The sequence below is a fragment of the Lepidochelys kempii genome, chromosome 3 (genome assembly GCF_965140285.1).
Source record: "Lepidochelys kempii isolate rLepKem1 chromosome 3, rLepKem1.hap1, whole genome shotgun sequence".
Taxonomy (NCBI): domain Eukaryota; kingdom Metazoa; phylum Chordata; order Testudines; family Cheloniidae; genus Lepidochelys; species Lepidochelys kempii.
The window spans coordinates 81082890-81204785 of NC_136382.1; the positions used below are offsets into that span (position 1 = coordinate 81082890).

The 121896-nt window shown below is 41.8% G+C and overlaps 2 protein-coding genes across 6 annotated transcripts; both read right to left on the reverse strand.

Moving 5' to 3' along the window:
* Positions 1 to 22278: 22278 nt before the first annotated feature.
* Positions 22279 to 114081, reverse strand: HACE1 (HECT domain and ankyrin repeat containing E3 ubiquitin protein ligase 1). 5 transcript variants are annotated; one of them, XM_073336880.2, is made up of 24 exons: positions 113831 to 114080; positions 109627 to 109681; positions 107843 to 107932; positions 100061 to 100165; positions 97068 to 97143; positions 96036 to 96167; positions 94906 to 94988; positions 92047 to 92143; positions 88451 to 88552; positions 85461 to 85567; positions 78918 to 79068; positions 66139 to 66476; positions 63676 to 63744; positions 62864 to 62951; positions 59834 to 59945; positions 59639 to 59736; positions 59352 to 59439; positions 57417 to 57566; positions 50139 to 50335; positions 37663 to 37794; positions 34688 to 34786; positions 34349 to 34419; positions 23712 to 23825; positions 22279 to 23212 (listed from the first exon to the last, which is right to left on the reverse strand). In XM_073336880.2, the coding sequence occupies exons 1-24, from the start codon at positions 114048 to 114050 to the stop codon at positions 23110 to 23112; spliced, it is 2877 nt and encodes a 958-aa protein (XP_073192981.1). In that variant the 5' UTR covers positions 114051 to 114080; the 3' UTR covers positions 22279 to 23109. The 5 variants fall into 5 exon arrangements, with proteins under 5 accessions (XP_073192981.1, XP_073192980.1, XP_073192982.1 ...); XM_073336879.1 differs by having other exon boundaries at positions 78822 to 79068; XM_073336881.1 differs by lacking the exon at positions 23712 to 23825 and having other exon boundaries at positions 78822 to 79068; positions 113831 to 114081.
* On the reverse strand, positions 71952 to 78778 carry LOC140908890 (uncharacterized). The gene is made up of 3 exons (XM_073336885.2): positions 77112 to 78778; positions 73049 to 73649; positions 71952 to 72470 (listed from the first exon to the last, which is right to left on the reverse strand). Exons 2-3 carry the CDS (start codon positions 73626 to 73628, stop codon positions 72316 to 72318), a joined length of 735 nt encoding a protein of 244 aa, XP_073192986.2. The 5' UTR covers positions 73629 to 73649; positions 77112 to 78778; the 3' UTR covers positions 71952 to 72315.
* Positions 114082 to 121896: the final 7815 nt, after the last annotated feature.

Below are 121896 nucleotides of genomic sequence, written 5' to 3' on the forward strand. Positions count from 1 at the left end.
CTCCTGAGGTCCCTTCCAACCCTGATAGTCTCTGATTCTATGATTAATTGAGGAGACTTCATTCTCAACTCACCAATGCTTTTCTTGGAAGACACCAGATCAGTGTCTTTTTCCTATACTAACTCGTGTCCAATGATAAGGAAAAAAATATAACCAGGATCACATGCTCTTCTAAACAACACAGCTTGAGAGTCACCCTGAAGGGCTTTTCAAAATATATTATGAGGGGCAGATATTAACTTTTCAGGGTCATTTTTCGGTATGGAGTGGAGTCCCAACAAGAGACCTCAATGGCTTGCGATTCCTCTATTTTGTGTTGCCCAAATTCAGCAAAAGTACATATAAATCATAATCAGAGCAGAAGCATATCAGACTTGGAGTCCTCCAGCAGGAAAGCATGGCCTGCATTCTTTGTTTTACATTTAGTAGTCTGAAAACACACATTTTACCAAGTTATCTAGAATGCTCTTGATTAGTGACCTATCCTCTTCATTGTTTACCACTCCCCCAATTTATGTGTCATCTGCAAACTTTATCAGTGATGACTGTGTTGTTTTTTTCCCCCAGATCATTGATAAAAATGTTTAATAGTGTAGGGATGATAATCAATCCCTGCAGCTACTGGGAACTAATTAAAACTCCGTAAAGAAAGAACCATTGTTTATTACATTGTCAGGGCCGGCTCTAGGGTTTTTGCCAGCCCAAGCAAAAAATTTGCTCCCCCAAGCTCCGAAAGCACAACTGCCCAAGCAAAAAAAAAAGGGGGGGGCGGAATGGCTGGAACGCCGCCCCTGGAATTGTGCCGCCCCAAGCATGTGCTTGCTTTGCTGGTGCCTAGAGCCGGTCCTGTACATTGTTCATAATTGTCTCACTGTGACCTTGTCTTTCCTCCGTCTGTTTGTTGTAGCCTGTTATCGCTTGTCTAATATGTAGATTGTAAATTCATCAGGGCAGGGATTATTTTTCATGCAGGTACAGTGTCTAGCACTATAGAGCTCTAATCCCTGATTGGGGCCCATTAGTGCTACTGCAACACAAATAATAAATAGATTCCAGAGTTCTCCATATGGTATGCACTACAATAGAAGAAAATGACCTACACCTCCCGTCCCAAGGTCCTCTCATTCTGGTTTGCAAATAGATGGGCCCTTTTCTACACCCATAATTTGGTGGAAATGCCCCCCCCCCCCCCCCCGCATTTAAAATATCTTAGGAAGCCATCCCACCAGAAAACATTCCCAAATGTGGAACCCCATTTCGCTCCCCCACCAAGTTACACTGGCCTGAGGTGCAGGATGTACAAAAGTTAGTCCGGCCCTGTGCCAGTGACAGGTTTAAGGTCAGACATCCTGCAAAGACAGAAGTCAGAGCTGTCTGATGCTGCAAAAGGAGAGGTAACAGCAAATAATTCATGATAATTACACTTAAAAGCATTCCCATAGCTTAACAATGTCTTCACATAAAACCACTCCGAAAAACAAAACCAGATGTCTACCCCGGCACTAATTTTACCTCACTAGCAACTGCTTTCAGCCCCTGAAAGATGTAGTTTTAAAATATTTTATTGGAACTATTTGTTGTATCCTTCCACCTGTAATGCCAGGTCTCTTCAATATCAGAATCCAAATTCTTGATGGCTCTAAAGTAGAAAGTTATAACAAAAATATTTATAATAATCAAATAGTTACACAATAGGTTTTCTATACAGAAAACTGTCCACTTTGAAGTCTGATATTTTGGGAACTTCCACTTGCTCTATATTCCACTGGAAATGTCCCAGGGTGGCAATAATCCGAACATTTATATAAAACTGGAGTTTCAGATAACCAGGGACCTCCAGGGCTGATGAGATGGGAGAGAAAGAGGGGATGACAGTTGTACCAGGGTCCAGAATTATGGGGTGAGGCCCAAAACATCTGTAATATCTGTGTAAATAAAGTACCAGTATTTAGGTTAAAAAAATCAATTCAACTGATTAGTAGAAGCAACAAGATGAATACAAGACTGAAATATGAGTTAAAGATAAGCAAAGAGAATGCTGTAAGTCTGTGATAATAAACAATGCAGTGAAGAATAAAAGGTTTCTGTATGATTTATTTTAAGATTCTCAACTTATAATGGTGTTTTCTTGCCTTTTTTTTTCAGCAAATGAATCAATAATGTCATTATACTGACCTATCTTGCCAGATCACTTTCAGTTGCAAGAGTTGCTAAGTTATTAACTCTTCACTGACACATGACTGCATGGCGGTAATTCTTCACATGTTTGACCACACTAATGATCTTTCTGCACTGGCTATAGACTCTGGCATGCAGCAAAATATTGAAAGTGCAACAATCAGGTTGGGGAAAAGGTTCTGCAGAGAGATTTCATGCAGTCAGTGAAATGGTGATTATGATAAATGAAGGCGGGGTAGGGATTGGGGTAGCTCCCTTTTAGGGACACCCAGCCAGCCAGCTATAAAATCCCACTTAGTAGTTGTTCTCTACTTGCTTTACCTGTAAAGGGTTAAAAAGTCTCCCTGCATAGGTAAAAGAAAGGGAGTGGGCACTTCACCAAAAGAGCCAATGGAAAGGCTAGAACTTTTTAAAATTTGGAAAAAACATCCCCTTTGTCCATCTGTGTTGTTCTCCTGGATAGAAGGGACAGAGCAGCAATGCTGTAAGAAGCTTTGGGCCAGGTATGAAAAATCATCAGATCATACCTAGAAACTACTCATTTAAAACCCCAGATGTGTAAGTAGATCAGGAAATGTCTAGGAAGACATGATTAGGTTTATTTCTTTATGGTTAGTGGATTCCTCTGTGCTAACCCCAAATGCTTTTGTTTTGCTTGTAACCTTTAAACTGGACCTCAAGAAAGTTATTCTTGATGTTGAATTTTTGTAAGTGGGTTTTTTAAATTTAGCAATAACCTGAGTTTTCAAATGTATTTTCTTTCTTTTTTGTTTTTAATAAAATTTACCTTTTTTAAGAACGGGGGGGGGGGGGGTAAAAGAACTTGAGGGTACCCCACAGGAAAGAATTCCCAACTGAGCCTTCCTGGGTTCTCAAAGGGGTTTTTGCACTTGGGTGGTGGCAGTATATACCCATCCAAGGTCAGAGAAAAGCTGTAACCTTGGGAGTTTAATACAAGTCTGGAGCGGCCAGTATTAATTAGTAAAATCCTTGTGAGCCCCCACCTTCTGCACTTTAAGTGCCAGAGTGGGGAAATCAGCCTTGACAGCGACAGTACTTTGGGGCCACTCTTTTCTTTGTCAGTGCATCTGAGAAACACTAATTCCTCTTTTACGTCACCAGAGATGTCAGTGGAATAAAATATTCAGAAAGTCATTGAGAGCAACTTCATCCTTTTCCTGAAAGGTCCATAGAAATTCAATTTTTTGACAGAAACATGCAAATGCAGCAAAACACCTTTTGAGGCCACCTATCACAAAGTCCACAAGGAGAAAGAAAATACAGTCCTAAAGACGGTCCTTTACAGGCTTGTCTTGATCACCTCCATCATCTCCTCTGTTTTTGGATGGGTGTATTGCTCCTAGAGGATTGATGTCAGTGTTTGCTGCAACACATGCTTTGTAAATTTAATTCCATTTCTCATACAATTGTTCAGTGAGAAGACCCTCAATGTTGTCTCTTACAACATCAAGTGTAGCATCTCAGTGCTGAAGGACCAGATTCTTTTCACTGATGGGGATTAGAATTTTCAGCCAAACTGAAGCAAATAGAACACTTAAATTTTGACATGTATTTTACTAGTCTAGGAATATCACTTCTGCTTTTAGCAGTCAGGCTCAATTCAGTCAACTCATTCTATGTCACTTGTAAGCCTTTCAGGTTCTTGGCAAAAGAATGCATACAATCAATATGTGCAGTCCACCATGTACTACACATTGAATGGAGTTAATCAGGAACATTTTTTTCAAAATTTCCCATCACTGTCAACTTGTGTTAAAAATCTTGTACAATGACTGGGAGATATCCAAATAATATACTGTAATACAGCCAATGGACAACTCAGCTGAGTCAGCATGACCAAGTTCAGTGTATGTGATGCACATGTTGCGGGGAGAGAGGGGTTTGGAAAGTGCCTTAGGATTCAGTCAAAGAAGCCTGAGCTCTGGTGTACTTTCCTATGGTGCATATTGGCACCATTCTCATAAATTTGTCCATGACAAAGTTAGAAATCTAATTGATGTTCTGCTGTGATGTTGTGAATCAGTACAGCTATTTCCTCATCAGTCTTCTTGGTCAAGTCTCTCAAGCACAAAAATTGTTCCTGAATCACAAAGTGACCAGCAAGTATTTGAGGAATGTTTGTTCCTCGTGGGAGCTGGGTAGTGTCGCACTGGAAATTATTGAAAAGCATGTGGCTTATTTAACCTCATCTAGGATTGTTTTCATGACTTCCCTGTGCATTCTTGAATAAAATTTATTTTGCCTCTCAGGTAGTAAGTAATGTACCTGAACTCTCTGATGTTACACCTGTGCCTTTTACCCACAGTCAGTATGGTCACTGAAAATCTGGCCCTGCTTGGCTAATGAATCAATAATACCCAAGAAATTGCCATTGGATTTATCACGCAGCTTGCAACTTGTGCCACAGAAAGCTAATCCTCATTCTCCAAGAAACAAAATAACATCTAAAATACATTTCAGAATTTTCTTCCACTTTTCTTTTACATTTGCAAAATCTGTCTCCCATAACAAGTGGATGGTTTTATCACCTTTCAATCTTCTTGGGTCCATCCATTTAATACGGCAAGCTGTGTGTGCGCTGTTTTTTCCATAGTCAGGGATTCACCTATACAGCTGGTGCCAGCTGCAACCTGAAGCCACCCAATTAGCTTGGCTAATGTTGGAAGAACACCTTGTGTTGTTGCACCTTGTGGGAAAAGTTGACCTGGAATGCAATAAATAGCATGTCACATCACACTATCCAGACATGGTTAACTATTTCTCTGTTAGGAAGAGTACAGGGGAGAAGTGCATAAGGAAACAGCTTTTCTTTGGTATCCCTTTCTGGATGGATTTTTATCTTCCAGTTATGAAGCACAAGTCTACCTATCTATGTCATCCTGTTTTACAGGTCCTGCACTTGAAAGGATGTTCTCAATGGAAAAATGAGGTAGTTCACGTCCATCCTTATCCTATAGATGTTGTTCCTTCTTCTCCTAGTCCTGGTCTAGATGAAGTGCATCAGGAGGAGGATTACTGTCATCTTTCTCTTCTTCACCACTCCCTAATTTCCATCCAAAGCATTCTAAAGTTTGATGTTGTGAAGGCAAAGGCTCTAACAGGGTTCAAAAAAGAACTAGATAAGTTCATGGAGGATAGTTCCATCAATGGCTATTAGCCAGGATGGGCAGAGATGGTGTCCGTAGCCTGTGTTTGCCAGAAGCTGGGAATGAGCGACAGGGGATGGATCACTTGATGATTTCCTGTTCTGTTCATTCCCTCTGAAGCCCCTGGCATTGGCCACTGTTGGAAGATAAGATACTGGGCTAGATGGACCTTTGGTCTGACCCAGTATGGCCATTTTTATGTTTTTAAAGTTATTTTCCCTGCTTCTTGTTCTGCAATTTTTCTCTGCTTTTCCTTTCTTTTTTTCCCCTGAACCTGACTTGTATATACTTGTATTTGACTGAATTCAACTCTATGAGGGTAAACAAAGTTCAGTGCTGTGTTGCCAGCATAAATGCAATGTTTCAACATGGTTTTACAAAAGGCAGATCGTGCCAGACCAACCTGCTCTCCCTCTTTGAGAAGATCACTGATTTTTTAGACAAAGGAAATACAATAAATCTAATCTACCTGGATTTCAGTAAGGCATTTGATACAATTCCACATGGGAAATTAAGTAAATTGGAGAAGATAAGGATTAATATGAGAATTGAAAGGTGGATAAGGAGCTGGTTTAAGGGGAGACAACAACAGGTCATACTGAAAGGTGGACTGTCAGGCTGGAGGGAGGTTACTGGTGGAGTTCCTCAGGGATCAGTTTTGGGACCAATTTTATTACTGACTTTGGCACAAAAAGTGAGACCACGCTAATAAAATTTGTGGATGACACAATGTTGGGAACTACTGCCAATAGGGAGGAGGACTGGAATATCTTGTATGATATTCCAGTCCTCCTCCCTATCGGCAATAGTTCTGGGCACCTTGTAAACTGGAATAATAGAAATGAGAAATGAGATTTAATAGTGAAAAGTGCATTTAGGAACTAATAAGAATTTTTGCTATACGCTGGGGACATATCAGTTGAAAGTGACAAAGAAGGAGAAAGACCTGGGTGTATTAGTTGATCACAGGATGACTATGAGCTGCCAATGTGCTGCAGCTGTGATAAAGGCTAATGCAGTCCTAGGATGCATCAGGTGAGGTATTTCCAATAGAGACAGGGTAGTCACTCTCTCACCATTATACAAAGCACTGGTGAGACCTCATTGGGAATACTGTGTTTAATTCTGGTCTCCCGTGGCCAAGAAAGAAGTCAAATTGGAACACATGCAGAGAAGGGCTACTAGGATGATCCAAGGAATGAAAAACCTATCTTATGAGAGGAGTCTCAAGGAGCTTGGCTTATTTAGCCTAACTGAAAGAAGGCTGAGGGGAGATACGATTGTTCTCTATAAATACAACAGAGGGATAAATACCAGGGAGGAAGAGGAGTTATTTAAGTACCAATGTGGACGCAAGAACAAATGGATATAAACTGGCCATCAACCAGTTTAACCTTGAAATTAGGTGAAGGTTTCTAACCATCAGAGGATCGAAGTTCTGAAACAGCCTTCCAAGGGGAGCAGTGGGGGGAAAAAATGAACTGGCTTCAAGACTGAGCTTAATAAGTTTATGAAGGGACTAGTATGATGAAATTGCCTAAAATGGCATGTCGCTGATCTGCAAGAGCTAGTGACAAATATTTCCAATGGCTGGTGATAGGATATTAGATAGGGAGCACTCTAAGTCACTACAGACAGTTCTTTCCCAGGAATCTGCCTGGGGGGTCTTGCCCCCATGCTCAGGGTCTAACTGACCACCATATTTGGGGTCGGGAAGGAATTTTCCCTGGGAGATTTTCACCTTCCTCTTCAGCACAGGACACAGGTTACTTGCAGGTTTAAACTAGTGTAAATTGTGGATTCTCTGTAACTTGAAGTCTTTAAATCATGATTTGAGGACTCAGTAACTCAGCCAGAGGTTAGGAGTCTATTAGAGGAGTGGGTGGCTGAGTTTCTGGGGCCTGCAATGTGCAGGGTCAGACTAGATTATCACAATGGTCCTTTCTGACCTTAAAGTCTAGGAGTCTCTGACAACATGGACAATGTCCCTACATCTAGGGCAGTGGCTACCAAACGGTGGTTTCCAATCAGAGCTGCTGCCAAGCTCTCTCTCTTTCACCTGCTCTTTCCCCTACCTCCTGTGGGAGGGGATGGCTCCTCGTCTCCCTGCAGCATGCCAACGAGAAAGGGGAAGGAGGAAGCCCTTGGAGCAGTCCTTCCCCCGGCCTAGAAGTGGGAGAGGGGACTAGGAACCCTGAAGCAGTCACCCCTGGCCTGGGAAATGGTGATGAAGAACCCTAGGAGCAAAGTTAAGCAGGGTGAACAAAATTGATGGGGCACTGGGAGCTGAAGTGGGCACATGGGGCCAGAATTATGGAAATGGGGGTGGGGGGCAGCCTGGAATGCCTAGTTTTTAGATTCCACAGTCACAGAAGAATGGTACATTTTACAAAGCCAGCTTCCCCTGCAATGTTGTGGGATGGCCTCCACATACCAAGACAAAGAAGTTCCACAAGACTGCAGCAAATGTAGCTATATTTTTTCCTTTTCAAATGAGCTTTTTTTTATTATTAAATGCTGCTCATTTTGACTGTGGAGTTAAATATTTGTTCCAATACAATGGTCAAGCTAGCGGAAATACTACAAACGGAACACAATTTAAAACTGAGAAAATAGCACTAGTCACTGGGCTTAAAGATTTGTCCTTACACGATAAAACCAGTGTTTCATTTTGTAGCTGATGTAAGGAGCCAAAGGACTTTCTCCCCCCAGAGAATCTTTTTGAAGGCTGAAGGTGTATGACTGCATCTGTTGTTCCAGCAGAAGGCTTTAAAATACACTGTACTGCTGGCGGAGGGAGAACAAAGCTATTTCAATCTATGAATAAAAATTCTGGCATACAGATACAAAGTGTTTTTTATTAAAATAATTCAGCATCCCCTGACTACCTAAAGTAATCCCACCCGGAATAACTACAAGATGAGTGACCATATTTTGGAAAAAAACAGTTGTCATGTATTGGATTGAGAATCACAGCCTGTAAGAAGCAAGGAAAGATCCCAGATTTTCTTAGGCAGAGACTGTGTAAGTAACAGATTGGATCTAAAAAGATCAGCTCTAGTTCAGCTACAAGGTGTTGGGCTCGACAGAGTTAAGGACTGGGTAAAATTCTATGGTCTGAGTTATTTATCCAGGTGGCCAGTCAAGATGATCACAATGGTCTTTTTTGGCCTTAAATTCTATGGCCGAGGACTTGGTTTATATAAGACATTGGACATAAAAATAGATTTAAAGGAAGGGTTGGATCAAAAAGTCACCAGAAAGGGAAAGGGATTACAGAGTTAGCACTGATGCACTAGCCAAGTAAGCAGCGTCCTTTTCTTTTGGATGGAAACTTCATGATTGCTATCGATCTTTCACCTCGACGTTGGATTAGTGCAGTATACTCCACATGGTGCTAAGCCTTTCAGCCCTCTGAAGACTGCAGACAGTAGAAATGCAGTTGCCCACCTATCAAGCAGTATTTCTGAAAGGAAACACACTACTCCAGTAATCTGAAAGTTAGGAACTCTGTTTTAACCTACTAAATCCTAGATAGTTTGGGATCTACCTGCCTTATAAACTGCCTCTCACCTCCCAATTCCGTGGCAGGTGTGTTTTTCTGATGTGCTGAAGGTAAAAAACCCCAACTGTAAATGATGGGGTCTGCTGAGAGGATGGTCTTCGTAGGGCAATTTCTGAACTTGAATGTATTTTTTTCTTATCTTTCCCCATTGGCTCACCAGATCCAAAGGTGATTGTCTCCAAAGCAAACTGCAAGAACATCTGCTCTTCAGTGAAATGGGATGATTCATTAGCTACTGTGTTTTGCCACTAAAGGCATTGAGTTGTGGGAGGGAGAGGGTCAGCAACTGATGTCTGGGAAAATATTTTGTTGGCAGGGTGCCATTTTCTAGTGTTGATCAATGTATTAAACTATAGCTAGATTAATAAAATTCCTGGTTAATTTTTTTTTTTTGTATTACAGTAGCACATAGAGGTCCCGTGGGCCCATTGAGATCCTTATTGTACAAACATAATAAGATAACCCCCTGCCCCAAAGAACTTGCAATATCGAAAGACCAAAACACACACACACCAAAAAACACTGTGGAAGAAAAACATGCACAAAGAGACAAAAGTGACTTGACCAGATCAGTAGCAAAGCCAGGGATAGAACGGCAGTGTCCCGAGGCCCAGTGCACTACCTGCAATCACTGGACCATGCTGCTTCTCAAGCATAAAGACAGCTGAAAGAGGCTAAAAGCCCTTACTGCTTCTGTGGAGCAAGGCAGTCAAAACTTGTATAACTAGGGTATAGGGTCTGGAGGCAAGTTAGTCACTTTTCTGACTGGGTTGATTTGAAGCAGAAGCAAGATCTGCAGCCTAACACTTCAAGGAAAGGCCAGGGATGTTTTCTGTGGAATGGGGTCTGCAATGAGAACAGGGTTTCTTATTTTTATGCTCCTGAAAAAAGTACACATAGCTAAGAGCTGTAATTCAATTAACGTAATGATCTCTTCAATAGTCTAAATCAAATCAAAATATTAATACAAATTATTGCAATGTATTGGAAAAGGATGACTTTTTACATTAAAGGGTTATCAGTTTTTAATGCACTTTTTCATTACCTCAGCTCACTTTGCATTTGATAACACTATTATTAGAGTCACAACAGATCATCATCAAATAGAAAAGAAACCTTAATGAATTTTATAAAGGCTGTAAGTAGGCTTGTCCAGTGTTTTGAATGTCATTCTTAAACCACCAGGACCTGTTCAAAGCGACACAGATTCCAGCTCTGTTCAAAAAAGTCATTTCCATCAAGAATGATAAACTTAATGCAAGAAAGCACCGTCTGTTTGAATTTCAACTAGCTTGAGTTTCAATCTTTGTATGGAAATTGCTTTAGAGTAAGGTCAGGAGAGATTCTCTCTTCTTAAAGGGAAGACAGACTACCACTGTTCTAAGTAGTTTTTAAACCACACACACAATTAATATTTCAAAGGCCTTTTCTAGACTAGGAAGGTGGGGTTGAAAATGTTTGAGCTAGATAAGGCTCAAAGGTGTAGATGTGGTAATGAACCATTAAGTTCTCTGCCCGCAGAATTTATGTTCACAGGAGTTACCGTAAATAACCTAGTCATTTTTAATTATAAATGCTCCTAATAGTCAAAGAATGATGCACTCTAAGAATGGGAGTTCTTTCATATTGGCAACCTGTGCCCCATCACTAGAAGCCCAATAGGCTACAGCAAACAGTGTAGAAAAAAATGCATCTCACAGCAGGGTAGGAAAAACTCACGCTAAGCAAAAAACTCTCTGCTGAATTAGCAAAAGGCCCACTATAGACTGGAGTCAATTGTAAAGAAACAAACCCTGCCAAACCCTATTTATTGGTCTTTCCTTTCTCTCCAGGTGGCTCTCCCAATTTCTGTGGTTGTGAACAACTTTTACACTCCAAACAGGGGGTGGGGGGAAGGGGAAAATCTACAGACTCAAGAATTTCTTTACCTCAGGGAGACCTGGCCAGTCCTCCCACTCACCAGCTAGACCAGGGGTGGCCAACCTGAGCCTGAGAAGGAGCCAGAATTTACCAATGTACATTGCCAAAGAGCCACAGTAATACGTCATCAGCTCCCCATCAGCCCCCCCGGCCCGTGGCTTCCATCATTGGCAGCTCCACCGATCAGCGCCTCCCCCTCCCTCCCTGCACCTCCTGATCAGCTGTTTCGTGGCGTGCGGGAAGCTTGGAAGGGAATGAGAGAGGGCAGAAAGGGGTGGAGTGGGAGCAGGGCCTGTGGCAGAGCAGTGAGCACCCCTTGGCACATTGGAAAGTTGGCGCCTGTAGCTCCAGCCCCGGGGTCGGTGCCTATACAAGGAGCCGCATATTAACTTCTGAAGAGCCGCATGTGGCTCCGGAGCCAGAGGTTGGCCACCCCCAAGCTAGAAGTATCTGTGGCCGAAGCATCCCCATCATTTCAGACATTAATTCTCAGAGCCATGAGATCTAATTTCTCACAGGCATCATTCTACCAGGGCAAACAACCCTTTGTAGTCTGCTTCCTGCCTTTAATTTCCTGTTTCTCCCCTGCTCATGCCATCCAGCTGGAGTGTTTCTGGCAGATTTTGCAAGGCAAAGCTCATTGCAGTGCCTATCTGTAGGTCAGATCATTAACCCAGTCCTGCGTGGGGTTTGTATACCCTATCATATATTGCCATTCTGCGCCGCAATAGCACACAAATATTCAGAACAAGTCCAAATCCTAACAAAACCTGCATCTATTTACATTCCTAGCAGTATGGGGTATGCTTGGAAGCGTTAGTCTTTAAATATTTGTATAGTAGACTCACAATATATAGTATATTTCTAGCATTAAATGCACAAAGCACATTAGCCACTTGTGTATTTGTTGAAATCTTTGCACATCCACCCCACCCCCCCATATCACTCTTCAAATATGCAGAGTTTTCTTTACTCTTCACATAATTTGTAGACCAAGATGTTTTTTTTATATTGGACAATGCTAGGGTTCAGTTTCCTGTCACCAAAGTGTTTAAATTTGACTTGACAGTAGCAACTGCTTTTTAATCTAAGCAAACTGATCTGTCAAAGGCAATCAGTACAGTGAAGTTATCCCTTGAGAATCCTAATAATCCAACAGTTGAACTCTTGGCATAGAATGTCACAAGCACTTAATGCAGTACGTATATACAGCTACACAACATTCCTCCACAAAAACTACAGGCTCATTGTGCACCACTTAATAGTTCCGGCACTTCTTATGAAACAATAGACCTGGTTTTGGCCTTTGTCTATTTCTAATTATATTAGTATGAAATTCTCAGGCAAAAATAAGGACACATTCAATGCCATGAAGATATTTATTACTAAGCTTCTAAATCAGTTAATATTCAAAAAGTATTTGAGAGAGCTCTCCCTCGGGCAGAGTAAGAGTTAGGAGTAAGGAGTAAGAAGGTACAGTGTTTGGCAACTAATCTGATGGGAAGGAAGTCAAAGTGGCTAGAAAACTGGCCTTAGAGGAAACATCTCTTGATGGCTCATTACAGCCCCCCGACATTTAGGTCCCAATCCTGTAGACACTAAGGTATGCGTTGCACTCTAAATGCGCGAGAAGGTCATTGAAAAGGAATGTGTTCTACCCACATGACATGGCACAAAGGGAAAGATTAGAAATAATGGGCATCTAATAACTTTCTTTGCAATCAAAATAGAATGGAAAATTTTTGACCTTCAAATCAAAGCTGTCATGGTCTCAAAATTACAAATTAAACATTTTACTCACTCGAGCCGTCATCTTAACTCAGTGGTTTATGTCGAAGTTTTTATCTTACTTAAAATAGCTCAGCTATCTTTAAGTAAACTAAAAGAATTGCAAAATAAACGGCCGCATCATTTCCTAGCTTCCCCCCTCCCCCTCCGCCGCCCCTCATTCTGTGGTCCCCCTTGTCTGTACACGATGCTTAGTCGGTAGAGAAGTTAGTTCCTTGATTTAAATTTTGCTGATCTTAGACAAACTGGAGTGGGTTTCTTGAATTGGTTTGTGTACTGTATGCCTATAAAACAGATCACGGTCTCTACCCTATTGCTGTGTATTACCTCTGGTCATAAACCGATGTGTTGAACTGAAGAGAATACTTGTATTCTTACAGTCCAAGGACCCCTAAGGAACTTGAATTATTTTAATTTGAAGCTTTGACTCCTAATATCAATTTACAGCTGCAAGTGGCTAATTTTATGTTTTAACTGGACAAATAACTCTGTTGTGTGGCATGCTCAGAAGTTCATTGTACCATCTCATGTGTAAAAAAGTTAATCTGGGGTTTACTAAAGTGCTGGTGATTTCAAAAGGTTCACTGAAAAGTTATCCAGTTTCAAAACACTGTACAAGCTAATAAAGGCATAAATTCAGTACAAAAATCTCTCTGTCCATGCTGAAAACAAAGCTTCCTTTTCTCTGCACAAAAGTAGCTCAGTTACAATTAAAAAAAAAACAAACAAACAAACAAGAAAGTTAGATTCCTCACAGCCTGGAAGAAATAATCAAATTTACAGTACTTTGCATTCTCTTTAATGTGTTTATTTCATTTTAAAAACATAATTAAGAAAATAGTACAAGCTTGCTTGAAAAACACAAAGATTTTTCTCTTGTGAAACTGTCTCCCCAATTCCCCATTCTCTGTCCCAAGGGCCTCAGATTAATTCAAAAAACACTTAGAAACGGGCCACAGGCCACCACACCTGTATAGCTTGGCACTGAGACAAAGCACATAGCTCCTTCTCCCTCAGTTCTTGTTTAGCAGCCTGTTGACTGACCTTGCAATCAGCCACACAGCTGGATTTTTCAAACATTTTTCTGAAGCGGGAGGAAAGTTTTCTCTAAGACTGTGTCATCTCAGGAATAAGAAAAGGAAAACACAGAGGGAACTGAGCACTTAACAGTGGGAAACAAGAGATTCCAAAAACAACAGCCAGTTGCTAAATGACCACTTTAGGGCTGCAGATGCTTGGCTCTGTTAAATGTAAAGGGTCTGCCCCAGAAAGGTTCCCTGGGGAAAAGGTTCCTATTGGAGGACAACCCTGAAAACCTTGTGTAACTTGTCTACTGACAGCAGCCAGTGCCAGATTCTTCAGAGGGAATTAACAGAACAGGGAAGTTATCAAGTGATCCATCCCTGGCTGTCCAGTGCCAGCTTCTGGCAGTCAGTTGTTTAGGGACACCCAGATCATGGGGTTGTATCCCTGCCCATCCTGGCTAATAGCCATTGGTGGACCTAGCCTCCATGAGCTTATCTAATTCTTTTTTGAACCCAGTTATAGTTTTGGCCTTCACAACATCCCCAGGCAATGAGTTCCACAGATTGGTTCTGTGAAGAAATACTTCCTCATGTTTATTTTAAACCTGCTGCCTATTAATTTCATCATGTGACCCCTAATTCTTGTGTTATGTGAAAGGGTAAATAGCACTTCCCTATTCACTTTCTCCACATCATTCATAATTTTATAGACCTCTATCATAACCCCCTTTAATCATCTCTTTTCTAAGATGAATGGGCCTAGTCTTTTTAATATCACCTTGTATGGAAGCTGTTCTATATCACTAATTATTGTTGTTGCTCATCTCTGTACTTTTTCCAATTTCTAATATATCTTTCCTGAGATGGGACGATGCAGTATTCATTAATACATGGATTTCTATAGTGGCATTATGATATTTTTTGTCATATTATCTATCCCTTTCCTTATGGTTCCTGACATTGTTAGCTTTTTTTTAAATGCTGCTGCACATTGAACAGATATTTTCAGAGAACTATCCCCAAGACTTCAAGATCTCTTTCTCAAGTGCTAATTTAGAACCCATCATTTTGTATGTATAATTGGAATTATGTTTTGCAATTTGCATTACTTTGCATTTATCATCATTGAATTCATCTGTCATTCTGTTGTCCAATCATAGCGTTTTGAGAGATCCCTTTGTAACTCATCGCAGTCAGCTTTGGACTTATCTTGAGAAATTTTGTATCCTCTGCAAATTTTTCCACCTCACACCCTTTCCCAGATCATTTATGAATATGTTGAACAATCCAGGTCCTACTACAGGTCCTTGAAGTACCCACAATTTAGCTTCTTTCCATTCGAAAGCTAACCATTTATTCCTACCCTTTGTTTCCCATCTTTTAACCAGTTACTGATCCATGAGAAGACCTTCTCTTTTATTCCTTCTCTTTTATGCGTAGTTTGCTGAAGAGCCTTTGGGGAAGGATCTTGTCAAAGGCTTTCTGAAAGTCCAAGTACAATATATCCACTAGATTGCCCTTGTTTGCATGTTGACACCCTCAGAAATTCTAACAGATTGGTGAGGCATGACTTCCCTTTCTAAAAGCCATGTTGACTCTTCCCTAACATACTGTATAGGAAGCTGTAGCAAAGTGCGGCAGGGCCCCTCTGGCCCCTGCCTCTGCTAGGTCCACAAAGTCTCTCTGAGACCCTGGGGTAGTCACCACTGATGCAGTTTGTTCACAGACTTCTTCCCACCACCATTTCACCATGTACAGTTGGCCCTTCCCTCCCTCTAGCCTGCAGATGGTGAAGAGCTACTTCCCCACTTCCACTCCCTGCCTTTTCCCTTTCTTTCTGCTTCTCTTCCCTTTCTTTCCCCCTTGGCTTCCTTCCCCTGAGGCTTTTATATAGCCCCAGGCTAATTAGCCAACAGCTGTCTCTGCTTCCCCAATTCGGGCCAGGTCATCTCCAGCCCGCTCTAATTTAGTTCCCTAAAAAGAAGCTGGTGCAACAGAGGGCTGAATCAGCAACATTTTGCCCAGCACCCTGTCACACACCTCCCCACCTTCTCCAACTGCCTGGTTCGCCCCTCCATGTCCTTCCCTTCCTCTACCGAAGGGGAGAGGGCTTTACGGGGGAGTCTCTTTCCCTCTTTCAGGTCAATTCCAGGGTTTGCAAACTACACTACATGGGGTGGACAGCCCCACAGCTCTGCTGAAACCCACAGGTCCTTGTGCCATTCACAGCCCCTGAGTGTTCCCCCGTTTTCCCCCCCTTCCCTTCTGTCATGGGTTTGTGGTTGGTCCCAGCCCTCTCTCAGACACTCAGGGCCTCCTGTCTCCAAAGCTTGTCCACTGGGGCCTGGTCTCTTCCTTTGGGAGTCCGCTAATAAGGGCCTCTGCTGGGCCTTGCTCTCCAGTCAAAGACTCTGGGGTGGACATTTCGTCCATACCTTCCCTCTCCCTTTTCAGGCTCTATTGGCTTTTTTGCTCGGGGGTCTCTACCCCCATCCTCAGGGAATCTCCTCTTTTTCTTATCTTGGGCTCGAGGGGCACCTGGGCCGTAGGGTATTGCCTCCTATCCCCAGGGACGCATTCTATGTCCATCTTCTCACGAGGAATCCACCAGTGGGCCTCACCAGCTTCCTTTGTGCCAGAGAGCAGGCCAAGGCAGAGTCCACCAAGCATTGCTGGGGTTTCCTCCCCACCATTACTGTAATGGTGGACAGCTTCCGCCCCTTCCCCTGCCCTCCAACATTTGCCCAGCCATAATCCATGTCCGGGCAATCCCCCTTCTTGTGTCCCGGTCATCTGCACTGCCAGAGACCACCAGTCTGAACCCCATGGGGGTCCCTCGGGAATCCTCCTGTTTGTTCTTTGGGCCCTTCCCGGGCGGGGGTTTTCTGGACAGTCTCCCAGTCTCCACTTCCCTGCTCTGCCATCTCTCCCTCCTGGTGAAGTCAGTCTCCACATGCTCCTCCGTAAGCTTTAGAGCAACCTCGACCATATTCGGCTGGTGCCTCCTCACCCACACCTGTATGTTCTCGGGAAGGCCCCATAAAAACTGCTCTAGGATGAGCTCATCCATGATCTCCCCCACTGTCTGGGCATCCGGCCTCAGCAGCAGATGGCCCAGTCCATTAACTTTTGGGCAAATGCCCAGGGCCGCAAACCCCCGCATCTACCTCGCCAACCAGAACTTCTGGTGGTACTTCTCTGCGGACACAATCCAGGATGGCTGCCTTTACCGCTTCACAATTCCATGTAGGCTGCTTGGCCTTCGCCGGCTAGGTAGAGAACCAGTCACAGGGCTCAGGTTGCCCTGTCCCCTCCAGCCCCCATAGCTACTAGTTCAGATATGCCTAGGAAAGCATCGGGGTCATTGGCCAGGCCCATTTTACACAGTCCTAAGCCCAGTACCCGAACACCATTCTCTCCCATGAGACTAACCACTTTCTGCAAGAGCTGCTGTTGGATGCCGGCCTGCTCCCAAATGAAGTCCTGCAGGCTCTTCTGCTGTTCTGCCTTTCAGGTGAGCAAGGCCTGTCTCTCCAGCTGCTGGGCTTGCTGAAAACTCTGCATTGCCTTCTTCACCTCCTCTTGCTGCTTAAACCAGCCATTGCAGGGTCTCCTCCATCTCTGGGCTACCAGACACTTGCTCTAGCATGGAATCCTGGACAAGCCCCCATTTGTAGCAGAGCACGGCAAGGCCCCTCAGGCTCCTGCTTCTGCTAAGTCCACAAAGTCACTCCGAGACTCTCAAGTTAGTCACCACTAGTGCAGTTTATTCATAAGCTTGTTCCCACCATGTAAAGTTGGCCCTTCACCATCTACAGATGGGAGGGAAGTGCTACCTCCCCTCTTCTACTCCCTGCCTTTTCTTTCTGCTCCCCCCCCCCCTTGGCTTCCTTCCCCTAAGGCTTTTATACAACCCCAAGCGAATCAGGCAACAGCTGTCTCTGCTTCGCCAATTAGGGCTACATCATCTCCAGCCAGCTCTAATTTATTCCCCTAAATGAGAGCTGGCATGACAGAGGGCTGAATCAGCAACCCTTTGCCCAGCCCCCTCTAACAGAAGCCTATATGCCTAACTCAGGCTTTGTAAATTCCATTGTTGTTCTAGTGGTTTTATAAATCAGGCACTGCTACGCTCAGCATCACAATGCCTAAGTCCCTTTGTGGATTCAGGCCTTAGTTAAAGTTGTAGTGACCTCTGCTTTTAGCTTTGGAGATGCCCGCTTCAACCCCCAGTCATGGCCAAGATGGCAGTCACCACCAAAGCAGGGACTTGTCTGGGAGGAGTTTCAAAATCTGTAACGTTTTGGCAACGGGCAAGATTTCCTAGCTGACTCCAAAAAACTGAGAACAAGTCAACTATTAACAGAGGACTACTGCTAGCCAGAAAGAGGCTAAATTTTCTGTTTGCTCATTAGGTAAATTAAACTGGTGGTCTCTAAGGCTCAAAAGGGGAGAGGGTGGAGAGAGAGAGCGTAGCTAGATGTGAGAAAACAGAAGTGTAAATGTTATTCTGAAATCCTACCTCATGATACAAATGCTACAAACGAAATTTTTATTCCATGAACATGCATTGCTATAGCAGCAGAAAGAGTTTGGAGAAGTCTATATTGGAAGAACATAGTGGTGGGCTTAACAATGTCTGTTTAAAAAATGTAATGTTTTTCAAATTGCTTACAATGATTTTATTAAATGTAAATATTTGTACAGTAAGCAGTTGTTTGGTACTCTCTCTTTAATAAGACCTGCAGTCAGGATTTTGACTACAATTGCCCTGGGATTTGACTAATCTTTCTGAGACAGAACTTTGGCCTGTGCTACGTCAAAGAGTTAACCAGAGGTGCAGAAAGGGGAGTGTAAAAGTTTGCTCCTGCGGGAATCTGTGCCATTGCACACAGGCAGAATTCATGTCCCTTGCAGAATTTTTTTTCTCTGCAGAAAATGCATTCTGCCAGAGAGGCACTGCAGTTATGCCTTTCGCCCACCAGGGGCTGCTATGGTGCCAGAACAGAGAGCAGCTCCCACATGGGAGCAGCCCAGCTTTGGATAGGGAGAAGAGGCTACTTTCCTCCAGTGCCCTACCCCTGGGGCCAGATGAGGAGACATGGGTTATGGAGGGAAGGGACTACTTAGGGTACATGGGACTGCTACATGTCCCACACTTGAGAAAGGCTTTGAAAACTGCCCAACGTAAATACAACCACAAAGGATTTTTTTAAACATGAATTGCCAGATTTCTTAAGTGGAATTGGCATTAAATATTTTTAATAGTACAATCTTAGAATCCTCAGAAATTAGCCTACAAAAGATTTAGCTCAAAGAAGTTATTTCCCTCCTTCTTCCACTTTTAGCCCGTTACTGTATATTCCATGTGAATTACAACAGTTGTAGTCATTAGGTTACTTCTCACAGTTTATGGTTTTAATGATTTTTGCAACATTAGACGCACAACATTTTCAAGCATCAAAAACCAGCCTTTCCTATCTAACATTTTTATAAAGATAATAAAAGCTAATGAGCACTCATGATCTATGATCTGACAAGACATCTGTTCTTTTCTTTCTGAGATGATAAAACACCTACTGTGTCTTGTTCTGGCACAGTGGGAGAGAACAAATATGATCCAATTAATCATTTTAAACTATAAGCTATATTAAGTTATAGCTTCTTAACAGACTTGTCATACTCCGTTAATAGCTAGCAGGTGTTCTAAAATAGCCTTTGCAATATGATTATTAAATCTTGCTTTCATCATGTGGTCAGCTCCACCTAGTAATCCTGTTTATGTATATTAAATAAAAAAAATGGTTAATGCACATTTAAGGCTGAGCTTCAAAACCTGCAGAAGCAAGAATAGGGAATTCTACATATCATGGCAACAAAAGCTCTACTTCGTAACACGTATTTTGATAGAGTTTTTCAATACATACTCATAAAAAACTTGGCACTGATACATACATATTTATAGAATATTTGCCTGCTAGTGTAACAGAATAGAGCCCTTTATCCACGCCCTATTGTAATAATTTTGTACAAGCATGTCTTGTAAGGTGTCATTTGAAAACTCAGTTTGCTGGAATCATCCTGATAAAATATGTATGGCAACATATAATTTTACATACAAAGATTTCCCTGTATGATAACACATGTTCCCAATCCCACAGCTCTGACTAAACAGAAGTTGGTAAACAGGTTCGTCAAAAACAAAGGAACGTGTGTTCCGCTTAATTTGCATTTAAGCAGTAAACAGCAAGTAGGGAGAGAAGACAACAGAAGTTCAAACAGGTGAGAAAAAAGCAACAGGGACCATCCTTCCACATAGACTTTTTGTCTCCAGGTGCCCAGCTAGAAATGTTTCTCAAGACAGGGACTGAAACTACAAAAAAGGAGGGACAAACACCCCCAGGCCCTCCACTCTTCCCACCCATTGCACTCACTGCACCTGAAGGGACAAAGGAAGCAGTCAGACTCTAGGGGAGGGGTCCAGACCTACAAGGTTTGGTCAGTAAGACTGCTGTGAAAGCATGTGGTGAGAAACTTTGCTTCAATCTGATATAGTTTGTTAAGTTAGGTAGTAGTAGGTGTCTTATCTTTATTTTTCTTGTAACCATTTCTGTCTTTTATACCTCATTACTTGTACTCACTTTAAAATCTATTTTAATAGTTAATAAACCTGTTTTACCTAATCCAGTGTGTTTAAACTGAAGTGTCTGAATAACTATTTGAGATAATCAACTGGCATATTATTCCCTTTAAGGAATAACAGACTTAAAATATTTTGTTCTGTCCAGGAGAGGGCTGGACATATATTTTGGGAGGGAAATCGGAGACTGCGGTGTGTTGGGATCATCCTGCAGTATAACCAAGGCTGATGAGAGCCAGAGTGCAACCCAAGTGTGGCCGGAAGGCTGCATTACACACAGACATTCAGGGTGTAGCTTGCATGCTGGAAGGCTGTTTGTGAGCAGCCCCAGTGGGAGCTACTTCAACAAGGCATTGCAAGGCACTCAGGGTTGCAGGGCAGCTGCTCATTAGTCTGGATTGTACCCTGGTATGTCACAACAGATTAATTAAGCGGAAGTACAGACATGTGGACAGTGAAATATTTTGTTTCTCACCATTTATCTGTGTCAGAAATGGTGTGATTGGTGACACTGTAGAACATAACAGAAAACAGTTGCCCTTTGCAATTTATCATACATGTATACCACCGTCCAAATACTTTAGGAATATTTTTCTGAGAAGAGCATTTATTTAGCTCAACTAGTATTTACACTGTTTATGTTTAGTGTATTGTATGTAGACATCTGTGACCTTTTAAAAGGGGAGGGGCAGGGATGCCACCTTTGAAATTAGAATATAATAATTAGCTCCGATCTTTTTAAAGAAAGATATTTAAAAGGTAGTATCTCTCAACATAGGAGAAGTATGGTAAAATATGCAAGTCTCTATCTTTCTGTAGAATAAAACTGTAACACGTTTGCTCAGCCACCTATAATTATACAAGAATCCATGTATAAATCAAGTTATTTTAAAACAATGTTTACTATTTGTTTGACAACACTATTATGCCAACAGGTAAAATCCCTTTAATACATTACCCCTGTATGTTTTGGTACAAAGTGGTTAGATTGTCCTATGGATCAAAGTATTTACTTCTTTGATAAGAAATTACTTTTAAAAATAGTGGATTACTTGTGTGAGCTTTGTCCTCCTTTTCCTATGTCAATTACTGTCCTTTTAACATCACTGCTTGCTGTCCAGGATCCTTAAGAATATGTAGGGATTTAAAGACTCATTTGAAGATTTTTCAGACCTCCCTCCATATACATGATAATATTTCTGCATCAATGGACTGTTGCAAATCCATTAACAGAAAAGTATAAGACAAATATAAATACAACTTTGAAAATTGTGCATTCAGTCTTATGCCATTTGATGTTTAGTGTTTTAGATATTTCTTTTTAGCAGGCAGAGTTTTATGCTCTTTGCAAACAGCTGTACTCCACAATGAAAGAGAAAATGTGAGAAGTAAATGTTTGACAGAAATTGCTTAGTCATTACAAACCAAAAGCACTTGCAAGTTAAACGCCTGACATAAGCAAAAATATCCCAGGTTAGCTAGAAAAGGCAAAAAGTACAATTTTGTAGGGAGTAATGCTTATTTTACAGAAGGAAAACAAGATGGCAGTAACACTATTCAAAAGTCTTATGGTGTAGGACTTCATGTACAACCAGGGAAAAAACTCTTATCAAGATGGATGAACTGAGCTTGTGTGTAGGTGGGTTGCCCTCTATCCAAGCATCTTAGGGGAAAAAATGTCAAGACAGGAGAGTCCTCCAATAGTTTAAAGAAGCTTTTTTCAATGTAATGTGAAGTATTACTCAGGAGTGGTATGTTTTCTTTGCTAATTCTCTATGAGATGTGGCATAGGATTCTTAGTTATTACAGTCTCCTTGGTATCTCCACACATTCAAGCTTTTTCCTTTGTGCAATGTGAAAGCCTACTCAAAGCAACAGTCTTTGTCAACACAATGAAAGGTATATACTCATGCAAATGATGGTGCAATATGATTGTTCAGACCATTAATATATGAATTCGGTCCAGACAAAAACCAAACACTGGACAGTCACAGATTCTGCTAAAATATTAAAATTTAATTATACCTTTTCCACAGAGGACTATCGCAAGGCATGAGAAAAGGTATTCTTCGAATAAAGAACAGATATACATCTAAAACAATATATATAAGTTCTAAACGGCAAATTGACAACGAAGTCACAAATACTTTAATATTTAGTATAATATAGTGTACATGTTCATATAGAATATAAATTAGATCTTAATTCCATCCGCCGTTTACTTTTTCAGTGACAATGGTCTAAATTTTTACATTATATACATTAAAATACTAAAATGTTAAAAACCTTTTAATATAGGTACAATTCAATAACTGGGAAAATACACTAGATCTGTCATTTTGTACACTATCTAAATCAAACTTTCTATACAGTGTTCTCTGCAAAAATAAATGGCACTTTTACATGCAACAAGACACACAATACAAGTGTGTGTGTTAACAGCATATTATGTGAGTAGGAGGGAAACTATAAAACTCATTCACTCACACAGTTGAGAATCAGAAATAAAATTGGTGGGAAACATTGCGACAAACCTTCTCTTCTTCGTGTTATTTTAATGCTAATGAAAGTATACTGCTTTCAATACTAATCTAACATTAAAAAACAAAGATACAGTGTACTATGAAATTTAAGTCATGTAACAGTATCACAGACTTACTTAGACAACATAATGGACAGTAAACAGATCCTTTATGAATTTAAAAAAAAAAGTCAGCCCTGTCTCTGGGTCACAGCATCTAGGCTGCTTTTGTGTTGACAGTTTCCAAAATTACTTCTGCCACTCTGAATTGTGCATCAGTAGTCAGATGAGTTTTCCGGACTTCATTATGCCATTGTGTAACCATAGCTTCCACAGTGTAATGCCACAAGAAGCCTGTTCTTAAGGGTTTCTTTGCTTGGGTATTCAGGTAACTTGAGCATGTTGATACTAAAATAAAAGCATCACCATTAAATAGGAGAAGTAGAAGTAAAAATTTGATTGTTTTGTACTAGGTAATTAACATGAAACTGTCCTCTCAAATATGTATTCAAATCAGAAAACCCTGAAGTTGTCATATTTATGAAAAAACGCACTGCTGCATTGCAGTACCCGTCAGCATTCAAATGTACTGCAAGAAAATAAGTTCCTTGTGGTTTAAAGTAAAAAGCAACACAGTAATTTAGCTTGAAGCGTCCCTTAGTGATATTGTACTGCCTTCCATTAACTACATGGGAGTAGTTAAGGTTTCTCCTTCAAAAATATACCTACTTATGGCTTAACAACCAGTTTTATATTGGATCGTGGGTATGCTCCAAACTGACCAAAGGTTTTCCTTTTAATTAGGTTGTACAAGAGGGTTGTACCTGAAGTGTAAAACAAATAATGAAAACAATGAAAGGATTCTGCTCGGTTTCTTAATGCATTTAAATGAAACTATTTAACATACCATGTACTTGATGTTGGTAGCAAATTTGGAGTGTATGGCACAGCTGCAATTGTGAAATTCTGCAATCCACTGCCACCCATTATATGGGCAAAGCCACCATGAGGAACCCTGGAACTGAAAGCATCCACCAATTATTAAAACATTAAAAGGGTACTTGGGAGCTGAAAAACCAGCACACTGTAGAAATCTTGTATTGCCACGGCTAATGACCACCTGCTAAAAAATGGTTACCGACCTTTCTGCAACTATTGTTCTTCGAGATGTGTGCACATGTCCACTCCATTAGAGGTGCATGTACAACTCATATACAGTTCGCAGATAACGTTTTCCCCCTCAGCAGTACTCACTGGGGCAGCTCAAGCACCCTCTACGGCCAAGCGCCACTGCATGCCAGTAGAAGAGGACAGAGTCGCCCCCAATCCTCCTCAGCTCCTTCTTACTGGATAGATTCTGATAGAGAGAGGAAGGAGGGCGGGTTGTAGAATGGACTGGGCAACACATCTGAAAGAACGACAGTTACAGAAAGGTAGGTAACAGCTTTTTCTTCAAGTGATTGCACATGTTCATTCTATTATAGGTGATTCACAAGCAGATTAACATGGAGGTGGATTTGGAGTCTACCCGATCATTGTAAAACTGGCATTGTTCCTGGACTGATGGGAAACTACATAATGCGCAGTAAAAGCAAGTACTGATGACCAGACTGCTGCTTTGCAAATATCTAAATAGGTACTTGGACTAGAAAAGCTCCTGAAGTTGTATGTTCTCTACTCAAACGAGCCAACAATCGTGGCATGACATTAGCTAACTGGCAGCACAAACAAATACGAGAGAAAATCCTCTGAGTGGAAACTAGCATGCCTTTCACCCTGTCCACAAATCACAACAAATGACTGCATTGAAGTTCTAAAGGGTCTGGTGCTATCCAAGAATACGGCTTTCCTCGCACCCAACAAATAAAGCTCCTCCTCATCTGTATGCATGGTGAGGCTTCAGGAAAAACATCAGGCAATGTATTTGCTAATGTGGAAACTGGAAGCCACCTTGGTCAAGAATTTTGGGTGAGGGTACAGGTAAATTTTATCCCCATGGAAAATTGTACAAGGATGTTCTGAAACCACGGCTCAAAATTCACCCAATCTCCTTGTTGATGTTATAGGAACCAGAGAAAACACTTTCACAGAGAGGTAGAGTAGGGAGAGCATGTCGCAAGAGGTGCAAAGAGAGGTCCCACTGATTTTGTTAGTAAAGTTGAGATCCCACAGGGGAACAAGTCTTATACTCAAGGGTATAATCTGTTCAACTCTTAGAAATCTGGGCACTGCCTTGAGAGGTGGGCGGCTGTGGAGCAGTGGCTGTTGGCTGGGCATCAAGCTCTGAAGGCAGCGTCCTGCCAGCAGCAGTGCAGAAGTAAGGGTAGCAGTACTTCAACCCCCACTTCAATAAACTTGCAACTCCCCCCTCCCCACAACTCCTTTTTCGGTTAGGACCCCTACAATTACAACAATGTGAAATTTCGATTTAAATAGCTGAAATAATAAAATTTACAATTTTTAAAATCCTATGACTGTGAAATTGACCAAAATAGACTGTGAATTTGTCCAGATGTCGTGACCATTCATGATGAGGGGAGAGAGACCTGTGTCGGTGATCTGCCAACTTGTTCTACTCTCCTGGAAGGCAAACAACTTTGAGGTGAATGGAGTTAGTTATGCAGACTTCCCAAAATAGAACTGCTTCTGGCACAGTTGGGCGGAACATGATCCTTCTTGTCTATTTATATAAAACAGTGTTTAACAGACAAGATATCAACAGATTTTTTTTCCCAGAATACGTGGATTAAAGACAGAGAAGGCTAGACGACATGTAGTTTCCTGATGTTTATTCGAGTCCTCAGATTCCCATTCTTCTCAGATAAGCAGCTACCAGTGCCATTCACTTTGTGAAAAAAGCAAGGGGCTGCTGATATGGCAAATGGATGTTGTCAAGGTTCCTTCCCCACTCTGAATTCTAGGGTACAGATGTGGGGACCTGCATGAAAAGCCCCCCAAGCTTACTTTTACCAGCTTAGGTAAAAACTTTCCCAATGTACAAACTATTTTACCTTTTGCCCTTGGACTTATCGCTGCCACCACCAAACGTCTAACAGGGATATAATTTGGAAAGAGTCCGTTTGGAAACGTCTTTCCCCCCAAAATCCTCCCAAACGTTACATCCCCTTTCCTGGGGAAGGTTTGATAAAAATCCTCACCAATTTGCATAGGTGACCACAGACCCAAATCCTTGGATCTTAAGAACAATGAAAAAAATTCAGTTTCTTAAAGAAGAATTTTAATAGAAGAAAAAGTAAAAAGAATCACCTCTGTAAAATCAAGATGGTAAATACCTTACAGGGTAATCAGATTCAAAACAGAGAATCCCCCTAGGCAAAACCTTAAGTTACAAAAAGACACAAACAGGAATATCCATTCCATTCAGCACAGCTTATTTTCTCAGCCATTTAAAGAAACCAGAATCTAACGCATACCTAACTAGATTACTTACTAAGTTCTAAGACTCCATTCCTGTTCTGTCCCTGGCAAAAACATCACACAGAGAGAGAGAGAGCGCTTTGTTTCTCCCTCCCCCCAGCTTTTGAAAGTATCTGGTCTCCTCATTGGTCATTTTGTTCAGGTGCCAGCGAGGTTGTCCTAGCTTCTTAACCCTTTACAGGTGAAAGGGTTTTTCCTCTGGCCAGAAGGGATTTTAAAGGTGTTTACCCTTCCCTTTATATTTATGACAGATGTACTGTGAATTGGTAATATGTTCCATTTGCTATGAACCCGAGGAACTTGTGGTTGTCTGGACAGATTGCTATATGGAAGTAAGCATCCTTTAAGATGAGAGCAGTGTAGCAATCACCCTTTTCCAGAGAAGGAATAACGTAAATTGGGTGACCGTGCACAACTTTATTTTCTTCAAGTACTTGTTTAACTCTCAAATCTAAAATAGACTGAGACAACCTTTTGCTTCAGGAATAAGGAAAGAGCAGGAATTAAAAATCCTGCCCTCTGAGGAATAGAGGAACTTCCGCTATTGCTCCCACTAGAAAGAGATTGGTCCTCCTGCTGAAGAACGATCTCATGAGAGTGGTCCGTGAAAAGAGGTGGGGATGTGGAGACAGGAATAAATTGAAGGAAATATCCCACATCCACCATCCGTAGGACCCACTGATCCGATGTGAGTCCTAGCACACAGGAAGTGGGACAGAAGACTGGCAAAGGTATGGGTAGGAACCGATTCATCTGCAAGTACTGGTATGCTGCCCTCAACGAGCCCATCACAATGCATGTTTAGACTGGGCCACTGGTTGAGAGGAACCTGCTGTTGCAGATAACTAGAGGGGTGATGGTAGCTTCCTACAATTCCTGCCTCCTTTTCTTGGCAGGTCTGGGGGACAAAGTACAAAGAGCTGATATCTGCAAGCTTGCTGGAGCCAGAATTGCATCCTCTGTTACCTCTGTATGTAAATTCCAAGGGATTTTAGTGCTACCCTGGAATCTTTTAGGTAATGCAGCCTAACATCCTGTCTTTTCAGAAAAGAGGGATAAACCCTCAAATGGCAAATCCTGGATGGCCTGCTGTACTTCAGGAGCAAGACTAGAACAGAGGTGGGCAAACTACAGCCCGCAGGACTCTCCTGCCCAGCCCCTGAGCTCCTGGCCCAGGAGACTACCCCTGGCTCCTCCCCCGCTGTTCCCCTCCCCCACAGCCTCAGCTCACTGCGCCACCAGTGCAATGCTCTGGGCAACGGGACTGTGAGCTCCTGTGGCAGCGCAGCTGCAGAGCCCGGCCAGACCCGGTGCTCTGTGCTGCATGGCTGCCTGTCCTGGTGCAGCCGCGCCGCTAGCCACTGGTGCTCCAGGCAGCGCAGTAAGGGAGCAGGGAGGAGATTGGATAGAGGGCAAGGGAGTTAGGGGGGTGATCAGGGGCTGGATAGGGGTCGAGGCAGTCAGAAGGCAGGGAACAGGGGGGTTGAATGCGGTCAGGGGACAGGGAGAAGGGGTAGTTGGATGGGGTAGGGGTGTTAGGGGGGCAGTCCCAGGTGGGCCCTCCATACAATTTCAAAAACCCGATGGGGCCCTCAGGCCAAAAAGTTTGCCCGCCCCTGGACTAGAAAATTACAGCGACGAACACCTCCTCATAGCAATAGCAAATGCCATGGAACGAGTCTGGTGCATCCGAACTGTCACAAGCTTACCTTTCGCTACCATGAGAGTGAACTCCTGCCTGGAGTCCTCTGGTAGCCTGTTCTTAAACTTCACGATATTTTCCCATAGGGTGAAGTCATAGCACAGTGATAGACCTCAATGGTACAAGAGCCAAATTAGCATTCAACATTATCCAAAAGAGCCACAGGTAGCGTGAATTCATTTTTTCATTTACTACAGAACTACATATTCACATTTAAACAGTATAGGAGGGGAAATATTTAGTTTCTATTGGGGTGTCAAATAATCACAGTTAACTCATGTGATTAACTCAAAAAAAGTAATCACGATTAAAAAAAGTAATAGCAATTAATCAGTTTTAATAACACTGTTATTTAATACATTTAAATTGATATTGTATTGTTTATTTTGGATGTTTTCTCTACATTTTCAAATATATTAATTTCAAATTACAACACAGTATACAAAGTAGAGAGAGTGCTCACTATATAGTATTTTTATTACAAATATTTGCACTGTAAAAACAACAAAAGAAATAGTATTTTTCAATTCACATCATACAAGTACCATAGTGCAATCTCTTTATAGTGAAAGTGCAACTTACAAATGTAGATTTTTTTTGTTACATTCCTGCAGTCAAAAACAAAACAATGTAAAACTTTAGAGCCTACAAATCCGCTCAGTCCTACTTCTTGTTCAGCCAATCGCTAAGACAAACAAGTTTGTTCACATTTACGGGAGATAATGCTGCCCGCTTCTTATTTACAATGTCACCTGAAAGTGAGAACAGGAGTTCTCATGGCACTTTTGTAGCTGGCACTGCAAGGTATTTACGTGCCAGATATGCTAAACATTTGTATGTCCCTTCATGCTTCAGCCACCATTCCAGAATACATGCTTCCATGCAGATGATGTTCATTAAAAAAATAATGCATTAATTAAATTTGTGGCTGAACTCCTTGGGGGAGAACTGCATGTCTCCTACTCTGTTTTACCCGCATTCTGCCATTTATTTCATATTACAGCAGTCTTGCACGATAAGCCAGCACATGATGTTTGCTTTAAAAACACTTTCACTGCAGATCTGACAAAACGCAAAGAAGATACCAATGTGAGATTTCTAAAGATAGCTACAGTACTCAACCCAAGGTTTAAGAATCTGAAGGGCCTTCCAAAATCCAAGCGGGACAAGATGTAGAGCATGCTTTCAGAAGTCTTAAAAGAGTAACATTCTGATACAGAAACTACAAAACCTGAACCACCAAAAAAGAATATCGACCTTCTGCTGGTGGCATCTGATTCAGATGAAAATGAATATTGTCGGACCACACTGCTTTGGATTGTTATCGAGCAGATCATCATCATCAGCACGGACACATGTCCTCTGGAATGGTTGTTGAAGAATGAAGGGACATATGAAACTTTAGGGCATCTGGCACACAAATATCTTGTGATGCCAGCTACAAAAATGCCATATGAATGCCTGTTCTCACTTTCAGGTGATATTGTAAACAAGAAGCAGGCAGCATTATCTCCCGCAAAGGTAAACAAACTTGTTTGTCTAAGTCATTGGCTGAACAAGAAATAGAACTGAGTGGACTTATAGGCTCTAAAGTTTTATTTTTGAATGCAGTTATTTTTTGTACATAATTCTACATTTGTAAGTTCAACTTGCATGATAGAGATTGCACTACAGTACTTCTATTAGTTGAATTGAAAAATATTACTACTTTTGTTTTTTACAGTGCAAATATTTGTAATAAAAAATATAAACTGAGCACTATACACTTTGTATTGGTGTTGTAATTGAAGTCAATATTTTTGAAAATGTAGAAAATATTCCAAACTATTTAAATAAATAGTATTCTATTATTAACACTATGATTAATCGCAATTATTTTTAATCGCTTGACAGACTAAGTTTTTATATATATTATTCTCACAACAAAATGATGAATCAAGTATTATTTTATCAAATACAACTGGCTAACAAAACAGTAAAAGCTTCCTGATTGGTTAATAAGTTAGAACGGTTAATAATTAAATCACAGTGTTTTAATATGTGCTGCAAAGAGCCAAAGGAGAGACATTAAAGAGCCACAGTCGGAGTGTCACTGTCATAGCATCTTAGGAGAGCCTGCTGGTAAGCAATTCTTAGTTGTAGACCTCCTGTTGAATAAAGTTATTACTCACTCCTTGGCATTGATGCTTAGTGACCCTGCCTCTTGTGCTCATTAGCTGCTGTCACCACCAACACCTAATGGCAAGTGAGGGTTGAAGCCCTTAGAAGGGGTGGAATATCTCCTTTCTGCCCATTTTATCATAGGTGAGAGGAAAGAAGGGAATCTGTCAAAGCATTTTATCCAGTTCCAGAAGGGCTTCATTAAATCAGAAGTGCAACTCTGGAGGGTCCAGCAAACAGTAAAATGTCCAGATGGTGGAATTTCTCATGGACCTCTTCCATGTGAAGGTCTAAAACAGAGGGCACCTTTTTAAGCAGTTCCTGGTGAGCCTTGTGATACTCTGGTGGCAGCAAATCACTCACCCATCTCTACAGCCTCATTTGGTGATGAGGAAGATGATGCACCAGGATGCAGAGACAATGGCTGGTCTGCCTCTTGCAGGGGAGGAGCTCTCAGACTTCCAGTTGCTCAGTACCTGTACAGGTACTAGGCCTCCAAGACTGTTGCCTATGCTGCCAATTATCTCAGTGCATCCTTGAGGAAGTCAACTCAGATGGGTGAGGAAAAGGTCCTAGCAGAGGGAGGGACACCCCACGGTGTCCAGAGCGATCACTGGTATAGGGTGAGGGGGTGGATCCCATGGTTGACTTGTCACTTGCAACGTGCCTATTATTGAGACTGTCTTGACTTCCATGGATCCCAGGGCTCTAATGGAGGACAACCCTCCCTTCCGGTATGGGACACAAAAGATCCCACTTCCAAATCTGACAAAGGTGACTCAGTCCTGCGATAACGGTGGAGCAGAATCATTGTGCACTGGAGACAGTTAAGCTGAACCCGGAGATGCTGATACCAGGGATATTAATGGTGGCATGCCCCTGGAGTGTACCGGCCTCCTAGGTATCAGGAGCGGCACTGGCATCACAGACTCTTGCAGAGCTGGCATAGAGACCTGATATCAGGAGCAGCTGGAACACTTCCTACACTGCCAGGGACACCGGTGCCAGAGGGTTAAGTAATTCTTTTGCAGTAGCGTACACTTCCAGCATCCTCAGTACCGGGACCGGGTCTGAAACAAACTTCAGGGGTTGGCCTCGACAGACCTGACACTGGCTCTGGAGTCGATTAGCCTCACTTTGCAGCAGTGAAGCACTCAGGGGAATCTTTGCCTTCAAAGTCCGTCCCACAAATCTTTCTTTTACCTGACCTCAGTACCGAGATCTTACTGGATAAGGTACCATGTCATTGGCAGATGTGTCTCTCTCTTCTTCGGTACTGTCGATACAGAACATGGTGCCAAAGATGTCTTGGGAGGCACACACTGCGCTGATGGTCTAAGAATGTTCTGAACCCAATGGCTCTGATGAAGGGTGAAGTGCCATCCTCATAAAGAGACAGTTAAGTCTCACTGCTCTGTCTTTTTGAGTAAGGCTTAAATTCTGAGCAAATGTGTTACCTGTCACTGACATGGGACTCCCCCAGATACTTTTGGCAGCTGGGGTGTGGGTCACTGACTGGCATCAGTCTGACACATGACCGGCAAGACTTGAACCCTGGAGAGCAAGGCATGACTTCAGTACCAAATAACAAATTTGGTCCAAAAGGGACCTAACAACTGAAACCTAACTATGTATTACAACTCACTAACTAAGTACTAAATGGAAAAGACTATATACAGAGAGTGAGGGAACTAAACTTGCGATAGCAAGACTGGAAGTGCTCCAACCACTGTCACTGGCTGTAAGAAGGAACTGAGGGTGGATGAGGGGCAGTTCCAGCCTCTTATATTGGCACGCAGCGGTAGAGGGTGCTCAAGCCACCCTAACAGGTACCTCTGAGGAGGAAAGTTCTCTGACAACTGTGCACAAGGCACACACATACCTACAGTGGAACGGACATGTGCAATCACTCAAGGAAGAATGGTTGTTAGCAATAGGTCCCACTCTTCACCAATAGTGAAAATCTCTGCCTCACTCATGTTTTCTGTAATGCTGTTGAAAATGGGAGTGTCCCATTTATGATAGCTGTTAAATTGTTTAAACACTAGATAAGAGGGGCAAGCATGTGTTTGAGGAACTCACTCATTGTTAGCACTTGATGATTTTCCTTTATATATATATATATATATATATATATATATATATATATATAAACCTGTTGTCTTTATAGTTGAAGAAACATCAGTTAAAAAACTACCCTTCCATTATAAAAAGTAAGTTAATCTACCAAATATTCTTGACATGTCTTTTCCAGATCTTTGGCTTTTTTAAGAGTCAAGACTTAACAGTGTGGTATTTCTCACAGTAAAGCCAGTATACTAAAGAAAAGTGACTTAATAGAGTAATTATCAATTGTAATATTGTGGAACACTAAGGAAAATATTAACCGAAGAAATACTGTGAGCTTGACTATAAATCCATTCTCACCCTGAATAATGTGACTCACACTAACCTACAGTATGAGACTCAGCATAGTACCTATACCATTAGAGGCCATCTTTAAAATAGTGGTATAAAAACCTCTTCAATGGTGGGAGTGGGAGGGGTGTTTTGTTTTTTTGTTTTGTATAGTAGTGGTGTTTTCTCTCAGGAGACATGATCCCCCCTCCCATAGTATTCAAAAACAATTAAAAAAAAAAGACAACCAGATAGAGACATAACTCCAAAGGATCCCTCAACCCAAATTCTCAGTAATGAAAAGTCACAATAGTTTCGTAAAAGTGCAACCATTATTTGATATCAACTTAAATTCTTATGTATACAGTGCACATGAATGTTAAAATATAAATGACATTACTATGAGACCCTCACTTGGAATATTAAGATACTGTTCAATAAGAGTTGTAGCTAGAATAAAATAATCTGATAAACACAAGGACATTCTTCTAAAGAATCTGAATATGACTTAAAATTCTGGATTTCAGGTACAGTTTTAAAAATATGCTTGCAAAATAATGAAAAAAACACTGAGTCTTTGCAAGGATTGAATGCGGAAGGAGAATGAAATACCTTCTCAATTCTAGGGGTCAATCTCTCTTTCAAACAGGGTTAAAGCCTACTGGGTGAAGTAGTGGAAATGGGGAGGGCTTGCATTGCCATGTATGTTTTGTGACTAAATAAAGGATTTTATAGTCAAACAGTAATCCAATTAATGGTACTTAAATATTTAGATGCTAAATATCAGTACTAGCTATCCATATCCAACAGATAACCAATATAAACTATTACCACGATGAGATTTAACAGACAACTTTCTTCTTCCAGTATTTATGGTCACCCATGGATGTACAGACTTGGGCTTACACCTTCTGAAGTAACAAAGTTTCTCAAACGGAACTGTGCTTAGAGCTACAATTCAGAATGGTTACAAGTAAAGATTATAAAAGTATCCACTTGTAATGTGCTTATGGTTGTATCTCTCTAACATGATTTTTCCTCCTGAGAATGATGATCTTTTGCTCTACAAACAGTTAAGAGTTCCACATTCAAATACAAAATAAAACTCAGGCCTTCTCATTCATCCAGCTATTAGCTACTGATTCTATGGCTTGGCATCTCATGTCAGTAAGTCAAAATGATACAAAATAGCTAGCTAGGGATATTCTGAAAGACTAATTTGCTGCAGAATTGTGCTTCACAGTATAAACTTTCATTCTGAAAAAAGTTTTAGTCATTTTTATGACGAAAACCTTTCAGATGTGAACCAAATATAAAGTGGTATTATGATATTAACCTCCTGAGTCTGCAGACAGTCTTCAGCAATAGCTCTCGGGGCATAAACTGTTCCCATTCATTTCAATGGAATCCAAACTTGAAGTTTAATGATAACTAAAATATAAACATTAAATATGTCCAGTCTCATGATTAAGAACAAACATATCCATCACTACTGGATGACCCTGAAGCATATTGGGGAAACTGTTGAGCTTAAGTTCTTCAAAAATTTCTACTCACCAGAAATCACAAGCCTGCTCCCACAAATAGAAGGAAAATGGAAAATGCATATCCTCCTCAGTGATAAAACATTAACCGACTCCTGGTGCAAAATCACTTTTCCTCCCATGACTTCCTCCATGCCAAAAGCCCCAAGTTACCTCCCACCCACAGCAAACGGTAGACTCCTAAGTGAGTATTCAGTTAAGAAAAAACACAGTTCTTGGTCAGGAAATGTGTCTTTCCATTTGCAATCCAGTTGATTCAAGAGTACGAGTAACATATGAAATATAAACAGAAATATTTCTCACCTGCCAGTAACAAATTGTAATAGTAACACTCGTTCTTCCTGAGTTAGTTCTTCTACAACATCCCAGAACCACTAAATGAAAAATAAGTTTAAAAAAAGTTTTCATTTTCCATTAATTTGAAAAAAAAGATATAAACAAATAAGGGCACATTTATAAATTTATGGTTTAAATTATGGAAATTAGCTCCGAGTCGGATTCATACCTCATTTTATTATGCGACATTCCCATCTTAAGTGATTTATAGGAATACTTTGGTTAATGTAAGTTTTCATCCAAAAATAGCAAAAACTTTGAAGGATTAAAATACAATATTCTCCATCCATTCAGCTGGGACTTTACCTGAACAACAGGGTCTTCTCTTTCATAGCCACTTGTGTAGTCTGTATTTTTTATCCAATCACTCACATCAATTTCTGGCATACCAGACAGCAACAGCTCCTTCAGGGGAAAAAAAACACAAATCCTGATTAGTCTTCTCGACAAACAATTAATTTTGAAGAGTGCAGTTGCCTTAATTAAAGAATAATCCTGAATGAAACCAAGACGCCTTTTCTGTTCCAATTTGCTTTTAATACTTTATTCCTAATAATAAATAAGATATCAAATCTTATAATACAGGATCCTTGAGTCTCCTACATTTTAAATAAGACAGGCAAACCTTTGTGTATTATTTAATTCCACCTGCAAGTCATCAGAAGTAGAAATTTAATTACAAGCAAGTGCAGTGTAAGCAAGGGAGCTAGTACAGTCCTGGTACCGGAGTTCCTCTAGAGCCAACCTATCTACCCGTCCTGCAGGCAAGGTGGATCTTTGCAGACTACTAGCTCTCCAATGAACAGAAATGGATTGGCTGAAAAACCTCTCTCCTTGACTGGGAAAGTCTTGTGCCACAGCTGGAGGTAGTTTTTTCTTTGGCCTTCTCTCCTGGCAAGGGGGAAGCAACTTTCATCCTTTTTGGCAGAGATAATCCAAATCCATATCTGATCTACTGTGAGACAGAAGGAAGACTAGCATCTTTCTAAACAGGCTGTTCTCAGTAGAGGGATGCCAAAAATCCATTAGAGTTGGAGGATCAACCTACGCTGAGACAATGAGGAGGGGCACCATACTAATTCATTACTTCCAGACTAAGACAATTTAATATTTTAGATATGAAAGTAGAAGTCAAAGATACAATGTCAAAGTAGGTAAAAGCATTCTCAGACACCAGGACCCCTTTTAATAAAACAGATTCTAAGGGGAACAGTTAAGTGTATGAGGGTTGCAAAGTTTGTCTGCACTGAACTACATATTCAACCTTACTATAAAATGCATCAGATCCCTTATATAAGAATGAGAAATCCTTTGTGTTTTATGGTTGCACAGACCTCTGATAATGGAAGAAATCCTCTTAAAAAGCATACTTGAATATTAAAAACCAAAACACTTGCATAACTGGAAGACTGTGGTGTTAATTTCATTTTGAAAGGTCTGAATCAGTTGCTATCTCTACAATAAAACCTGCTAAAGATTTTACAGGTTAAGAAATTTTAAGTCTGTAAGTGATCACCTGATATGACAGGTTTTCCTTTTTAATAATAATAAAACATTCTTTAAATTTTAATATAATATTTTTGAATGCTATATTAAAATATCAATGTTGGTTTTAAATTTAGAGAAGTACAGGTTAGTGGCTGTACCACAAACTACTATTCAGAAGGCCAAATTTGGAGCTTAAAGCTGTGTTTTGTTCCTTGCCCAGCAGGAGCTGAATGCATTGTGGAGAAGAAGAAAAGGGAGCAAAAGAGGCACACTGTTCTTAACACTTGTCTGACACACCTTGCTGATCTGAGGATTGAAGATCAGGTTCTAGACTGACCCCACCACCTTAATCGAGGTGACAGTGACAGAACAGACATGAGGGGAGGAGATACCCAATGATCAAAAAAGCATCCCTGAGAGGGGACAGAAGAAAATAAAATGCTTAATGAACAGCAGCAAAACTTTTGTGAAGGCCTCCAGTTAGAACTCAGTGGACTGGCAGAACAGCATAATCTACAATATGGGGGGTGGGGGGGGTGTAATTTCAACATTCTACAAAAAATAGCACATATGACGAATCACAGGGCAATATTTCAACTCCTTCAGATAGTGTGTCTAATGAACTGGTGTCCCTAACATGACAACTTGGAATTGTATTTAAGCTTGCATGTGTGCGCACATGTGTACTATGTACAACGGGATCTTAGACGTACATAGATAGGGGGCAGCAAGACAAAGGACAAAATGCTGAAGAAATGAAAGTCCGCATTTCTTTAAGAACAAGGGAAGCAAATTAATTTTCAGTGGCTTCTCTGTTCCCCCTCCAATGACACCCTAAATGTGTGTACAAATACACATACACTTTGCAGGAGAAAACATGAGAGCATTTTAGAAATTTGTAACATCAGCACATGCAAGTGTTGGTTTCACAAGTACAAATATTAGAAGACATGCTGAACTTTTAAATATGTACACGTAGTGGAGGCTAGAACTCTTCGGAATAAAATAAATGGGACAAGACTGCATAAGAAGGATTTTTTATGGAATTTCTGCTCTGAATTTTCTGGTTTTAGTAAAAGATTTGGGTGTTAGTTTAACTACAAAACTCCAGTAGAAGTAAAATTTCCAATCTTAACTATTTTACATTAAATAATATTTAATGCTTGTAGTTTGATCTATGTTTTTACATTCAGTGAGACTTGGGCTCCTAAATCATTATGAAAATTTTACACCAAGTGATTTTGTGGCTTAGGAAGAAGGAAAGAAGAGAAACATCCAGATAGGGAAACAAATCATGGAATATCATGGAAAACAGGCAGAAAAGACCCAGACTGGTCATTTTCTCCAAGGTATTAAGTAGGTATATATGTAGTCAGAGATGAAAAATGCAGCAACTCCACGAAGATTTTTTAGGAAAGTAAATTTGAATTTGATTCAGAGAGTAGGAAATGGGTGAAGATGATAAACAAACTAGGCAATAGGAGCGTTTCCTGAAGTTTCCTGAAGGGAATTATGGACACCACAAGACACATGCACTTTCTATCTTGGGTATTACAAAGCAAGACTTTACTCTTATAATGAGTGATCAATAGTACCATCTTTCAGGAAAATGCTCACCTAAGGTAATCAGCGTGAACAAGGACAGATATTTCAGAGCAGGTGTACAGAAGTGAAAACCAAAGCATGGATATCAAATTATCATCTTTCAAAACACTGAGCTTTACTTTTACCTCATTACATTAGTGATCAAGTGCTGAATGCTGTCAGTTACAAATATAGGCACTGCTGCTTACCAGTTCATATTCATCAAAAAGCTGTATAAGAGAAGGTGGTATGAACATATGAAATCCTTGCAAAAAAGCATTTATCTGAGGTTGAATGGCTCTTGTCATTCGAAGTTCAGTAACAAGTTGGACATACTCAGCCTGCAAAGAAAGATACTGAACATTAAAACGAGATATTTTATGGTAAAAATACATGAACATACATATGCACAAACAAAGTTCTGCCTACATTAAGATTATCATTAAAAGTAAATTCTAGCTGCGACTTTGAATGCATCCTTCACTCACCTAACCGAGACTGGCAACTGCAGCACACATGGCCACATTTTCAAAAGGCCTCTTAAAAAGAGAAAGAGAGACCTACGAAGTTTGAGCAAGCACCCTTCTGTTTCCTTTTTGCCCATACAAATGTATGTAGCACAGCCATATTTTGTGGGGCATGTTTTTGGAGACCACTTCTGGAATGACAGTGCAGCACAGTCCCAGCAGGGGTTTGGATCTATACCAGGGGTGACCTATCTGAGCTTGAGAAGGAGCCAGAATTTACCAATGTACATTGCCAAAGAGCCATAGTAATATGTCAGCAGCCCCCCACTGGCTCCCCCCTCACTCCCAGCGGCAGCCCCACCGATCAGCACCTCCCCCTCCCTCCCCACACCTCCCAATCATCTGTTTCATGGCATGCAGGAGGTGGGGGGGACGGGGAGGAAGAGGAGGAGCGAGGGCACGGCCTGTGAAAGAGCCAGGGGTTGAGCAGTGAGTATCCCCAGCACATTGGAAAGTTGGCACCTGTAGCTTCAGCCCCAGAGTCGGTGCCTATACAAGGAGCCGTACATTAACTTCTGAAGAGCAACATGTGGCTCCAGAGCCACATGTTGGCCACTCCAATCTAGACCAAGAATGTTAATGGAATTTTACCTTGTCATTTTCTGACTGAATGAACAATACAACCTCAACGTTCTTAAAATCAGTTTGGATGGAATTTCCTTTTCTTGTTTTTTAACAAACAGGAGAAAAACAGAAGACTCACAATATGAAAATATTCAGTTGGACACCACTGAAATACTGTATCCCATACATTTTAAGCAATTGCCAGTGGGAACCTCTTACTCGCCACCTTCCAAGATACACACTAAATGAAACAAGGCCTTGGCTCACTCCCATTTTATCATTCAAAACTGCTACTACTATGGAGCAGACAAAAAGGAAAAGGGACTTTCAGATGGGGGCAGAAAGACAGCCCCTTCCAGCTTTACACTGCCTGGACCATGTACATAGCACCATGCGCTCGTGCACAGCTTGCCAGTCTATTCCAGCTCATCTTGATGCACAATATATAAGTCTTTAACACATTCTCTTTACTCAATGCAGACATCTTTCTACTTGGGAACCGAAAACTTATGCCAAGACTTCTCAAAACTAAGTTAAATCAACTTTGACTCCAAGTGATGCATGATTTCTAATTATTGGAAAAAAAAAAAAAGGTATTTCCAGGCTTACCCACCAAACAGATTAACTGAGTTACTGTCTGTGATGATTTGGGGAATCTGTCTATGTACAGTTTATAAATTCTGCTTGGATGTTATGAAGTTGCTATAAAAATTTAATCAGGGAATTCTATGTGGACGTGGAATCCATCATGTGCTAACATGGACTGTAGCACATTCCTACCAGACCAGGGTCAATAGAAAGTCATTAACTTTAACGTGTCCTGGACTGAAAAACTGCTTTGCTAAAGAGGCTGACTGGAACTGGAAGACGCTTCTTCCTCCAACTTGTCTGAAAGGATGGAAAAGTAGAGAGAAACTGGAAAATTCCCCAAACAGAACAAAGGGATAGAGGTGACAGAGCAGGATTTAAAAAGGACTCCCAGGGAGAAGCCTTTTAGAGGGACAGAAAGCTTGGGACAGGCATAGAAGAGACAAGTATGCTTTTGTAGCAGCGGTCTGTTTGAACTGTGGGACGAACCAAGGTCAGAGAAAGCAAGCTGAGCTGGAAAGATTCCACGTTTCTGAAGAAAAGAAAAAGTTGCAGGGAAAGGATCCTGGGCACCCCAGGGGACTCTGCCCAAGGGCAAAGAACTCTCAAAATGGTGAAGAACCCAAGACAGGGAAATTAATATAGGTTTATTTTATACACATCTGTATATTTCTTGTGCTATGTGGAGATCAACGGTGTTTTTGGATCCTGTACAAAGTCTGTCTGTTGGCTTTCACTGTCACACACCTCTTAAGAGGTGAATTGTAAACCAGAAGGTTCACAGCTTTGGTAGGATTCTGGGGACTGTTCAAGAGCTGCTGGGGATGTCTGGGGCAGACTGCACTAATTTAAGGGCTTAGACAATGGAGTACCCACTCCCATGAGGGGCATCACACACGAAGTCTGCATCTTGAGTGTGTGCTTAGAGGCCCAAAGCCACAAACAGTGCCTAAACTCTGCCCAGTCCCATCAAGTGAAGGGCACAGAGGATTCAGCATTGAATCCCCTCACAGCTGTCTAGTGAAAGTCCAACAGCAGGAGCTCAGCCAGATCTGAGACACCATCTTGTTCCAAAACAACAAGTTTGGACACAGTTTCTACTTAAGTTTTTATACCATACCCATCACCACAGCATCTAAGCATCTGGTTTCTTGAAGAATCAATTAACCTCTCTGCCTCCAGTTCCCCATTTACACACTGAAGATACAATAGAAACTCAGAGTTACGAACACCAGAGTTACAAACTGACCAGTCAACCACACATCTCATTTGGAACTGGAAGTACGCAATCAGGCAGCAGCAGAGAAAAAAAGCAATACAGTACAGTACTGTATTAAACATAAAGTACTAAAAAATAATGGGAACGTGTAAAAAAAGATTTGTCAAGGTAAGGAAACTGTTTTCGTGCTGATTTCATTTAAATTAACATGGTTAAAAGCAGCATTTTTTTTTTCTGCACAGTAAAGTTTCAAAGCTGAATTAAGTCAATGGTCAGCTGTAAACTTTTGAAACAACCACCATAATGTTTTGTTCAGCGTTACAAACATTTCAGAGTTACAAACAACCTCCATTCCCGAGGTGTTTGTAACTCCGAGGTTCTACTGTAAGTTGATATCTAAAGTGACATTTTAAAAATATCCCTATTTTGAAAGCCTGCCCAATTTCAGAGAAATCCCTTATACACCTCTGCCCCAATATAACATGGGTTTGCATACAACACAGTAAAGCAGGCTTCCTCCCCTGCACCCCAGGATCTGGGAGCTGGGGGGTGCACTTTTGGGGGCCCCGCAGGCCCAGGTGATTAGCAGGGGGCCAGGAGCAGCCCGCTCCACTTCCCTCGCCTCAGCCCCAGCTGTGTCGCTCGGGGGAGGGAGCTTGGGGGAAGAGATCTCTCCCCCCCCCCACCCTCACCGGCAGCAGCGGAAGCGGAGCAGCCCGACCCCAGCCCTCTCCACTCTGCCAGCTCCCAGCCACGGCGCTTCGCTCCCAGCCGCCAATGAGTGCGGTGGGCATCCTTTCCCCAACCTCCCTGCACTCCCCGGCGGCAGGAAGTGGAGAGCTGCGGCTGAGAGCTGGAGGAGTGCAGCGGGCTGGGGCTGCATCGCTCCACTTCCCGCCGCAGGTGAGTGCGGGGGGCGTCTTTTCCCCAACCTCCGTGCACTCCCCGGCAGCAGCGGAAGCGAAGCAGACCGGTCCCAGTCCGCTCCACTCCGCCAGCTCCCAGCTGCAGTGGGAAGCTGAGCGCCGCTAGTGAGTGTGGGGGGTGTCCTTTCCCCAACCCCCCCGCACTGACCAACGGAGGGAAGCAGAGCGCCACAGCTGGGAGCTGACGGAGTGCAGCGGGCTGGGGCCACATTTCTCCGCTTTCCACCGCTGCCGGTGAGTGACTGTCAGGGGACAGGGATGTGGATAGGGGTCGGGGCAGTCAGGGGACAGGGAGGTTGGGTATGGGGTGGGGTCCTGGGGTGATTAGGGACGGGGGTCTCTGGAGAGGACGGTCAGGGAACAAGGAGCAGGGGGGCCAAAGCAAGTTCGATATAACGCGGTTTCACATAGAACATGGTTTCACATATAACACGGTAAGATTTTTTTGGCTCCTGCGGACCGCGTTACATCGGGATAGAGGTGTACTTTATCCTAACAAGAACTGGTAGCCTCTTCAAAATTGGAAGAAATTCTTTTTTCAGTGTAAATGTGAGATGAATGATTAGTTAAATGTTTGTGAAGTGCTTGCAAGAGGAGAAGGGTTACTTAAGTACATCTTCAACTAAGATTCCGGTCTCTTCCAAGGTCACCACTGAATGGTAGGCTAAACCAGGTTGAGGGAACCCATGGGGGGAGAGACACCTCTGGTGAGAAAAAATGCTAATCTCCAACATGCATAGGACTGGGAATGGTTTAAGAACACTTTTCTAGATGCCCAAAAAGCCACAATCCCACAGTCGAGGAAGGCGGCCATAATGGTTTTAAAAAACAAAAAACCAAAACGGATTTAACAGGGAAGTGAAGACGGCTATAAAAAAAATTCATTTGTATATCAGGAGGATGTTAAATAGCAGCTACTAAAGTTAAGCATTTTAAAATCAGCAGTTCCAGACAATCTGCATCCAAGGGTCTTAAAAGCTGACTGAAGAGTTCACTGGATTGGTAATGATTATTTTCAGTTAAGTTAACATACCGCGGAAGTTCCAGTAGACTGGAAGAAAGCTCATTATGTGCCAATATATGAAAAGAAACAGGATGACCCAGGTAATTATAGGCCTGTCTGTCTGACATTGACCCTGGGCAAGATAGTGGAACAGTTGGTACAGGAAAGAATTCAAGAAGGGTAATATGGGTTTATGGAAACATGGGTTTATGGAAAATAAACATGGGTTCATGGAAAATAGTCTATCAAACTAACTTGATATCTTTTTCTTATGAGATTACAGGTTTGCTTGACTAAGGCAATAGTGTTGATGTAGTATACTTTGACTTAGTCCCAACATGACATTTTGATAAAAAAATAGAAAGATATAAAATGTACCTGTCACTCGTTAAATGAATTAAAATCAGGCTAACTGATAGGTCTCAAAATGTATCTGTACATAGGACATAATCAAGTGGGTGTGTTTTTAGTGGGGTACCGCAGGGATCAGTTCTTGACCCTTACTATAACGTTCTTATTGAACGACATGGAATAAAACAAAGGTCAATCACTAATAAAGTTTTCAGACGACACAAAAATTGGGGAGTGGTAAATAATGAAGAGGACAGGTTACTGATACAGAACAATCTACATCGCTTAGTAAACTGGGCACAAGCAAACAATACGCACTTTAACAGGGCTAAATGTAAACATTTCCTTACATAGTGGAAGACTCTCTCCTGGGAAAGGATTTGGGGATTGTGGTGGATAATCAGCTGAACATGAGCTCCCAGTGTGCCGCTGTGGCCAAAAGGGCTAATGTAGTCCTTGGATGCATAATAAACAGGGGAATCTCAAGTAGGACCAGAGAGGTTATTTTACCTCATCTGCTGGAATACCATGTCCAGTTCTGGTATCCACCATTCAAGGTGGTTGATAAATTGGAGAGGCTTCAGAGAGAAGCCACAAGAATCACTGAAGGATCAAAAACCCTTCCTCATAGTGACTGAGCTCCTTGAGTCTATTAGCTTAACAAAGAGAAGTTTAAACGGTGACTTGATTACAGACTAAGTACCTACATGGGGAACATATTTAAGAATGGACTCTTCAATCTAACAGAGAAAGGTATACCATGATCCAATGGCTGGAAGTGAAGCTAAACAAATTCAGACTGAAAATAAGGTGTAAAGTACAATGAGAGTAATTAACCACTGAAGAAACTTAACAAGGTCATGGTGTCTTGTCCATCACTGAAAATTTTTAAATCAAAACCATATGATCCAGTTCTACAGCCTGTGTTATACAGGAGGTCAGACTACATGATCACAATGATCCCTTCTGGACTTGGACTCTATGAATCTGTACTAAGTCTGCTTTGGTGATCAGGGAGGAGGAATCCTTTTGGTCCAACAGAGGGAAAGGTACTGCAGCCACATTCCATGATATATGCACCGCTTGACAAGACACAAAAGACATCAGTGGCTATTCACTGTAGCTAATGAAGTTCCTAGTCTTTATGACCCTTCAAGCCACTGGTCTTTGATTTCAGCAGCCCAGAGACCAAAATTGCCTTTTACACATCATAGAAAGGAAGTCCTCCAGCAATGCCAAGAGGTGAAATGTCAGGTGTAGGTGCATACTGGAAGTCAGTCACAAACCTTCATCCTTGGCACCAAGGATGTTAGGCAACATCCCAGGTGACTGAATAACCCCTTTTAAGACAGCACCGCTCACCCCCATAAAGGAAGAGGCCAGCAAAAGTGCCATAATATTGCCTGCCCAACTCTAATCTGGACAGTTTACCATATCTGGTGAATCATCCACACACTTGGTCATTCTATAAGCAAAAGAAGAGCTCTCACCATGAGGATATGGAACATATGGACTTTAATGGATAATAACAAATCAAGACCTGAAAGGTGTATATTATTAATTGCAAGGGAACTTGCAAGATGCAGCATCAATATAGCTGCCCTCAGCAAAAGAATACTTGCAGAAGGAGGCTCCAGAAAGGAACTAGGACAGAGGTCCCCAAAGTGTGGGGTGTGCCCCCCCCCAGGGGGGGCATGGAGGAAAATCCAGGGCCCAGGCCAGCCCACACAGAGGCAGGGAGGGAGCGCCATCCAGCCCCGTCCTGTCCCTGGCTCCCGGCCCTGTGCCTTGGCCCCATCACCAGCCTCAGTGTGGCTCTGCTCCTGTCCCCCCTCTCCCCGCCAACCCCCAGCCTCAGCCACAGCTCCATTCCTGGCCCGGGGCAAAGCCAGGAGCAGAGCAGCACCAGGCCAGGGGCTGGCTTCTGGCCCCCAGTACAACCCAGTTCCTGCTCCACTTCCGTCCCCAGCCTCGCCACTGCTCCTGGCCCCAGACCCACCCACCAGCTGCGGCCCCAGCCTTGGCCCCCTTACCCAATCTGCGTCTTCCCCCTCCCTGTCCCATGAGCCACGTCCCCGTTCCCAGCTCCGGGGAGATGCGCACGGCAGGGGGATGAGGGGGGAGGAGGACTGTCAAAAGTTTGGGGATCTCTGAACTAGTAGGTGGCTAATCTTTTGGAAAAAGGGAAAAACAGCAGAGGAAGAAACGATTTATGGCATTTATTTTGCCATTAGAAACAGCTTTCTGAAGTCACTGAAAGATTTACCTGTGGGAGACTAATACCAGAGTAGGAAAAGATAGGAAGACTTGGAACGGTGTAATAAAGACCAATGGAGTTGGAAAAATGAACAGCAATGGTCTCCTACTTCAGCAAGTGTGCTGAGCATGAGCTCTATTACCAACACAGTATTTAAGCAAGCAGACAAATATAAAACATCTTGGATATATATCTGAGATCAAAGCACTGGCACCTGAATGATTCATTATACGGCAAAGGGACGCTAATATCACCAGAGCAATGCAAGGGGCGAACAGCTGGAATCACCACACAATGATCAGAGCCATTTTTAAATTACATGCGGCTGAAGATATTAAATTAAAATTGAACATAGCAAAGCTGAGACATCCATTTCTTCAAGAAAAACTAAGGGAAGACTTAATGGAAAAGTCTGATAACCTTACACCATCGACCAATAATGTACTGTAAAAGTGGAATATATTCAAGATCGGCCATTCTTCAAGGCTCAGAAGATATTCTAGCTATACATCAAAGATGGCACCAGGATTGTTTCAATGAAAAAATCCTCAAGCAAAAGAATAGTGTGTGTGTCTTGGCAAAATGACAAAAACAACATTAAAGAAAGATAAATTCAAGTACCTGCAAGCCAAGGGTTAAAGACTGCATTCATTCCTACAGGAGAACTGGTGGGAAAAGAAAGCAGAAGAAACACTGCATTATGTCAATACTAACATAACATTGTTTTAGGATTTCCTGAAAGCTATTTATGACCATCAAAATCTGGACCAGCTCCACTAAAGAATTCAAGTGGATCTATCTTAATCAAGGACAAATGAGGCATCTCTGAAAGATGAGTACAACACTTCACTGAGCCACTGAATCACCCTTTACTATCAACCCACAGGTGCTCGAGGAATTGACCCCATATATGAAGAAATCACCCAAACCTACCATTGAGGAGTGCAAAGAGCTATCAAACAAATGAAGTCAGGTAAATCATCTGGCAAAGATGACATTTCAGATGAAATCTTTAAAACCTGCAGGCCTAAATGCTGTCAACTATCCACATGAAATCATCAAAGATGGGAAGCCAAGCAAATTCCTCAGGGCTTCAAAGATGCAATCAGTTACACTATACAAAAATAAAGGCATCAAATCTGACTGTGGTAACTACTGGGGTATTACTCTGCTATCTGTTAGTAGAAAAATTCTCACCACCCATATTTTGCTCAATCAGCTTGTCACAACAGTATCAGAGAAGTTTCTACCAGAGACCCACTGTGGATTTAGTTCAGCTCAGGGCACCAAAGACATGGTTTTTGTTGAGACAGAGATTCAGGAAAAAAAAATCTGAACACAGAACTGTATACTGTCTTCATTTATCTAAAAAAAGCACTCGATACCATGAGCAGAAATGGCCTCTGCAAAATTCTAGAAAAGTTTGGCTGCTCCACCAAATCTGCCAACATCATATATCAATTTCACAAAGGCGCAAGTGGTCAAGTCCTCTCAGATAGTGACCTTTTAAACAATTTCCCACACATAATGGAGTGAAGCAAACCTGTGTACTGGTACTGGCCCTTTCTGGTCTCTTTGCAGCTGTTCTGAATTACGCAATGACCAGCCTTCCAAAGGGCATCTACGTAAGGTGCGGAACTGATGGAAAACTATTCAATTTCCAAAGGCTTACTGCAAAGACAAAAATTCTTGAAGAACTCATATGTGAAGCCCTTTTTGTGGATGACTGTACGCCACTTCGCCATAGTGAAACTGATCTACAGTTTATCCTTGGCAGGTTCTCTGAGGCAACTAAACAGTTTCAACTCAACATCAGCCTGGAAAAAAAAAAAAAGTCTTCTTCCAACCAACCACCAGGCAAATATCATCACTTATTGTTTAAGCCAAAGACTGAATAACTTTACATACCTGGGCAGTACTATCTTAAGAGATGGTTCGCAGGATCAAGAAATAGCAAGTTGAATATAAAAGGCAAGCCAGGCCTTCAGAAGACACTGCCATAGGATACTCAACCAGCACACCATCCAACACTTAAAACTGATAATTCCCAATGCAGCACTATTAGTATCCCTTTTAGACAGGTGTGAAACATCAGTTTACTGCAGACATATTAAGCAACTTGAAAAATTTCACACATGCCGCCTCTACTCTATATTGAAAGTCAACTGGCAAGACAGTCTCAAACATTAATGTCCTTGAAAGAACAAAAACAGTAATTGAGGCCAGTTGAGGCCAAGTAAATGATCAAAGCTCAGCTTAGACTGACAGATCATGTTATCAGAGTGTGCTACAACAGACTCCAGCAAAAAAAGTTTTCTATGAGCTGGTACTCTTGAAAGCACAGGCATTTTTCAAATCTGCCAGAACCATTAAGTTATACAGTACAAATCCAGGTCATTAAGAAAATATTGAATGAATAGGTATGTCCAAGAACTGGCATAGGATACAGAGTCTTTGACTTTTAAATCATTAGACTGTATCTAGCCCAGATCAGTAGAAAGCTCATGAAATAGTTTGATAATCTCCACATTCCTAAGGGACTAACATCCATATTTCAAAAGTCACCACAACAATTAGCAACATCAAAAGGTGCTACGGACAATAAGGGAATAGAGATATCACCTCTAGAGGTGATCTCTGCAGGTCAGCGTTGAGCATGTAGTTGAAGTAGTATGAGAATATTTATAAAGCAAATATACATAAAACTATCAAACTAAAATATGTAAAATTCTTGTAGGGTAAGTCAAACAGAAGAATTTAAATATTAGATTAGGGATAACATCATGTTAGCAAATTTCTAACTTCATTCATATTGAAAAGAGCATTGTAAATAGACGATAGACTTTATAATGGCAACACTGAAACCACCAATTATTGTAGGATATATTATATTATATTAAAATATTATAATATATACAAGGAGAATTTAAAAGACTGGAAACAAGCAACAGTGTATTTGTTCCCTGACTCCATCCATGTAGAATATTGCGAAAGGGGCTAAATCTCCACTGACTTGCATTGTGTAGTCATTTATACCTGTGCAAAGTGGGTGGAAAACCAATTCTGAATGGTACAAGACAGTGGAGAATCAGTCTCATAACATGCATGTTAGTTATCTGAATGACATTTCTGCCCTGATAGAAAGGAAGAGTATGCATGTAAGCATTCACTGTCAAAGTCCCAGAAACAAGAAAACGTTAAAATAAATGATGACACCAAGTGGTCATTTGCCAATATAACAGCGTAGTATCATACCAACAAAAACCTAGACAAATACTATATACCAGGGATACCTTGGGCATGCAACCAGTCAGGGAAATCTGCTGGCGGGCCGGAATGGTTTGTTTACCTGCAGCGTCCGCAGGTTTGGCCGATCGCGGCTCCCAGTGGCCACAGTTCGCTATTCCAGGCCAATGGGGGCTGTGGGAAGTGGTGTGGGCTGAGGGATGTGCCGGCCACTTCTTCCCGTAGCCCCCATTGGCCTGGAACAGCGAACTGCGGCCAGTGGGAGCTGCAAATCGGAAGAACCTGCAGACGCTGCAGGTAAACAAACTGTCCCGCCAGCAGATTTCTCTGATGGGACCAGTTGCCAAAGGTTGCCGATCCCTGCTATACATACATCGTATGCTGAAGTCAGAACCAGTGCAAAGAAAGTACAGAATTTGATTGGAACAATGTCTGCTTTACTCTTCTGCAAAGTGTTAAAGTTATAACACCAACTATATTGATGCTCGTTTGCTTAACAATGAAAAGGATTATATGACTCTACGATGCTGGACTCCCAGACTCTCAATGTCACAAATAAAACTGTGATTAAAACTATTTTCATATATACTAAACAACTTATATATGGTTGGAAATGCTTCTCCTGGGAACTTTCAGATCACTACATTGAATAAACTGAGCACAGTTTTCCTTTTAAATCTATTCATACACAGTGTGCTTGTACTGGTAACAGAACCACCACCAAACAACCATTTAATACATATGGAAAGATTAATGAAGAAAACACATATGGTAAATTTCTGAAGTGTCAGTAACATGAAGGCATATTACCAAATACTGAACATGAAGTGTATTCTCCATGCAGCCTTTAGCTATTGAATAAAGGACAAAATTCAATAAAAAGGAAAGTTATATCATAATTTAGAACTATTTTTTTTTTAAGAAGAGCTGGGCAAAGGATACTATTTTAACCCGTGTTATGGTAATTACACACCAGACTAATGACTTTCTTCATGTAGGCAGTGCAGGAAACAAATCTCAGTACTAAATTTTAGAAGTCTACATTACTTTATATCTTTTCCAAAAAAAATTCTCTTTAGATTTCACTATTCCATTCCATTTTCAAGGGTTTATAGCCACAGGGTATACTGTACATATTTAATTTAGGTTTAGTTTTTATGTAGCACAACCAGCAGCAAGTTGCTTACAAAATATTTAGCACATAGAACAGAAACAGACTTTGCTTTAGTACTGTATTTAAATATTAGGCCCACCTGCGCTACCACACAGATTTTAACCCAGTTATAATTCTGTTTGTCAGCTTCCACTTTACACAGATCAAAATGTTCTACGGTTAAACTCTGTTTTTGGCTCATAAAATATGCCTGGAATTGTTGAAAGATGAAAGGCCTAATAAGTTTAGTTCAAAATCCTATTCCTTTCCATTAAGTGAATGAATTCACACCATGTTTTGTTCAATGATAACATAAGGCCAAACTGTCTGGGTAGCTGAGCAGCACAATTCCTACCGACTTCAAATGGAGTTTTGGGTGCTCTGCACTTCTCTGTCCCAACATACCTTAAATACGCCACTGCTCAGTGAACAGGCCATGTTTAACAGTGAATTTTGCAACACTTAAGCAACATTACCTACAGCTGTATTTTTGAAAGGCACCACAGGTGTTCCTTGTTAATATTCCCCTTCCTCCCCCCCGCCAAGAGCCTGACCATGTGCAATACAGGTATGATGTCACTTCTAAAAAGTCCTTCATTTGAGTTTTACCTTGTTTTTCTTCATAAAAACTCCAACAAAAGAGGAGACAGACAATTTCGGAGAGCTGTTTAAAGAACTTTCTTCAGAAGAGTGGCCCAATTTACTGACACATACGAATGCGGACCATTTTGCCAGCTACTTTTTAATATTGTGGGTATGATTACTTTAAGTACATAATTTATGCTTCTACTCACTCATAAGTCAGTTCAATTGTTCTTATCAGTAACTTCTGGATAAACATGAACACTCACTTTGTTTTCTTGTGTAACAAGAATACTTGCACCCCCTGGTTTCAAAGGCACTTCTTCCATTGCTCCAAACACATCAGTCTCGACAGAGAAGGTCAGTTCCAGCCCAAGATCACCAATATCATTATCTAAAATCCACTGCAAGTTCTTTGCATACTCTGGATCAATAGATGCCACATCCTGATAATTTACAGGAATACCTGAGAAAATAAAATCAAAATCCACATATTCAGTTTGCCTTAGCCTGCTTGTTCTATGGTAGAAGATTGCCCTCTAGAGAGAGACTGGAATAATGCAAGGATAAAAAAACATTTATAGTCATGATACACCGCAGAATTTAAACTTGCCATATCTTCTGTATTTTGGACACAGCCATAGAAAGTAAAACATGTCCTTTGATATAGACTCTCCTGGTGAACCAAAAAGTTACACACCATTTACTCAAACTACAACAAGTGTACATTCCTGGGACACTGACTCAAGCCTCACTGTGAAGCCCAAGGCTTTCAACCCCATACACCTTCAGCCTCATGAAAATACACCAGTCCAACAGGTGTTTACAACCAGTAAGTTTTACAAAACCAGTTGCTTTAGTATATTTAAAAAATGTCTCTTTTCACTAAAAAGCCGTTTGTAGTTGGAAGAAAAATACTAAGAAAGTAGTTATGGAGATCTTTTATATACTCAGAATAAATTAATTTCCTTGGCTCTTTAGATTTCTTTTTTCTACAATTTCCTATGAGACTTGCTGCTCTTTCAGCAACAATTGTGGTCTAGCTACAAATCATTTTTAGTACAAAAACTAAGTTGTGAAACTCTAAACCAACTTCCAGATTTGCTTTTATAATGTAAAGAGACTGAAAAGCAAAAGTTGTTAGAGGCTCAGCTGAGTACAGAAAGAAGTTTTAGAATTTCCTATTTTTATCCCCCTTCCCAAATACACATCTAAATTACAGCTTACATTTTGCAAGCACCACTGCTAACCTGATCCTTCCCCATCTTCCCCCCGCCGTGAATCCTTGGAGAAAGAGGGAAGATCAACAACTCCTCCAATCTCAGCCCTGGTCACTCCTTGCCTATCACACAGTCATAGCCAGAGCCAAAGAAATTACTTTAATTTTTAGTTCCAGCTTTCTTCTCTGCCGGCACAGTAATGTGAACGAGATTACTTACTAGTAACTATTAAAGAGCTACCTCTGTGCAGTTCACTGCAATGTGTCACCCCTGGTGTCAAGCTACTTTGCAAAACTACATCCACTGGCAGGTGCACAAGAGTTCTTGTGTATGAGTGACATCACCACCTTACTCTACATAAGGAATTACCCCAGTTCCTTCTTCCAAACTACAGTGTCCTGATGTTACTCCACAGCAAAGAGGAAGGGGGGGGGGGGGGGTAGCATGGATACAGAGAGTTAACTCTAACCACAGTAGTTACCAGCCTATATGCTTCTCACATATGGGAGTTTAGCAAGCATGGCTCAACCAGGTAGATAGTGGGTGAGAAGTTCTTAGCTAAATATGGACAATTTAACTGCTACACGAAACCAGGCATTGGAGCATGATGCTAAGTCTAAGGAGAAGCACCTGGTGAAAGTGTACACTGAATTCTCAAATGGCTTCTTTGCAAGTCTCCACCAGGGGAAGCCAGCCTAAGATGGGCCACTGACACTGAGGTGATGGTTGTGGAGTGAGTCTTCGAACAAGGCACTGTTTTCCTAGCGAAGGTAATATATGGAACATAGCAACATGTAATCTTGTGGAGAGTGTCTGGTAATAGGTTCTCCCACATGCTGCAAATAACCAATTTGATTATTGAAAGGGCTTAATTTTTTTCCAGGTAAAGCACCCTCATATCTAGTGTATCTGCTTCCCCTGGGTGGGAATGAGGTGTTAGAAAGGAAATAGACTAAGATGATGGAAATCTGAGACTAACTTAGGCATGAAGTTGGGATGCGGCCTCAGGATGATTTTGTCCTTTATGAGCACAGCATAGAGTGGAGTGGTGATCCAAGCACTAAGCTCACTTGCTCATCTTCCTACCAATTACCTCTGCTATCAAGAAGGCCATTTTGATTGATATATGCTTGAGAGAAGCCTGAGCGAGAGGCTCATAAGGAGCGTACCAATAGCTTTACTAGGACAAGATTTAGATTCCATGTTGACAGGGACTCTCTAATTGGCGAGAGGGTGGAACATTTAATATGCCCTTGAGGAACCTGTAAAGTGAAAGAAGGGTTTGTCCTTAACAAAACATTCTGATAAGCAGATATTGGTGCCACATGGACCTTCAGGGAGAGGTGAAGACTACTAAATCCTGAGACTAAGTTTAGAAGGAACTCAAAGATTGAAGTAACTTCAGCTTCAGATATAGCAAAGCCACCCAGACAACAGTGGCCATTTTTATTTATAACATTTCAAAGTAAAAGCTGTAAGAGAATGGCTTGAGGTCATTGAGATCAGGAACTGTTCACATTAGTCCCAAAGTAGCTTAGAAGTTAGATAACAAGTGGAGTGTCTCTATGCTAGGATGAAGAGTCCTTCCTTGCTGTTGAGACAAGAAGTCTGGGGACAGAAGCCAATGAAAAAGCAGCACCATGGCCAGCAGCAGGAGATCTGGATACAAGTGCTGACAAGACCATGTTGCAGCTATTACTATGATGTTTGCTCTGTCCAATCTGATCTTCCTTATGTGACCCTGGGAATCAGGGAAATGGAAGAGATGTTCTTATGTATCTGTTGAGGTTTGTGAGATCCAGAATGGACCTCAGACATTCACTCTTCTTGGGAATCAGGAAACCAAGGTGTTAAAATCCTTTACCACAGTATTCCTCTGGAAACTCCTTTATGGTTCCCTTCTTGAGGAGGGAATCCACCTCTTCCATAGGACTCTCTCATGAGATGGGAGAGAATGGTGAAGTGGCCTGATGCAGAATTGGATGGAGCATCCATCATCAGTGCTGTTCACTATCCACTGATCCAAAGTAATCGTGCACCAGAAGCTGTAGGAGGAGAAACTAAGCCATTGTCCTTGCACTCAAGTCTGAGGCACCATATGCTGGTCTTAAGAGTGTCTTGTGAGCATACAACTATCTGTGACCAAGGACTTAGCCACTTCCTTCTGTTCCTCCGGTCAAGATTCCAAGATGGGGCTCATGGCATCCCAGAGTGTAACTGCAGAAGGACAAGATGGTTTAGTCATCAGCCATTTGGGAGGTCTAGACATGTAGGCTCTCCTGCCAAAAGCATCCAGCTTACATCCCTCGGTCAGGAGCAGAAAGAGAGGTTTTGTTGCCTCTAACTTTCTCTAATGCTGCAGACACCACCAGGGAATTGGCTGGAAAAAGTTGTTTGATGTCCATTGTTTGCTGGACTGTACATCCTGTCTGCTCACCTGGTCGCAGACAAGGAAGAAAAAGGAGATAGTCAAATAGTTCTGTCATCCTCAACCCATCAAAGAATAAGAGGCAGAGACTACTCCTCACTAGTCTGTACCTGTAATATGTCAAACGGGATTGGATATCTCTGGTGCCATGACCCATTTGCAGCGGACGTGTATCTGACATTCTTCCCAGGAGCCCCTGAAACAGTCTGATTGTTTGGAGTGTAAACAGATGAGGAACCAATTTGGTCTTCAGGAAAGGTACTATCTGTATGTTCCTCCGAAGGGGACTCAGATGGTTACTCTGAAGGAGTCTCATCCCATTCCTTAGATATGGGCAGGTCCTCCTGCACATCTACTGGATTCAGTGGCAGCATCAGTGCTGATGAGGAAGGTTATTTTGGCACTGGATGAATGATAGGTACTATGAGGGCATCAATGCCAAGTGGGGCCCTGGTGCCAGATAGGGCATTGGAACCAGTGCCACAATCAGTGCTGGGTCTTCAGAGTCCTGTATGTATGGCCACATGAGCAGCTGAAGAAAGCCTATGGCAGATTTCCATGACTTCTGGACCTAAGACAAGAGAAGAGGTCCAGTGCCCTGAGATCAATTCTGGGGACCCTGTAAAGTTCATCTCCAAAGGGGTCATAGATATTCAGAGGCACCTGTTGATTGGGACTGGAGGATTAAGTTTCAGTTTAGAGTCAAGCAGTGGAAAAGCATGCTGTAGGGTGGTTATTAGATTCAGACACAGAAAGATCCAAAGTATTATTGGGATCTGAACTGGTTAGAAGTCCAAGTTAACTGGTGCCGAGATGTCCAACTCGAAAGGAGCTTTGAAAAGAGATGAGAGTGGTACCATTTGAGAATTTCTGAGGCAGTTGTGTGTCAGCGAATATAGGAGAGACAAGAAATCCTCTTTTCTTTTTTGTGTCTCATGAGGAGGTGCTGCTTCTCCTTTCTTTTACCTGAATGGACCTCTGAATGAACCCTTGTAGAGCTGAGACAGTAGATGAACAGAAGGAGTGCCAAATCATCATGTGAGGAGCGGGTGGCAAGATGGGCACTTCTTGTGTTAGCACTGGCGCTAAAGAAACTTTTAAGGTGGTGCCAACTTGGTCTTTGGTGCTAGGTGAAGGATTCATTCCCAGCATGCAACCAAGGAGATTCTGGTCTCAAGTCCATGGCAAAAAGCTGGCACTGATGCCAGAGCAGTAAAACCCATTTTGGGTCCTGCATAAGACAACCTCTGCACTGAGGCTGGGGTCTCTGCACCATCCATTAGCCCAGGCTATCCAGGCTGTAGGCACACTGAGACACTAGATGAGCCTAGTAGGAAATGAAGTCACCCTCATCCAAGACTTCTCGTGCACTCCCCAAAGGACACTGCTTTTCATGGCTCTTCTGCAGCTCAATGCCAGAGACAACATATCCCATAAGGGTACTGCACAGAGGTCCTCAAAGAAGAACAGATGCGTGCTTTTTCCTCAGGGAGGAGTCAAAGACACCAGAGTTCTTAGTTTCCCCATTTCTAAAGAAGAACAGAACAGAACTCCAGCACATTTCTGGGGACTGGAACAGTGCTGTTGCATCTGGGGCAACCTTTGAGACACTAGGGTTCTCCCACGGGAGAAAAACTTGAGGTTATGGTGGACATGGTTATGCTGAGGCAGCTATGGCAGCCATGAGACTCTTATGGAAAAATCCCATAGAATTTAAGGTGGGTGAAACCAAAAGGGTACTATAGAAATTGGTATGAAATTCTTTGGAAACTTGAGCAAGAATAATCTCCTTTCTATTAAGAGTTGTTAGATTCCGAGAGGATAGTTTATAGAAAGGACACAAAACTTACATTCTAAATGATGACTCAAAAATAGTTCCATTGAAAAGAAAAAGAGGGTGAGAAGGTGTCATAAATATAAAGGGAAGGGTAAACCCCTTTGAAATCCCTCCTGGCCAGGGGAAAGCTCCTCTCACCTGTAAAGGGTTAAGAAGCTAAAGGTAACCTCGCTGGCACCTGACCAAAATGACCAATGAGGAGACAAGATACTTTCAAAAGCTGGGAGGAGGGAGAGAAACAAAGGGTCTGTGTGTCTGTCTATATGCTGGTCTTTGTCGGGGATAGACCAGGAATGGAGTCTTAGAACTTTTAGTAAGTAATCTAGCTAGGTATGTGTTAGATTATGATTTCTTTAGATGGCTGAGAAAAGAATTGTGCTGAATAGAATAACTATTTCTGTCTGTGTATCTTTTTAGTAACTTAAGGTTTTGCCTAGAGGGGTTCTCTATGTTTTTGAATCTAATTACCCTGTAAGATATCTACCATCCTGATTTTACAGGGGGGATTTCTTTATTTCTATTTACTTCTATTTTTATTAAAAGTCTTCTTGTAAAAAACTGAATGCTTTTTCATTGTTCTCAGATCCAAGGATTTGGGTCTGTGGTCACCTATGCAAATTGGTGAGGCTTTTTATCCAACATTTCCCAGGAAAGGGGGGGTGCAAGTGTTGGGAGGATTGTTCATTGTTCTTAAGATCCAAGGGTCTGGGTCTGTAGTCACCTAGGCAAATTGGTGAGGCTTTTTACCAAACCTTGTCCAGGAAGTGGGGTGCAAGGTTTGGGGAAGTATTTTGGGGGGAAGGACGCGTCCAAACAGCTCTTCCCCAGTAACCAGTATTAGTTTGGTGGTGGTAGCGGCCAGTCCAAGGACAACGGGTGGAATATTTTGTACCTTGGGGAAGTTTTGACCTAAGCTGGTAAAGAGAAGCTTAGGAGGTTTTTCATGCAGGTCCCACATCTGTACCCTAGAGTTCAGAGTGGGGGAGGAACCTTGACAGAAGGCTACTGCAGCAGCATCAACGAGCCACTACTGAGAAGTAATAAATTTGTCAGGGGAAGGAATGGTTAGTATTGGTGGTGGTAAAAATACAGATTTACTTTGGTGCAATGGGATGAGAACCTGAGTGTGTATGAGGGTGTTTATGGTAAGAGTGGAGTAGTAGATTTTTTTCCGTAGATCTGGCAAGTTTCTTAGTTAAGACAACGTTGCAAATTTATCAAAGTGCGGGGGGAGGGGGGGCAAGAGGGGAACTATTTTCATTCACTGGAAAAACTTCTTAGTCAATCTTTTTCATAAGTTATCAAATCAAGCACCCTTCACTGAGGGATAGAGTTTTAAGTTAAAACCCCGAATGTTTGAATTAGAGTTCACGGATCCACTATGAAGAGATTTTTGTCAGAATTCCTGAAAGGTCTCATACTTCTAGGCTAAGGAACGTAAGTAATTTCAGACCAGAACATATCTAAGAAATTACAAACCTTGGAAAACAAGGTTTAGAATGAACGTGCCATTTCAATATCAACAGGGTGTTATTACATGATAAAACTAATAAACCTGCTGGCTATAATGCCTGTACTTCTGGTCTCTGAACTAAGAATGCTTTTAAAAAGACAATCGAATGCAAAGTGGCAGTGGCCACTAATTATATATTTACACTTGAAAGGGGTTATAGCAGTGGCACTGTAATTTTTTCTTAAGAAAAATCCACAAGTGAGCTTCATATATTGGTTAATAGTGAAGGACGAGCTATTTGCTCCAGTTGATATAGCGCAAAAGTTGCTCTACTAAGATTCCCCGTACAGAAGTACCCAGTATACTTCCATTTTCAACAACTTTAGTATTCCAATCTAAGTCTTTCTTCAGAGAATGCCAGTCATGACATATTGTGCTACAACTCTGATGCAGGCAAAAAAAGACTTACTTTCACATCCACCATTTTTTACCATAGGTCACCAAAGATGAAAGCCTAGTACCTAAGTAACTGTACCACCAAGCCACATCATTTATATCATTTACTGAAATGAATTTGTTGTCTAAAACAGGATTTTAATAGAACCATACCAAGAATATGCTTGTAGAATGACCTTGTGAAGTAAATGTTGACCAGCTGCCTGTGATTCAGAGCTAAACCCAAGATCTGTCCAGCAAATCGAAAGTAGTTCAAGTGATCAGGATTTACAGAAGAGTTGCTGTTTGGCTGGAAGGTTGTTCCTATGAAACAAAAGGGTGCTATTATATTTAGTCATAGTTTTAGCCTGTATCTTACAACTGCAGCCTATATAATTTTTACTGTAATTTGAATCTCTCAAATATATTCAACAGTTGCAATTTGTTCGTAGGACAACAAAAACAAAAACACACCCACACTACCCCCTTTTCAGAGCAATCTATTGTGACCAAAAGCAAAAAAAGCAAAAAGCAAAAAAACAGGATAAAACTTGTAATTACTGATTAAAACTGAAACTTTGATATTTCTTACTGCACATATATATTCTTAACATTTCAAACAAAAACAACATTTCCCAGGGCCAAAGTGTGTGTACCTTCTTCACCTCAATCTACTGAATTTACAAAAATTTGAATATTTTTCAGAAATATTTACATTCTTGCTGGTTTGGAGTTAAAGTATAAAGGCCATCTAGAGCGAATATAAAACACGCATAGCCAAAACTTGGGCACAACTTACAATAGGCAAGGTCTGACACTATGAAAAAGGAGGAGGAAATGTTCCTCTGTATAATTAAAATTTAATTATGTAATTTCAAGTTCTCAGTAACTTTCTACATAATAAAAAGTTGAAGCAAGTTCTCCAGACTTTTAGAATTAGCGTGCATTGTTCAATAGACTATAATTAGAGCCAAACAACTTGCTTAAGTGTAGCTGTACTTACCTGTGGTCTATTTCAAAGTTATTTTTCTTCTACCTAAGTAATCAGCTTGTTTGATTATCTGAAACACTGAAGTAAAAATTTGTTCTGGTTTTTGTGTGTGTTTGTTTTTAGCATATTCTAATTCATATTGTAATTTCTGTACTACATTCAGCAGGACTAAAGTGATTTAGGAAAGAAATGGGTTAAAATGGAATTTTAATAGACAATCAGGGATGACTCTGAATTATGCCCTCATCATAAGGGTAATAATGAGCTACTACATATAAGCCCCAATACCGACAATCCTTATGCACAGGCATCATTTTACTCACATAAGCAGTTCCATGGCTATTCACATGGCTAAAGTTCTGAACATACTTTAAGTGTTTGCAGGATTAAAGCCTAACAGCTCCTCTTCATCTATTAAAGCATGGTGACAGAAAGTTCAGTCTCTCTCACACACCCTCCTAAATCCTTTTTCCCAGCTTTCAGGATGCAACATTTGCTGGCTGGGTTCTCTTTGCAGTTTCCTAAGAAACTGGTAGAAGGAGTGAGACAGACAATCCCTACTGCTGAAGAAAGCTTTACAGCTAGAAGATCTGTTGGGTACCCAAGAGACAAGACGCTAGGCACTGAAGAGCAATTCCAGGGAGATGAATAGCTGTTTTTACTGCAGAAACCAGTTGTGGGGCTGATGTCAAGACGTGATGAAAAACTCCCCATATCCTGCCTGCATCAGCCCAGACATACAAGTAACTGCAAGGGGAAAGACTGCACCCTTTTGCTGCTGATGCATGAGGTATGTCTTCTTACTACCAAGAAAAAGACAGGAAGATTAAACTGGAAAGTCAAAAAGACCTAAAATAGAATTTCTCCACCCATGCCAAAGAAAGAGCAATACTGGCAAGTCAGTCAGCAACACTTCAACTAATAAAAGTTGCTTAGTTCTCAGTTGTAGTTAATGGACAGTGCACACTATTTCTTTAATAGCAAAGGATTTTTTCTGTTCTTTATATCTTAATTGATAACGGTTTACATTATGAATAATTTATCTGACCTTTTCCTTAGATTATGATCATTTGCTGAAGCAAAATGTAAAGTTAGAAGAACAAGAGATACCAACATACCATCAGCTGACTGGGTGAACAGTGCATAATCTGGATTAACTATCTCATTGGATAAGATATCAAACCATTCACGTACCACACCTTGACCCTACATGTCAAAAGGATAACAATACAGCACAAAGAAATTTAATTTTACAAATAGTTTAACAAAATGAGTAACCAAATATATTTCTTAAGCAAAAGTATAAGAGTATTGTTAAAATTTCATTTAGATTAAAATTTTAGTTAGAATTAGTATAAATGATTTATATGTATATCAAAAAATTGTTTATGAAGGTTTTACCCACCATGCCTTCTTCGCCATGGAATCGCACCGCAATCCCCTGCTTTAGCTTTGCACAATTTGCTTTAAACACAACTTCACAGCTACTCCTAAAAATAGAATCTAAATATGAAACACTAGTTAATTTTATATCTTAAAAGAAAATCACAAAAATATTACGCACTTTATACATGCACTCCTTCTCCTTGTAGTCTAATACCTCTGTGAACCAACAGGATGTCATTTTCATTGACTGGTCTGTGCACCATGTCTGAATCTGGCTGTCCAGAGTGCAAATGTTCATAGAACCACTCACAACGATCTTTAAAGGGCTACAAAACAAAACAGGTGAAAAATGCCCAATGTATTAGTCAATCATACTCAAGGCTAGTAATCAAAGCATTCTGTTAAATTCACTTTAAATATTAAGCTCCAGTAAGGGACTTCATTAAAGAGTAATTAGACATTTCAACAAGATTTCACAAAGGAACTAAAAGCAAAATCAAGCACTAATCCTGAGAAAAGAATATACAAACATTCTGTATAGCTCATTTTTGTATTTGGAAAAGACGACACTTAACAATTCAAGTGCTTATGTCCAGGCACTTTGAACATTAGATCTGTAATTGAATACATTTGCAACCAATTAGCTCACTTTTAAGTTCAATAATGAATTCTCACGAATAATGTTTTCTTTGAAACTATCCTCCACATGGTCTATTTAACATATTAACACAAGCATATGCTTCCATTCTTATTCCTCATTGATCCCCTATGCTAAAGAGGCCATAATCAATAGTACCAGACAATAATAGGACTTTACCGAATACGATGATGGAAGAGGTCTTCGGTAAAAGTGAGCAAATTCAGAATGGTTTTTGGTTGGTTGGTTTTTTTAAGTCAGTTATTTTCTTCAGCTTTGAGAGAAATTCAGTATGTCTGATTTGGTTTTGACCGAAGTTAGGCCCTGATCATACAACAAGTACAGCCATGTTTTTGTAACCAGTTCATGACACCCATGTGACCCAGTTATGTGTTTGTCTTTCAGTACATCACTTCTATCTCACAACCATAGTTAAAATACAATTATGCATGTGCACTTACTATGCTATCTGCATCAGTGCATTCTGGGAAATGTGGGCAGCTCTCTCACACATCTCAGCAGACAGAACGCTTAGAGAAAATGCCAGAAGCAGCATTGCGGGTTAAGTGTTCAGGCAAGGAGGACTGGCCTCACCAGTTACACCGTCAAGCTTTGAAGTCCTTTCCACACAGGACTTGGGGAGATGCACTGAAGATGCATTATTTGAGATGCACTGAAGAAGTGGGTTTTTTACCCACAAAAGCTTATGCTCAAATAAATCTGTTAGTCTTTAAGGTGCCTTGTTGTTTTTGTGGGTATAGACTAACACAGCTACCCCCTGATACTTGACAGGTTATCAACTGTGGCAGCTGACAGTGAACAGAGAGTTGTGGAGACAAATCATGTTTATGGCCAACCATGCTGCTAAGTGGTTACAAACTTATTTAAATTATGTAGCATAGACAGGGCCTTAATGTGAAACTGCTCTGGTTTTTAAGAAGCTGTTTGATGAAAGAGGTTTTCCTCATTTAGGGTACTGATTCTCTGTTTCCTCAATTTAATAAAGGAAAAAGTCTCATAGACCCACCTCCCCTCACAACACCCAAAACCCCCACTGTTGGATTCTCAGAATGTTTTATTGTAGAGTCCCCTGATACTCCAGAGACTATAATGAGAATTACTGACTCAGAAATTCAATATTTTAAATCCTTATTCATATGGTGTTTTGTCCACCATTGCAGGTTTATCTTAAAACTAAAAGTAGAAGCTGTTCTAAGATACAAACAAAAAACCAAATATAACTCTCAATAGAAAAGTCAACACTGTCATTAAAATGACAGCAACAATGAAAGGTATGATTTACAGTAATTCAAAGTACTTTTGTGACCTCTAATCCAATAGCAAATAAGAGCTATGGAAATGGAAACAGCCAGGATTCCCTAGAAATCTATACAAAATGACATTTTTCAGCAGATCTCACCAGAAAGGTAGTTCCATCTTGTTTGACTCATAAGATTCAAACAATTGTGGCGACTGTTAGGGATTTTGCTTAGAACAAAGCCTGACACGAGGTGTGTTCTCTCCCCACTGATCATCACTTGGGGGAAGCAGAACGTGCCTTTACTTGCTTCAGTGGATAGGATACCAGAATACGGGGCTTGGCTGGGTACAATATGGAATAGAATTGAAAATCATCTAGGGCACTGACAGCTAGCACACACCTCACACCCTACCCTGAAAAGTTAGTCACATGGCAATGGACGTGGGTTCATAAACTCTAAGTTCTTAAAATAATTTTTTTCCTTTGTGGACTATGGAGAAGAGGGGAATCCTCTCCAGACCTTTATAACTCTCAAAATACAGAATTTCTTTAAAGAGATTTTTGCTACTCAGGCAGCATGGCCCAGAGCTGGCCTCCATGCCTTCTTAGGATTTGAGCAAATCTTTAGAGAAACTTGTCTAAAGGACCAACAAAAATGGTTTCTTATCATAGGTCTTTCTAATGAGCAGGACTACAGAGAATATTAGGAAATCACCAGACTATCCCCAGGAGTAAAGGTGCTCTCTTGTGCAATTTGTTGAAGATTGAAAGAAACACAAAGTGCTGGCCACAAGCCACCCACCAGCAGTCCTAATGCAGACTTGGATAATGATCACATTGCAGCCGATGCTAACATGTATGGCCTTGTTTGCAGCAGTAATACACTGACTGTACTGGGTTTTGTTTCCTGCCCTTTTACTTAACTCACAGGAACACAAAAAAGAAAGAAAGCAATTGCAATAATACCCAAGTTTTTTAACCTCAGATGGCACGTGACAGGTGGTAGGAGGTATACTACAGAGAGTAAGAGTGTCCTGGCAACATATCTGACTGAAGTGAGCAGCCATAGCAGAATTATAAATTGAAGACTCAGACTAATCATTGCGCAGCTACAGGCCAGAAACAGTTGGTCACAATTGTCCTCAAAGTACTTCAGTTATATTTTAAGTGGAAAAGATAGCAGTTAAAAAGTTCACCCTGACAACTATCACAATCTATTTGTTTAAGCTCAAATACTAGAGGTAGTTAACCTCCACTGTTTAGAGTTAATCAGTACTTTATGGCTGTGCAAATGAAAAAAAAGAGTGTTGTATTGAAGATGTAAATAAGCAGTGCTTAACATTTACCTGTGCTTTTATGATGTGCATGAATCTTGACATCAGTTCAGGGCACTCAAGGAGAAAATGAAAGTGGTCAAAAATTATTTTGGGGTTTCTGAAAAAAAAAACGTTTTAGGTTGGAAGTTTACTAGTTGCTGGTGCACAGATCTAACCAAAGTCTCATGACAGAAATGAGCATACCTAAAAAGGTATTTTAAAAAGTCTAACAAACCAAAAATGATTACAGGATATTTTCAAGAAACAAGGTCATTGCATAAAGTGTGTTTTCCTGACTCATTTCGCGGGAGGCTTGCATTACCTCACCTCACCTAAAGAGGCTCTTCAGAGAGAGGACAAGGGAGTAGACGGAGCAATCCTCAGAGGAACTATGGGAGCAGCCAAGCATAAGGAGAAGACAAACTAGGCTACATGTTTCATTCAACATTCCTTTTGTGAGTAAACCAAACTCTTGGGAGATGGAGGGTAATTCTGACCGCTCGTGTGGGCTGTGTTTGGAGCAGCGTAGGAAATGGCACCTACTCACAGACCAATAGTTCTAGTTCTTTCTTGACAAGTTTTGGGATACGAAACATACAGAACAGTTGCTTACATACATATTCATTCAAGCCTCGTTCCTATAAACGCTTGTGGACATGCATCATTTATGCACAGGAGTACTTCCACAGAGTGCAATGGGCCTACTAATGTGCATAGTTAGATGTGTATGAATACATGCTAGATCAGGATTGTACCCAGCAACGAACACCTCTGAATCACAATTAAATATGAATTTGTAACTAACATTTTAGTCAAGTAAAAACAAACTTTTGAAGGCCTACCGGTTAACGAAGCACTTAAGAACATTGTCATGTTTGCAGACAAATTCTATAAAACGAGGTGATGTCATCCTGTAATACAAACAAAATATACTTAGTTGTAAATAATTTTTGTTCAATGAAAATAAAACAAATGGAGAATTTAAGATTATACAACAAACCTTGTAATTTTAAGTAAAAAAATCCTATGCAATCCCTGTATCATGTTGAGGTAAAGGATTTTTCAAGTATATAACTAACTAGATATACTATAAGATTAAACACCACCACTGTGGATGCAATGTAAAGCAATCAAGAAGGCAAGAAGAGTCAAAGAGTCATGCAGCCTGACTGGTAACTGCTCTCCTGGGCGTATGATTTATGTTACAGCCTAACTGATCACATGCTTTTTCTGCAGAATTTTTGCTTCTTTCACTATGCAGGTGGGAATACACGCTAAATTGTATCATCCAGTGCATACATCCTTTCTACTATAACGTTAAGAGCACCTAACATCTTGAGTTTATATCTAAATATACAGAGAATGTTAACATTACTATGTTTTTAGTGGAGCTTTTAACTGTTTAAGATAGATCTCAAAAGGTATTAACATCTGAAGATGAACTAAAACATTTAATACAAACACAGATACCAAAGGCTTGTCTACACATACAGAGCTGCAGCTGCACCACTGTAGCACTTAGTGGAGATGCTACCTACATCCCTGGTAGGTACTCTGCCTCCCTGAGAGGCGGTAGCTATGCTGACAGGAGAAGCCCTCCTGTTGACATAGCACTGTCTGCACTGGGAGTTAAGTTAGCATAACTGCGTCGCTCAGGGATGTGGATTTTCCAAACCCGTGAGCAATGTAGTTATAGAGACATAAGTCTGTAGTATCGACCAAGCCAAAAGACATTAATATGATCATGACCTTTCACCTGCCCACACCTGAACTCAGAAACCTGTATTTCTCCAGCAAGAGGTGATGACATAAAAGACCTCAAACATTTTAGGGAACTGCATCTTTTACACTGCTTTAGGCTTCTGATTTATCAGTTCTTGCAGGAGAACAGTTCTGGAACTTCCTCTTAACTGCCAAGACCTGAAGTTATTTTAAAATATATTAAATGCTTTTAAAAGTTTTTATGGTTTTAAGCCTACCCTATATCTACATCCAGTATTGTGCTAACCACTGAGTGGCTAAGAGTTTTGTGCAATCATTATAATCCTCACTTAGAGGGGGAACCCCATTTTTAACCTATTTTTCTAGTTTTCTTTAATCTATTTTCCAAAGTATACTCAATATTTAGAAAGAGTTGGAGACTGTAAAAGTTTGACTCCCTTCTCAACTTAAAAAAGAGGACATGTTGCCCGTGTCAAAAAACTTCCATCTACAACTGATCAGCCTTCAATTAATTTTGCTCTGTTGGGAATATCCTCTGGATTCTAATCTAATCTTGTAGAGTTAGACAAGAAGTTTTTTTTTTATTACTCCTACTGCTAAGTATATTTATGAAAGCAGAAACATTTTCTTTTAGATTTGAATTTGTGAAAGAAGTGTTGCATGGACAATACTATTCAATGAAATTCTAGCCTTAGTAAAACTGAGGGAGCAGCAATACAAGCTCTCTTACACTATCCCACTAATACCAACAGTGTTATGCTTCCAGGGCAAGTAGCATATTATCAAGGCAAGTTCAATCCTTTATGTCCAATAGATTAACAAGAAGAGTTCAGTTATAATGGAGACACTTGTCTACTAACTAGGTATTGGACTGCATCCAACGAAGTGGGTATTCACCCACAAAAGCTTATGCTCCAATACGCCTGTTAGTCTATAAGGTGCCACAGGACTCTTTGCCACTTTTATAGGTATTGGACTGAGACCACCAATCTATTTCACATGGGCCATTAGAACAGATGTCATAGGGTAACAGCTTTTTAGTGTCTGCTAACCTGGGACTGAATTCATAATGGGTGTGACCTAGAGATAAAGGTTTTGTACACCATTACAATTCTCTGCAACATCAAGTCAGATGAGTTCTGCCACCGGTGCTTATTTTTGCATGAATGACCGTTCTGATTTTTCTGACATCACAATTATAGTAGCAGTTATGAACATAATTATGTGAAACTAGGGAGGACTTCACATGTGGAATATAAAGTGGAAGTAGTTGAACCCTAGGAGATCACGTTTTCCCACAACTATCACATGTAATAAGACAAAAAAGGCATAAACTACTCAAGATACTCCATGTGAGCAGAATCGCACTGAGAATTTTCATGAGACAGCAGCAACACTAAGAAAAGGAAGGTAAGCTACATTGTTTAGAAGCGTTAGGAAAATAAAATACTTGAACAAATGAAAGAAGCACAGAGCAATCCCTTCATTGTCGTTAGTTTAATGTGTCAGTATTCATATTTTCACAAGAAATCAGACTAATTTTAAAAAATAAAATTTTAGATAATGAGCAGAATCCTCCTTACCCTTGAGGCATCTGACAGGAGCAGCACATATAAAACGCTTGAATGACAGCACTCAGCCTGTTTGCTGTCACTGAGATAACATCCTGGCAATCCGCACAAGCTTCCTGCTTCCTTGCAACATCATATGCTTTAGAATCCCCTGTGTCAGTAGATAGCTTTTCTCTGCTCTCAGTTCCTGCAGCATCAAAGGCAGGCTTAAGAGTATCATCCTGCTGATTTGGCCCTTTCTGCTTTAGTAAAATGGATGTAATGTTGGCAGAGTCTCTCTTGTTTTTCATCAATTCTGTAGCTATTAGAACTAGCCATTCATCTAATGAGTGCCAGAGTAATTCCAGCGGCTGCAACGCACAAGGAAATGACAAAAATGTAATTGGACATATTCGTGAATATTAGAAATAAGATCACACCATAAATAAAGACAAGTACAGCAGGACTTCCATGCAAATGGTGAAGCTGCTGAATTAAATTCTAATAAAGCTTATCTCATAGATGAGTCAAGTACTTGTTCAAGTAAAATCTTTTCACATATCCATACAATAATCTAAAAAACCTACATACAACCGTGGAGAAAGGAACAGGGGAGGGGAATCAAGTAGTAGATAAAGAAGAGATATATGATCACCTGGTGTTTTATACAACTTTAATTTATAACTCTCTCACACATGCATGCTGGTCCAGCAGTTGCTATGTACACACCACTGACCAGAAGTAGCACTATCCTAACTGCTAGGGTCAGGCAGTGAGACAGATGAAATTCAAGTCTTAACAATCCTGAGTATACTATTTGAAATGTTGGAAGTCTGAACAAGTCTGTTCTTTTTTATATCTAGATCAAGCAAGCTGCTCCAATCAGGTGGACCCTTGCACCTATACAGAGCCCCAGTTAAGTCAACAGGGCTCTATGCAAGCGCACACTAACCATCAACATACAGTTTGCCAGAGCAGGACCAAAATTAGTATTTTTATGAGTAGTTCTGCTAGTATCACCAACATCTCAGTTCATATGGCTAATATGATCATTTCACCAGCTAGAAATAAGTTTATTGGTATAATTATGGAAGTTTCCCCACTGCCCTTTAAAAACCAATCTCATTCACTATTTTGCAACCTGATTCATAGAGCAGTTTAATTTTTGTTGTTTTTTTTGGTTTTGGTTTTGTTTTTTTTACAGGACAAGATATTTAGTATCTATTTTGTTTAAGACCATAGCTCACTAGAGGTGTAACTGAAGAGTATGGATTAAGTAAGGCAGCTTTTGTATGCACCCACGTATTATCAGTTCATCCCCCATCTTAAAAGCATTATTGCAGAGGTACAGTAGAACCCCATTAATCTGGTCAAATTGGAACCGGAACCAGATCAGATAATCCAAATTCTGGAAAAAACAGAAAATGGGAAAATGTGATGCTGCAGCACCATCTAGTGGCCACAGGAGAGATTGCCCACTTCTGATCCTGGAGTCCTGGTTCATCTGGTAAAATGTGTAGAGCCTGTTAAGGGAGGGTCAGTAAACAGGGTTCTGCTGTGCTTGAGAAGTGGGATCTGGACCTCTCCCCTTATAACTTCAGTACTCTGTTCCTGCCACTGACTGATACCTGTTTTCTTTGCACCCATGCTGACAAAACAGCATACGGATGACACTTCTTAGGGGTCACATCAACTGAGTGCTTCAACATAGGAGTCATTTTTACCTCAATTATTTCTCACAAGAGATCAGAAGGTTAGCTTCCCTTCAAGGATGCATGACAGACTTTACCACAAAACAATGTAAGACTTAAATGTTTTAATTAAAAACAAGATTTACTGAATTACAGAAAAATCAGATTAAAAAGTAGCTGTATACATAACATATATACTCAGAAAGACAAATCTAGCCTTGCATTTCTAAAGCGTGCTTTCTCCTAAGTATTTCAGATGCTTATCAGACACCCTTCTTGATTTCTTAGGACTCCTGTTTTTAATTCTCTGTTCCATTATGCCCTTAAGGCATCAAATTGGTATTCCTGGAGGTCTGACCCAAAATTCATTCAGATTGTATTCAGAGCTGTGGTCGAGACAGTTTCAGTTCCTGTTTTCCTATTTCAACATTATAACTTACCAAATGTGAATCCGCCCCACCCACACACACTTCCAAAGCGGTCTACGTTTTATGCCAGCATTAATGACCATGCCTAAGCAGGATGACTTAGTTGAAGTGGTCACCAAGAAACCAACTTCATTGGCTTTTAAAAATGTAGACCTTACACTTCATTCTATAATGGTAAGAATTAATTTAATTCTATTCTATATCCAATATGAATAAGGAAAAAGTAACTGATCTCCATTTTCTCCTTGCGCAAGGGCCTGTACTTGACCTCTCAAGGCCCCTTCCAGTTTTATATTTCTATGATTCTAGCACCTATATCAAACATCCTTTGAGTCACATCATTTTTATTTTGTGTGTCCAGAAAGGCTACCGTTCAGTAACACATGGCACTACCCCTTCCCTTAAACCTATTCATGTTGCTCGTGCAGCACTTTCATTCTCTACTACAGTGGTTCTCAACCAGGGGTACGTGTACCATATTTCAATAATAGTGTACTGTGACACTTTTGTATTTCTATGTCGAATTTGTAAGCAAGTAGTTTAAGTGAGGTGAAACTTGCAGGTACGAAAGACAAATCAGACTCTTGAAAGGGGTACAGTAATCCAGAAAGGTTGAGAGCCACTTCTCTACTGACCTGGAATGCCAGAAATCAAACCCAGCTCTCATGCTGCAGTATACAGCAATACCTTCCAGTCAACTGACAAATGTTTTAGTTTTAACAAGTTTTAGAGCAGGGAACCACTAGTCCATAAAAGCGATAGCCATATGACAACAAAAAATCATAATTTGATTCTAGAAATGAGAGAATCAAATGTTACAGGCTTCTCTGATTAGGACAAGGAGATTATGCAAAGAGGTTCATTAGTACACTGTCATATTTAACAAAACTATCAGAAAAAAATCAAAGACTTCTTAAAAAAATCAGCAGAACAAGAGGATTAAAAACTTAATACAGGCACTGAAGCCTACAGAATACTAAGCCACAATTCAGACATAGCATGTCTAACATTTATTTGTCCCAGTGATCTCTTAGTGTATGTCTACACTACGGAATAAGGTCGAATTTATAGAAGTCGTTTTTTTAGAAATCGGTTTTATATATTCGAGTGTGTGTGTCCCCACAGAAAATGCTCTAAGTGCATTAACTCGGCGGAGTGCTTCCACAGTACCGAGGCAAGCGTCGACTTCCGGAGTGTTGCACTGTGGGTAGCTATCCCACAGTTCCCGCAGTCTCCGCTGCCCATTAGAATTCTGGGTTTAGATCCCAATGCCTGATGGGGCTAAAACATTGTCGCGGGTGGTTCTGGGTACATATCGTCAGGCCCCCCTTCCCTCCCTCCCTCCGTGAAAGCAAGGGCAGACAATCGTTTCGCGCCTTTTTTCCTAAGTTACCTGTGCAGATGCCATACCACGGCAAGCATGGAGCCCGCTCAGGTAACCGTCACCCTATGTCTCCTGGGTGCTGGCAGATGCGGTACTGCATTGCTACACAGTAGCAGCAACCCATTGCCTTGTGGCAGCAGACAGTGCAATATGACTGGTAGTAGTCATCATCATGTCCGAGGTGCTCCTGGCCACATCGGCCAGGAGCGCCTGGGCAGACACGGGCGCAGGGACTAAATTTGGAGTGACTTGACCAGGTCATGCTCTTTAGTCCTGCAGTCAGTCCTATTGAACTGTCTTATGGTGAGCAGGCAGGCGATATGGATTGCTAGCAGTCCCACTGTACCATCTTCTGCGGGCAGGCAAGAGATGTGGATGGCATGCAGTCCTTCTGCACCGTCTGCTGCCAGCCAAAGATGTAAAAGATAGATGGAGTGGATCAAAACAAAAAATAGACCAGATTTGTTTTGTACTCATTTGCTTCCCCCCATCCCCTGTCTAGGGGACTCATTCCTCTAGGTCACACTGCAGTCACTCACAGAGAAGGTACAGCGAGGTAAATCTAGCCATGTATCAATCAGAGGCCAGACTAACCTGCTTGTTCCAATAAGAACGATAACTTAGGTGCACCATTTCTTATTGGAACCCTCCATGAAGTCCTGCCTGAAATACTCCTTGATGTAAAGCCACCCCCTTTGTTGATTTTAGCTCCCTGAACCCAACCCTGTAAGTCATGTCGTCAGTCGCCCCTCCCTCCGTCAGAGCAAAGGCAGACAATTGTTCCACGCCTTTTTTCTGTGCGGACGCCATACCAAGGCAAGCATGGAGGCCGCTCAGCTCACTTTGGAAATTAGGAGCACATTAAACACCACACGCATTATCCAGCAGTATATGCAGCACCAGAATCTGGCAGAGCGATACCGGGAGAGGAGGCGACGTCAGCGCGGTCACATGAATGATCAGGACATGGACACAGATTTCTCTGAAAGCATGGGCCCTGCCAATGCATGCATCATGGTGCTAAAGGGGCAGGTTCATGCTGTGGAACGCCGATTCTGGGCTCAGGAAACAAGCACAGACTGGTGGGACCGAATAGTGTTGCGGGTCTGGGATGATTCCCAGTGGCTGCGAAACTTTCGCATGCATAAGGGCACTTTCATGGAACTTTGTGACTTGCTTTCCCCTGCCCTGAAGAGCATGAATACCAAGATGAGAGCAGCCCTCACAGTTGAGAAGCGAGTGGCGACAGCCCTGTGGAAGCTTGCAATGCCAGACAGCTACTGGTCAGTTGGGAATCAATTTGGAGTGGGCAAGTCTACTGTTGGGGCTGCTGTGATGCAAGTAGTCCACGCAATCAAAGATCTGCTGATATCAAGGGTAGTGACCCTGGGAAATGTGCAGGTCATAGTGGATGGCTTTGCTGCAATGGGATTCCCTAACTGTGGTGGGGCTATAGACGGAACCCATATCCCTATCTTGGCACCGGAGCACCAAGCTGGTGAGTACATAAACCGCAAGGGGTACTTTTCAATAGTGCTGCAAGCTCTGGTGGATCACAGAGGACGTTTCACCAACATCAACATGGGATGGCCGGGAAAGGTACATGACGCTCGCATCTTCAGGAACTCTGGTCTGTTTCAAAAGCTGCAGGAAGGGACTTTATTCCCAGACCAGAAAATAACCTTTGGGGACGTTGAAATGCCTATATGTATCCTTGGGGACCCAGCCTACCCCTTAATGCCATGGCTCATGAAGCCGTACACAGGCAGCCTGGACAGTAGTCAGGAGCTGTTCAACTACAGGCTGAGCAAGTACAAATTGGTGGTAGAATGTGCATTTGGATGTTTAAAGGCGCGCTGGCGCAATTTACTGACTCGCTTAGACCTCAGCGAAACCAATATTCCCACTGTTATTACTGCTTGCTGTGTGCTCCACAATATCTGTGAGAGTAAGGGGGAGACGTTTATGGCGGGGTGGGAGATTGAGGCAAATCGCCTGGCTGCTGGTTACGTGCAGCCAGACACCAAGACGGTTAGAAGAGCACAGGAGGGCGCGGTACGCATCAGAGAAGCTCTGAAAACAAGTTTCATGACTGGCCAGGCTACGGTGTGAAAGTTCTGTTTGTTTCTCCTTGATGAAACCCCCCGCCCCTTGGTTCACTCTACTTCCCTGTAAGCTAACCACCCTCCCCTCCTCCCTTTAATCATTGCTTGCAGAGGCAATGAGGTCATTGTTGCTTCACATTCATGCATTCTTTATTCATTCATCACACAAATAGGGGGATGACTACCAAGGTAGCCCAGGAGGGGTGGTGGAGGAGGGAAGGAAAATGCCACACAGCACTTTAAAAGTTTACAACTTTAAAATTTATTGAATGCCAGCCTTCTGTTTTTTGGGCAATCCTCTGTGGTGGAGTGGCTGGTTGGCCGGTGGCCCCCCCACCGCGTTCTTGGGCGTCTGGGTGTGGAAGCTATGGAACTTGGGGAGGAGGGTGGTTGGTTGCACAGGAGCTGTAGTGGCAGTCTGTGCTCCAGCTGCCTTTGCTGCAGCTCAACCATACACTGGAGCATTCTGGTTTGGTCCTCCAGCAGCCTCAGCATTGAATCCTGCCTCCTCTCATCACGCTGCCACCACATTTGAGCTTCAGCCCTGTCTTCAGCCCGCCACCTCTCCTCCCGGTCATTTTGTGCTTTCCTGCACTCTGACATTATTTGCCTCCACGCATTCGTCTGTGCTCTGTCAGTGTGGGAGGACAGCATGAGCTCAGAGAACATTTCATCACGAGTGTCTTTTTTTTTTTCTTTCTAATCTTCACTAGCCTCTGGGAAGGAGAAGATCCTGTGTTCATTGAAACACATGCAGCTGGTGGAGAAAAAAAAAGGGACAGCGGTATTTAAAGACACATTTTATAAAACAGTGGCTACACTCTTTCAGGGTAAACCTTGCTGTTAACATTACATACATAGCACATGTGCTTTCGTTACAAGGTCGTATTTTGCCTCCCTCCACCGCGTGGCTACCCCTCCCTCCTCCCCGTGGCTAACAGTGGGGAACATTTCTGTTCAGCCACAGGCAAACAGCTCAGCAGGAACAGGCTCCTCTGAATGTCCCCTGAAGAAAAGCACCCTATTTCAACCAGGAGACCATGAATGATATCTCACTCTCCTGAGGATAACACAGAGAGATAAAGAATGGATGTTGCTTGAACACCAGCAAACATACACTGCAATGCTTTGTTGTACAATGATTCCCGAGTACGTGTTACTGGCCTGGAGTGGTAAAGTGTCCTACCATGAAGGACGCAATAAGGCTGCCCTCCCCAGAAACCTTTTGCAAAGGCTTTGGGAGTACATCCAGGAGAGCCGCGAATACCAGGGCAAATTAATCCTTTCACATGCTTGCTTTTAAACCATGTATAGTATTTTAAAAGGTACACTCACCGGAAGTCCCTTCTCCGCCTGCCGGGTCCAGGAGGCAGCCTTGGGTGGGTTCGGGGGGTACTGGCTCCAGGTCCAGGGTGAGAAACAGTTCCTGGCTGTCGGGAAAAGCAGTTTCTCTGCTTGCTTGTTGTGAGCTATCTACAACCTCCTCCTCATCATCATCATCGTCCCCAAAACCTGCTTCCGTGTTGCCTCCACCTCCACTGAAGGAGTCAAACAACACGGCTGGGGTAGTGGTGGCTGAACCCCCTAAAATGGCATGCAGCTCATCATAGAAGCGGCATGTTTGGGGCTCTGACCCAGAGCGGCTGTTCGCCTCTCTGGTTTTCTGGTAGGCTTGCCTCAGCTCCTTAAGTTTCATGCGGCACTGCTTCGGATCCCTGTTATGTCCTCTGTCCTTCATGCCCTGGGAGATTTTGACAAAGGTTTTGGCATTTCGAAAACTGGAACGGAGTTCTGATAGCACGGATTCCTCTCCCCATACAGCGATCAGATCCTGTACCTCCCGTTCAGTCCACGCTGGAGCTCTTTTGCGATTCTGGGACTCCATCATGGTCACCTCTGCTGATGAGCTCTGCATGGTCACCTGCAGCTTGCCACGCTGGCCAAACAGGAAATGAGATTCAAAAGTTCGCAGTTCTTTTTCTGTTTACCTGGCCAGTGCATCTGAGTTGAGAGTGCTGTCCAGAGCGGTCAGAATGGAGCACTCTGGGATAGCTCCCGGAGGCCAATACCATCGAATTGTGTCCACAGTACCCCAAATTCGACCCGGCAAGGCCGATTTAAGCGCTAATCCACTTGTCAGGGGTGGAGTATGGAAATCTATTTTAAGACCCCTTTAAGTCGAACTAAAGGGCTTCATCGTGTGGACGGGTGCAGGTTTACATCGATATAACGCTGCTAAATTCGACCTAAAGTCCTAGTGTAGACCAGGGCTTAAAGGATATTGCTTTGGATGCACAGGGAAATTGGTCAACACCAACATCAACTTTGGGCTATTTAATGCTTAATCAATAACAAGACCATCATAATCTTTAATTTACCCATGGATGAGGCATCTGACCTTGCATATACTACCACCACTTAATTGGATTGCATTGTGTTAGTACCTGGCTGGAATAAGATGAGCTAAGTCCAATGTGAACTGAATTTGGACCAGGAAAGAGGTATTGCTACGTTTTTTGTATTCGATCTCAGGTTTAGAAGATGCCCACTCTCAAGGACATGACTATCAAGTTCAAGTGTCCTGGAATACAATTAATTTGTAAATCTGGAAGTGTGCAGATCACATCAGTATTTATTGGAATTACTAGCCAAGTTTATTGAGTTCTACAGTCTTAATATTGTCCCAGTGTTAGACCCAGATAAAAGCAAACTGGCTATGACTTAAGCAATGTAAGACAGAAGCATGCTTGCAGGGAGAAACATTTAGCATAAGCAAAAGTAGCGCCTGCATGATTTTTTCAAAGATAGTTTGCTCTTTTAGGGTCCTATTGGACAAATTGTTGCCTCCAGTTTACAAGGTAGCAAAGGTAATCTATAGTGAGCTTGAACACACAATGCAGAACAAGAAGTTCTGATCCTTTTCTAATGACTACCTCAAAGCAGCCATCCATGCCTGTTACTGACAAACTAAAGCTGCAATTTGATGTGGGACCATTACTTCAGTCTTGAATCTGAAATAATTTGAATCTGAAATAATTATCTGAAATAATAATTCAATGGAATATAATGGAGAGGAGACTAGAGCCTGGTCAAAGTAAACAGAAAAGGGGCTTCTCACAGGCAGACTTTTAATTTGAGTTAAAAGGGATTTTCCTTCAAACTTGGGTTCCTAAACAAAATGTATATTAGCCAAAGGACTTCCTTGCACAGCCAAAGTTGAGTATAATCAAGCAGTGAGTTTTAATTAGCTAGTGATTCCTTCACCCACGAAGTGGGGCTGACTCCTAGTGCATTCTATCATCTGCATGACACAGGTAATACACCCACTTTTAGTACCTTTGGAATAGCTTAAATGAAGCTTGCTCCAGTAAGATCACAGCTATTCTCTTCCCTCAAACTGTGAGCTTTTTCCATGTTAGCCCATGCTCAGGGTCTATCCAAACCCTTTTCACCTCTCCATGCCAGATTACTGTGGCCATTTTTTTTTTTTTTTACTTAAGTGTATAAGCAGGGATGGGCAAACTGCAGCCCGTGGGTAACATCTGGCCCGTCGGCCCTTTTAATCTGGCCCTTGAGCTCCCGCCGGGGAGCAGGGTCGAGGGCTTGCCCCGCTCCAGCGCTCCAGTTGGGGAGTGGGGCCAGGGATTTTCATGTAGGGGCAGCTAGGGAGCTCCACATGCTGCCCCGCCCCAAGCGCCCGTCCCCTCCTCCACCTGCAGTTCCCATTGGCTGGGAACCATGGCCGATGGCGCCTGCAGATAGGACGGCCATGGCGCTGCTTCCGGGAGCAGCTTGAAGTAAGCGACACCCAGAGCCTGCACCCCTGACCCTCCCCGTACCCCAACCCCCTGCCCCAGCCCTGATCCCCCTCCTGGCCTCTGAATCTCTTGGTCCGAGCCTGGAACACCCTCCTGCACCCCAAACCACTCATCCCCAGCCCCATCCCAGAGCCCACATCCCTAGCTGGAGCCCTCACCCACTCCCGCACTCCAACCCCCTGCCCCAGAATGGAGCCTCCTCCCACAGCCTGAACGCCTCATTTCTGGCCCCACCCCAGAGCTCTCACCCCCTCCCGCACTCCAACCCCCATTTCGGGGGCATTCATGGCCCAAGACCTTAAGCACTTCTGAAAATTTTAAAATATAATAAATCAGTATATTAAGAGGAGTAACCAGATTGCATATGATCATATTTATTAAACCACACATTTCCCTACACAGCAACATGGGTAACATTTGCTCCATCTACAGCCTTTTTAAACAGTCTTGCAACATGTCCAAAAGGTCAGCAGATTCAGGGTCCTTTGAACCCTGAGGATTACATTCCAAAGGAAAGGGCTCCTTCACAGAGGACACCCTGCTATTCTTTTATACTTAGGGGTAGGAGGGGGAAGAGAGGACCAGTTCCCATGCCTGTACTCATTTTCACAGCACAACATGACACAGGAAGGTGGTTTCTCAAAAAGGAAATTTCTAGAGTTGCTCTTTCCTTGAAGGGCACCCAGCGGCTTCACCTAGTGAAGAATACATCCACCTGCCTACAAGAGGGAACACTTGCATACAATATCTGTTCTCAGAGCTCTGCACTAGTTCAAATGAATGCATAGCATTCATCCTTTGCACTAGTTCTTCTCACTGCTTGGTGCAATTCAAAGCAAAGCCCTAATGGTTTGAAAGCCAGCTACATAAGACTACTACTTTCATAACAGCAGTCATGAAAGTTAAGATCAACTGAAATCCTATATCAACTCCGTAGCGTACTTAGGGGAGGAGCGGGGCAGCGGCTGCTCCCCCACCAACCACAAGTGGCGCCTTTTTAATTTTCACTCACCCGGCAGTGAGCCGGGTCTTCGGCAGCTCTTCAGCGGGTTCTTCAATCGCTCCGGTCTTCGGCAGCGGGGTGTATCCTTCAGTGCCACCGAAGACTGGAGTGAGTGAAGGACCCAATGCTGAAGTGCCGCTGAAGACCCGGAGCGCTGCCAGGTGAGTACAAGCGGGTGGCGCCTTTTTTTTTTTTTTTTTTATCTCCGCTCCCCGTTTTCTCCACCTAGCTACGCCACTGGATAAACTGTAAAGCCAGTGGCAGAACTCTAAGTTAAGGACCTTTGCCTTTAAGTATCTTCCAATCTAAAGCCTAAATTTAGCAATGTTGAGGGTACTATGGAAGATATTTTAATATGATTTGACATGGTGCTTATTTCACCTTTGCATGGATTTATATTTTGACTTGTGGCAGTAACTTTTGCTACTCACTGTAGTTATTTCAGAAGCTTGCACTGATATGTATCAATCAATTTTGGCCCCACTGAAGTTAACAGCAGCAGTCAGTTTTATCATTGACTTCAGTAGGGCCAGAATGTCACCCGAGACATACATTTTGAAATGTATTAAATATGTACACATTGTTTGGTACCATTGAGAGATCTTAAGCAGCCTCCACTTGAAACAGTATCCACTGCTAACTGGCAGGCACAGTATGACGTCTTCCTTCCCAAAGGATTAAAGTGATCAGGACCACTACATACCTAAGGAAGGATTAAAGAGGAAAACATGCCTTCTGGGAGCCAAATACTTCCTGGCCCCCACCACCTAAGCTATCTGAATACTGTGAGTCCAAAAGAAGCATACTCCTTGCAACATGCCACTGAAGATTTTTAAACAAGCCCTCCCTATTGCTTGTAAAGTAAAATGTAAAACTGGAGATGAGGGCTAACACCTGAAAGTGAAAATGAATCTGTCCTAAAAATGCCCAGACAGAAAAGCCATCAGAAGCCAAGGCAGAATCCTCTCTTCAAAATTTAAGGTTTCTAAACACAGACAAACTTCGCTAAAAAACAAACAAAACAAACCGAGACCCGTCATGCAATTCTCACTTTTGCTAATTAGCAAGTTAAGATTTAAAGCCATGTTAGTACAGAACATCGTTAAATATACTCAGCTCATGTATTTGAAAATATAAGTTTTGCTTTATATAGTGTAAAACGGCTATTACCAGCGTATTTTGAGAAGCAATGAGATCTTAGTAACACAAACCTTCCCCACAGCACTCTGCCATTAAATCTTTGCTGACAATAAGGGAGGGCACTGTGAGTAGAGTTTAGTGATGTTCACCTGCATATCAAGTTATTCAACTGTAATAGTTCAGTTTTAGGAAAAAGCTTTAGTTATATTAGCAATATTTCTTCTGCAGTAGATTTCATATTTCCTAGTAGAGTCCACTGAGAAAAAGGACAGACTATTTTACAAACAAGAATCAGACATCATCTGAAACAGAGAGGCTTTTTAATTTATATATTTTCTCCCCTCCTTCCAATAGGAAACACTATTCAACAAAAAGAAGAATTACAAGGTTCAAATTTTGAGTATTCTCTTTTGGGGCTGCTTTGTTTCTACCAATATATTCATCTCTCAACAAAGATACATACCTACCTCAATGCTAACGTGATTTTCACATCATTAAGAAAATGTAACAACTCTGTTTTGAAAAGATGAAATTTAGCGGATAGCAAAAACGGAATGCTTTACAAAATAGCAAGTTACGCAATTTCCTACAGAAGTATCATATACATGAAAAATATACATTCAGAGGTGAGACTTCATTAACCATAGCTTTGTACAGATGTGTCAAGATAGTAGAAAGCCAATAAGCTTTAAAGTATTCAGTAATAAAGTTATTGACTGAAAGTTCTTAAACAAGATTACTTCAGAAAAGACTTGGTGATGAAAGCGAAGAAAGAAAAATTAAATTTAATCTATTTTGAGAAATATAAAAGAAGTGATAAAAACCTGATAAACCTCTAATCATCATATTTTGGATTTACATTTATGCATTCTAGTATATTTCTTAATATTACAGCATTGAGATTACAAGCTATACTACTAAACCTAAAACAGAAATTAAAAACTAAGATCTACCATTACAAACACAGAGTGATAATAAGACATTTTAAATGTTTTAAAATGACATGAGATTATTAGTAGGAGAAATTAAGAAAAGAAAAAGAAAAGGTAAGTTGTAGGTCAATAAAAAAATGTAAAAAAATTGATTACACAAAACGTAAAGAGGTGGGCCTAGCTTAAAAACAGATATGGGTATCAACCAAACTTACTTCCTGTTCATGAGATGTCTGATTAATGAATGCATGCTTTGTGAAATTCATCTCTTTAACGTCTATCTTCCTAACAACGTCATATACTTTTCTGACCTTGAACACCTGACTTCTTGGAGTTTTATTTCCATTGTAGCCCATGTCATTTCCATTATTGGGAGAGGATGGGCCTATGCGAAAGACATGACAAAATATCCTCACGATCCTTAAGAGACTCTTCATTTGAGCTTCATAGTTACTTGACAAGCTGGGGGGAAAAAAATTGAAGTATTTTTCCGTAAATTAAATGATTCAGTATATAAAGGGGTAAACACAACCCAACACTTCGGGATTTAACAGTTCTCCAACACACATGGCTAAACAAATGATGGATCTATTTCCCATCCCAAAAGGACAAGGAACACATGCTGTAATTTTTATTGATTTCTAACCATATTTAAATTCCAGATATTTTGCAATAATAGCTAAATAAAAATAGCAAATACAAACTTTTAGGGTATATTTTGTTAGTGTTTGTATATACCTACACCATTTCTGAAGCATGGTAAGAGATAACATCTACAACAGTAAGTTCTTAACACACACTAATCATAAACCAAGTTGACTCAGAAGAAAATGTTTTCTCCAAGTGAAATTATCTTTCAGCCTACTACTAGAACTGTGCCAGCCAAAGAGACTGTGCTAAAGTCCAGTATTAGCAAAATACTTGTGCTGAATACATCAAATTAGACCAATCTGCTTATGGGCCAGGATGATAGAAATCACACTGCTTCCACAAAAAAAAAGTTGTGATGAACAGCATGCTAGCTATTATTTTGCCCCATATGTAATATATGTAATAATACTCAAAAAAGTCACTAAATAAATAAAAAGTTTAATACCTGTGTGACTACTTTGGCCAGAACTTCAACTGTAGACCAGTATCCCTGCACCATCAGTGTAATTATTAATATATAATCTAGATATCAGTGAATTCATTCAACACCACAGACTCAATCATGTTCAGATTGCTTTCTGTTAACAAGTTTTACAACCAAGCTTCAAGAATTTTTCAAGCCTGGTAAAAAGGATGCTTGTCCTCTATGAAAAATCTGAAGACACCATAACAGTTTTAAACAACTTCAAGGAGTTAAACTTAGCATTCAACATATTAAAATACAGGTGTTGAGTGCCAACTCTGACTTTAAATACAATAAATCAGTGGTTCTCAACCAAGGGTCTAGGGCGAAGCAGGTTTCAGGGAGTCCGCAAAGCAGGGTCGACATTACACTTGCTAGGGCCCAGGGCAGAAAGCCAATGCCCCACCACATGGGGCTGAAGCTCATGGCCCCGAGCCCTGCCAACGAGCCCTGAGCAACTTAGCTTCATGGGGGCCCAAGCAACTGCCCTGCTTGCTACCCCCAACACTGGCCCTGGCTTTTATATGCAGAAAAACAGTTGTGGCACAAGTGGGCCATGGAATTTTTTTCGCATGTTGGGGAGGGCCTCAGAAAGAAAAAGGTTGACAACCCCTGCAATAAATTATACCCTCTAATTTTTGAGATGCATGTGGTGACATAGCTATAAAAAGCCATATACCTACTATCTTGAAGGGTGTTGTGATAGTGCCCTGACTAGGTTACTGAACCAGTGAATATTAATGTTATAGCATAGGTTGTTCCAATCTATGCAGCATACCAAATAACAATCATGCCCCAACAGTATTATAATATTCCTTAAAGAAGATTTGTCAGTGAGGAAGCAGCCTAGATCTGCTGCAATGGCCTATACATAGTATATAAACACTTGGTATTAAAATGTCGTATTAGCCAGTTTTCAGTATTTCTTAAAACATGGTTTGCGTGTCCGTCGCAGAAGGTAGCATAACCATTTTTAAATAATAACCTAAACCAGACCAAACCACATATAAAATTGGATCAAGCAACATTAGAGTGCCAACAGCATATGAAGCACTGTACTAAACAAAGCACTTCTTCTGATTTTGATTGGGTCTGAAAGAGTTCATCCTCTAAAAAAGGAAACAAAGAAGGGGGGAAACTACATTTTTTTAAAAAAGACTGCCTTTTTTAAATAAAAGGTACTACTAAAATATTTGAGTATTTAAATTAACACCTTTTTGGAAAAGTGATATGTTGAGTTCACATCTTTCCTGCTGTTGTTTGATCTTTGACCAGGGAGCTTTTTTGTAAGCCAAGATTAACAAAAAACAGTATTACAATGTGACAGAAAAGGCTGCATTTTCCCTGGTTAAATTTTAAAAAAGGAAAAAGAAAAACAAATGTACAGGTTCAAAATCGTGGTCACCTAAGGCCTTGGTCATAGCCACACATTTATCATTTTGGAGATTCTTATCTAGCCACCACCAAAGTTTCTGAACACAAGATTTTTTAATTTAGATATGAGACAAACTTAATCCATCCATGTGGATCAGCCTAACGGCAATGCTTTCCACATTAGAATTTGGTTCCAATCTTTTGCTTCCCAGGCTGAGAATGCTTCACAAGTATACGACCAGCCCAAAAGAAGAAATAAGCTAACATTTTCCCTAAACTAGTATTAATTAATCCTGGATTGAGTTCCATCCAGTCCTCTTCTGCAAATAGTATCCCACCACATCTGCTATATATGTTTCAGAAAAGCTATACTAGACATGCTGAGTATTAAAAAGAGATACTACTTGCATCGCTCCACCTGCAAAACTAGCTTCCCTTAGTTACAAAGGTTAACTATACAAGCATCAGCATGCATTGTCTAGGTACTCATGACCCCCAACACTAATACCTGACTACCTCATAATTTATTTGAAACACTTCCGTGCGTGGAGAGGTATTATGCCCATTTTACATATGGGGAACTGAGGCACAGAGATTCAACTGTGACCTTAGGCAAATCACCTAAAGCTTGTGGCAGGGAACTAAACCCAGGATCTCTCAAGTACCATTTCTTCACCTGCACGATGCTGGTAACAAAATAACCGCTATAAAACCTTGCTGAAGTATAGAGATGGCTTGCAATGTAGGAAGTGGGAATAACCAACAAAGTTTTTTTGAAAATCTGAAAGTATTTTGCCAAATTTTTTCATTATACCCCTTGAGATATAAAATATTAAGATTTTTTTTTTTAAACTACTCCACATTGCATATACAAAAATGTCACTCCATTTCTGTTAGCTGACTCCTATAGGTTGCTTTCATGTTTCAGCAGGATTATGTGCCGTTTGTGACACTACCATCTTACACGGTGGTACATTTGTTGTGACTCTATGAATTTAGAGACCTAAAACAATGCATTGCAAAAATGTATACATTTAATCTGGTGTTCAACTCAAAAGTCTACAGGTCTTTTAAAACAAGAACAAAAAAAACAAAAAGTGAGCTTATCTTTGTATGCAATACATAAAATTAAAATGGCATTAAACCAATGCACTTTAATGTTGTTTAACTTGCGATGAATTAATATATTTTTTAAATATACCTTTAATGTTTTTCTAGTGAAGTAGATCCATGTCAAAAGGAGAAGGCAACAAATGAGTTTGTGGAAGAATCTGAAGTTCTAGACATAGTAGGAAGCTCTGACCTGCTACCTACAAATTGGATCCATACTCGACAATGCTGGTAAAACAAATTTAGTTGGGAGTGGAAGGGGACCTATTTGATCCCCTGTTGATTGAAAGGACAAGCTGCCAACTTCCCTCAAACTGTTCATGAGCATTGCCCAAATAAGTCCTTTCCTTTCCTTGATACAGAGAATCTATCCAATTAATACCCTCTCTCTAAATCACTCCTTTTCCAGAAAGGTTTCAAGAAGGTTTTAATGAGGCAATTCCACTCTGGAGTTATCTTATTTCAGTTAGCCCTTTCAGAGAAAGTCTCACTCACTTCTCTAGCAAGGGACAAGAGAGTCTGTGCCAATCCATTACTACTGAAAGCAATGAAATCTGGTAAACTTTCCTGTAAAAAGTAAGAGGTGTTTTATGCCAACAACAAGATTGCGTGAAGTAACAAAGAAGGTCAGTGCAAGACAGAGTTAGCAAGTAGCTTACAAGGTCTGAGGTAAAACCTATATCCCACCACACACTGTACAGCAATGAAAGATGTAGAACACCAGAGGAAGAATGGACTGAGGTGGAGAAAGGTGCAGAAAAGATATTGCCAATGGCAGGAGCTGCTTCTCAGAAGTGCTCCTAATAGCAAATTCAAAGAAAGAACCAGCTTCTTCTGGGTGTCAGCAGACATATCCAGAGGCAAGATCCTACCAGGACATTTTAGTAGGCTTACAAAGAAAAATCTTCTTTAAATGGAGTTCTCTAACGTACAGGGAGCCAGCATAATAATTTGACACTAGAGAAGTGAGTACACTTGTATGCAAGACTACTGACATCCACTTTCTGCACATTAGTCTGAAGAATTGGGACATAAGATACTTATACGGGTGTTATTAAAGGAGCGAGAGGAGGTGAGGGAATGGATGAGGATGGCAACAAACGAAGTTGAGGCAGTGGCATAATAGCCATACAGGATCAGACATGAGGCCCATGTAGACCAAGATCCAGCCTGCAATAGCAACATGATTCAGATGCTTCAGAGGAATACTTAAGACAATGCTGTCAAACAGCAGAAGCCTGATTTGTGGAGTAGCTAGATGCGAGAAGAGAATTCAACTTAAGGAAAATGCTAGTGTTAGACAGCAGAAGCAAAATGAAGCATGGGAGATAGGAGTACCTTGTATGTGAGGATACTCTTGCCTTGCAGAAGCACCTATGTTAGGGCAACATTTAGCTGAAGGAACATGAAGCAACAAGTTATAGCTAAACTGTATCAAAATGGTAGACATGGCCTGTAACGTTACACCCAATATTCTTCATAGAAATATTGTTATGATATGAATATAGCATAACAAAGATATGTTTTATGCAAGAGGAGTCATGTGAGATTAATGGATAGGTTATGATTTACTGAATGTGATTATCCAGTGCATATGCAGGTATCATTTCTGTACCTAAAGTTAGGAATATGGACTATGTAACTATTACAACTGGGTGTTTTTGGAAGACACCCACCATACAACAGGCCATCACATTTGATGGTCCATTAGGCAGAAACAACAAGACTGAAGATACTAATCTCTCTCCTTCCTGAGAAGCATCCTGAGACGTAGCTGTGACGCTACCAGGCCAGGTGGCCTTGTCACTTGATACTAAACATTATCTTGGACCTGTAACTTTCCACTAAAAGAAGGGGGGTGAGGGGATCTGTCAAGTTGGAAAACAAAAAAAAGAGTCCAGCCTTATGTAAATATTATTGAAGGGTGGGGAGGAGGGCAAATGGGACTCTACTCCATTGCCTGCCTGCCCAAGAAGAAAGACAGCTAAAAGACACCTGAAGGGATGGCAAGGGGGGAGTCCAGACTGAGACAGTGATCCAGTCTGAAAAGAGGTATAACTGGAACTCTAAGCTACAGAAACTTTGCAACCTGCCTAAAACAACATTTAGAGTAAGAAATTACATTTTGTTACCTGTTTCTTGAGTGTATTAAGCTTAGCTTGCGTATTTTGTTTTATTTGCTTTGTTCTGTTTATCTCTTATACTCACTTAAAATCCGCCTTTTAGGGTTAATAAATTTGTTTTGTTTATTATTAAACTCAGCTTGTGCAATTTCTAACTGGGAGGGACAGGGGGCAAGAAGTTGTGCATCTCTCTCTTCACATTGAGGTAGAGGGTGAATTTTTATGAGTTTGCATTGTACAGATCCTTGTATACAATGCAAGACAGTATTATTTTGGGGTTATTTCCGAAAAGGGGTGTACACGTGAGTGCTTGGTGAATCCTCTCACACAGAGCTGACTTCGGTCTGTGTCTGCAGCTGGGTGTGGCCCTACGTGTGTGTGTGGAGCCCAGAGAGCTGAATTCAGCAAAACAGAGAGAGGGAATCCAGACTAGTGGAGCAGGAGGCGGGGCTTAATACATCAGATGGCATCCCAAAGAGGGTCTAACCCATCACACAGTCATTAAGGATTCTAAAGACACATGGTTGAGTATTATCAACATAGGTACATAAAAATCTTAAAATTAAAAAGGTACAAATGAGATGACTAGGGAATAGGCAGCAGGAAAGGGCCAGGAGATTATGTGTCTTTCACAGCTCGGCAGACAGCTTGTTGAATTTGGATGATCTTGACACACCAAACAAAATGCATTAGCCCATAATAAACCCATCCTAAAGATCTACTTACCTTAAATCTCAAAGAATGACTATGGACCCCATGCTTTGCAGCTTACTACCTGACCCTAATCTGCCTTTTCAAGTGAAAAGAGGTGGCAGAAAACTCCACTAGATCCTAGATCCGTCACTACAGAGCCCCCAAAATCATAATGCCTACCTGATCTCCACTTAAAAAAAAAATGCACTGTTTCTTTTAAAGAGCCTTTTAAAGAGATTCGTTTAAAATGCAAAATGAAAGCCCCACTAGGATGGTCTTTCTTCAAATGTTTCTACCAAGTATGACTGATATTTGTCTTCATGCCAGTCGGGCAAGAAATCAAATGAAAATAAATATTCTGTTCTTGATATAACAAGTGGAACTAAGTATCTTTAAGCATATTTTTCATTACTGACCTACTTGCATATTTTGACACTTACCTAAGTAGTTTGTGACCATTTGTTGTAGCAACTTCAGCAAGGCTTGTTAGGATCTTAAGGTACTGGCTTTCACTCTGCTGGGATAAGTGTTCTAGAACTTGCCGTAACTGGATATGGTAAAATAAAGTAGATAACATGTTCTATTACAGATTAATCCAAAATAGAACATATAGCTAGGTGAGGCAGGAAACCCATAGAAACGGTAATATGTATGTGCCCAACCATTTCATAATTAGCACCTAATACTCAAAAAGATCTTTTAAACTGAAAATTTATTCAAAAATTTATTTTAGAAGTTGGTTTTTGTATTATAGGACTTGAGAATATAGCATGAATAAATGCTCTGAAAGTACTAATAAAAAAATCATCATTATGCAAAGTGTCATTTTTTTTTGGTATGAAAATCCATCAAGTACATTTTAGAATTTATGAACATGTAAGAAGGCAAATTCAAGATCAGCACAAGCTTCATCACTCTGCCGATACGACTAAGTTTCTTGATTTGTTCCTTTGCTGCCCAATAATGTTACATTGATAGCCTGGCTGATCCCTAACTTTCACTACCTCCATTCTTATTCAAATAGTGATGAGCTCCAAAGTCCAAATTGTGCTAACCACCAGTTCTTTAAATTCATTCTCTCCTCTTCCTTGCTAAACAACTTTACTTCTCCCAAGCAGACTTATCTTGCCAACAACCAGAATCTCTTCTCTACCTTCAGTTCCTCCTTTCACCCCTCATCTGCACCCTTCACTGTCCAGGACCTTAGAGAATTTTTGTGACTGGGAAAACTTTCAACTCTTCTATCTGTGCTCTTCACTACATCCTTTCATGCCTGCTGTCATCCCTTGTTACTTTTCCTATTCCCTTCTCTTCATGCATATTTTTGCATCCATCCCCCCCAAAAAGCCTGTTCCTCAAGCAAACTAAAAAAACCTTCAGCCCTGCTGAGCTCACTTTCAACCCCCTTCTTTTCATACACACCCCAGCTGCAGCTTCTTGTCTTAATGCACACCAGGGAATTTCTGGTAACCATTCAAATGAACAGTGGGTCAGACCTACCCTCCCGCAGGGAGTCTTTGGCACACTACAGTCTTCCGTCAGTTTCCAGTCCTAGCCAGCTTTCTTGCATGATGTGGTAGCTGCCAGCCTACTCTCATGCCAGGTCAGCATCCAGTTGAGCTGTGCTTCTTCCTTCCAACTCCTCCTTCCAGCCTGACACCCAGGCTGACTGGGGTCACCGAAGCTTAACAACACCTTCCTAACGCATATGGGGTTTGTATACCCCATCACAGCTACTTTATTCTCAGGACCCAACTTTGGGGTGGGTTGGGTCACTGACCCTGGCGCCTTGCTGAGAGGGGCACTTTCAAAGCAGGATGTCCTGTCCCTCCTCCCCCTGGCTGCTCTGTGGCCATCTGCAGCTGCTGCTTCTCCTGCCTCTACCTCAGCTTGGAGCTGCCCCGGCCAAGCTGCTCCTGAGAACCTCCTGTCTGCTGTGCAGAGCACAGGTGGACAGCCGATGTTGGGGTGTTCCCATCTTCCCGCCGTGTACCCACTCTCCATTGAGCTGGGGGGGAGGGGCAGAAGTCTGTGCTGCTACCAATTTCACAACCTGAAGAACATGTCAGTGACTGTGAAATAAGCCCTTCCCAGTGAAATCTGATCTCCCTGAAATTAGCTGGACTGCAGAGGGACAGGACTTGTCTTTCCCCTGCACAGCTGTTACCAGAGGGAGATCAGTCCTACCCCCACAGCACCCTCACTTCTGCGCTACAGCAGCCCCAGAGCTGGGCTGGGGGCTGCCTCCCCCCAGCAGCTCCTACCCATGCTCGGGTGGGCCCGGGCTGGGGGCTGCCACCACCCCCCCCGCAGCCCCTGTCCAAGCTCAGGGTGCCCTGCCCAGACTTGGGGCTGCCACCCCCCAGAGCTGCTCCTGCCAGGGCTGTAGGCAAACAGGCTTCAGCCGGAACTCGGGGCTCCTGACCCTGCAACTCTTGCCCAGGCTCAGGGTTGCCGACCCCCCACCCATCCCCCTCAGCTCCTGTCCGGGCTCAGGGACTTGGGCTGGGGGCTGCCACCTCTTGCTGCTCCAACTGGAACTAAGGGCTTTCACCCCCCATAGCTCCTGCCTGAGCTCCAGGCTTCCGCCCCCTCTGCCTATGAAATTGACCAAACTGAACTGTGAATTTGGTAGGGCCCTAGTCATGAGTTCTGTGCTTAAAGAGACAGCTCACTGTCTCTCTCTCATACACACACTCTCCCCCCCAACACATACTTGTATTACTGTTGTTGTTACTTCTTGGTACTTCCTCTCAAAATGCACAATGCATATATATTCTCTGTAACTTTATTCTTTCAAAGTTAGTTAAGGATTACAGTACTGTTATTTTACTTTATTGGTCTGCACATTTCATAATTTTATTTCTCTTTTATGTTTAAAATTCTTTGAGTAGTGAGTTCTAAAATGCCTGGCTGGAGTAATTATCATTACTACCTTTATTACCATATTGTGCTTTGTAATTCATTATTTAAAGTGGTACAACCAAATAATAGTATCCTTCTAGAATGTAAATTAGGTTTGTATTCACTTTAGCAGAGCCAGTTTAAAAAATATTAGCTAAACACATAACTTTAGACACTGTGCACATGGAGGTCACTTATTTTTAGTTATATCTGTAAAATAACTTAAAATTTGTATGCAAATAAATGCAGTTCCAAGTATGGTACTCATAGCAAGGATGGAGTCAAATGCTAGTGAGTCACGTACATGATTGTGATCAGTAAACAAATTCCAAAATAAATTAGGAAAATTCCTATTCTTAATAAAAGAGAAGAATCCTTAATCACATATGTTAAAATTAAATAAATACATTTTTAATGGAGTGAAAAACAATGGACTAAAATACAGTAGATAATGGCACTAAGAGTGTGTTAGAGAAAGTAAGGAGAGAGAGACTGATGTAGACACAGCATAGAAAATATGTATTACCATGTTTTCCCGTAGCTCTTCATTCTGTGTCATTTGAATAATTGCCTGGAAGAGTCTAGGATGATGCTGTATTAAAACTTCACAAGTCTCTCCATACCCACCCTGTAAGACAGCATTTTTAAAGCAAGAAACTATTATAAAACAATTTTAAGAACAAGTGCTATATACATCCTTACAGACAGGCAATCCATCCTCAGGGACCTATACTAAAGAGCAAATGCAAAAGACTCAAAGTCCTCATCTCAAAGTAAAGACTTGAAAGTTAAATAAAAAGTGAGCTTCAGGTGTTGAGTGGATTTTTTGTTAATACAGATAAATGAACATTCATGTGTCAAGCATTAGTAGTCTCAGTTTCTCTTCTCAAGGTAATCAATTTCATCTTTGAAAAACTACAATAACTTTACATTCCAGCAGCCATTTTAACTGATAATTAAGAAGAATGCTGAAAACAACAGAGTTATACATAAATCATATTAGCTCCTGCTTTCACATTTGGTGGGTATTGCTATTCTAGCTTGTTGCACCCAGAAAACTACTTCCCCAAAACAGGATTAAGATGTCTTAGTTAAAGATTCCCAAATCCCAAGCTCAATTTTTTTTTTATCTTATAGATCCCGGCAATAGGATAATCCCATAAACAATGTATAACTTTTTAAATTAAAATGAACAAGACAAGAAAATTGAAGTATTATGACTAGATATGCACCCAAGACACAAGGTTTAAAAATGAACTTCCCAAAAGCTTCCCAAAATCTGGAGTTCTGAATTGTATCACATCACTAATTTTGTTTCAGGAAATCTACCCTAGATGACTTTTTGGATTTCCGTACCAGTCAACAGCACTTATGCTTCAGTTATATTTAACAGTATTAGAATATTAATATAGGTCTTTATAACACTCAGTTTCCTCAACAGTATCACACCAGCACAATCTTCAAGGTCCTGTGTCACAAACATCTTTACAGACAAAGCTCACTAGCCAGGACTCCTTTAAGCACCAGTAAATGACACTTTAGAAGTCGGCCAAGTATAATCCTCCAGAACTAAGCACTTGCACAAACACATCCCAAGTTTCTGTAAGCCCACAGAGGACAGTACTTCAGGTATCCAACTAGAGTCATGCCAGAATATGCTGACTGATGAAGAAAATATACAAAAGTAAGCAGCTACACATATTAGAGGAATCCCCAGCTTGCTTTCCTTTCACAGCTCACTCAGCACAGAACTGAATCCAGGCAGAGTTTAGCTGGCTGACTATTAGAGTCTAAAAACTAGTCTCAGTTCTGCCATCTGATTTCTCAGATGTGGGGGGGAGGGGGGGAGGGAAGAGAAGAAGAATATATTCAAAATTAAATGCACCAAAGGATCAGTAACCACTCCCTTCTCATCACAAATGAGTTGAGCTACCAACGCAGAACTATTAAGAGTGAGCAATAAAAATCAGTAGTGATTAGGAAATATAGTTTTGATAACTATATAAGAAAGCCACATGCTAAGGATGGCCTAGCATGCTATTTAAAAGGATATAAAGTATGAGTGAGTTAAAAAAGAATTGGGTAAGTTCATGGAGGATAGGTGGCTATTAGCCAAGATGGTCAGGGATGCAACCCCAGACTCTGGGTGTCCCTAAGCCTCTGACTGCCAGATGCTGGGACTGGATGGCAGGGGACAGATCATTCAATAATTGTTCTGTTCATTCCTTCCGAAGTGTCTGGCATTTACCACTGTCAGAAGACAGGATACAAGACTAGATGGGCCATCGCCATTTTTATAAAGCCTCTAACTATTCTCTTCAGTACTGTCCTAGAGGCAGCAACATCCTTAATACTCTTTCCTATCTCTAGGATTCCAATGTATCATTTACCCACTTTCTAACTTACACTGTATAGATTCCACCTACTTTTCTGGCAACTAACCAGCTATTTGTTTAATTTTTCTAATTAATGTCAAAATTTTCCACTTACAGAGAATCTTGCATATGCTAAATGGTGTCACATGAGTTCTTCCAGTCTGATCTCATGTTTGATAAACTAAAAGACACTTTACAGGTTAAACCTGATTTGGAATTATACTAAGGTATGTTACTCCCTAAGGTTTTTGTAGAACCAAAAGAAATGCTAGCGAAAATGTAGACCAGGGATTGGCAACCTTTGGCACGCAGCCCGTTAGGGAAAGCCGCTGGTGGGCTGGGACAGTTTGTTTACCTGCAGCCTGCAGGTTCGGCCGATCGTAGCTCCCACTGGTTCACTGTGGTTCACCGTCCCAGGCCAATAGGGGCTGCGGGAAGGGCAGCCAGCATATCCCATTGGCCTGGGACAGTGAACTGCTGCCAGTGGGAGCTGCAATCAGCCAAACCTGTAGAAGCTGTAGGTAAACAAGCCATCCCTGCCCACCAGCGGCTTTCCCTGGCAGGCCACATGCCAAAGGTTGCCAATCCCTGATGTAGACTGAGGGAAAGCAGCGTACTGGAGCTGAGGGAACTGTGCCCAAAGTGATAGTAATTAAAGCCCGTAGACTTATTAGATACAAAGGTGATTCTAAAAGTGCTACGAATTGAGCAAGACATTTTACAGATTAATCTATTAAACACCTCGTTCAGAATCATCCCTCTTTAAAAGATTCCAGAAGCATGAATAGCAGAATTGCTGCCAAACACATGTAGACATTCTTTAACTGTAAGTGACCAGGCATGAATCTGTCTGTGCAGTCTTCAGAAGGTAGAAGGCAATAAGAGAGCTTGCCTAACTTTTAAAGATGACTTGGAAATAGTGTATTTAATATCCTGAATCTTGACCCTTTGTCTTGTCAGACAAAAAGAAACAGGTCACTGGAGTTACAAGATACTCACTAACGTACATTCTATAAAACCTCGTAGACTTCTGACAAAACTAGATTTTGTTTTGCATGGCAGCTGAAAATGTGTAGGAACAGGAAGTCATAACATCCTCATCCTTTTTAAAATAGAGGCCTGGATGTAGAGATTGCAATACCTTTGGAAAAACTGAAGGCTCAGCAGCAAAATCTTCATCTCCTTGAAAAGTTAACATCTGAAGTAATAAGTTATTCTTACGTAGAGGCCTTCGGCACTTAGCTGTTATAGCAGTTTACACATGAACACCTAAAAGAGAATGTATTACCCCAAGATGATATAATTATGGTCTGAATAAATGTGGCCTTTAAGAAGAGACTAACTGAATGGCTGTTTACTTCTTTTAAGACCCTAACCTTGTGAGCAGCTATTTTGTGACAGAAGCATCAATCTTCTATATGCCTACCCTAATAAGAAGGTAATCTTGGTTGATCTAGATTATAGCAAGAATATACATTCTTCCTAATTACTCAGGAGAAGAAAAATAAAACATTTTCTAATGGAATTAATAGACAAAAAATAGCATATGTTGTGCTATTCTGAACTAATCCAAGAAGTCAAACCAAAAGAGTCAGGTGGAACTGCTTCACTGTAACTCCTCAAAAGAGGTCTCTGACCTCTAGGGATGAAGTCCTTGTTTTCAGATAGCAGAAACAAAGGAGGAGAAAAAAAATCATTCCATATCAATTGTACACAAAACACTGGTTAATGTAAAGCACATGTATACCTGTACACAGAGATCCAGTGGTGTAACTCCATTTTTGTCTGGTAAGTATTTGGCTCCTCTCATCAAAAGGATTTGTGCGGTGTCTCTTTGACCATGGCTGCATGAAACACACAAGGTTTACCAAAACGTATTTAGCCCCTGAGTGGTACATGTGTCTACATTAAATAGCTAATTAACAGTGCAATAGGTGTTCCTCCAAAACTTTGATTCCCAGCCCAATACAAACTAGAGACCAAATGCATAAAGTTACATTACAGAAATCCATAAGCAGAAGCACAGCATGGAAGATGACACCTCTTCTGGTCCCTCTGACATACTGCTAAGTGGCTGTTCTCCAGCCTGCTTCAAAGGTATATTATTGGCCTGGCCTGGAATTTTTTGCCTATTCATGCAGGAACAGTCTGACCACAAGTAGCCCCTAGGCCCATTTGATGGTTCCTGAGTTTAATACAGTGCACAAGGAAAAATATAGGCATTTTTAATGATACTTTTACATTGGAAAAGTGTACTTAGAGAAGATGAGATATTATGATTCTTTCCAGATGCCTAGTAAGCTTTCATCCAATAAATTTTAAATAAAAGAATCACTTACATAATTTGTTTCTAACTAACCATGTTCTTACAATAGACTGTAAGGGTAGGAAAACAGAAGTTATCCCTTATTAAAAACTCTTGCCAAATACAGCCATGTTAAATATACTATATTTGCATTAGTGGTGTTTGAAAGATAGAACAGACCTATTCTGTCATCTAGTACATCATCCTGACAGTGCAATAACATGGTGTATGCGTGTGGTTTTTTTACAATAAGTTTTTAGTGTCTAACCTAGATAAAAGTATTCAGAGTGATGGGCTTTACTACTTCCCTTGGGAGACTATTTCACAGTCTAATACATCTCATTGTCAAAGCTCTGGGTCAAGGAAACAATATAACTACTTTATGTAACATATAATCAGCTATTTTCTCGCAGCCAGTGGTGGCGCATTAAAGACCAAAAAGCGGTAAGTATGCCACACACCCCATACAGTTGCACTTAAGAAAATTAATTTTCCAAGTAAATTTTAAAGGAGAAAGGAAAAATTAGATATAAGTGCTTCTATAGTCACCAGAATACTATAATAGGATGTTATATTATATTGGTGTTAGCCTTTATGACTGCTCACTTTTTAGGCATATATCATCCATTACAGTAGTTTTTAATTCAGAATGGGTGAAATTCAGCCCTCCAGGAAGACCTGGCACAAAGACTTCTACACCAATCAAGGACTGTCTTTACTCTCTGCAAATGAAGCAGTTGCACAGAAGAGGATTACTTGGTTGACTACTACTCAAAACCAATTGGCCTAAAACCATGCATAAGAGCTTCCATTACTACTCCAGCTACAGAGGCTCTATGCTGCATTCTAATGCCCTAACCCTATAATAGCCCTTAAACATCTCCTACAAAGCCCAAGTAATGTGGCCTTAAGTGTATTACATGAATTTCATTTTGCAAATAATTAGTCTTAACCCCTGTATGCCCTTAAACATAGAAAATATTTAGCAGTCTTATTGGGGATATACACAATATTACAATGCAAATGGAATACAGAATTAGCATTTCAGGGTTCTCCCCTTAAATTTACCTGAACCAGGCAGAATAAACCAGGTTTATTCTCAACCAAGGATTTTTCATTGTTAGAAGTTACCATTGTACCCACCACACACTCCTTTCTTTTCTGAAAGGTTTAAATGCCTCTAATCTGGAGCAACTCAGCTGCTTCTTCTAATATCAATACCAGTCCCTAAATTGAATGCCAGAAGACATTCAATTAGCTAGCCACTATTTATTCTCTCCTTCCCCTCTCCCCAACTGTCAACATATGTCTGACCTCCAGCAGACCAGTCTCCCACAATCTAGCTCTTAGCAGGCCAATGGGTCAGCTCATTTCTCACTTTGTTTACATTTATAATTTCACCACAGGTGAACTATTTAACCTGTAATCAAAGCACCAGGATTACAGAATTGTAGATGTCCTAACAAACAGCTGAAAGGATCCAATTAGAATAAGAAGCTATTGGAAATTGAATTAATCAATGTAGAAAACAAAATTTCACTCAAATACAAAGTCTTTAGGACATGATGTGTATTTTATGACAGATTAGTTTAGATAGCTGATTCACTTTATGTTGGTTAGTTTATAACGGCATGATTTATAAAGGCGTATTTGACCATATTATAGGTTAGCATCCATTACAGCAATGATTCCAAACCATTTCCATTATAATCCACCTTTTTCACATGTTCAATTTGCAACCCCCTGAATTTTTTTTTTTTTTAAATGTACAACTGTTTTAAAAACAGAACTGGAACACAATTAGTCTTCCAATGAAGTCTTAAACTTGCCACAGATATAACCTTCCTGGAAGTGTAGTACCATTGATTGTCTGAATTTTTTTTCCATAGTGTTGTTTGAGAATTGTATACAAAGAATAAATTGTATACCTAGAATATTGACCCAGCATACAAAGCTGGTTAAATACTGGTTATTTTAACAGCTTCCTTATTTTAAATCTAAAATTATGATTCATTAGTTTATTAGGGTATACCCTGGTACAGGTGTAGAAAGGTGCTTAGCCTGCAATATTGACAGACATGTATCTTATACACATGTGCATGTCTGAAAATGTTGACAAAATATTCAAATACTATACCATACAGCATTCCGGCAAGAGGGAGAGCTTAGACAAAATACATTCTTCGTTTTTGTATTTCCTGATTTGAGTTCTTTGCTATGGATTGAATTAGTGTAGTTTTGTGTATTTAAAAATTAAAATTTTAAATTTTGTACAGTATTAGGAAGTCAAACATACCATACCTGCAAGCAAAATAGAGTGGAGTTGCTCCTGACACGTTTGGCCTGTTAATATCTGCACCACTGTCTAATAAACACTGCACTGTCTTTTGGGTAAAGGAAAAAAGTAGTGTCAGAACCAGAAATTAACAAAGATATCACTTGGCTTGAAACTTAGTTTTATGCATCTCTCTTCAGTTATAAGAGTACATTTAATTTCCAGTAATACATCTCAAAAGCAAGATACCTAAAAATTAGGAAAAGGATTATGACAGTTACACCCTGAAATGCTTTCGCATTCTCTAGTCTCTATTTCTAGGACTTGGCTTTTTAATTAAAATGCCTTTTATAGGACTTGACCATTCTGTAAGACCTCTGAAATCAGATTCCCCCCCCAAAAAAGCTTATATTGACGTTTAAATATTTATCAGTAAATTGAGGTTAAAAAAGATATTGCCTTTTTGAAAAATATATTAAGAGGAAATTCTAAGTAAAAACAAACACTGTAAAGTATGAAAATGCTGAGCTCAGGTACCTAAACAACTTCAACTCCATCCCATCCACATGAGGTAGATGTGTCTATAATTATCAGTCTGATTACTAGCTGATGTCTTGAACCTTGTAACCCTTGACAGCTGGTCTTCAGGAGCCCTTTCTGGTGGTTCACAGAGTAACTTTCTGACCGCAGCAGAATGGAGAATTGGGTTGGGAAATAGTCCAGAGACCATTTCTTACTCAAAGTGGTCTATATCATTGGATAACAGGATCACTGTTCCATATGATCTTAAAAAAAAAATTTATTTTAAAGGTCCAAATCTGCAAAATCTATTCTGCATGTATATGCTTAATCCTAATGCAAAATCAGTCCCCAAAAGTACAAACACTTAACTGTATCTGATTAAAAGTTGTCATATACGCTTTTCTGTATGTAGTCATTCTGACAAACATGGCTCAAAATACTACACATTATAGTGAGTAATGCATGAATATTCAAGAACATTTAACACTACACCAATATCTGCAATCAACTATGTAATAATACATTAATCAATTGTATGAACAGCTGTGGGATGTGCATTAAATTATTTAAACTCTCAAAGGAGACTGCAGGTTTTAACCATTACAGTCAGTTCAAATGAGTTTTATGAACTTACTGTCTTGTGACCGTTCTGGCAAGCCACGTGTAGCGCTGTCTGTCCCATTGCATCTTCAACATCTACGTTATTGACATGCTGTACAAGATCATGAAGTAGTTCTGTTCGCCCATTGACAGCAAGCCAGTGAATCTAAGTAAAAAAAATCAAATTACTAATATTCTTAGTAGTCAATACATACATATATTTCATAAACACAAGTGTACAAAACTTAAGGCTATGGGGCAAAGATTTTCATAAAAAGGATCCTAGAATTACCTGCCTAAATATGCATCTAGAAGTCTAAATCTGTGCCTGAATTCACAGCAGCTCCCTTTGAACACGAGTAGATTGCAAGAATGTGTTTAAGAAAGGATCCTCAAACACCATACCTGCTGAGGAACGTAACCAGTAGACTGAACACCCTATTGATAGGAGGTACAACCAGAGGACAGAGTTAAATTTAGATTCTTGGACTCATGAGGTGCACGAGAGGGACTGGTGCCAGCTAAGACAATCAAGAATGTTTGAGGGAGGAGCCCTCTGCTTTGATATCAGAAGTCCACATTCATTGTTCAGGTCAGCAAAACTAGTAGTTACAAATATAATACCATGTGGTGCCACAACTTTACCCTCCTTAATTTCAAGTCAAAGCAGTTTGCTACAATACCAGTTACACAAAGGAAAAAAGTTAAAATCCTGTATAAAAGTGAAATTTTGTTATGTTGCCTGCTCACTGACAAAGGAGGTAGAAAAATAAAAAAGAAGAACCTTGAGCATATAAAGTTGCATTTCTGAAAGTGTTTTATTTGAATCAAAGATTTTACTGTTTTAGAAATATTTTGATCAATTTTAATCACTGGTAAATTAACAGTTCCACAATACTTTACAATTATATATTAACGGGGACCCTTCCAGTTTTAATGATAGCCGAGCTCGTCAAACACTTATCAGGCACAAGGTACAGGTGTTTTCAGTAAAGTTAGCATATCACTGGTTTATTAATTTCAAGAGAAGCACTTCAGTAACTTAACTAAAATGGATAGCACTTACTGCAGTCAGACCTTCATTATTGCAAATATTGACATCTGCACTATATTCTAAGAGCTTGCTCATACATTTCTTCTGCCTGTAAAGGAAAGAACATATTCAGTTCCAGTCACGAAAGAAGAAAAAGGGTCTGCAGAAAACAAATATCTTCCCCATGCCCCTTTCAGACTAATTCATCACATGCATCAACTGCAGTATGTAAGTTTTCTTCATAACAGTGCACCATTAACTGATATTTAAAGACAAGCAAATGGTCACCAATGCCATAGCAGACTCACACAGCCAAGAGTTTTAGCTTACAGGAGATAGAGGGAGAATGCTGGGTTGATTAGACAGGTTTCTATGTTACAAATATCAGAATACTTAAGTGTCCTGTTCTAACACATCATTTCAAAATCCATAAAAGCATGTTGGGAGAATAGAGGCTGCCGGTGAACGAAAAATGACAGTTAAAGAGGGAGGGAGTTTGGGTGCATGAGGCGATGCAGGGCACAGGCTCTGGGAGGGAGTTTACGTGCAGGAGGGTGCTTGGGGCACAGGAAGAGGTGCGGGGTGCTCAACTCGGGTGGCTCCCTGCAAGCGGCGACCTATCTCGGCTGCTACCAGGCAGAGGCACAGCAGGTGGCTCTGCGCGGTGCCCCCGCTCTGCCCTGAGTGCTGCTTTGCAGCTCCCATTGGCTACGAACAGCAGTCAGTGGAAGCTGTGGGGGCCATGCCTGCGGCCGAATGCAGCATGCAGAGCCTCCTGCCGCGCGTCTGCCTAGGACCCGCCCGAGGTGAGCAGCCCCCAATCCAGCACCCCACACCTCCTCCTATGCCCAAACTCCCTCCCAGAGCCCACGCTCCACACCCCCTCCCATGCCCCAACCGGCCCTGTGCCAACCAGACTATAAACCGGACTTTCAATGAAGATCAGAAATGCCGGTTTATAGAGCTTTCCATTTGGTGATGTGCCAGACAAAACAGCTTTTACTCTAAATGGAAGGAAGGACGATCCACTGACATGTCAAGCTCAGAAGACCTCAGATAAGTTCCCTGCTCCATGACACTTTACCTGTGTTACCTTAGGCAAGCTACTTAGGCCCTTTGGATATGTCAACGCAGCATGCAGCAGCACGCGCCCAAGCTCAGGTCAACCAATTCAGGCTTGCACTTCAAATAGCTGCAGGGACAGTACCTTCAAGTTGCAGCTCAGGCTGCAGCTTGGGCTATGAAGTTTATCCCCCGCCCCAGGCTTCAAAGAGCAAAGCGGTCAGGGTAATAGGCACATGTCTTCTTAATTTCATGTGGACTTTTGCTTTAGTGCAAGCAAGTGTGATTGTTGACAGCAATAACCTGTTCTTTTAACAAAATAACCCAGCCCTAGAATCACTGCTAATATTGCACCTACCTTTAAAAGGGACAACTTGAAGAGTCAGATTTCCTTCTGAAAATTCTGTAACTATTACCTTTACAACCACCACTTAAGATAACTGAAAAGTATTTTCTTCATTTTTTTTCATTTCACTTTGTATACTTGACATAGCATATTTTCAGTTCCACTTCTTCACTGATGGTTAATTGCATTTCCCATCATCTTCACTATCATAACATAACTCACATATGCTGCCCTAGAGAACTTATAAGTACATTCTTTCCCAGGCCCTTGAAGAGGCTGTCTGCCAGTCACACGATAAGAAAAGCGGAAAGCGAAGAGGCATCAGGCATGCATGTACACAGAGAAAAGGGTTGGATGGGAGGCAGCGAGTCAGAGCTTTTAAGTGGCGTTATTCTCAAGATGCCCCAAAAAAACCCACACTTAACCAGCCATCAGCAGGATGGCTAGAGAAATCCACTACCAGATAAGAGGGAGCCCAGGTAGGCCAAGCCCTCTTGTCCTATTAATACCATACATGTAATACTACGCTATGTCTACACTACTAAGATAAATTGACCTATGTTAGGTCGACTTATAGTCACAGCATTAGTTACTATGGTGGCTAATGTTCACACTACCTCACTTCTGTCAGTGGTGCACATCCTCACCAGGAGCATTTCTACCAACTGAAGAGGGGCAGTGTGGGAGGACTGAGAGCCAGGCCAAACGTGTCAGGGGGGTCGAGGAGAGAAGAGATTCACACCTGGAGTCGTCAGCTGCTGTGCGCCAGAGTTCCCAGTGTGGAGCCCAGGTGACAGCCCGGTTTGGAGGGGAGACCAGGCAGCAACAGGGCTCAGGAGCCAGGAATCTGCTTCTTATCCATTTCACACCTCCAGCAGCCAAGAGTGACAGCCAACAGCCAACATAAGGACTGCAGTGTCAGCACATACACTGTATCTCCCTAACTATGTCAACGTAAGCCCTAAGCCTCTTGTTGAGGTGGTTGTTTTATGTCAGCAAAGCAGGGGGTTACATTGGCGGGAGGAGCATTTCAGGGTGTACACCTACACCATTTATTCAACAAAAGCTCACTTTTGTCAACAAAACTGTGTAGTGTAGACAAGGCCTGAGTCTTTTTGTCTTGCAGAAGATGTTCCTTCAGGGAACACAGTTAATTTCTTGATATCTAAATACCAATCCAAACAGTGAAACCCCTTCAACTTCGTCTTCCAGATCCTGAATAATCCAATCCATGCTTTACACCTTTAATGTATTTACCTTGTTCATTGTCAAGTGTTGTATTACATACAATTACAATATTGCAATAAGAGTTTTATTATTATTAGTCACTAAATAAAATCTCTCCAACTATCAAACTGATGATTAGCAAAAATGCTTAAATGGTCATAGAAGTTTATGTTTCTTGCTTGGTTGTATTTAGATAGATCAATATTCTAAAATTAAAAAATTAAATATCCTACAAATTCATGGTTCACATTCTGGTTTTACTTATATTTTCGAAAGTGCAAAACATAATTTAACCAGTATGCAAACCAAAATTATAAAACATTCTTAAAACAGGTCTATAATCTGTGTTAAGTAAAATCAGCATGCTTTGAGAAGGTAATAGTTTTCTTACCCATTTCTAGCTGCCAAATGAAGGGGTGTACATCCCGAAATATCCTGGTAGTTAGGATTTGCTCCCTTTTTTAACAGCAGAACTAGACATTCAACTGATCCACAGCTTGGATGGAGGTATGGAAAGAAAGAAAGGAAATGGCAAAATCAGTAAAATGAAAATTTAATGGTAAACCATAGCAAGAATCTTTGAGAGAGTCAAATTCTACACTGATGTACACTATCATGCAACTTCAATAACTTCCACAGGTTGAAGCCAACACAAAATTTGGCTTTAATGTCACTAGGTTTTTTACAACTTGAAAACTTAGGTTACTTAAAAAAAAAAAAAGAGGACACTCCACTGGAGTGAGAACTGATAATACAACATTTGGTTAACATTACAGGGAAAGAGTTAATTGACTCAAGACCAAATCGCAGAAGCATGTGCAAGGAAACCTCAAAGATATCAGATTTGCACACCCTTGGCATTATGTTTATGTTTCCCCTCAACTAATGTCCTTTCGCAGTATTGGACTGGCCAAACCTCTAACTTACTTTAATTACAACACTACTTGTTAAAAAATATATGCTAAAAAAGTTTAGTTTTCAGAAGAAAGGTAGATACTCAAATATAAGCATAGCAAAAAGAAAAAACAAAGACTGAGGGTTACATGATACATCCAAATATCTGAGTCTGCCATAGTTTTGTTACGTAACTGCTTTCTCTTTATTTTCTGTTTGCAACTTAATTGGTCATTATTCATAGAATATCAGGGTTGGAAGGGACCTCAGGAGGTCATCTAGTCCAACCCCCTGCTCAAAGCAGGACCAATCCCCAACTAAATCATCCCAGCCAGGGCTTTGTCAAGCCTGACCTTAAAAATATCTAAGGAAGGAGATTCCACCACCTCCCTAGGTAACCCATTCCAGTGCTTCACCACCCTCCTAGTGAAACGGTGTTTCCTAATATCCAACTTAAATCTCCCCCACTGCAACTTGAGACCATTACTTCTTGTTCTGTCATCTGCTACCATTGAGAACAGTCTAGATCCATTCTCCTTGGAACCCCCTTTCAGGTAGTTGAAAGCAGCTATCAAATCCCCCCTCATTCTTCTCTTCTGCAAACTAAATAATCCCAGTTCCCTCAGCCTCTCCTCATAAGTCATGTGCTCCAGCCCCCTAATCATTTTTGATGCCCTCAGCTGGACTCTTCCCAATTTGTCCACATCCTTCTTGTGGTGTGGGGCCCAAAATTGGACACAGTACTCCAGATGTGGCCTCACCAGTGTCAAATAGAGGGGAACGATCACGTCCCTTGATCTGCTGGCAATGCTCCTACTTATACAGCCCAAAATGCCGTTAGCCTTCTTGGCAACAAGGGCACAATGTTGACTCATATCCAGCTTCTCATCCACTGTAACCCCTAGGTCCTTTTCTGCAGAACTGCTGCGTAGCCACTCAGTCCCTAGTCTGTAGCAGTGCATGGGATTCCTCCGTCCTAAGTACAGGACTCTGCACTTGTCCTTGTTGAACCTCATCAGATTTCTTTTGGCCCAATCCTCTAATTTGTCTAGGGCCCTCTGTATCCCTATCCCTACCCTCCAGTGTATCTACCACTCCTCCCAGGTTAGTGTCATCCGCAAATTTGCTGAGGGTGCAATCCATGCCGTCCTCCAGATCATTAATGAAGATATTGAACAAAACCGGCCGTAGGACCAACCCTTGGGGCACTCCACTTGATACCATCTGCCAACTAGACATGGAGCCATTGATCACTACCCGTTGAGCCCGATGATCTAGCCAGCTTTCTACCCACCTTATAGTCCATTCATCCAGCCCAAACTACTCTAACTTGTTGGCAAGAATACTGTGGGAGACCAGATCAAAAGCTTTGCTGAAGTCAAGGAATAACACATCCACGGCTTTCTCCTCATCCACAGTGCCAGTTATTTCATCATAGAAGGCAATTAGGCTAGTTAGGGATAACCTGCCCTTGGTGAATCCATGCTGACTGTTCCTGATCACTTTCCTCTCCTTGCAAGTTGGGGCTGTCAAGCGATTAAAAAAAATTAATCGTATTATTAAACAGCAGAATACCATTTAAATATTTCTGATTTTTTCTACATTTTCAAACATATTTATTTCAGTTACACAGAATACAGAGTGTACAGTGCTCACTATGTTTATTTTTTATCACAAATACTTGAACTGTAAAAAATAGTACATTTCAAGTATATTTCAGTATATTTCACCTAATACAAGTACTGTAGTGCAATCTCTATATAATGAAAGTTGAACTTACAAATGTAGAATTATGTACAAAAAATAACTGCATTCAAAAATAGAACAATGTAAAACTTTAGAGCCTTCAAGTCCACTCAGTCCTACTTCAGCCAATAATTCAGTCAAACAAGTTTGGTTACAGTTTGCAGGAGATAAACGCTGCCCACATCTTGTTTACAATGTCACCTGAAAGTGAGAACAGGTATTTGCATGGCACTGTTATAGCCAGCATCGCAAGATATTTACGTGCCAGATGCACTAAAGATTCAAAATGCCCCTTCATGCTTCAACCACCATTCCAGAATATGAGTCCATGCTGATGACGGGTTCTGCTCGATAACGATCCAAAGCAGAGCGAACTAATGCATGTCCATTTTCATCATCTGAGTCCGATGCCACCAGAAGATAGATTTTCCTTTCTTGGTGGTTCGGGTTCTGTAGTTTCCACATCGGAGTGTTGCTCTTTTAAGACATCTGAAACCATTCTCCACACCTCATCCCAGTCAGATTTTGGATGGCACTTCAGATTCTTAAACCTTGGGCTGTGTGTGTGACAGGTTTGGCATAGCAATTGGCTGAACAAGAAGTAGAACTGAGTGGACTTGTAGGCTCTAAAGTTTTACAGTGTTTTGTTTTTGAGTGCAGTTAAGTAACAACAAAAAATATCTACATTTGTAAGTTACATTTTCACAGTAAAGAGATTACATTATAGTATTTGTATGAGATGAATTAAAAACACGTTCTTTATCATTTTTACAATGAAAATATTTGTAATCAAAAATAATGTAAAGTGAGCTCTGTACCTTTGTATTCTGTGTTGTAACAAATCAATATATTCGAAAATGTAGGAAAAAACCAAAAATATTTAATAAATTTCCATTGGCATTCCATTGTTTAACAGTGTGATTAATCACAGTTAATTTTTTTTAGTTAATTGCGTGCGTTAACTGTGATTAATCGACAGCCTTAATCATCAGATCAAGAATATCCAGCATTACTTGCCATCAAGAAAGTTTTAAATGGGCATGAGGAGTAGTTGATTAACTTTCTGATTTTCATTATATCTTGGTCATAAGGAACATTATTAAAAAATTGGATACATATTTTATGTTTATTGCTATGGCCAGGTTCAGAGCTTAGGCCTGGTCTACAGAACGCAGTTATTTCAGAATTAGCCGAGTCATCTCGAAATAAAACTGATTCCGTCCACACGACCAAACCAGTTTTTTTCAATTTAAAGGGCTCATTAATCCAATTTCTTTACTCCACCTCGGCAACTGGAGTAGCGCTAAAATTGAGATCGCAGGTCCGGGTTACAGGTACTGTGGACGCAATTCGACGATATTGGACTCCGGGAGCTATCCTAGAACGCTCCCTTGTGACCGCTCTGGACAACACTCTGAACTCCGATGCACTAGCCAGGTAGGCAGTAAAAGCCCCGGGAACTTTTGAATTTCCTGTTTGGTCACCTTCAGCACAGTCCACCATCACAGGCGACCACGCAGAGTCCACCATCACAGGCGACCACGCAGTCCCAGATTCACAGACGAGCTCCAGCACGGTCCGAACGGGAGGTACTGGATCTCATTGCATGCTGGGGAGATTAATCTGTTACGGCAAAATTACATTCCAAAAAAAGAAACGCAAATACGTACACTAAAGTCTCCAGGGCCATGACGGAAAGAGGCTACTCCAGGGACACAGAGCAGTGTCATACAAAAAATCAAGGAGCTCAGGCAAGCATACCAAAAAGCCAGGGAGGCAAACAGGCACTCTGGATCACAGCCCCATACATGCCACTTCTACCGTGAGCTGCATGCAATTATGGGTGGGTGACGCCACCACTACCCCACCACTGTCCATGGCCACCTACAAGGGAAGAGTGGCACAGAGCGAGGAAGATGAGTTTTTAGAGGACAAAGAGGAGCAGGACAGTGCACAGGCAGCAAGTGGGGAATCTGTATTCTTAACGCTGAAGCCAATAGCCTCCCCCCACTCCCAAAGCATGCTCCCGGACCATGACCCTGGAGAAGGCACTTCCGGTGAGTGAGAGCTTGATCGGAACCATGGAATGGGGGGAAACCCAGCCACGCTGGGCTGTTCGCGTTTAGTTTGAAGGGCTCATCCCTGCTCAGAGCCTCATCGGAGCCCCGCGGTGGGTGGCTGTGTATGAAGCGATCATCCCAGAGAGCCCCCAGACCCTCCTTTTATACGGCAAATCCACCATGCATTGCTTGCTATAGGAAAGGGGGCCCGGCAGTTTGAAAGCATTGAAATGAATGCGGAAGAAGCAGAACCCCGCGTGCCCCAGGGCTTACCATGGCTGCCTGCAAGCTGAATTCTGTTGCCTAGCGGCATGTGATGGCTTACTCACACCAAAGTGGCAGGCACTTCAGTATAAGAGGCAAAATGAGACCTTGTACAGAAAGAACATGTACTATGAATTGCCGGTTTCACTGAGAAAGTGTGTCCCCTTTGTTCTCTAAAATGTATCTTTTAAAATCCTACCCTCCCTTTTTCTCCTCCCGCAGCAGGTGCAAATGTTTCAACGCAGCCCCTATCTACTCCATCCCAGAGGCTGGTCCAGATTAGAAGGCGGGAAAAACGAATTTGGGATTACATGTTTGCGGAGCTCATGCAGTCCTCCTGTACTGATAAGGCCCAGTTGAATGCATAGAGGCAAACAATTGTGGAGTCACGTAAAGCATTACATGAATACGAAGAGAGGAGGGACACGTGCAATGAGAGCAGGCAGGATGTTATGGTCAAGCTCATGGGGGAGCAAACTGACATGCTCCACTGGATGGTGGATCTAATGCGGGAAAGGCAGTTAGACCACAGACTGCCACTGCACTCCTGTATAACCGCCCTCCCTTCTCCCCAAGTTCCATAGCCTCCTCACCCAGACGCCCAAGAACATGGCGGGGGAGGCTACAGGGACCCACACAGTCCACCCCAGAAGATAGCACAAGCAGCAGAAAGCTGGCATATCCTAAATTTTGATTTGGTTTCTGCACTTGTCCTTCCCTCCTCCTCCACCCCCCTAACCCAATTACCCCCCCCACACACACACTTCTAGCTTCTGATTTCTCTCAATGTTTTGTGCAACAAATAATAAAGAACGGTTTTTAAACAATTTGACTTTATTTCCTATATCTATATCTATCTATCTGGGGTGGGCAACTTTAAGAGAAACAAACACAACTGTCACACCGTACCCTGGCCAGTCATGAAAGCGGCTTTCAAAGCTTCTCTGATGTGCAGCGCGCCCTGCTGCGCTCTTCTAATCACCCTGTTGTCTAGCTGTGCGAAACTGGCCACCAGGCAAGTTGCCTCAACCTCCCACCCCGCCATAAATGTCTCCCCCTTACTCTCACAGATATTGTGGAGCACACAACAATCAGCAATTACAATTGGAATACTGGTTGTGCTGAGATCTAACCAAGTCAGTAAACTGCACCAGTGCGCTTTCAAACGTCCAAACGCACATTCTACCACCATTCTGCACTTGCTCAGCCTAGAGTTGAACTGCTCCTTACTACTGTCCAGGGTGCTTGTATACGGCTTCATGAGCCATGGCATTAAGTGGCAGGCTGGGTCCCCGAGGATAACTATAGGCATTTCAACATCCCCAACAGTAATTTTCTGGTCTGGGAAGCAAGTTCCTTCCTGCAGCTGTTCAAACAGACCAGAGTTCCTGTAGATGCGAGCATCATGCACCTTTACCAGCCATCCACGCTGATGTCAGTGAAACGTCCCTTGTGATCCACCACTGCTTGCAGCACCATGGAAAAGTACCCCTTGCGGTTTATGTACTGGCTGCTCCAGTGTTCCGGGGTCAAGATAGGTGATAGACTGAACACATATCCGCTGCTGCAGTTAGGGAACCCCAGCGCATTAAAGCCATCCACAATGGTCTGCACATTTCCCAAAATCACTACCTTGGAGAGCAGCCGGTCAATGATTGCACTGGCTACTTGCAGCACAGCAGCCCCCACAGTAGATTTGCCCATTTTAAACTGATTCCCGACTGACCAGTAGCTGTCGGGTGTTGCAAGCTTCCACAGGGTTATGGCCACTCGCTTCTCAACTATGAGGGCTGCTCTCATTTTGGTGTCGTTGCGCTTCAGGGCAGGGGACAGCAAGTCACAAAGTTCCATGAAAGTGGCCCTACACACATGAAAGTTTCTCAGCCACTGGGAATCATCCCATACCTGCAACACTATGTGGTCCCACCAGTCCAAGAATGGGCATTCCACGGCATGAACCTGGCCCAACACCCCCATGATCTCCCAAACGCCAGATGCCGTGCTTCTAGGAACGTCTGTGTCCATGTTCTCATCAGTATAGTAATCGCGCTATCATCACTTCCTCGCCTGGTTCTGCAGGTACTGCACATACTGCTGGATAATGCGCGAGGTATTTACAATGGTCAAAACTGCAGCGGACATCTGATCGGGCTCCATGGCTATGGCACCTGCATGGGTAATCCTAGAAAAAGGGCACGAAACGTAGGAGAGCAGAGTGGCAGAGGAAGCTGTGCTGTTCGGTTCACGGTAGCCGAAAAAAGGAGGAAAATGGTTGTTTTTTGTAGTTTCTGTAGTGGGAGCCCAGGACAGACAACATGGAGAAGCTCAGAAGCGCGGCAATAGCGGGAGAGCAGAGTTGGCGGCGGAAGCGTTCGATGAGGAAGAGAAAGAGTAGATAGTAGAGATTACATAGGAAGATGAGAGGTGGATTCATAGTAGCAAGAGAGCAGCGATGCACCATCTCCTGAAAGCAGTATGGCGTCTGCACGCCAAAAAGGCGCGAAACGATTGTCTGCCGTAGCTTTCACGATGGGAGGAGTAACTGACAACACATACCCAGAAACACCTGCGAGAATATTTTTGTCATCATGCATTTCATATTTACAGGCAAGGACTTCAGCCTGGATAGAAATGTTCAGCATACAGCCTAAAATTCTTCCCTGTCTGCTCATAATTGAGCAAAGTACCAACCCACCATATTATGACAGCAAAGCACCTAATGAATAGTGCAGCGCTTCTCACTTCCTTGATGTCATTATCATGAGACAGAATGACTGAATGCTTCCCAAAAAAAAGCCAACTGTCTACTACAGAGGGAAAAAGCAAGTCTGGAATAGCAAAGCTCAGGCAGCTAGCAACTGCAGAGGTAACTCTTTAACCAACATACACCGTAAACAGGCTTTATTCCTCCCACAGCAGTCCTATTTCAAAAAGGATGAAAAAGCAACCATCAGTAGTTAATGTTGCCTATCCACAAGCTTGTCAGGATATGGAAGCCCACTTGAAATCCTGAGTGTAAGCTGCCTGGTTTTGTGTTAAAAGTTATTCTTGAAGGGGTAAGTGTGCACACTGGTAATTCAAGAAAGGTTAGGGAAAAAATATAGCAACAAATATGCACTGAAGGGTTTTCCCGTTTAATGGTCTAGATTTCTGTGGTAATGTAATCCTTTAAGTGATCTCCCAGACAACTTAAAAGTGCTAAATCTTACTTTGCTGCAATATGAAGCAAGCTCCTCTTCACACGTCCAAATGCATAATTCACATCAAATTTTGAATTTGACAGCAGCTCTGAAACAGACCTTAAGCAGATAAAACTGTGTGTTAGGGAAAAAAGTCTAAAGATAGTTTTACCCACTTTCAGATACACATCACAAAACATTTGCATGACTGAATACTTTATCTGTTTTACCATCATCTCAGTGTACCACTTTTCTCCCTTACAGCCTATAAACAAAGCAGGGCTCCACAGCTCAGTTAAAATACCTGAATACTAACCTGCAATGCCCCTCACTCTTCCACTTCCTAGTTCAAACTGACATCAACAAATATGTCATATTGTGTGGTTATTTTGGATGTACATTAATGTGGACTAGGACAAGATGTTCAAGACATTTCTTTACTCTGGTAAGCACTGACTTTGCTTTGAGCAATTATAAATAAATGTATACCAATACTTCTCCCCACTCCTCTACATGTTCCCTGTCCACATTTCTGGCAAGTTCCCTATGCATACACCAAGTTTAGAAGGAAAAAGCGCCAATATAATAAAATTTAAGGCAGACTGTTCGACTGAACTTCCATGATTATGGAATAAGTCTGACATGTAAGACACACAGCCGTATTAACCTGGATGGATCACAGCATTAACTACAAGACACACATTTCAAATTAGGCTCAGGTTGAAACAACCTGGTGACTTGGTGTCCAGGAGGCTGCATAACTGAAACTCTAGTATATGTGTCAGCATAAACATATTGTGGAGAAGGAACAACATACACCCTGATGTCAGATCAACAAATTTCAGTGCTTCTTACTTGTCTACAAAACTCAACAGGGGTAGGGAAGTAGCAGCAAACTCGTTTGACACATCCCTCAGACAGATTCCAACAGCTTCCCCGCTTCCCAAACAACTGTCATTTAAGAAGGCCCCCAGCCATCAGTCTTGTCTGATCAACACATGTTGGACAATCTCCCCTAGAGATAGATACTATGAGTTTCAATACCAACAGTACATCAACTCCTAGTGCTACATCTCATTCACAAAGAAACTACCATTGTTCTGTTCTCCCAGTATTCATTACATACTGGCTCCTTCTCCATCACTGGACCCACTTCAAACGCCTAGTCTTAAGCGCACACACAGGCATTTCCAGGATTGAGTCAACTAGATTTCTCAGGTACATAAAGTATATACATAGTCTTTTGCAGGTTTGGGCATTCAGTGAGCTGGGCCCCAGCTATGCAAGAATCTTCTCTTTGGGCAGGTCTACACTACAAACTTGCATCAGCACAGCTGTACCAATGCAGATGTGTCGCTGCAGCACTTCTGGAGAAGACGCTCTAGGCAGAAAACACCTCTGCAAAAGGCAATAGCTATGTCTGGAGGAAAAACTCTCCCACCGACATTCTGCTGCCTATACAGGGGGTTAAGGTCAATATAACCATGTTGATAGGGGTGTGAAAAATCCAGACCAGTAAGCAACGTAGTTATATCAAAGAAAGTATGTAGTACAGACCTGGCCTCTGTGACCCTGGATGGCAGCTCAGCAACAGAAACCCTGGAGCCAAAACTACTTTAATAAATAAAGCTCTACTAAACATGTTGCTTCCTATGCCCTTAAAAATATTTAGCTGCAGACTACTACTATGGAGGATGTTTATAGTTATTACCATTTAGACGCATGTTACAGACAGGCTAATGGTTGTAACCTTACAAGTAAGATAATTTAAAAAGTAGTAATTTATGCACAAACCTGTAGGAAGAAACACTCACCTGTGCTGGTCAGCCATAACCATTGGCATTAGTGTGTAGACAGCAGTTTCATTATCTGTGCAGAAATTAGATTATTCAGTTACCATAAAATCTTGTGTGTAAATTTATCCAGTAATTATTGTCTGTTTTTAGAAGTTACGGTAGATGAATAGAATTTTTACTCTGTATGATAGACCTAGATATAGATATGACAAATTATTGAATAATTCTAAAAGAAAAGCTACTGCTGTTTATATGGAAAATATATGATGAATTAATGAGATTACTGTAGGTGAAAAACTACTCTTCCTAAGTAAGAAAAATGTACGTTACTAATTTTATTTTTAATTTTTGTCTATCCTTTTATCCTTCAGATTGCTGCTAAGTTCTCATTACTGAATTGTCTCAGTATCATGCAAGTTAATTTAAAAGTGAAGATATTCTAGATTTCCTGTATTTACATATTATTTCCATAGTTGTGTTACTGATGTTACTAAAATGATTTTTTTTTAAATCTAATCTACCTAATAGTATTAATGCTGTCGACTTTTTTGTTTCAACTTATACACTGAAAAATAGTCAATTTCCCCTTTTGTTTCTAGACCTTTTCACCTTTTTGGTTCTGACAGGCACAAATCTACAGTGTTTGGGTTCAAACACTGTAGTAGAATTACTCCTGAGGGAAATTCTGCACCAAAAAATAAAAATTCAGCACACAATATTTTAAAATTCTATGAAATTCTGCATATTTTATTTGTCAATAAATAAATGTAGAGGCGCCTACATGGCCATGGGAAGCACAGGTCAACGGGTGGGAGATCACCCAGCAGCCCTCCCGCTCAGGGACACAGACTGAACGGTGAGGCTGTACCCGACCCTGGCAGTGCAAGGCCCGAGCCTGGCCCAGAAACACCCTAGGGCCCTGCTCCTCCACACCAGGCCCACCAAGATAGGCAGCAAGAGGGACAGAGTTTCACATGCATGCCCAGTCTGGCCTCTGATCCAGGTGTGTGGCAAGCAGGCTCAGCCTGGCAGGACCCAACTGGGGAGGGACTTAGTATGGGGAGGATCCAGGTGAGGGGCAATCTGGATGCACAGGAACTCACTGGGGGGGTTCTGGGTGCAGGTGAAGGGGGTGGGGGTTCAGCGAAGAGGTATGGGGGGAATGAGCTCAGAAAGCAGGGGGATGCTGGATGCTGGGGAAGTGGGGCTTGGCGTCCAGCTGCAGCTGTTTGGGGCTTAATGGGGTGGGGGTCTAGGTGCAGCTAGTTGGGGCTCAGTGGGGTGGGGGTCCAGGTGCAGGGAGTTCATCAGGGTAGTTCAGGTGCAGAGGAGGTGGGCTCATCAGGGGGAATGGAGGTAGGGGTCCGGATGCAGGCAGAGATGCTCTGTGGGAGGGTTCTGGGTACAGGCGACTCGGGTGGGGGGGTTCTGGGTGGACTGGGAAGCAACTCCCCATACAGAGTGGCCCTCCTCCAGCAGCTGAAGAACGATGCCGGGAGGAGAGGCACACCTTGTGAGGTTTCTAGGGGTAGGTCTGAACCAGCCCTAACCCCGCCTTGCAGGGGAAGAAGAAGTCCTGTCCTTCCCTGCCCCCAGCCCAGCCAGGACTAGCAGCTGAGCCTAGCAAAGAATTGGAGCCACTGACCAGTGCATCTCCAGCCCCCCCTCCCCAAGATTTACCTCTCCGTCAGCTGCTCCAGGTGCCCAAAATGACGCACCAGTGCTGTTGGGGAGGGGCACATGACTGCTCTTGCAGCTTCCCTTTGCTTCCCAGTTAGAAGTCATTTTTCTTCAAGGAAACAAAGAAATCTGCAGGGGACATTAATTCCGCATGCGTGCAGTGGTGCAGAATTCCCCCAGGAGTACTGGAATGTTATTCTTTTTAAAAAGTTAATGCTTTCAAAACGTAAAAAAACCCAAAACCCAGAACCTTTATTGCAATACCTAAACTGATTTTTGATATAGTATAAGATATGAAGGAATCAAAATATTCAGCATTAACAAAAGAATATAAAGTAGAAACAGGTGAATTTGTATGAAATATATTTTGTAAATGCCTTTTCTCTCATAATTTTAAACTTGGCTAGGAAACTTAAGGCTGGTCTTACTCTATATACAGTTTGTGCCAATTTAACTATACCAATTTAGAAACAGACATATAGCAGTTAAATCTGCACAATCTCTCATAAGCACCTTTATATCAGTGTAACTGCTTCCATACTAGATGGTTGTGCAGATTTAACTATGTCAATTAACCAACACAGCTAAATCACTAAAAAAAACCTGTGCATAGACAAGCTCTTAGAAAGGGTGGTTTAGGGTTGGTTTTGTGAAGTTTTTGGTAAATCTAGCCCTTAAGAGGAAGTAGTAAACAAAATCCTATTAATTCAAAGAACAGGTACAGCACAAAGAAGAGAGAAATCTGTTCTTTACTTAGCTAAATAATGAAACTTACAATGCGACTCTTCCTTGTCCATGAAACTAACCTTTTTATTCAACCTTTGTGTAGAACGATATACACTTGAAGACAAAGAGCATATATATTTTAAACTTCATTTAGTCCTGCACAGCTAACACAACTAAGAGTGAAGGAGCTGGATTCTCCTCCATTTTGCATATCAGCAACAGCACTTGTTTACTATTGAAGATTTGGGGGATGTTCTAGTATCACTAAGGGCATAATTTTCCCTGAAGAACCATTATTACTAATGATGATATTGGAGATGAAAACACAATTTGACTCAAAACCCCGGTTGAGTTTGCAGGGCTGTCAGTTACAAAAAACAAAACACTGATTTAATTGTAAAGTTTGAATATTTAGTAACAAAATTAAGCAATGAACAAAGCCCTACAAAGAGTTTTGTTTTTAATTAAGGAGTGACAAGTCAGAGTAGACACAAAGCCTTGCATTAAAACGGTTTAAAGACATATTTGCCTACCCATTACTGGTGAATGCCAAGTTGAGGGGGCCTAAGCCATTAGCTTCTGAGAATTAAAGCTTTCATTTAAAAATGAAGTTTCTAGCCATTACAGATTACAACAATGTTCTAAACATGAACAGATACTATCTTCCTGAGTCTGCAGATATACACTCATGCCTCTGCACAGATTTCCCAAACAGCTGCAGAATGAAAATAAGGGCTTAACTGCACACAGACATTGCATTAGTTTACTATAACCTCCTTTAAATCAGTGCAACTTTTGCACCTGAACTCTTTAGTATCCATTTAAAACTGATCCGAAGAAGAGCGCTTTGTAACCTTGAAAGTTTGTCTCTCTCATCACCAGAAGTTGGTTCAAGAAAAAAATATTACCTCACCCACCTTGTCTCTCTAATGCCTGGGACCAACCCAACTATGACAACATTGCATAGAACTGTTTATGTCAATTCAGAGAGCACCTGTGTAAATGTCCACACAAAGTTGCACCAGTTTAAGTCAGTCAGTATAACTGAAGGCGTGATTTTATGTCAGTACAACTTCCTGTTTAGACCAAGTCTAAAAGGATTATTCAGTTTTTACTGCTGCTCTTCAGAAGCCAGAGGTTAACTCCTTTCCCCTCAGTACTATTTGTTTGTATTATCATAGTAACTAAAAGCATGAGGGAAGACGACCCCCCCCCCCCAAAGTAGCAAGGATGCTTGAGACAGGGCGAGGGGCGAAAAGGAAAAGAAATTCTTCCTCCCTTCCAGTAGGGAAAGAGGGGAAGGGAGAGCCACTAGACAGAGAACAGTCTAAAACCAGCCCTGGAGTAGGGTCCAGGGACAGTACATCAGTAAGGTTGTCCACACTACAAGCGCTACTATCCTGCTTGTAGCACGGACACCTGCTACAGCAAGGGAAGGGTTTTTTCCACTGCTGTAGTAAATCCATCCCCTCAAGAGATGCTAGTTAGGTCGACAGAAGAATTGTTCTGTCCACCTAGCGGTGCCTACCCTGGCTCAGCCGAACTACATCTTTTTTCGCACCCCTGAGCAACGTAGCTAAATTAACCTACATTTTAGGTGCAGACCAGGTTTCAGAATCCCAGCCACCTCCCCAGGCCCAAAAGCAGCCTGGCGGGGCCCGGACTTCTCACGGGAGCTCTGCCCTATCGCCCGTCGGGGCATCGGGTCCTAGATAGGGGACCTAGGGGAGCGGAGGGCAGCGGAGGGCAGCGGGATCCCCTCGCCGGGGGACGGCGCTGGACCGAGGAACCGCCCCCGGCACCGCTCCCCTCTTACCTTCGGGCAGCTCCACGGTGCGGGCGCGGCGCAGGGACCTGGTGAGACGGTTGAGCTGTTCCATGGCTCTCTCCATCCTCGGGGGGGGCGGGGGGGGCCGCTCCACCCAACCCCGCGGACCCGCCTCAGCCCATCGCAGCGCCGCTTGCGTGCGGCCAGAGCGGGGCCCGCGGCCCTCTTCGCAGGCTCCCACCCGCACGGTCCCAGAGCCACGGCGCATGCGCGCTCCTACGCGCGTGCCCACCGGCGGAAGGGCACCTCCTTGAAGTGGCTGCCCTTACCCGCAACAGCGCCCCGCCCACCCAGCGTTGCCAACGGTACTACGGGGGGCCGGAGGGGGAGGGGCGAGGAGCGGGGGCGCGGCTAGGAGCTGTGGGCGGGGCAGGAGCCGAGGGGCTGAGCTCGGTAGGAGCTGGCTCAGCAGCGGGGGAGGGGGGCGGGAGTGAGTGAGGACGGAGCAGGCGCGGGCGCTCCTCTCTCCCTGCGCTTCGGAGGCTGGGGCTCGAGGAAGCGCAGAGGGAGCAAACTCTCCGCCCTGGGGCTTATAGGGAGCCACCACTGTAGCTCCTGCACCCCTCGAATTATTAGTGCCCCCTCCCGCACACCCTTCGGTTTCCTTCCCCTGTCCTCAAGGGCGGGAGGGTGCTTGTGGCGCTGTGTGCTGTTGCGAGAAGTCTGCGTCCTCCGGTGACTGTGCGTTGTGAAACAGAAAATGACTGTGGCTAGCAGGTGACTGAATAAAGATCATAGTAGACACTAAAAGAAAAGGAGGACTTGGGGCACCTTAGAGACTAACCAATTTATTTGAGCATGAGCTTTCGTGAGCTACAGCTCACTTCATCGGATGCAACTGTAGCTCACGAAAGCTTACGCTCAGACAAATTGGTTCGTCTCTAAGGTGCCACAAGGACTCCTTTTCTTTTTGCGAATACAGACTAACACGGCTGCTACTCTGAAATAGACACTAGAAGACCAGGAGAGGCACATGCATATTTGCAGGATTCAGGTCTACACCCAGAAATTGCACTGAATTATGCAATTTCTGGGTGTAGAGCTGAACCCTGCAAATATGCATGAGCTACGCCTTACTGCCAGGAGTAGTCCAACTGAAATCAGTATACTACTCCCAGTAAAAGTCAGACTTATGTAAGTGTAAACAGTATCAGGCCCCCAAGATACTGCTAAAATTCTTTGAGTAGGTCTCTTCTTTTAGTTAGACAAGTCCTTGGTGGTGTGATGAGTAGATTATTTTCACAAAAGGACATTGGAAAACTTGAGTGATATTAGCATCAAGAATACTGAAAAGAAAGGGGCTGCAGTAGTTAGGTATGAAGATGACATTGATCACTGACTTGGAAAAGGACTTCTGCAGTGAAAAAGGAGAATTAAGGGCAGATTTGGGAGCTATTACAGAGATTAAACCCTCAGGATTTGATAACAGTAACCATAATGCAATGGAGAATAGAGTGACATGAGAAGTAAAGAACATGAACATATGAAAATACATACTTTCAAAATATATTGTTTGTTGCTTCTATTGCAGTAGAAAATAGAGGTCCCAATTAAGGATCATTGAGCTAGGTACTGTATATACATAAAAGTCTAAAAGACTGAGGGGAAACTTCATGTTAAAAAAAGAAAATATAGAACTGATGTGGAGGCACACAAACATATACATAAACTGATGTAGTAAGTTTTAATATTGAAAAATGACATTAAAATGTAATTTACCAGAGGATAAAATGTACTGGCAATGCTGAAAAATCCACTCCATTTTAAAAAATATTCACAGCATTATAAAAATTGTGTAATTACATTTATTTAAAAATGTATGTAGCATGTAAGCTATTTTGAAAGTCCTAACACAGTTGGAGCCTGATGATTACACATAGAAATATAAATGAAAGGCTACATATATGTGCTTTGTTAACAGCCATTCATTTATTGTGTTTATTTTGTTGACTCAAAAGAATTAGTTAAAAGTATGCACAAGTAGCTGATCTGTTGCACAGTCAATTGTGTACTTGCATATAACTGATTAGCATACTTACACTAATTTTAAGAAGTTAAGAATGATCAACTATAAGTGTATAGTGTTGTGTGCCCAACTTCAAATATTTGACTATATGATGTTTACATTTTTGATTAGTCTAAAAAAGGAAAAATTATGGTATCTGGTGTCAATCCAATCCTGACTCAAACAAAACTCTAGATGTTTATGGCCAGACTGCAGTCAACTCTTAGCCCAGGTCGATGTAAAGCAGCTTTTGTCGACTTAACTCTGTAAACATCTACACTAAATTGTTGCTCCCACTGATGTAATTTGCCCAGTACACTGATTAATAACTCCTCAGGAGGTGTAGAGTCTATGTTAATGTAGTTAGGTCAACTCAGTGTCAGTGTAGACACTGCATTACTTACATCAACTGTTGCTACCTCTCAGAAATCATCCCACAGTGCCCTGAACTGACAGTTAAATCAATGCAAGCACTCCCATTGAGGACGTGCACCGCCAACACAAGGAGCATAGTGTGGACATGCAAAAGCAATGTAATTACTGCGGTGGCTGTATGTTGATGTAACTTAGGTCAACATAATTTTGTCATGTAGGCATACTCTTAGAAGTTATCAGATGGCTTCTAGTTTTTGTATCATATTTATTCACAACATTTTTAAAAGGTAATTGAGATGCTGATTGTGCAGACAAGACTATAAACTAAACACCCAACTGATGATGAATAAGGGAAATTCACTCTTTCTAAGGCTCAGTTTTCCTTTACATATAACTGATAAAAATAAAGCAGATGTTTAAATTCTGAAGGCTGCCTTCAACAAGAGAGAAAAAGGTAAAAATGAAACGAAGGATCAGACTCAGGCTTGGTCTACACTACAGAGTTAGGTCGTGTCAAGGTTCCTTCCCCACTCTGAACGCTAGGGTACAGATGTGGGGACCTGCATGAAAAATCTCCTAAGCTTCTCTTTACCAGCTTAGGTCAAAACTTCCCCAAGGTACAAAATATTCCACTCTTTGTCCTTGGATTGGCCGCTACCACCACCAAACAAATACTGGTTACTGGGGAAGAGCTGTTTGGACACAGCTTTCCCCCCAAAATACTTCCCAAAACCTTGCACCCCACTTTCTGGACAAGGTTTGGTAAAAAGCCTCACCAATTTGCCTAGGTGACTACAGACCCAGACCCTTGGATCTTAAGAACAATGAACAATCCTCCCAACACTTGCACCCCTCCCCTTTCCTGGGAAATGTTGGATAAAAAGCCTCACCAATTTGCATAGGTGACCACAGACCCAAACCCTTGGATCTGAGAACAATGAAAAAGCATTCAGTTTTCTTACAAGAAGACTTTTAATAGAAATAGAAGTAAATAGAAATAAAGAAATCCCCTCTGTAAAATCAGGATGGTAGATACCATACAGGGTAATTAGATTCAAAACATAGAGAACCCATCTAGGCAAAACCTTAAGTTACAAAAAAGATACACAGGCAGAAATAGTTATTCTATTCAGCACAATTCTTTTCTCAGCCATTTAAAGAAATCATGATCTAACACATACCTAGCTAGATTACTTACTAAAAGTTCTAAGTCTCCATTCCTGGTCTATCCCCAGCAGAAACCAGCATATAGACAGACTGAGACCTTTTGTTTCTCTCCCTCCTCCCAACTTTTGAAAGTATCTTGTCTCCTCATTGGTCATTTTGGTCAGGTGCCAGCGAGGTTACCTTTAGCTTCTTAACCCTTTACAGGTGAGAGGATTTTTTTCTCCGGCCAGGAGGGATTTTAAAGGGGTTTACCCTTCCTTTTATATTTATGACAGGTCGACATAAGCTGTCTTATGTCGACCTAACTGTGTCAGTGTCTACACTACAGCCTTGCTCCCACCAATGTAAGTGCCGTACTACCAGCGGTGCTGGAACAATTTTTAGAATGGGAGTGGTGAGAGCCATTTAACCAAACTGCAAACCTTGTATATAATGGAAACCATTTCAAGCCAGGGGTTGCAGCAACACCCCTAGCTCCTGCACCTATGCTTACTACACCGACATAATAACTCCACCTCCACAAGAGGCATAGGGCTTATGTTGGTGTAGTTAGGGCAACACCATGTCTGTGTAGACACTGCAATACTTACATAGGCTGCTGGCTGTCTTGTCAATTTCATGGCTCCCCTGGAGGAGCCATGGAATTGACAAGAAAGCCAGCTGCCGGGGGGGCTGCTTCCAGTTCTCCCTGACCTCCAAGCCAGGCTGCCACCCAGGCTCCTCACTCCCCGCTGAGAGCCCTGTTGCCCCCCGGCTACCCACTCCCCGCTGGGAGCACTGTGGCCAATTGGACTCTGTGCACAGATCTCCCTGCCAGAGGCAAGAAGCCCTGGGCAGCTGCCACCTCCCACCTCACTTCTGGCTGGGAGTGGGGAGGCAAGAAACACTGGGGAGCAGCTGGGCTCATGGTGGGGAGCTGCGCAGAGTTGAGAGCCCTGGCTCTAAGCCCCCCACACTGCTCCTCTTCAGTCGGTGGAAGCTTTCAGAAGGAAGGTAGTGTGGACATCAGCCACCACAGTAATTACTGAGGTGGCTGTAAATCGACCTAACTTAGTGTAACCCACACACCTCCTGGGTATGGTATTCTGTGCCATCTAGTGGCACTGAGACCACTTAGAGAGAGAGAGATTAATGAGTCTGCTCTACAGCCTTATTTAAGAGCCGCATGGCTTTTAGCTCATGAAGTAGAGTTCCCAGGGCCCCACGTTCGATCCTGACGACCGTGGTCTGTTGGTGTTACAAGTGGGTGCTCGTCCAGGATTTCAACTGGGAAGTTTCTGAAGCTCGGGATGCGCTTCCTCAGCTAAGGGAAGTATGTAACCCACATGCCTCCTGGGTGTGATGTTCTGTCCCATCTACTGGTAGTGAGACCACGTAGAGCAGGGATCTCAAACTCAAATGACCACAAGGGCCACATGAGGACTAGTACACTGACCACATCACTGACACCTTTTCGTACAAAGATACAAAAGGCTGCCCGCCCACCCTGTTCCCACTCCACCCCTTCCCCAAAGTCTCCGCCCCCTCCTTGCCCCTATTCCAACCCCTTCGCCAAATCCCCGCCCCAGCCCTGCCTCTTCTCCGCCTCCTCCCCTGAGCGCATGGCTCCTGCTCCTCCCCCTCCCTCCTGGAAAGTCCTAAGCGCCGCCAAACAGTTGTTTGGTGGAGGGAAGCGCTGGGAGGTAGGCAGAGGAGCAGGGACACGGCGCAGTTGGGCGGGGAGTGAGAGCAGGGCCGGCTCCAGGCACCAGCGAAGGAAGCAGGTGCCTGGGGTGGCTAATAGAAAGGGGCGGCAGTCCATGCATCATTGGGGTGGCACGTCCGGGTCTTTGGCGGCAAGTCAGCGGTGGTCCATGCAGTGCCTCTCTTCCTCTTCGGCAGCAGCTCAACCAGGCTGGGTTTGTTTGTTTTTTTCTTTCACCGCTTGGGGCAGCAAAAAAGCTGGAGCCAGCCCTGGGTGAGGGGCAGAGTGGGGGGAGGCTTCAGGAAATAGCTCCGCAGGCCGCATGGGGCCTGTAGGCCACGTGTTTGAGACTCCTGACTTAGAGAGAGAGAGAGAGATTAATGAGTCTGCTCTATGGCCTTAGTTAAGAACCACATAGCTTTTGGCTCATGCGCTAAGCTCCAGAGGTCCCAGGTTCGATCCCACCCACCGACAACTGGGGTCTGTCAGTGTTACAATAGGTCTACTTAAGATTGTAATGAAGGCATGCCCTTAGAAAAAAGGGAAGCACTGACCATTTTAACAGACCTGTGGCAGGGAGAGGAAGGATGGTCTAGTGGTTAAGGTTCCAAGCCATAACATAGGAGATGTGGGGTCAGTTCCTTGTTTCACCAAAGACTTCTTGTGTGGCTTGGCCAAGCCTCACTTCCCTATGGGGACAATAGTACTTCTTCCTTACCTCATGGGTGCTGTGAAGATGAATTAATTCAAGACTATAAGGTGCTCAGAGACTCAGATAATGGGGGTCAGATACCTCACCATAGATAGACATGGATGAATGTGGATCTATGACTTCAAGGATTTATTTGAAAATAAAATAAAAATACTTCCTGACATTATTCAAACCCTAAGTATTTAAATGTATGCTATTATTGTGTTCCAAATATTTGCCCAAAAATATAATAATATCTAAAATATGATGAAACAACGGTTAATCAGAGAAAGATAAAGTCTCTCCACTCGAAGTACTTCAGCTCTTATTTTAAAATTTCTGGGCTGAACATGGAGTTTAAATTTACAATTTTTTCTATAGTTATCCCAAATCACATGCATCCAGAAAGGAGGATTAAATACCTTGAAAAGTATCAATTCTAGCTGTTAAGTGAATTGAGCACTTCTTGAAAGCCTGAATATTTGAAATAGGAAAGAACACAAAGTTTCTTATTAAAATTGCACCAAATACAGTTATTTTACTTTTACATAAATTCAATTAACGAATAAGGGTCACAGCATTGAAAGAACACTAATGCAGTAGAAAGCAGCAAGATGTATTAGCAGGAGTATTGTAAGCAAGACACGAGAAGTAATTCTTCCGCTCTACTCCACTCTGATTAGGCCTCAACTGGAGTATTGTGTCCACTTCTGGGCGCCACATTTCAGGAAAGATGTGGACAAATTGGAGAAAGTCCAGAGAAGAGCAACAAAAGTGATTAAAGGTCTAGAAAATGTGACCTATGAGGGAAGATTGAAAAAAATGGGTTTGTTTAGTCGAGAGAAGAGAAGACAGAGAGGAGACAGGATAACAGTTTTCAAGTACATAACAGGTTATTACAAGGAGGAGGGAGAAAAATTGTTTTTCTTAACCTCTGAGGATAGGACAAGAAGCAATGGGCTTAAATTGCAGCAAGGGTGGTTTAGGTTGGACATTAGGAAAAACTTCCTCACTGTCAGAGTGGTTAAGCACTGGAATAAATTGCCTTGGGAGGTCATGGAATCTCCATCATTGGGGATTTTTAAGAGCAGGTTGGACAAACACCTGTCAGGGATGGTCTAGATCAGTGGTTCTCAAAGCCAGTCCACCGCTTGTTCAGGGACAGCCCCTGGCGGGCTGGGCCGGTTTGTTTACCTGCCGCGTCCGCAGGTTTGGCTGATCGCGGTTCCCACTGGCCGCGGTTCGCCTGAAGCTCCAGGCCAATGGGGGCTTCAGGAAGGGCAGCCAGCATATCCCTCGGCCCGCACCACTTCCTGCAGCCCCCATTGTGACTTTAAAATTCAGAAGGAGTGAAAAACTATTAAGCCCCTTTTGGAAAAACTGAGCATCTTTAGGAATAATACTGTTTTCCTTATGCTTATTAAGTTTCTCGTTCTGTGTTAGAAGAAAATAATGCTTTATAACATTCTTTGTCATTTTCATGACAACCTCAGCTCCTATTAGCATATTTATCTTTATATTCCTCTTTTTTGGCTTTAACTTTAATTCCTTTAAGACAAAAGATGTAATTTTGAAATAATATGTCAGGTTACTTAAATAGTAAATTATAGGGATTTAGGAATTGCCATACTGAAGGTCTGTCTACTCCAGTATACTGTCTCCCAACAATGACCAGCACTAGATGCTTCAGAGGAAGATGCAAGAAAAACCTCACAGTAGGCAGATGTAAAATAATCTGCCTGACATGAACGTCATGTCCCAATCCCTGATAGTTAGCGATTGGTTTAAGTCCTTAAACCTGCTTGTTAAGGATAGGTAAGTGTTGTAGCTGCATAAGGAATATGGTTGTCTGAAGGATACCCTTTGTGTGAAGAAGTGTTATCTCTCCCTTCCCTTCCTCTCCCAGCTACATAAACGAGCTCGGGTTCATGGCCCCTTCCTCCCTCCCCTGTGAACTTCTGATTAAGGGAATTTGTGTCTACAATTACCTCAAAGAAATGTATCTTCAAGGTAAAAATGTCTGTGTAATATGTTTAATGCTGTAAACAGGGGCAGGTATAATTATATTCAGTATATAGCTATTAATATTAATTATATGGGCGTTCATATAGTTAAAGAAGGGTTTTGGGGGC

What these genes read in the sequence shown, in the direction of transcription:
- LOC140908890 (XM_073336885.2), bottom strand. Translation starts at nt 73,628, where the DNA reads ATGCAGAGCTCATCAGCAGAGGTGACCATGATGGAGTCCCAGAATCGC. An exon ending in AGGCGGAGAAGGGACTTCCG is followed by an intron (nt 72,471 to 73,048) that starts GTGAGTGTACCT and finishes TTTCTCCACCAG; the next exon opens with CTGCATGTGTTTCAATGAAC.
- HACE1 (XM_073336879.1), bottom strand. Translation starts at nt 114,050, where the DNA reads ATGCGCCGTGGCTCTGGGACCGTGCGGGTGGGAGCCTGCGAAGAGGGC. An exon ending in CATCCTGTTGGTTCACAGAG is followed by an intron (nt 59,737 to 59,833) that starts GTATTAGACTAC and finishes TTTCATATTTAG; the next exon opens with ATTCTATTTTTAGGAGTAGC. An exon ending in TTTTTGATGAATATGAACTG is followed by an intron (nt 34,787 to 37,662) that starts GTAAGCAGCAGT and finishes TTTCCCCTGAAG; the next exon opens with GAGCTGTTGCTGTCTGGTAT.